The sequence below is a fragment of the Rhinopithecus roxellana genome, chromosome 2 (genome assembly GCF_007565055.1).
Source record: "Rhinopithecus roxellana isolate Shanxi Qingling chromosome 2, ASM756505v1, whole genome shotgun sequence".
NCBI lineage: Eukaryota > Metazoa > Chordata > Mammalia > Primates > Cercopithecidae > Rhinopithecus > Rhinopithecus roxellana.
Genome location: NC_044550.1, coordinates 76,366,651 through 76,510,829, shown reverse-complemented (window position 1 = coordinate 76,510,829; position 144,179 = coordinate 76,366,651). Strand labels below are relative to the sequence as shown.

The window sequence follows — 144,179 nt, the reverse complement described above, 5'->3', positions numbered from 1 at the left end:
AGATCTGGGAAGCAAGTATCAACAGAGCAGTAAGGAAAGAGCAAGAAGTTGTGGTTGTCTCAACTGGTCCACCCTAAGGCCTGGCTCAGTGGCTCACACCTGTAATCCCAGCACTTGGGAGGCCAAAGGGGGCAGATCACTTGAGATCAGGAGTTTGAGACCAGCTTGACCAACATGGTAAAACCTTGTCTCTACTAAAACTGTAAAAATTAGCCGGGCATGGTGGCATGCACCTGTAATCCCAGCTACTCAAGAGGCTGAGGCAGGAGAATCGCTTGAACTTGGGAGGCAGAGATTGCAGTGAGCTGAGATCATATCACTGCACTATAGCCTGGGCAACAGAGCCAGACTCCATCTCAAACAAAAAAAAAAAAAAAAAAAAAAAAAAACAAAGAAAAGAAAGAGAAAAATAAAAAGAAAAACAAGGGTCACCCTAAGACCTCCAAGGTCAATATATCGGCCTCTCTGAACTGCCACCTGTGACCCTGCACCTGCCTCCTCTTCCCCTCTGGGATTGGGCTTTGCCTTCTCATAAGTGCTGAATTATCTTAAATTTAACATTTCATTTTTAAAAAATGAACTTTCCTCATGATGTATTGTTAAATCAAGTTTAGCCTAAAGCTTCCTCCTTACATATTTAAGTTCAGCCTAAATGTTTTTCTGTACATCATGAACTGTAACAATTGGAGGTGTAAACCAACCGTAGCCCACACCTGTGCCACTCACTGAGTTTTGGCCAATCAAATGTAGCCAACTGTTTGAACCATGTTCAAATAAGGCAAACACAGAGCTGTAACCAATCCAGCTCTTTCTGTACCTCACTTCCGTTTCCTATACGTCACTTTCCTTTCACTGTCTATAAATCTTCTTCCACCATGTGGCTGTGATGGAGTCTCTGAATCTGCTGTGATTCTGGGGGCTGCCTGATTAGCAAATCATTCATTGCTTAATTAAATCCCTTTAAATTTAGTTCAGCTGAAGTTTCTCTCTCTTTTTTGGAAACAGAGTTTTGCTTTGTCACCCAGGCTGGAGTGCAATGGCGTGATTTCAGCTCACTGCAGCCTCTGCCTTCCAGATTCAAGAAATTTTCCTGCCTCAGCCTCCCGAGTAGCTGGGATTACAGGTGCCCACCACCACACCTAGCTAATCTTTTGTATTTTTAGTAGAGACAGGGATTCGCCATGTTGGCCAGGCTGGTCACAAACTCCTTACCTCAGAAGATTCACCTGCCTCAGCCTCCCAAAGTGCTGGGATTACAGGTGTAAGCCACCACACCTGGTCGAAGTTTTTCTTTTAGCAGTATTAGTTACCTCCTCTGAGAGAGTCATATTACATCAGGGCTGCTGCCAATCCGCATGGGACTTTCGGACAAATTAGAAGAAGTGGCCCTTGGGGGGTGGAGCAAGATGGCCGAATAGGAACAGCTCCAGTCTCCAACTCTCAGCGCGAGCGACACAGAAGACCGGTGATTTCTGCATTTTCAACTGAGGTACTGGGGTCATCTCACTAGGGAGTGCCGGACAATCGGTGCTGGTCAGCTGCTGCAGCCTGACCAGCGAGAGCTGAAGCAGGGTGAGGCATCGCCTCACCTGGAAGCGCAAGGGGGAAGGGAATCCGTTTTCCTAGCCAGGGGAACTGAGACACACAACACCTGGAAAATCGGGTAACTCCCACCCCAATACTGCGCTTTAAGCAGACAGGCACACCAGGAGAATATATCCCACACCTGGCTGGGAGGGTCCCACGCCCACAGAGCCTCCCTCACTGCTAACACAGCAGTCTGCGGCGATCTATCCGCAAGGCAGCAGTGAGGCTGGGGGAGGGGCGCCCGCCATTGCTGAAGCTTAAGTAGGTAAACAAAGCCGCTGGGAAGCTCGAACTGGGTGGAGATCACAGCAGCTCAAGGAAGCCTGCCTGTCTCTGTAGTCTCCACCTCTGGGGACAGTGCACAGCTGAAGACCAACAGGGGAAGCAGCGGGGGCCGGTGCAGACGCGAACGACTCTGTCTGACAGCTTTGGGGAGAGCCGTGGATCTCCCAACGCGGAGATTGAGATCTGAGAACGGACAGACTGCCTGCTCAGGTGGGTCTCTGACCCCTGAGTAGCCTAGCTGGGAGACATCCCCCACTAGGGGCAGTCTGACACCCCACACCTCACAGGGTGGAGTACACCCCTGAAAGGAAACTTCCAAAGGAAGAATCAGACAGGTACACTCGCTGTTCAGCAATATTCTATCTTCGGCAACCTCTGCTGCTGATACCCAGGCAAACAGGGTCTGGAGTGGACCTCAAGCAATCTCCAACAGACCAACAGACAGTCCTTCTGACTGTCAGAAGGAAAACTATCAAACAGGAAGGACACCTATACCAAAATCTCATCAGTAAGTCACCATCATCAAAGACCAGAGACAGATAAAACCACAAAGATGGGGAAGAAGCAGGGCAGAAAAGCTGGAAATTCAAAAAATAAGAGCGCATCTCCCCCTGCAAAGGAGCACAGCCCATCGCCAGCAACAGATCAAAGCTGGTCAGAGAATGACTTTGATGAGATGAGAGAAGAAGGCTTCAGTCCATCAAACTTCTCACAGCTAAAGGAGGAATTACGTACCCAGCGCAAAGAAACTAAAAATCTTGAAAAAAGAGTGGAAGAATTGACAGCTAGACTAATTAATGCAGAGAAGATCATAAACGAAATGACAGAGATGAAAACCATGACACGAGAAATACGTGACAAATGCACAAGCTTCAGTAACTGACTCGATCAACTGGAAGAAAGAGTATCAGCGATTGAGGATCAAATGAATGAAATGAAGCGAGAAGAGAAACCAAAAGAAAAAAGAAGAAAAAGAAATGAACAAAGCCTGCAAGAAGTATGGGATTATGTAAAAAGACCAAATCTACGTCTGATTGGGGTGCCTGAAAGTGAGGGGGAAAATGGAACCAAGTTGGAAAACACTCTTCAGGATATCATCCAGGAGAACTTCCCCAACCTAGTAGGGCAGGCCAACATTCAAATTCAGGAAGTACAGAGAACACCACAAAGATACTCCTCCAGAAGAGCAACTCCAAGACACATAATTGCCAGATTCACCAAAGTTGAAATGAAGGAAAAAATCTTAAGGGCAGCCAGAGAGAAAGGTCGGGTTACCCACAAAGGGAAGCCCATCAGACTAACAGCAGATCTCTCGGCAGAAACTCTACAAGCCAGAAGAGAGTGGGGGCCAATATTCAACGTTCTTAAAGAAAATAATTTTCAACCCAGAATTTCATATCCAGCCAAACTAAATTTCATAAGTGAAGGAGAAATAAAATCCTTTACAGATAAGCAAATGCTTAGAGGTTTTGTCACCACCAGGCCTGCCTTACAAGAGACCCTGAAGGAAGCCCTAAACATGGAAAGGAACAACCGGTACCAGCCATTGCAAAAACATGCCAAAATGTAAAGACCATCGAGGCTAGGAAGAAACTGCATCAACTAACGAGCAAAATAACCAGTTAATATCATAATGACAGGATCAAGTTCACACATAACAATATTAACCTTAAATGTTAATGGACTAAATGCTCCAATTAAAAGACACAGACTGGCAAACTGGATAAAGAGTCAAGACCCATCAGTCTGCTGTATTAAGGAGACCCATCTCACATGCAGAGACATACATAGGCTCAAAATAAAGGGATGGAGGAAGATCTACCAAGCAAATGGAGAACAAAAAAAAGCAGGGGTTGCAATCCTAGTCTCTGATAAAACAGACTTTAAACCATCAAAGATCAAAAGAGACAAAGAAGGCCATTCCATAATGGTAAAGGGATCAATTCAACAGGAAGAGCTAACTCTCCTAAATATATATGCACCCAATACAGGAGCACCCAAATTCATAAAGCAAGTCCTTAGAGACTTACAAAGAGACTTAGACTCCCATACAATAATAATGGGAGACTTCAACACTCCACTGTCAACACTAGACAGATCAACGAGACAGAAAGTTAACAAGGATATCCAGGAATTGAACTCATCTCTGCACCAAGCAGACCTAATAGACATCTATAGAACTCTCCACCCCAAATCAACAGAATATACATTCTTCTCAGCACCACATCACACTTATTCCAAAATTGACCACATAATTGGAAGTAAAGCACTCCTCAGCAAATGTAAAAGAACAGAAATTATAACAAACTGTCTCTCAGACCACAGTGCAATCAAACTAGAACTCAGGACTAAGAAACTCAATCAAAACCTCTCAACTACATGGAAACTGAACAACCTGCTCCTGAATGACTACTGGGTACATAACGAAATGAAAGCAGAAATAAAGATGTTCTTTGAAACCAATGAGAACAAAGATACAACATACCAGAATCTCTGGGACACATTTAAAGCAGTGTGTAGATTCATACAGCCAACAGACACATGAAAAAATGCTCATCATCACTCGCCATCAGAGAAATGCAAATCAAAACCACAATGAGATACCATCTCACACCAGTTAGAATGGCAATCATTAAGAAGTCAGGAAACAACAGGTGTTGGAGAGGATGTGGAGAAATAGGAACACTTTTACACTGTTGGTGGGATTGTAAACTAGTTCAACCATTATGGAAAACAGTATGGCAATTCCTCAAGGATCTAGAACTAGATGTACCATATGACCCAGCCATCCCACTACTGGGTATATACCCAAAGGATTATAAATTATTCTACTACAAAGACACATGCACACGTATGTTTATTGCGGCACTATTCACAATAGCAAAGACTTGGAATCAACCCAAATGTCCATCAGTGACAGACTGGATTAAGAAAATGTGGCACATATACACCATGGAATACTATGCAGCCATAAAAAAGGATGAGTTTGCGTCCTTTGTAGGGACATGGATGCAGCTGGAAACCATCATTCTTAGCAAACTATCACAAGAAGAGAAAACCAAACACCGCATGTTCTCACTCATAGGTGGGAACTGAACAATGAGATCACTTGGACTCGGGAAGTGGAACATCACATACTGGGGCCTATCATGGGGAGAGGGGAGGAGGGAGGGATTGCATTGGGGAGTTATACATGATATAAATGATGAATTGATGGGTGCTGATGAGTTGATGGGTGCAGCACACCAACATGGCATAAGTATACATATGTAACAAACCTGCACGTTATGCACATGTACCCTAGAACTTAAAGTATAAAAAAAAAAAAAGAAACAAAAACAAAAACAAAAACAAACAAACAAAAAAGAAGTGGCCCTTACACTTTACCTTCATCTGTTGAAAATTTGTCATAATATACTGATTTTGTTTGAATAAGACCCTTTAGCACCATCTGCAGGAAAACCATCTGTGAAATCTAAGATGAGAATAAGGCTGTCTTAGAGTTAAAATTATGTGGCTTCAAAACCAAACAATTTGGATTCAGCCTCTAGCTCTGCATCTTCCAGCAGCTGACCTTGGGCGAATTGCTTAAGTTTTCTGAGCCCCAGGTTTCCCTATTGGTAAAATGGGAATAATGTATGTAATTATCAAACTTGTAATCAGGATTAAATGAGATGATGTAAAGCGTTTAGCCTTATACTCATCAAATACTATGGGTTGTGCAGAAAGGACAGAAACACACACATTAGCCGTGCTCATGATGTGCATTAAAAATAGGGGAAATTGGCAGAGAAGTAGCAGGGTGTTCATTGGGTTCTGAGGTCCCATTATCCCTAGAGAGATCCCCCAGCACAGGGGACAGACACACCATGGAAAGATCCCAAGAGAGGGAAACCACCTTTGCAAAAATTGTATCTAAGGAAATTATGATAGTGAAAGAGACCAGACTTAACCAACTCCATCTTGCTTCTAACCTTTGAGCTGTCCTTGTTTATTCAAGGAATTTAGCTTATGGTTTGACTCTGAAACAAAATTGTTAATAGCCCTTTCCCCACAAGACTCCCTTCTTGCCTGGGGACCCGTCTGCTTTTGTAGGACTAACAAATTAGCTACGAGATTACAAATTACAGTTTAGGGGTCACGCAGCTTCTGGCTGCAAGAGTCTGAACCTCCCCAAAATTGTTCCTAGGGATAACATCACCATCGTAAACTTTAGATCACTGCTTGAGAGATTTTGCAGACTTCACTCGATGGGTCAGCTGACACCACCCAGACTGGTAATCTGGCTCAACCAGTTCTGCGATCCCATCCAGAAACAGAAAACCTTACTTAAACCCCACTATGATTCCATCTCCAACCTGACCAATCAACACTCCCTATTCCTGAGACCCTACCCGCCAAATTGTCTTTAAAAACTCTGATCCTGGAATGCTCGGGAGACTGGTTTGAGTAATAATAAAACTCCAGTCTTCCGCACGGCTGGCTCTTCATGAATTATTCTTTCTCCATTGCAATTCCTGCCTTGACAAATCGGCTCTGTCTGGGCAGCAGGCAAGGTGAACCCCCTGGGCTGTTACAAGAGGGGCAGGGTCCTATCGTGCTGCACACACAGAAAAAGAAAAAAGCAGGGTGATACGGTTTGACTGTGTCCTCACCCAAATCACCCTGAATTATAATAACCCCCATGTGTCATGGGCGAGGCCAGGTGGAGATAACTGAATCATGGGGGCAGTTTCCCCCATATTGTTCTTGTGATAGTGAGTAAGTCTCACAAGATCTGATGGTTTTATAAATGGGAGTTCCCCTGCTCAAGCTCTCTTGCCTGCCACCATGTAAGACATGACTTTACTCCTCATTCATCTTCTGCCATAATTGTGATGTCTCCCTAGGCATGTGGAAATGTGAGTCAATTAAACCTCTTGCCTTTATAAATTACCCGGTCTAGGGTATGTCTTCATTAGCAGTGTGAAAACTGACTAACACACAGGGGAACATCTAGATAACACTGTAGTGCTGGAGCTTCTCGAGCCAGGAAACAGCTTTGGTAGAAAGGGTAGGCTGCAGAGCTCAGTCTCTGGTGTCAGCCTCTTTGTCTCTTTGGCTAACCCAGGCAAGACGCCACCAAAGGGGAGGAAGTGAGGCCCCAGTGCCATGTGGATTTTCTCTCCTCTGTGAGAGTCCACAGAAAAAAATGTGAGGAAATGGAAGCAATTGCTTAACCAAGGCATGGGTTGAACTCAGCTTCACCAGTTTCTATGGCCATGCTGCCTCAACTAACAAGTCAGGCTAGAAATCATTAAACCACTTTAATTGAAATGGACTCAAAATCTCTTAAGAGTCATAAATTAAAAAGGACTTCAGAGATAATGAAATTCAAGCCTATATTTGTAAACCAAAGTGAGACTCAAAGTGGGTTATTTATTTGGTTACCAGTACAAAGTGGCAGAGTCAGGACTTGAACTTTTATCTTCCAAATTCCATTTCCTCTTAAATTGCAATGAAGTACAATTTAACACACAAGTCACAGAGATCCTGTTAAAAGGGCTTTATAGCTTTAATCTACAAATGTCTGAGGAAAAGAAATTAGCAAACCAAGAGAGCAAGGGAACCTAAAGATGATTGATTAATTGTGTTTAAAACCTTTGACTGCTGGCCAGGCGTGGTGGCTTGCCCCTGTAATCCCAGCACTTTGGGAGGCTGAGGTGAGTAGATCAACTGAGGTCAGGAGTTCAAGAGCAGCCTGGCCAATATGGTGAAGCCCCATCTCTGCTAAAAATACAAAAATTAGCTGGGTGCAGTGGCACACACCTGTGATCCCAGCTACTCAGGAGGCTGAGACACAAGAATCGCTTGAACCCAGGAGGCAGAGGTTGCAGTGAGCTGAGATCACACCACTGCACTCCAGCCTGGGTGACAGTGAGCGACTCTGTCTCAAATAAATAAATAAATAAACAAAACATTTGACTTCCATAAGTAACAGGGAAAAACTAGATAATTTAGCGAATAATGATAAGAAAGAGCAGGCAAGAAAGAAAGAAAGGGCATGAAAGAAAAAGAAAAATAAAGGAAGAAAGACAAAATCAGTGGGATTGATTGATTATTGGGAGACAGTTCTCCAGCATCTTAGGACAGGAGCAGAGGCAGAGGCACTGGCTGCCTTTCTTGTGGACCATCTCTTCAGGGAGGTTTGTATAGCAAACAGCTTTGCAAGACAGAGAGGGTCTTTACTCAGAGCCAAGCATCCAGCTTACTGTCCTTATAAAAGATTCCGGTTCCCTAAATTTAGGACTTAGGTTCCTCTCCTGTAATCCACTATGTGTGCAGACATCATGAGACTTTCGTGATGTTAGGTGGAACTGGGGTTAGGGAATTGGCACAAATCTCTCACCTAGGAGACCACTGGCAGACTAACTTGTTAGCTTGCACGTAGGAGAAAAAAATATCTCAGGTCCTTTGCAGTTCTTCATATGGATAAAGAAATCTAAGAGCTGGTTCAATGAGGGGAAGAAAACAACCAGCAACAATAATAAATAATCCATTAACTGGTCTTGAACAGCACAAGAGGACAGCTTCAACTCCCTATGATTTCATCTCTGACCTCACCAATCAGCACTCCCTACTCCCCACCCACCAAATTATCTTTAAAAACTCTGATCTCCAAATACTCGGGGAGACTGATTTGAGTAATAATAAAACATCTCTGGTCTCCCACACAGATGGCTCTGTGTTAATTACTCTTTCTTTATTGCAATCTCCCTGTCTTGATAAATCAACTCTGTCTAGGCAGTGGGCAAGGTGAACCTGTTGGCTGGTTACAGTCTAATTTTGAAAACTAGGGGAAAATACAAACAGATTAACACACATATAGGAAACTATAATTCTTATAAAAGAATTATTTGCAAAAATCAGAGTGAAATGGATAATTTTTGAGGAAAATGTAAAATATCAAAATTCAATCAAAAAGAAAAACCTGAACCAAAGGTTTCTCTGAACAGGCCAATCTCATCCAATAAACTGAGAGGCCAAAGCTAAGGTCTTGGTCTACTCAGCAGATAAGCCACATTCTTCCAGGGCCCACCCACTGGCTCTTAATCAAAGATTGAGACAGCCTCATCAGCCCCCAGGCCCATGCTAGGCTGTGCTCAGAGTTGAAAGTGGAGGTCAAGTTTGCCAGCCTTGACTCCAAACATGATGTCATCATATGACCAAACTAATTGCATTTTCTTCACTAGAGCAAGAAGAAAGAGAGATAAAAAATAATTTTTATTAAATTATGTTGATATGTAGTCCTTATGAGTCCTAAACTTTACATTTTGTGAAGTTTTCTTTGTTTATAAAATAATACCTTTGCCTTAGAAATGCTGGCTCAGAAGCAACTGATTTTGATTTGACAGTCAGTAAGACCACCAGAAAGAGTCTTTTTGTGCATGTCAGTGCATTCTTCTGGTTTAATCTGCTACTATATATAACGACTCTTCCCTGTACAATCTACTTGTTAAAACAGAGCAGTGGGCTGGGCACTGTGGCTCACGCCTGTAATTCCAGCACTTTGGGAGGCTGAGGCAGGTGGATCACTTGAGGTCAGGAGTTTGAGACCAGCTTGCCCAACATGGTGAAATTCCGTCTCTACTAAAAATACAAAAACATTAGCCAGGCATGGTGGCATGTGCCTGTAATCCCAGCTACTTGGGAGGCCGAGACAGGAGAATCGCTTGAACTCAGGAAGTGGAGGTTGCAGTGAGCCGAGATCACCCCACTGCACTCCAGCCTGGGTGACAGTAAGATGCTGTCTCAAAAAATAAAAATAAAAAATAGAGCAGTGGTTCTCAAAGTGTGGTCTCTGAACAAGCAGCATCAGCACATTCTTGGGCCATTCACTACTCTAATGGACTGAACGTCTGTATCTCCCACAAAATTCATACGACAAAATCATAATCCTCAAGGTGATGATGGTACTAGGAGGTGGGGCCTTTAGGAGGTGATTGGGTCATGAGGGCAGAATTCTCATGAATAGGATCAGTGCCCTTATAAAAGAGGCCCTAGGGAGCTCCCACACCCCTTCTGCCATGTGAAAACATACTGTCTGTCTATAAACCAGAAAACAGGCCCTCACCAGACACCAAATCTGCCAGCACCTTGATCCTGGACATCCCAACCTCCAGAACTGTGCAAAATAAATGTTTGTTGTTTAAGCCACCCCGTCTATGGTACTTTTTTATAGCAGCCCGAACTGGCTAAGATACAGGATGAATCAGGAACTCTGGGCGTGGAGCCCCGCAATCTGTCTTTCAACAAGCACCCTCAGGTGATTCTGAAGCGCGCTCAAGTATAAGTACTGTAATAAGCTATATTCATGTGATCTCCTTTAGTATCCATCAGAGCCCACTTCCTGTTGGTTGCATCAACCCTACTCTGAAGGAAAAAATTCCATTCCTTTGCAGCCCCCCTCCCGCTATAAATAGTGAACACTTGCTCACCAGCAGCTGGAGTTCCGGCCCATCCTTGCTGGAGCTCTCCAGGCTCTGTGAGGCAGCTGCTGCAGAATACCAATAGCTGAAAGAACAAGGATATTCACGTGTGCTGAAAATTTGACAATCTCTTAGGCCTTGCTCAGTAGAGTTATAAGATAGTTTTGCCTTATAGGAAAGCAAGTATTCCGCACCCCTTTTTTTAAGTGATGGAGCCAATTCACAGCTATGACTCCCAATTCCAGCTAAATGTGGGATTTAAAGAGGCAGCAAGATCCAAAGCTGAGGCAATAAAACTAGAAGGACCAGAAACCAGAATCCTTTCTCTGTCTCTGTTCCTAATTCACCATATGACCTTGGGAACATTAGTTAAGCTTTTAATTGTTTAATATTCCTGGATGTGAAATATGAGAGATAATAACCCTTTTTTCCTTTTTCACAGACCAGTATTCAGATTCATTACATGATCTAGAAAAACAGGTTTTAAAAAGAGGCATGGGCAGAGCTGGCCCTTGGTCTAGTCTCTACCCACCTTCTCCCAAACTCAGGGAAAGATTGGAAGGGCTAGTAATTTAAAGACTCCCTCACTCAAACACACACATGCATGACATGAGCCATTAACCCAGCACCAAATTCACCATCAAGACAAACTGGGCCACTGCAGCCCTTGGCTTGTCTCTCTGACTTCAGGGGTATGAGGGAGGTATAGAGTACATTTTCATGATTATCTTACCCCATGTTCACTCTGATCAAAATTTTTGAGCCCAAAATAGGAACACATAGCCTAACAAATGGAGGCTACCTATGGGGAAACTAGGCAGGATTTTTAAAATCAAAGGGCATAGATTCCAATCCCCTCACCTCCTGGACAAATCTCCCAGCACTCGCCCTTCCAAGGGGTCTTGTGATCTGCCTCCACCTGCCTCGCCTTGGGAGCACTTTCAGAACCAAATCTTTTCTTTGCTGTTCCTTCATGCATTCTAGGTGCTCAATACGTGTTAATAGAATGAAAGATAAGAGTGTCTGGATGGATTCTTCCCCTTTGAGGGAGTACTTGATGCACATTTTAGCCCACTTTCACCTGCTTGTTACAGATGGCTGCACACTGCTGTGTGTTAATCCCCACCACAGACACCTGGAGCCATTGCTTCTCAAGATGTAGGATTTGATCACAATCAGAAGCCTTAGTTGTTGCTCCTACAACCTTCTTTCACATGATAAACCAAGGCTCGGAGAGAAGAAATGACCTGGATTTATACTTTGTCTAGAAAATTCACTGTTAATGCATTGTTATTGAGTGACAATTGCTATATCAAAAACTTGGAAATCTTCAGATTCTAATAATGGATTTGAGATATAAAGGATATCTGGATACTATCGTTGAGGGATGAGGATCATACTCACACACAATTGGGCACTTACCCCTTTGTTACTACAACTCAACTAATTCAGCTACAATCACAAAGAGCAAAAGGTAACACTTTTGAAACTAGGGCTGATGCAATTTGGCTCCCACAGACCTGCCTGAGTCCTTTCCAGGATTATAGACCTCCCAAAGCTCCAGGCGAGAGGGAATATGCCCTCAAGGGTTTCTTAATATGTCCCTCAAGGAACACAACCAAGACTTTTATAGTTGCTCTTGATCTATTGCTTACGTGTGCCAATCAGTTTATGAGGGAGGCCTTGAGTTTTAAGCCTCTTTGTGTTGAAGAAGCTGGCACTTGAAGAGGAGCTGTATGCCCCAGTAGAGGAATCATAATTAGGGAAAGAACTCAAAGTTCAAAATGAAGGTCCCGGCAGTGCATGGTGGCTCACGCCTGTAATCCCAGCATTTTGGGAGGCTGAGGCGGGCAGATCACCTGAGGTCAAAAGTTTGAGACCTGCCTGGCCAACATGGTGAAACTCCGTCTCTACTAAAAATACAAAAATTAGCCAGGCATGGTGGCTGGTGCCTGTAGTCCCAGCTACTCAGGAGGCTGAGGCAGGAGAATCATCAGAACCCGGAAGGCAGAGGTTGCGGTGAGCCAAGATCGCACCACTGCACTCCAGCCTGGGCAACAGAGCAAGACTCTGTCTCAAAAAATAAAAATAATAAAGTTTAAAATGAAGTCTACCCAGCAGGGCGAGCCTGGGCAGAATTCTAAGAGGCAGGAGGCTATCCTGTCTTTAGCATCTCCCCCTTCCTCTGCTCATACTTGCCCTGCTTCCTTCACAGAGGCTGTGTCTCTCAACCACATACCTGCCTAACACCTCAGTGTCCCCCTGGCCCCACCACCCCTCACCTGACTCCAGGGTCCTCTCCAGACCCTCCTCTGCCTTTGCACCCCAGGCTCTAAACTTAACCTTCTCTCCCAAATGAAAGTTGCTTCTCTTCTGCATTGATCTCATTTGTGCACAGAAAAGTGTTGCTATTTCAGATCTGCCTTTGGTAGATCAGAAAGGCGGGTAGATAGCCAGAGACAATACCTCCTCCTTTGATAGCAAAGTGACATTTCTCTCTGTTCAAGCACCAAAGACCACATTCAGATTCCACATTTTCCTCTGCTGATGCAAGGTACAGGCCCACTGTTCTGCCCTTGGAAGGGTATGTGCAGAAGGCCTCAAATAAGTCATAGAAAAGGTCCTCCAAAGTTTCCCAAACATTATTCTTCCATGATAATAGCACTATGATTTGCAGACTGTCTACCAGGCATTAGGGACTCCACATCTCAGCACCAGCCCACGAGATGTTATCACCCTCATGTTACAGATGAGAAAATTGAGGCTGAGACGTTAGTATACTAACTGGCTGTTGGTGACAGAGCTTGAATCGGAACCCAGGTCTGCTTGACTTCAATGAGTAAAACAGGGACTTTGCTCTCTAGTGAAGACCAGGGACCATAAGGATAAATTCTGATGACCATTTGAAATTAAGACCCAGTGAAAGGCTCTGCTGCCAGCAAGAGCGGACAGGAGTGTTGTCTTGTGTTTGTTTGGGTGGAAGGCAGAGAACAGTTCACTGGAAATGAGACAGTTTGTAAGGTGTTCTTGACAGAGTCCTGCCTGAAAGAATGCTTCCCTCTTTAAACAAAACAAATAATTTGTTTTCAAGTTTACTCACAAACAGAACCAACTGAAGTTTTTGTATCCAAACATTCTTGATAAGCAGCAAACTCTTTGATTATAACACCTTGCAGGGAAGAGACTTTAGATAGCAAAATGTAAAACACTTTTCTTACTTTGGAGAATTTTTGAGAGAAAGAACTGTTACTGTTATGGGTTCAATTGTGTCCAAACACTAACCCCCAGAACCTCAAAATGTGATCTCATTTAGAAATACAGGCTTTGGCCAAGCATAGTGGCTCATGCCTGGAATCCCAGGTGGGAGGACTGCTTGAGGCCGGGAGTTCGAGACTGGCCTAGGCAATATGGTGAAATCCCATCTCTAGAAAAAATAAGAAATAAAAATAGGCTAGGCATGGTGACACATGCATCTAGTCCCAGCTACTTGAGAGGCTGAGGTAGATTGCTTGAGCCCAGGAGTTTGAGACTGCAGTGAGCCAATATTTTGCCACTGCAGAAGGAAGGAAGGAAGGAAGGAGAGAGAGAGAATGAGAGAGAGAGAAAGAGAAAGAAAGAAAGAAAGAAAGAAAGAAAGAAAGAAAGAAAGAAAGAAAGAAAGAAAGAAAGAAAGAAAAGAAAAGAAAAGAAAAGAAAAGAAAAGAGAAGAGAAGAGAAGAGAAGAGAAGAGAAGAGAAGAGAAGAGAAGAGAAGAGAAGAGAAGAGAAAAGAAAAGAAAAGAAGGAAGGAAGGAAGGAAGGAAGGAAGGAAGGAAGGAAGGAAGGAAGGAAGGAAGGAAGGGCAAGTGAACTTGGGAGAGGTAATCAAGTTGAAATCAGGTGATCAGGGTGGTTCCTAATCCAATATGACTAGTGGATTGTCCAATATCCAATTAGACACAGAGACTGATGAGCACACAGGGAAAGCAATGTAAAGACTCAGGAAGAATGTGGCTGTGTGCCACCAGTGGTTCACGCCTGCAATCCCAGCAGTTTGGGAGGCCAAGGTGGGCAGATCACTTGAGGTCAGGAGTTTGAGGCCAGCCTGGCCAAATGGTGAAACCCCCTCTCTATTAAAAATACAAAAATTAGCTGGGCTTGATGGCACATACCTGCAATCCCAGCTACTCGGGAGGCTGAGGCAGGAGAATGGCGTGAACCCGGGAGGCGGAGCTTGCAGTGAGCCGAGATAGCGCCACTGCAGTCTGGCCTGGGCAAAAGAGCGAGAGTCTGTCTCAAAAAGAAAAAAAAAGAAGATGGCCGTGTGACTGGAGTGACGCATCTACAAGCCGAGGAAATACTAGAAACTTAGAAGAAGCAAGAAAGGATTCCCCACTACAGGTTTCAGTGGGAGCATGGCCCTGCTGACACCTTGATTTCAGACTTCCAGCCTCTTGACCCGTAAGATAATACTTTTCCGCTACTTAAGTCACTCAGCTTGTGGTACTTTCTTTGGAGCAGCCCTAAGAAACTGATGCAATCACCAACCTAGATTTTAAAATAATAACAACAACAACAGAAGCAATAATGGTGTCCTTGTTTAATCTTCTCAATAAACCAGTGAAGTGAGTATTATTGTTTTCCCCATTTTAGAAAGAGGCAGGCAGGCACGGCTAAGTAAGGTTGAGAAATTTGCTAAAAAGGGATGGGGTTTTGATTTGACTCTGGGCCACCTGACTTGGAAGCCTTCTATGTTATACTCCTGCTGACGCTGTAGAGTAGGTTCCATGGAAAACCCCAACTGCCTGAAAAGGAAGCCCACACAACTCCCTATCCAGGGAAGCCAATATTTATGGCCTTGTCTTATTATTTCAGTTAAAGTAAAATTTTAACTAGCTACAAAATGTAAGTGCTCCAAACACATATACTAAGTAAAATGTAAAGTAGTTTTAAATTAGTAATCATCTGGGATTATCCAGACCCTGCTTCCCACTATTAGTATAAATTAGTCAAGAATTGAGTTTCTGTATTTGTAATAGAGATAATAAAAGAAGTTATGTAAGAAGTGTGACTGTTTTCATTTTTTCCATTTGATAAAACTGAAATGCGGAGAGAACTGACTTGTCCAGAGGATGTGGTTGCAATAATAAATCCAGAACTAGAGCCTGTATCTTTTTATCATACTTTTTTTTTTTTTTTTTTTGAGATGGAGTCTCCCTCTGTCACCCAGGCTGGAATGCAGTGGCACAGTTTCGGCTTACTGCAACTTCTGCCTCCTGGGTTCAAGTGATTCTCCTGCCTCAGCCTCCTGAGTAGCTGAGATTACAGGCGCATGACACGTCGCCCAGCTAATTTCTGTATTTGTAGTAGAGTCGGGGTTTCACCATTTTGGCCAACCCGGTCTTGAACTCCTGACCTCAAGTGATACGCCCACCTCGGCCTCCCAAAGTGCTGGGATTACAGGCATGAGCCACTGCGCCAGGCTTTATCATACTCTTAGCCCAGTATGCTCTGCCTCTTTTAGAAGCAAACTTGTACTGACGTATTCCACATATGCCTGAATGCAAAGAGAGGACATATGTAATACAATTCTTATTTTTCCCCCTCCCCCAAATTAGCCTAATTGGATATAGAAACTACTAGGATGTAGACAAGATTCAAATGTCTGTAATATTTCAAAGATTAATTTGGTTGCACATATATATTACTTTTTGACACATAATTGTATATATTTATAGGGGACAGAATGATATTTTGATATACATATAACATGTGTAATAATCAACTCAGGGTAATTAGCATATGATAACCTCAAACATTTGTCATTTATTCGTGAAGGCGACATTCAAAATCTCTCCTACGGTTATTTGAAAATATGTAGTAAATTACTGTTAGCTACAATCCTACAGTGCTATAAAAACCTAGAACTTACTCCTCCTCTCTAGCTGTAATTTTTTTTTTTTTTTTTTTTTTTTTGAGACGGGGTCTCATTCTGTCACTCAGGCTGGAGTACAGTGGCATGATCTCGGCTCACAGCAACCTCTGCCTCCCGGGTTGGGGTGATCCTCCTGCCTCAGCCTCCCACGTAGCTGGTATTACAAGTGTGTGCCACCACACTTGGCTAATTTTCATATTTTTAGTACAGATGGTGTTTTGCCATGTTAGTCAGGCTAGTCTTGAACTCCTGACCTTAAGTGATCCACCCACCTTGGCCTTCCAAAGTGTTGGGATTACAGGTGTGAGCCACTGCGCTCAGCCTCTAGTTGTATGTATGTTAATCAACCTCTCCCTATTCTCCCACTCCCTCTACCCTTCCCAACCTCTAGTTACCACTATTCTACTCTCTGCTTCTGTGAGTTCAACGTTTTTAGCTCTCACATAGGAGTGACAGCATGTGATCTTTATCCTTCTGTGGTTGCACATATATTTAAATCACACATTATATAAAACAATACCTTAAGAAATATAGCTTTTTAGGCCGGGCACGGTGGCTCATGCCTGTAATCCCAGCACTTTGGGAGAAAGAGGCAGGTAGATCACCCGAGGTCAGGAGTTCCAGACCAGCCTGACCAACATGGCAAAACCCCGTCTCTACTAAAAAATACAAAAATTAGCTGGACTTGGTGACATGTGCCTGTAATGTCAGCTACTCAGGAGGCTGAGGCAGGAGAATCACTTGAACCCAGGAGGTGGAGGTTGCAGTGAGCTGAGATCGTGCCACTGCACTCCAGCCTAGGTGACACAGTGAGGCACCGTATCAACAAAAAAAAAAAAAAAAAAAAAAAGAAAGAAAGAAAGAAAGAAAAGAAATACAGGTTTTTAAACATTTGTATTAACTTAAGAGGTACAAATGTAATTTTGCTACATGCATAGAAATATAGCTACCTTCAATCCCACATTTTGTGAAACAATTTTATTCAAACTCTTCACATACATTTTTGACACTAATGTCTTCATCACTAGAGCCCCTCTCAAAATCATCCCGTATAATTTTCAAGAGCATACTCTTTTTCCTGCCTAAGCACTTAACATTCCATATAAGATACTCTTGTTGGAAATGTTACCCCATTTTGTAGTTTGTCCTCTAAATTTAGATTCGTCATCTAAAATATAACTATTTACTGCTATTGCCTTTAAGTGATCTTTAGGAGTTCATTTACTTGACATAAAACACTTCATAATTATGAAGTACTCTTTGCAGGAATAATTCCTTTGTCTTCAATTTCTTTGCTTCCTTCTTTACCAGTTCTACTGGGGTACTCTTTCTACAAGCTTCCAAAATTAGGGTTGATTTCAGGATAATGGCTCTTTCCCAAATAGAACACTTCCTTGTTCAAAATAGGAGAAATTTCAAATTCTGGAAAAACATAAGAAATTTTAGAAGACCTCCTCTATATGGAGATGGCCCCTGCTTTTGGGGCCTGACTTTTAGGAGATAAAAAGCTTTTGCCTCAAAGTAGCATCACAAAGATCAGATATAGGGGGAAAATGCCTGAAATTACCTTGTGGTAAACACCAATGAAACTAAAACTGAGCCCATTATTTTTTAAGATGTAGTATCATGTTTATACTCACATAACCCAGGCAGAAGCTCTCTGAGGAACTCCATGAGGCCCGGGAGCCACACCTGTCACATACTCCAATTTCGGCCTCATGGAAGACTTCCTATAGGTTAACTCCAGCCTCCAGAATTCACTGGGGAGAAGTGTCTGTGTTAGCCCCACCTGCCCTCTGCATGCTGTGGATCTGCAGGAATGTTCCTCACACGGGCTCAGACCTGCCCAGGCCCAGCTGCTATAAGACAGACTCAGCTTTCGTCCACAGCCCTGTCAGATGCTGGACCGTGGCCTGGCCGTGACAACTGGGCTTCCACTCCGCTCTCTGAATCTTCCACACCCCTGACTCTTGCTGCTTCATTCTTCTTTGTTGGAAGCTGCTTTTCCCCAAGCACTAAAATTCAACATAAACATTTAAATTGTGTTTCTTACTCATTTTCCCGGTAGTGTTTCCTAGAATTTAAACGCATTTCGTTTTCTACTTAGCATAGTGGGTTAAATAGGCTTTTGTGGGCTAGTCTGGGAACATTGTTTCCAATGAAAAATGCATTCTGTGTTGGAAACAAACAAAACAAAGAAACTTTGGGAACACAACCTCTTTGTAGAATGAGGACTGCCTGTCCTGCCTCATGTATCAGAATTAAAGTCTGCAAAGGTTCTCTTTTCAAATCTCCGCAGCTTTAAAAAAAAACAAAAAACAAAACCCAATCTGGGATGGAAAGGTAGGAATCCAGCCATATCTGAAAGAACATGAGAAACAAATGTTTTTGTTTGTTTGTTTGTTTTGAGACGGAGTCTCACTCCCTCGTCCAGGCTGGAGTGTAGCAGTGCGATCTCGGTTCACCGCCTCCTCCTCCTGGGTTCAAGCGATCCTTCTGCCTCAGCGTCCCGAGTAGCTGGGATTACAGGTGGCTGACACCACGCCAGCTAATTTTTGTGTTTTTAGTAGAGACAAAGTTTCAACACGTTGGCCAGGCTGGTCTCAAGCTCCTGACCTCCGGTAATCCACCTGCCTCGGCCTCCCAAAGTGCTGGGATTACAGGCATGAGCCACCGTGCCCACCCTTTTTTGTTTTTTTGAATCATCCTCTTTCTAATTGGGGGTAGTGGTGGAGGGTCGGGGATGTAGAAATAAAGTGAAATAATTGCCCTCTGCCTCCTCAGGAAAACACCAGACCTCTGAAAACGAGGTGATTAAACCGTTCAGTCACTTGACAAAGGTAATCTAATTAATTAATGAAAGGATTTAACACCCATGTCTGGAGCATCTGCAATGTGCTAGACACTCTTCTGGATATGCCATGACAGCTCTGACATGACAAACAAGGTCTGTGGAGAAACGGAGACTAGGTAACAGAATGAACAAGAACGTGTAAGGTGCTGACAAACGCGATGATGAAAATTAACCAAGGGAAGTATTAAACCAGAGAAATATTCAATAGAAGTGGGGCTGGTTAGCTACCTTTGGTTGTGTGGCCAGGGAAGGCATCTTTTTTTTTTTTTTTTTTTTTTTTTTTGAGACGGAGTCTCGCTCTGTCGCCCAGGCTGGAGTGCAGTGGTCGGATCTCAGCTCACTACAAGCTCCGCCTCCCGGGTTTACGCCATTCTCCTGCCTCAGCCTCCGAAGTAGCTGGGACTACCGGCGCCTGCCATCTCGCCCAACTAGTTTTTTGTATTTTTTAGTAGAGACGGGGTTTCACCATGTTAGCCAGGATGGTCTCCATCTCCTGACCTCATGATCTGCCCATCTCGGCCTCCCAAAGTGCTGGGATTACAGGTGTGAGCCACCACGCCCGGCCTGGGAAGGCATCTTTGAGGAGGTGACTTTTATGCTGAGACCACAAACCACCTAAGAGAAGATGAGGGGAGTGGAATCTCAGGTAAGGAGGAAGGGTGAGTGCAAAGGCCCAGAGGTAGGATAGAACAAAACAGTCTCAGCCTCCCAGAGTGCTAGGATTACAGGCGTGAGTCACCACTCCTGGCTACACTGGAAGGCTTTAAACAGGGCAAAGCCTTATGTGATCTGACTTGAAAGGCTACTCTTCTACCTATGAAGAACAGGCAAGAGTAGAAGCAGAAACACAAATGAACCAGATGACAGCAGGGATGCTGGTGGCCACCATGTAGTGTACACTTAACCATGTGCCTGGAGCTCCTTAAAGCCCTTTGTCTGCATTATCCATTAATCCACACAACCTCTCTATAGAGTAATTTCTAGAATGTCCATATTACACATACAGAAAATAAAGTCTAGAAAAGTAATGTGCCTCCAACTCGTAAGGGTTTTTTTTATTATAATTATAATTATAAAATTGATTAAATCAATAATAGTTATAAGAAACATTTTTTAAATGAGCAAAAAGAGAAATTAAATCACTCGAGATCACATCATTCTGTGATAATTACTATTAACATTTTGGCTTATTTTTACTAGATGTTGTTCTATGCAAGTATATTATCTACTGTTCTCAAAAGCATATGATTGCTTGCTTCTACACATTAAATAATTTCTAGATTACAAATGTTTACAATTTTATTATTAATTTTAAGAACACTGCCTACAAGTTCATCTTTTTTTTTTTTTCTTTTAAGTAGAGACGGGATTTCACCATGCTGCCCAAGCTGGTCTCAAACTCCTGGGTTTAAGTGATCCACCCACCTCGGCCTCCCAAAGTGCTAGCATTATAGGTGTGAGCCACTACTCCTGGTCTACAAGTTCATCTTGAATGACACTATAAAAAAAGCTGTGGCCACCGGGCGCGGTGGCTCACGCCTGTAATCCCAACACTTTGGGAGGCCTAAGTGGGTGGATCACAAGGTCAGGAGTTCAAGACCAGCCTGGCCAAGATGGTGAACCCCGTCTCTACTAAAAATATACAAAAATTAGCTGGGCGTGGTGGCGGTCACTTATAATCCCAGCTACTTGGGAGGCTGAGGCAGAGAATTGCTTGAACACGGGAGGCGGAGGTTGCAGTGAGCTGAGATCACGCCACTGCCCTCCAATCTGGGCGACAGAGCAAGACTCCATCTCGAAACAAAAACAAAAAGAAAAACAAACTGTGGCTGGGTGTTGGGTGCAGTGGCTCATGCCTGTAATCCTAGCACTTTGGGAGGCTGAGGTGGGTGGATCGCTTGGCTCAGAATTTCAAGGCCAGCCTGGGCAACATGGGCAAGATGGGGTTGCCCATCTCTTTTGTAGAGATGGGCAACCCCATCTCTACAAAAAAAAAAAAAATTAAAAATTAGGCAGGTGTAGTGGTGCACGCCTGTAGTCCCAGCAACTCGAAAAGCTGAGGTGGGAGGATCACCTGAGCCTGGGAAGTGGTAATGCCACTGCACTCCGGATGACAGAGCAAGACCCCATCTCGAATAAATAAATAAATAAATAAATAAATAAATAAATAAATAAAATGCTGAACTGTAATACACGGAATCAAATGTACCATTGGACAGTTAATTAATATGAGATATTACTTAAGAATGGAGTTAATTTAAAAATACAAGATTATGTGTCCTATAAACACATTTATAGGACAGGTGTGTATATATATATATATATTTATTTATTTATTTATTTATTTATTGAAATGGAGTTTCGCTGTGTCACCCAGGCTGGAGTGCAGTGGCACGATCTCAGCTCATTCCAATCTCTGTCTCCTGGGTTCAAGTGACTCTTCTACCTCAGCCTCCCAAGTAGCTGGGGCTACAGGTGCACACCACCATGCCCAGCTAATTTTTGTATTTTTAGTAGATAAGGGGGTTTCACCATGTTGGCCAGGCTGGTCCCGATCTCCTGACCTCGTGATCAGCCTGCCTCAGCCTCCCAAAGTGCTGGGATTACAGGCATGAGCCACTGCACCCAACTATGCGTATATATTTTTATAAAGTGTCTGAAAGGGCATACCAGATTGTTTGTCATAGCTACTGTTGGTTGTTAGGATTTTGAGTGATTTTTACATTTTATTTTTGATATTCTATTTAATCTCTCTCCAATGAATGTTTTTCTTCTAAAATTAATAAAGTAAATGGTGATTTAAAATTATAGATTAAGACTGGATTTTTAAAAAATTAATGAAGTTCGGCTGGGTTCCGTGGCTCACGCCTGTAATCCCAGCACTTTGGGAGGCTGAGCGGGCGGGTCACCTAAGTTCAGGAGTTCGAGACCATCCTGGCCAACATGTGAAACCCCATCTCCACTAAAAATACAAAAAAATTAGTCAGGCATGGTAGCGGGCACCTGTAATCCCAGCTTCTTGGGAGGCTGAGGCAGGAGAATCACTTGAACCCAGGAGGCAGACGTTGCAGTGAGCTGAGACCATGCCATTGTACTCCAGCCTGGGCAACGAGCAAACTCCATCTCAAAAATAAATAAGTAAATAAAAATTAATGAAGTTCTTCAAAAAGCATTTTTCTGTCTTCCATTTCCACGGCTCAAAAGTCGTCTGTCAGCTGTACCTTGTTCCCAAGATGGTCATCCTTACCCATGGCCAGCCAGCCTGCTCATGGTGGGCTTGTCGGCATTAGGCCTTCAGTGGTAGAACAGTTTTTCCTGGCAATATGCTTGCCAACCTCCTGGACACCTGTACGTCCAGCAGCATTCTAGACACTGTGAAGGATGGCACATCTGCTGCAGAGAGAATCTCTGCCCTCCACTCAGCCACCAGAACCAGAAAAACAAACTGAACAACTTGAACCCAAGAAGTATATCATCTCAAATAAGGGATGGGGGTCACTTGGGACACCTCCACAAAAGCATACACCCAGAGACAAGATCAAATCTCTCCTTTGCCACAAGAGGCCAGCCATGTATATGCTTTTGTGATTTTGTCATTTCCCCTACGATGCAGTTTGGATGTTGTCCCCTCCCAAATCTCATGTTGAAATGTAATACCCCATATTGGAGGTGGGCCCTGTGGGGAGGTGGCTGGATCATGGGGATGGATTTCTCATGAATGGTTTAGCACCCTCCTCTTAGTGCTATCCTCATGATAGTGAGTGAGTTTTCAAGAGATGTGGTCGTTGAAGTGTGTAGCACCTTCTGCCTCTCTCTCTTGTTCCTGCTCTGTCTATGTGACTGCCTGCTCCCCTTTCACCTTCTGCCATGATTGTAAGTTTGCTGAGGCCTCCCCAGAAGCTGAGCAGATGCCGTCATGCTTATTGTATAGCCTTCAGAGCCATGAGCCAATTAAATCTCTTTTCTTTCTAAATTACCTGGTCTCAGGTATTTCTTCACAGCAATGTGAGAACAGATTAATACACCCCATAAGTCCATCTTGCATGGCACCATAAACTTGATGTAGAGCTTCTTTAAGAACTTTTCCTTTACTCAGTAATCTTCTAGAATTATTTCTCCACAACTGTCCTGCTACTCCCATTTCCTCTATCTGTGCCTTTTCATGGTTTGCACAGCTGTGGTTCCAATCCCACTCTCACTAGTTATGCGACTCCGGACAAGTTATTTGAACTCACAGTCTCGGGTTTCCTCATCTATAAATGGAGATCATATTCCGTAAGGTCATTTTCAGGATGAAATGAAATTATGTGACTCAGTCTCCTGGGAAAAGACTGTCTCTAAATGCCATCTCTTGTTGCTTCACCCCTGCCCTCTGATGCCCACCCTCTGAGGAGTCTTGTCACTCTGCATGAAGTGTGAGGTATGGCTGAAGACCCAATGGGCCTTGATTTGAGCCTCATTTGGCCACATTTCAGTTGTGGGATCCTGGGCAAGTTTTTAAACATCTCTGGTCTTGGGGATGAATTATTGTGAGGTGCAAATGAGCTCAGAGATGCCAAACTACATTCCATTCAGGATAAACCTTTCCAAATACTTGAAAGGTATATGTCAGCAATAAAAATAGCCCCTTAGATGAAAATAAGCCTATAAACAAGATGACTCTACTTGGATATAACCAGTCCCACAATTCTCAATGCACATTTTCAGAAGGATCATTATGAAATATTAAGGAAAGTTAGTTGCAGATACTCCAAATTCTATAGGATTGGCAAGAAGGGAGAGATCGTTGATTTTCCCCTCTCTCTTATCTTGTCTACAACTGAGAATGAACCTGACCTGGTTCAAATCACAACCTTTGCCACATCATCTTGGGGGAGAGCACAGAGCAGGGGGCACAGATGAGGTGGAGGTGCCAAGACTTCACAGCTGAGTAATGACCAAGCTCCCTGCTCTGCTGAAGAACTCACACCGTCTCAGACTTAAGGCATTCCCCAGATGCCAGGTTGGGAAGTGATGCTTATAACTTGCAGAAGACCTACTCTCAACTGGCATTTTTCTCCAAGGAGACAGTACAAGGCCTACCACAGGGCTGCTTTCTTTTTGGTCCTCTATCTTGAGCACAGGAGCATTTGAGCAGGGCTTTTTAAATTTGTCTGAAAGACATTCCAAAAGTTGGCCACAGCATCTTTTCCTAGGAATTGATCTATCGACTCAGCAAGGAGGATCAATAAGACCTTAAATGACCTGAAAGGACATGCCAGATCCAAAGAGGCTGCAAGACAGGTCTCCAGCAAATACATACAGGAAGGGATGGCTTAGCAGCAAGCCCCTCCGGGTGAGGGCTGCCTGTAGATAGAGGGCTGTCATTTCAGTGCCAGGTCCCAGAAACATTTTAATCAACCTGTCTTTGTTTGTGACTGAGTGAAGAGGACCACATGTATATTTTCATTTCTGGATATTGGATTCAAAGTCAGAGAGTCCCATTTGGACAATGAAGAGGACACTTTGCCCTCTATCTATGTTATAGTAGATGGTACCTGCATTCTCAAGGTGGCATTCCGTTGCCTAAGTCATCAACCTCTCCACTCCTGCACAGAACAGAAATATCTTTGAGCTGAGTGCCCAGGAAAACGTGGATGACTGTATCACAGAACAGGCCACATGGGTCTTAATATGTCTGGTCTATTTCTCAGAAATCATGGTAGCCTAAGAAGGTTGGCCCACTGTTGATGGCTCGTGAAACAGAAATAAGGTGCTTTCCCAAGAACTTGAGAACTAGGTTGCTCTCAGAAAGTTTGACTACCAAAATCTGCACACCCAATGGTTTTGGCTAGAATTCAGTGGGCATAAACCAAGAGAGTGACTCAATTTGTGACTGAAAAGTTTGAGGATTACCTCAAATTCCCATTAAAGTGACTTGGCTATAATGCCAGGAAGATAGAGAATATCATTTTGACTTAGAGAGTGTAAATCTGGCTAGTGGGCTGTACAGGACGCTGTGTGGAGAAACAGGTTTGAAGAAACTAGAGCACGGGTAAAGAAGCTTAAAGCCTCAGAAGCCACAGGGCCATCTAAGCAGGGGTGAGTGGGATGGGTGGGCAACCTCATTCTTTCAGAACACTGTATCAGGAGTATTTGTCTTGTCAACCACGCAACGAATGTCATTCATTCTACTCCAGATAACTAAGCAAACGTTTGGATGGAATTTGTCTTCTCAAGTGCATTTATTTACATAGAGAAACCTTTTGCCCTGACGATGTGAGTATTCTGATCTGTCCATCATAATTCAAGCATACATCTCTGTCTCTCGGGGTCTAGTTAATGTGAGTCCACTTGAGGAAGGTCAAGAGCTGACCCTTGATGAATGTTGTGACATTTGTGGTAAATAGGTAAGCTGGAAATACTCCTCTGCCCATCCTGGGTATGGTAGTGTCAAAAGAGTGTACCATGTACCTGCCCTCTGCAATGTCTACTTTTGCAGACTACCAATTGCAGGACCCAATCATCTTAATTTTAACTCAGTAATTTTTCAAAAGCAGGTAGAGAAAATAATACCTAAGAAAACACATTTGGTTTTGTTGGTGGCTGTCTTTATTTTACAAATTTCTGCAATCCTACTGTTTTTCTGAAGTAATTTCTAAAACAGATGCCCCTTTGAAAACTATTTCCAATGTTTCTTGTGTGTGTGTGTGTGGTTTTTTTTATTTTTTATTTTTTGAGACGGAGTCTCACTCTGTGGCCCAGGCCAGAGTGCAGTGCAGTGGTGCCATCTCAGCTCACTGCAACCTCCGCCTCCCAGGTTCAAGTGATTCTTCTTCCTCAGCCTCCCGAGTAGCTGGGACTACAGGCATGCACCACCAATTTTTGTATTTTTGTAATTTTTGTATTTTCAGTAGAGACAGGGTTTCACCATGTTGGTCAGGCTGGTCTTGAACTCCTGACCTCAGGTAATCCACCTGCCTCTGTTTCCCAAAGCGCTGGAATTACAGGCATGAGCCACCACGCCTGGCCTCATTTTTTTTTTTTTTTAAATCATTTCACTCAGCAGCTTCACCAGGCCCAAGCCTGACATAAAAGTTTTCATATCCCATAATGCAAAAAACCCCAAGAACTCTGTGAAGGAACAATATTGGCCCAGAGTCCACCCAAAGAGGGAGATCTGGGCTGCATCTTCCCTTCCCCCCACCCGCCCCAGAAAGTCTAAATTTAGTTTACTGGATACACCGCAATAACATTAACATGTTGCAAAAACAAGAATCAAGCAAAAGAGAAAGAGGAAGCTTAATGTGGCATGAGGTATTTTAATACCATGGCAACTGTGGTGTCTTCTCTATTATTTAATTCACTTCCTTAGGTCAGGTTATTCTGCCCTCTTTCTCTCCTGCACTTCCTGTTGCTGTAATCAAATCAGGTCACCCTGAATCTGTAAGTCTTCTTCCTGACTGCAGTCATGTCTATTTCCAGCAGAATGAATTTTCTCCATTTCTTTCTTTGCTCCCTGGACCTTTATTTGGTGCCCTTGATGTCCCTGCTCTTCCCAGTGCTCTACAAGCTGCAAACGCTTCCCTTTCATCCCCATCTCCTCCCCCACCAATCTCCCCCTCACTGCTTCTCTCCCAGCCCCTCCCTCCAGTTTCTGCAGTTGTCACCAACACAGTTAGCCACTTGATTAGTGACTCAGTGATTCAGAACCCAGGAACCTTGGTTCTCCTAAAACTTTCATGCTTCCCTCCCTAGAGTCAAGATAAAGGTTCTCCCCTCACCCGGCTGCCCAGATAGAGCCATTAAAGTGAGAGGACTTGAGTATTCAGTTTGTTAGAGTTGCCCTGGCTTCTTCCCATTTCCTTTTTATGTGCCTTTTCCTGGGGCTCCTCAGGCTCTATTTACCTTTCCTCCAGAAAAGGTGACAGAGAAGGTTTGACCTTCGAATTTATGTAGCCCAACTCCTCATTTACAAATGGGAAAACGAAGGCCCTGAGAACTGAATTGCCCAGTTGCTTGGCTAGTTCTTGGTGGAACCAAAACAAAGTAAAAACTCAATCAAACTGGCTAATTTGGTGGGAAAAAATCTTGTGAAGTAGTGAGTAGTGCCAAAATGAGACTTGATGATTATTTAAAAGCTCTTTCACTAGTTCTATCCTTGTCTTCCTGCTGGTGGTGTAAGCAAGTGGTGGAAACCAGAGCCAGGCCAACAACCATAAAGTCACCCGGGCACCTGGAGAGGCCCGGATGCGACTTCCTACCGCTGAGGTTTCAGAGGCTCCTCCCTCCCAAATACATGGAGACCCAGAAGACTGCTTGGGCCCCTCCAGTCCCTGCCAGCGGGCAGGATGAGGAGTCAGTAACAGTCAACAGTAGTGAATCCCACACAAGTTCCACATTCACTAGTTGTTTCACAATTTGCTTAGCATGCATAGCAGCGAATTGACAGAATTGTTTCCGCTAAATGTAGGAAGGTGCATAAAATACAAGAAGCTTGTAAAAATATATTTATTGCAAAAGTTATATCAGTCTTGTATGTAAGCACCAGCCTTCTCCAGGGAAAGACAGGGGTGGTAGAATGAATAAAATTAACTCAGTATTTTGACTGCTTGCTGCAGTGGAAGAAGGACTTATGTTTCCCAAGCTGGGTATGAAGAGAAGGAATATAGCCTTGGAGGCAATGGAAACTAAGCCAGAGCAGCTTAGAAAAGTCACCCCTCCTCCTGATTCAAGACCAGAGACAGGAAAAAAAAAAAAAGTCACTCTCGGTGTGAACATGAAAGCAAGTCTCACCCAGCCTAGATGCTGGATGTCCTGTTCAGTCCTGTTCTTCCCTGGTAGAGCTCGTTCTGTCTCACTGGGAGCTGCCAAGTTAGGAGCTGAGCCACACCACTGCTCCTGCCGCTGCTGCTGCCACTGCTGCTGCTGCACATTGTTTGTGATTAAGAGTTTTATTGATTTTCTAGCCCATGACCACATTGGTGGGGACAGAGTACGACAGGGGAAACTGGTGGAAAGCCAATAAGAAAGAGAGTTTATGAAATCAGCTCTCAATGAAGAAAACTGTGGGAAAGAATGCGATGGAAGCAGATTTGGGGCCAGTCGATGTGGGAAAGTAGAACAACTCAAAAATGCTCTTCAGATTTGAACTGAAACAAAGCACTTTGCCAAAACACAGGAGAAGAATCCAGTCTGTGAGAAAGACTCAGCACTGTTTATATAAAACAGAATATTCCTATCTGCAAAATCATTGCTGACAATGCTTAACCCACATTCTGTACCAGGCCCTGTGTTGTGTTCTAGGACCATAAATAAGAATCAGTCCGTCTAGAGAAGGGGACTTGAAATATACACAACATGATTTGTAAAGGTACAAGTGGATCTTAAGAGAGTCATAAAAACATTTTGCCCTAGCTTTGGGCCCAGAGCCAGCAGGAATGAACGTTGGGGAAAGAGGGATGGAACTGTGTCCCTGCTGCTGCCTGAGTCATGTGCAGATCTGGTAAAGGTCCTCTGGTAGTTTTACACTCCCCGCCCGCCCCTGCCCCGCCATCACTACTAACTTTGCTAGAAAGACCCTGCTCCCTTCCTGTCCCTGCCTCTTGCAGGTCCGAAGGACCTCTGCTTCACCGACGGGGGCCGTCGGCAGCATATCAGGTGTTCTCAAGGTAGTAGATAGAAAGGGAGCGCTTGACAGTTTGGGTGCTTAGGCTGGGAAAACCTCACAGCACCAAGGGGACAGTTGGACACTTGCAACATGATTCCTCCCCTCTCCCTCACTCCCACACGTACCCACCCACCACGAACCTGTGTCTTCTGTGCGTCTGGAGAGGAGATTTCTTCCAGCCTCCCAACCCTGCCTCACTCCCTTTGAGTAAGAGAATGAAGTATTTTTGCTGCTTTCTTTAGCTTTCAGCATTGTATTCGCCCCTGAAAATCAACTGGAAACTGGGGAAGACGAGTATCTGGTATGTTCTAGTGTACCAGTACAATATGCAAGGGAGGAGGTGATATGTAAAAACGTTAAATAAGAAAAAATGTATAATTCAAAACCAGTGAGTGACCGAGCTCAGTAAATGATAGCTTTTAAAAAATCAGATATAAAATCCTGTTTCTGTGGTTCATGTTTGAAAATGATGTAACCTAAAGTGGCTCTTTCATTTTCCACTGCAGGTACACCTTCTCTGTTTAGCCTTGGACTCCCAGTATCTGCACTGGAGGACTTTAAGGAGATCAAACCTAAGCCAAGAGACTTCAGAGAGGTCTAGACTAAGCAAGAGGGTGTCTTGCTTGAGCCAGAGAACCTGAGTGGTCTAGCCTAAGCCCCAAGGACCTTATGTCAATGTAGACTAAGCCTCTAATCTGGAGGAATTCAGGCTGGCTGGCTGGGCTCCCAAGACACCTCTGCAGGTGAGCAGCACCAGGACTCAGTCTCCTAACTTCTGGTCCAGGGCCCTCCCCTTTCTAAAATAGTCAAAGGGGCTGAAATTCCTGGAAGTGTGTGGTACTAATGTTCCTAGCATTGTTCTCTTTTTCATAGAGGAAAAACTGACTTTAAGAAACAAGCCGGCAATACTTGACAAAAATATCTACCATTTAAGCACAGAGCCAAAAACAAGGAGTAGTCAGTCTCCCGGGCGCTGGAAGTATTTTGAAATCCCCAAAGTCTCATTCATTGTTCAGAAAGCAAAATGGAACTACTTTTTTTTTTTTGCTCCCTCCTCCCCTCCATGCAGTAGCTGTTCTTGGCAGGTGCCCAGAGTGGCACCCGGTAATTCCACGGTACATTGTGTGCATTTGCATCTGTTTAATCGGCTATTTACAGTCGTCCTTTACCGCCACCTGTAAGAGGCAGCGCCATAATGACACTAAGTGGCTGGACCGGAAGCCGGGTGCCCAGTGATTTTCTCCACTTGAGGACGCCTGAATCTGTGAAGTGGTTGGCACTTGGAGAAACAGGGAGACAGCTGGGGACATCACACGTACAGGGCGGGAGGCGCGGGAAAGAGGCGCGCCAGACGGAGGGTCCTTCCTTCCTCGTTAGCTCCACTCGGCGGCTCCTTTTCAATTACCACAGCCGCGAGAAGGAACCTGCCGAGCCTTCGGTGCGGCTTGTTTCCTGCCTGACAGAGAGCCCGCTGCCATATGGATTTGATGAATTTCTGAATCACCCGAGGGCCTGGCGACCCGAAGGAGGGCGGGGAGTGGGGGCGCTGGGGTGGACCCGCCATCCTGCGGAATCTGGGCCAGATAACAGCCCCCGAGCTCGGGAAATCGGCCTGCGGATGTGATGCGGGACCGCGAGGACACCTGCGCTCCCGTGCGTGTCGCACTCGTGCAGCTCCCGGTGGCGAACGGGATGATGTGGGGGCGAGGGTGAGAGGAAGTCCAGGCGCCAGAGCGTCAGAAACGCTTCCTTAGCTTCCCTGGCACTTTGGAGGTTGTCTCGAGGGGGCACGGACAGTGCACGGCGGACTTTCAAGTTGCTCTCGGCAAAACTGGAGGCCAGGAGCTCGGAGCCCCCACCGGCGGTCCAAGTGTCCGGAAGAAGCCCGCAGCGCCCGGGACCGCGTTGCGCGCTCGGGGCGCGCCAAGCCGCACCTAAGCAAAGGAGAAACGCTCACGGGCCAGAGGCGGGTTGGCTGAGACGCGGAATACGCTCGGCCCGGAGCGCCTTTCGTTTCAAGGAGCCTTACTTCTGGAAAGGGACAGGGAACTGTCAATCAGCGAGGGAGGGAGCGCACCGGCGCTGGGTGATGTCAGCGGATCAGCTGCTCGATAACAAAGAGGGGGTATTACAGGAGAAAGTTGCAGCAGCTGCAGCGGCCAAGGCGGCACACCGGAGCCTCCGAGGCGAGGGGCAAGTGGGCGAAGGGAGGGGGGACGACGGCTGCTGCCGCAGCAGCTGAAGGCCAAGGAATTGAAAGGGCTGTAGGGGGAGGCAGTGCGAGCCAGCCCCGACTGCTCCTCCTCTTCCTCCTCCTCCTCCAAACTCGCGAGCCCCAGAGCTCGCTCAGCAGCCAGGAGCACCCGGAGGGACGGGAGGCAGCCGCGCAGCCCCGAGCTGGGCAGGGTCCCCAGCCGCCATGGATAGCGACGACGAGATGGTGGAGGAGGCGGTGGAAGGTACAAGCATTTCTCCAGGGCCGGGGGAGGAGGCGCAGAGGGCCCGGAGCGCGGAAGGAGTGGCGGGCTGCAAGCGGCGCGGCGCCGGGCCCCGCGGCCGCCACTGTCCCTTACACGGGTGGCCGGCTGCCCGGCTCGGGCGGGGGCCCGACAGCCACGGTCACGCCGCCGGGAGCGCGCACTGCGCGGCGGGGCTCAGGCCGAGAATGGGGCTCTGCCAGGCCGGGGGCGCTGGAAAGGCACGGCCGCTCCATCCCGCCCGGCCACAGCCTGCATTCACCCTCGGAGTTCCGAAACCTGCCCCGCGCTCTGGCCTTTCGTCCTTCGGGCGCGGAGGGTGGGTGCACTCCGCAGGGCAGCCGCTTGAGGCTGGCGGACTCCGCGGAGCAATCCCCTAGCCCAGTTTTGGCCACCCGGATCCCCTCCCGGCCGCCAGCCCTTTCCTTCTGCTGCCTCTGCGCCCCGCGGCGGCCGCGGCCGCGTCCGGGTAGGTCCCCGGGCGCAGCGCACGGGGCCAGACCGGGCACGTGGCAGCCGCGGCCCAGGCGGCAGCTCTTCGGAAAAGATGAAATCATTGTCGGGCGACAAGACTCCCGACCCGGGACTCGAACGCGCGCCGTCCGGGAGGCGAGCGGCCCTCCCCTCCACTGCCCCCGAGCGAACTCAGTCAGGCCTCCCCCTCCCCCTTCCTGCTCCGCCGGGGTGCAGCCGCCACGCTGTGCAGGCGCGCCGCGAGCCCGCACCGAAATTGCTGGGTGACACTTAACTTTCTGAATTCCATGCTGTTGGCTGTGGGTGATATCACCGCCTCGGTGTCGTGTTTCTCCGCCCCTTCTCTTCTACCGCCCCTCCCCCGACTTTTCTCGCCACTTTGTTTTGCTGAGTTTCTCCACCTTTTTTTTTTTTTTTTTTTTGCTAGTTCTGAAAAAACGATGTGGGGACGTTATACAATCTCGTTGTTTGTATCATGGGATGTTATGATTTTGTAACAGCGAATACTTGAAAATACTCTTTAGTGTATTTATTTGGTTCCACTACATACAGTACGTCGTGATGTTTTTCAGTGTGGTGTGGTATGATACCAGAATGTTTTAAACCAAGCATGTGAGTAAATAATTTTTAGCTGTTTGTTGAATCTGGTTTCTGTCTGATTTGTAGAAACACAAGTTCTGACGAAAGATAAAGAAAAAAGTGGCAACACTACAAATGCATAAGGATACATGGTTATTGTTACATTGGGAAAAATCAGTTTTAATGTTTTCATAAACATAATTCCCTTTGCCGTGCTTCTGAGGTTTTAAGGGGAAATTAAGCAGACTAACATTTCTGAACTCTTGAAAAGTATTCAATGTAATGCCAATATTAAAACTTATTTCTTCATCTAACTTCGAAGCCAATTAAAGAGTGTGTGGTTTTTGTTAAGAACATTTTCACCATGTTGTGAACTCACAGAGCTATTTATCTCTCTAATAAATAAAGCCCATGTTGGGGCTGACTGGAGCCCAGATACATTGATTGAGTTGATCCACAGGAAGCCTTCTCAGAAGTTAAAAGTTGTTGACTTCTTGTGCCTCCATGTTGTGAAAGATAAAGGAAAAATGATCTCAGATTGTTAGGGTTTGCTTTCTTTCTTCAACGTTTACTTTTACTTGTAAAAATTAAATACAAACCCTTGGTTGCTGGTACTGTTCTCCGTGTGCAGCCACATTCATTCCCCTTTGAAGCTGTTTACAAACATATGTCCAGTTGTCCATAGTCCTCAGGCTCCTTTGCAGACTGTGACCAAGAGCTTTAGAAATGTATCAGTATTGTTTTTTTGAGACCGTCCACTGGATTCGAAAACAGGGAAGTTTACATAAACAGGGATGGTTTTGTTTTATAGGGTAATCATCCACATTATTGTCCAAAATCAGAGCCGCCTTGAGAATGAGAGGGGCTATTAATAATGATGCTGGGACAAGTAGCTTAAGCCTTGAATGTCTGGGGCAATCTGGGACACATGGTCACTCAGTTGTAGCTAACTAAACAATTAGAGCAGCACAGAATCTTTAAAAGCCCCTAGAAGCATCTCAGGCTCTAACTTGCACAGTGCCAGGAGTGTGTGTGTGCACATGCAGTAAACTGTACCTGTGCCATGCACTCTTGTCCAGCCATTCTTGGCCTTGTGAGTGCTGTTTGCAATAGTCTTTATATAACATCTAACACTTACATAGGGGACTGGTATAAACTGCTTCTGCTCTTTCCCAAAGAGAAGCTAGTCTGAATATCTTAGTGTTTAAGTACCAACTAATCTACCTCTTTCCATAAACAGAGCCTCTGTTCTCAGTAGTTTCACTGTCATAGCTATTATTATCGTTGCTATAATTGTTTAGTTCTTATTAAGTGCATGCTCTGTGCTAAGTGTTTCACAGACATTATCCATTCAATCTTATTCAGTCTTATGGGGTGGGTACTAATATTATCCTAATTTTACAGAGGCGGGAACTGAGGCATACAGAAGTTAAGGACTAATCCAAGAACACTCAGTGAGGTGGAGAGACTGGCTTGGACTTCCAAAACGGCCCTCCACCAGACCAAACTGTCTTCCTACATTTTTTATTTTTAATGAGCTAGTCAAATTTATGAAACACTTGATAACTGAGTTTGGAAGCGACAGTTAAATATTATGTCAGTGCCATTTTTTTTTTTTTTTTTTTGTCACTGTAACTCTGTAGAGGTTGGTTCTGATAGAGTTCAGTGACTTTCAGGAAAATGCATTTGGGGAAAAAGAACTTAACCTGTGTCTTCTGCAATAGCTATCTTTTTTCTTCTTCATTAGAGATTTACTCTGGGGAAGAAATTAGTCTCTTCAGGACTTGAGTTTAAATGTCTTATATATCATGTGCATTTAGTTCTCTTTCAGGGTATGATTGTAACTCTGGGGAAGTTCTGAACTCAGGGTGGACAAATTCCTGAGGTGAGGGGAGTGACGGAGGCTGTGTCGAGAGAGTGTTCTGTGTACTGTGTTGGCTGTGCTCTTGTGGGAAGGCAGCAAGCCCTGGGCCTCAGAGGGCCTCAGAGCTCCACCTGAGCTCTGGTGTGGCTTTTGGAAAACACTTTGAGACACACTGGTTCAGTGAAGAGTGATGTTTAGTTTTCCAGTGTTATTCCTCTGGGCATCTGGAAACAGAATTTTATTATAGCATCTATTTCTTTGTCTACCCATAGATACAAAGATGAATATGATGTGGTCTCTAATATAATTTCAAAGAAATATATCTATACAGATGAAAGGTGATGGTTGAGAGGAAGTAAAAATTAGTTCCCGCTTAGGGAAGTCAAAGGGGAAAGATTTTCCAGAAGAGGTGCCGAAGAGCTGAGTCAGGTTGAGAGGGGAACTTTGTGAGTGAAGACACGGAGGCATGGAATTCTGCGGGTGCACCCAGAGAACAGTCATTCGGTTTCACTGCAACAGGGAGCTTATAAGAAGAAAAGTGAAGGGGAAGACAGGGAAGGGAGGCTGGATCACAGGCTGAGAGCATGGACTGTGTGTTGGAAGCCATGGAAGCCGTGGGGGCTCTTTAGAAAAGGGAATGACAGGATCAGGACTCCACTCCGGGAAGATTAACAGGCAGTGGCCAGCAGGACAGTCAGAGGGACTGACACAGCAGGTGGGGTACCTTGAAATCTCTTTGCAGTGGTCCAGATGCGCAGTTATGAGGGCAGGAAAAACAGAAGGGCCTGGAAATGTGTAGGAGACATGGAGGAAGAATGATCAAAAGGGGGAAGTATCAGAACAAGGGACCAGAATGAAAACAAGCAGCTCAGTGTTCCACTGCCACAACCCCCTCAAAATATTAAGATTGTTTTTTATTAACACTCCCCCTAATATCAGATTCTGCCTGTCTCTACTAAGACTGCTCATGCCCTGTATCTAGGAAAAATGTATACGAAGTGTATTGGTAGCACCCTTTCTGTGTGGGCCACACATTAAAATTATGACCCTCACAACTAATAGTTGAACTCTTGCCAACAATTACCCCTAAAAATAAAATTATCCAAACTTGCATATATAACCCCAAATCTAAAATAAAAGTTGAAATAATTTTTTTAAAAACCTAAAAACGTAAAAAATTTTTTAAAAGACCAAAACGTCAAGCTATGTTTTTAAGAGTCAGTGATTGAATGCATCACAAGGAGGGCGTGTTCTTTGCATTAAACAGAATAAGCTTACCTTTTATTATTGTTGTTTTTTGTTTTTCAATTTATTTATGTATTTATTTAACGAGATAGGGTCTCACTGTATTGCCCAGACTGGTCTCCTGGGCTCAAGAGATCCACCTTGGCTTCCCAAAGTGCTGGGATTACAGGCATGAACCACTGTGCCCAGCCTATTATTGTTGTTTTTTTAAAGCAATGTTCTAGTCTACAAAACCAACGGTATGTGTGTAGGGTCTCTGGTTCTAAAGGAATTACTCGCACACCACTCTCAGATCTCTTGTGAGTAAGCCTGAGACATTAAGCAGCTGGGTGTCTGATCCAGAGGGAATTTACTTTGCTGAGATTGAGATGTACATTGCTGCTTAGAATATAGGCCTGACTCTTACCAGATTCAGGAAGAAGCTCCCTCAGAAGTAACTAGAGGGGAAAATTGTAACTTTCTATCTGTTCAATAGATAATAATCATAGAACAAAGTGAAAAAGTAGACTTGTGAACTGATACTTTTTTTCCTGTCTCTAACTTCTGCAAATATTTAAAATCATGCTACAGACAGATAACACAGAACATTAGCTTGGGCAACCTTATAAACACAGAGCAGTCATTCAAGTTAATTTTTCCTGTTGCTTGGGACTGGTATTCAGCCTGTGTTCAGTGGGAACTCACCTGGAAGGCTGTTGGCTGACTTGGCGCATTTTACAAATTGACCTCATGCAGAGCAAGGAGGACTAGTGTTTCCCTTCAAGTTAGATAACACTTGGAAGAGATAAGACTTTGCAACGGGGATATGCTGTTGGAAATCTGGTGGTTGAATGATCTTCACCACAAATCCTTCTTCCACTTCCCTGCCAGGGACCTGGGGGTTCCTCCCTTTTTAGAGGTACCTTCTCACCATCACCAAGGAAGAGTGTGTTCAACTAGTTTGCCAGTGTCTAGAATGGCAATTAAAGGATTTGGAGAAGGGGCTTTCAGTATTCATCAGCACACTCAAAGTGGTAATGTCTCTTGGGCAAGTCTTTTTTTTTTTTTTTGAGACGGAGTCTCGCTCTGTCGCCCAGGCTGGAGTGCAGTGGCTGGATCTCAGCTCACTGCAAGCTTGGTCTCCCGGGTTTACGCCATTCTCCTGCCTCAGCCTCCCGAGTAGGTGGGACTACAGGTGCCCACCACCTCGCCTGGCTAGCTTTTTGTATTTTTTAATAAAGATGGGGTTTCACTGTGTTAGCCAGGATGATCTCGATCTCCTGACCTCGTGATCTGCCCGTCTTGGCCTCCCAAAGTGCTGGGATTACAGGCTTGAGCCACCGCACCTGGCACTTGGGCAAGTCTTATAAAGCACTGGTGTCTTCATCTGTAAGATGAGAATATGGGAGACTATCTTGAGGCTTGCATTTAGTAACAGGAAAGCGTTTTACCCGATGCCAGATCGTAGTAGATTCATACACTTTTTTTCCTCCTCTGTTTATCAGAACCTGTGCATTTTAAATTGACTTACTGACATGACAAAATATTACATGATCTTATTGTCCAAGCATTACATGATCTTATTGGCATTTGAAAAAGAGTTATGTCAGACTCTGTTCTAGCACTAATGTTGAAAGAAGATGTAAGAGCACTGCAACCCAGTCTTTTCTCTTTTTCATGGAAAGTCTCTGTTATTGTTTTGCTTGTGGCTGCTGTTTTAGATATAAAGTTCTACTGCTAGGAAAACTACTCCAGGATGCTAAATATTCAGAGTGGAAGTCTTGAATGATCACAACCCTTAATCTCTAGTTCCTTTAATTGATCACACCCTAAGGATGTAAAGAAAACAAAACAAACCAGGAAGGGGCTCCTGCTGTCGTCTAATAGATTTCAGAACTCTCTCACAACCAGCAGTCTAAAAGCCTTTAGAATGACAGGGAGAGGTTGCATGTCCAAGCACCTCCTTAATGTGCAAGGTCACCAGAGTAATGGCCATCATTTGGTAGCTCTCCCCTGTCCTTGTCTCTCCCAAGAGATTAAGATGGTGATAGGGCTCCTCTTCATTTGCCTGTTGAAAGGCATTGAGGCCAGGTGTGGTGGCTCTTGCCTGTAATCCCAGCACCCAAAGTGGGTGGATCACTTGAGCTCAGGAGTTTGAGACCAGCCTGGGCAACACAGTGAGACCCTGTCTCTATAAAAAAAATTTTTAATTAGCCATTTGCGAGGCTGAGGCAGGTGGATCGCCTGAGGTCAGAAGTTCGAGACCAGCCTGGCCAACATAGTGAAACCTTGTCTCTGCTAAAAATACAAACAAATTAGCTGGGCATGGTGGCAAGGGCCTGTAATCCCAGCTACTAGGGAGGCTGAGGCAGGACAATTGCTAGCACCTGGGAGGCGGAGGTTGCAGTGAGCCAAGATGGCACCATTGCACTCCAGCCTGGGCAAAAAGAGTGAAACTCTGTCTCAAAAAAAAAAAAAAAAAAAAAAATTATCCGGTTATGGTGATGTCTACCTAAAGTCCCAGCTACATGGGAGGCTGAAGCAGAAGGATCACTTGAGCCTACAAGTTTGAGGTTACAGTAAGCTATGGTCTCATCACTGCACTCCAGCCTAAGTAACAGAGTAAGACCCTGTCTCTGAAAAATAAAGGAAAGAGGAAGAGAAAGAGGGAAGGAGGGAGTGAGGTAAGAAAGGAAGAAAAGGAGGGAAGGAGGAAGGGAGGCAAGGAGGAAGGCAAGAAGGAAGGCAAGAAGGAAGGAAGGAAGGAAGGAAGGAAGGAAGGAAGGAAGGAAGGAAGGAAGGAAGGAAGGAAGGAAGGAAGGAAGGAAAGAAAGATTCTTCATGGAGTGGAGTTTACATTTTTGTTGTCATCTCAACTGGGATCAGTACTATCCTCCAAGGGCTTGTAGTATATTATATGACACTTTCAGTTTTCCCTAATATCTAAATTCCATTGCTGAGGGTGCACCTTCAGTGTTTTATTCAGAAATAGGACAGGGCTGAAGGAAAGTGGAAATTAAGTTATATTGGAAACTTTTTCCTTAGTGTTCAGATTTATGGTAATTCTCTCAATCTGAAGTGGAATAACAAATTTTATCAAACATAAGCTTTTAAAACTCTGAAATATGTGAACTGTTTTCTATGATGATAGCATTTTCAACAAGTTAATAAATGCTCTAGTATGAGGCTAAACTGATTATTTGGATATTAATACCTAAATCAAAAGTAGGACACTGAATTTATATGCCTAAATTTAACTTGATCGCAACAACATTTCACTAAAAAAAAACTCTTAGCAATACACTGAGTGGCTTTTTTTAATGAAAAGAGAAAAGTAAATTTAATTTATTTCAATGAGAGAAATGGCATCAGATATTTAGAAAATAATTGTCCAAGTGATTTCATATGACTCAAATGTCATTGAATTTATGTCATGTACAGTTAGTTTTTGAGCGAGAAGAAAGCAATTATGGCCTAGTTCCCTTCTGACCATTAATTTCCTGGTCCTTTCCTCTTTTGTGTTAAGAGGAAGGGATCCATACCGATCATGATTTATTTAAGTAGATGTGTCTTATTGTAAGATGTTCTTGGTAACCCATTGTATACAGAGTCAGATGTAGCAATAAAACACTGTATTTGTTTGCAGCTATTTTATGTTTATGTAATTAATAATACAAATAAAGAGCATATTTATTCTTTTTGTTGTTGTTGTTGAGATGGAGTTTCGCTCTTGTTGCCGAGGCTGGAGTGCAGTGGCACAATCTTGGCTCACTGCAACCTCTGCTTCCTGGGTTCAAGTGATTATCCTGCCTCAGCCTCCTGAGTAGCTGGGATTACAGACGACCGCCACCATGCCTGGCTGATTTTTTGTATTTTTAGTAGAGACGGGATTTCACTGTGTTGGCCAGGCTGGTCTCAAACTCCGGACGTCGGGTGATCCACCCGCCTCAGCCTCCCAAAGTACTGGGATTATAGGCGTGAGCCACCACAGCTGGCCACATATTTATTCTTTATGAGAGTGTGTACTTACCATCTTTTCCAAGGGCTAATATTCCTTTATCATGTTAGAATAAATTATTTTAGGAGACTAAATATTTCATTGTGGTAGTATGGTTTGTGTTTCCTTTTATGTCTGTGAACCATCTGGAAGCTACATTTCAATGTTTAATGTCCCTGCATTAGACACAGTGTTTAATGTTTTCATGCCTTTTCTCTCTATGGCCCAGGTTGTTACCCCAAGAAAAAGCCAGTAGACTAACTACTGCCTTCATTTTCACCCACCTCTGCAAAATCAGCTCACCAGAATGATTGGGAAGACACCAATAAGGTGATTCCTGGGTTTTGTAAAACATGTAGATAGTAATAAAAAGTGTAAACATTGACTGTAAATGTCGATATTAAATTATACTGATCTTTGACCTAGGAAGAACCAGTGACTTAAAGGTCCATGTAATAACTTCTGCTGATATTCACAATCATTGCTTAAATGACCGTGTGTATACTCTGGCTCCATTTAAAATGCAAGCCCTCTGACACACAATGGTGGAAGGTATATGATAAGGTTATTACTAAACATTCAAAGCTGAAGATTTTGTAAAGTAAAGCAGTAGGTTTAAGGTTAAGCTTAAGTTTAAGGTGAGAAGGACTCCAGATTTCTGTGTTTGTACAATGAGCTGTATAACTCTTAGGGCAGTTTTAAAGATATGACTGTGTCCTTCGTGTGAATATAACAATAACAGTGAGATTTTCAGACTGGCTAGCAGTCCTCCACATCGTATTATAGAATGATATATAAAATCATGTTGCATACTTAATGTTCTAGAATTAGATAATTTATTCCAATGACTGCATATGTGGCAATTGACTATAAAACAGTGGAATCTTAACCACACTTCAGTTAAGCATGAGAGATTGGAGGCATCAATTCCAAATATGAGGACTCTCGGGAGAGTACTTGGTAAATTGTGACGTGCCCTGCAGAGGATATTACTGATAATGACTCTCAGTTCCAGGTAAAAAGCAAGCTTATTTAAAGTTCATATTCTGGAATGTGTCTAAGTCTATTCTGGACCTATCAGTTCACAAAGTGTACATAACAATCAATTTGGTACTGCTGGTGCTGATGAGGTGAGAAACCTTTGCACGCTGACTGTCCTTTCGTGCCAGGGAGGGGACCCTTTGGCAGCTGGAGGGGAGTTGGGTGGGGGACTTGTCTTGCAGCATCTGAATGCTTAGATGTCAGATGGGAGGAGCACTGACGATGTTAAGGTTTGCCTTGTGGTTCCCTTTCTCCAGGACACCTGGATGATGACGGATTACCGCACGGGTTCTGCACAGTCACCTACTCCTCCACAGACAGATTTGAGGGGAACTTTGTCCATGGAGAAAAGAACGGACGGGGGAAGTTCTTCTTCTTTGATGGCAGGTAGCACTCACAGTTTTATTTTGTTCTTTGGGGGTACTGAATTATTTTATGTTAAGGAATAATACAAATGAAAGAATTTAAGTGGAAGTTTTTCTACAATTTATACAATGGGTAAAATTAACCCCTACCTGTAGGCACTGCTTTGGTGACTGGGGACGTCACCCTGTGGTTATGGGGAAGCCAGCCTAAGGCTTAGCTCTTGTCATCACTGTCTCCCAGAGTGTGCTTGGCCAAAAGATACCAGATTCGGGGGCCCCCATCTTACATGGTCACCCAGTTCTTTGATGGATTTCACTTCATCATTCCAGCAGCGCATCTCCCTGAAGTCACACAAGTGGGGATCGTTTTTGTCAGTGGCCAGTTTGCACAGTTCCAGTAGAGTCAGATTCTTGCTTTTTTCCAAGGTTCACACACACTCCATTGCGTTCAGCGCACTCTCCCAGATGTCACAGGCTGGCATCTTAGTACCCTGAAGGAAGATCCTGCCACCTTGTTGGTTCTTCAGCTCCATCGGTTTCTCAGCTTGTTGCCTCTCCTCATGAGATTGACGAAAAAATGCTTGGCAAAATTCTTCAAAGCCACATCATTGCAGTCCCAGTAATAAGACATAAACAGGTACACACAGGAGGGCAACTTTTTAGACTTCGGTTTTTTAAATGCCTGTCTTTGGGATAATTGATCATTTTGTGTGATAATTTAATACTAATGTCAGAACTATGATTTTCCACAGTGTACCTCTAGTTAAAGTATTTTTCAGAGCAGGATTTCTTTTATTTTACTCTCATCCCCTGTCTGAGGACGTTGAGAGGCAGAGGCTCCTTATTCACTGGTGACAGATAGGAATGACTATAAGACATTTTTCTTTCAAGAAGAGATGGGGTTGCCCTGGCCCAGCTTCCCAACAATGACTTTTAGGCCCTGTCAGCTTCAGGAGCAGAGAGTGACCATGTGAATTTCTCAAGCATTTAGTGGAATTCAGAGCCGCAAAAGGGCCAACTATTTTCAGACCCGTTGATTGGGTAAAACAGAAACAGACTTCACCAAAGCAGGTTATAGGATTCTCTGGGATACCACACCACTTACTAAACTCCTGACATTGGTAATAGGCCAAAGCTTCATTTGGGAAAGAAAATGTCTAAGCTGACAACTGAAGGGTGATGGCAGGAACTGGTATGTGACCCAGAATCGCTTTTCTGTAGGCGAAGTGGGTTGTTTTAAAGGGGGTAACATTACTTAGGCTTTCGATGATCTGATGCAATGAGGGGTGAAAAAAGCAATAAAAACCCTCTACATAACTTTTGTAAAATTGCATTTTAATTATAATTCCAACCTTCATTTTCCCATTGCCCCCAACCCCACCTTTTTGTAAAGCAGAGTTTTGCTTACAAATTGTAAATTTTAAATTGTCAGATATTTTACTTCCTTTCTTTTGGGTGGATACTTGAGTGCCATAGAGGCCCCTTTCAATATGTTGGTATTGGCCTGGACATGTTGGCTCACATCTGTAATCCCAGCACTTTGGGAGGCTGAGGTAGGAGGATTGTTTTACCCCAGGAATTTGAGAACTGACTGGGACAACATAGTGAGACCCTGTCTCTGCCACCAGGTGTAGAGACCCTGGGACCTGTGGTCCCAGCTGCTGGGGAGGATGAGGCAGGAAGATTTCTTGAGCACTCCAGCCTGGGTGACAGAGCAAGACCCTGTTTCCAAAAAAAAAAGTTGGTATCAGTGCTTTTCTCTCCTATGACTTCTTTAACCTATCCAGAGGGAAACTTTTCCTGGCCCATTTCCACTGCAATTTTTTATAGCTCTTTTTTCTGAAAAGTGTCACTTTTAAGCTGATTCTGCAAATTTTTTTATTCATTCAACAAGTACATATTTATGTAAATGTCTCCTTCATCTCCAAGGACAGAGGTTTCCTTGAGGGCAGAATCTGTGTCTATTACATCTTTTATGCTTCATAGCACTTTCTCTTAATTTGATACTAAAGAGAAGTCCTTCCTAAGTGAGAGTGGGAGCTGAAAGAGAGGGTAGAATTCACCCAGAACACCCCCCACCCACCATGCAAACACACACACACACACACACACACACACACACACATACACACACACTTTAAATCTGGTAGTTTGATGATGATCACCAGTAACTGACTGACTCTTTGGGAAGACAGTCCAGCAGATTTGTCTGAATTTGGTGTTGGTTACCTGCTTGCTTTATGGGGCAAATACTCAGAGTACTGATGGGCTAGACTAAACTTCTGAACCAGTGTGCCGAGAATGAGCTACTTGTTAGCTTCAAGATGCTGAGCCCCTCAGCCCTAGGGTAAGATAGCAAGTGGGGCCTGAGACTTCCTGAGCACCTGTCTTCTCATGTCCAGCTAGTAACTTCTAGCCCCAAACAGCTTCATCCGCTTAACCCAGTGTGTCAGACAAATGCGTTAATCTGCAGGTGTGTCATGATATGAACAAGCTGAAGCACGAGGCCAAGTTGTAGCACTAGCCCAGTTACTATCTATAGGCTAGGAATACATTCACTGATTTTTTTTTTTCCTTTTGAGGTACTAATTCACTTTTTTTTTTTTTTTTTTTTTTTTGAGATCGGTTCTCACTCCGTTGCCCAGGCTGGAGTGCAGTGCCATGATCATGGCTCACTGCAGCCTCAACCTCCCTGGACTCAGGTGATCCTCCCACCTCAGCTTCCTGAGTAGCTGTGACTGCAGGTGCGTGCTACCACGCCAGGCTAATTTGTTTTGTATTTTTTATAGAGATAGGGTTTTGCCATGTTGCCCAGCTAGTCTCAAACTCCTGAGCTCAAGTGATCCACCCACCTCAGCCTCTCAAGTGCTGGGGTTACAGGCCTGAGCCATTGCGCCCAGCCTAACCAATTCACTAATTTTTTTTTTTTTTTTTTGAGACGGAGTCTTGCTCTCTTGCCCAAGCTGGAGTACAGTGGTGCGATCTCGGCTCACTGCGAGCTCCGCCTCCTGGGTTCTCGCCATTCTCCTGCCTCAGCCTCCTGAGTAGCTGGGACTATAGGTGCCCGCCACCACGCCCAGCTAATTTTTTTTCTTTTTTGTGTGTGTATTTTTTTGGTAGAGATGGTTTCACCTTGTTAGCCAGGATGGTCTCGATCTCAATCTCCTCACCTCATGATCCACCCGCCTCAGCCTCCCAAAGTGCTGGGATTACAGGTGTGAGCCACCGCGCCTGCCCAATTCACTAATTTTTATATCTACCACTCAAACACCTGTGAAGATGTTGATTAAATAGAATCAAGGAAGAATAGTGTTAGCGAGGACCTCAAGAGATTATCTTGGTTATCTTCAGGTGGATGAGAGTTAATACCTTAAGGGGAAAATGTCAGTATTATTGGTTTTATTACACATGTGGTGACAGGATCTCAAAAGGTTGTCGTCATCTTCTTAAACCCAAATACTGATCATGTTACCAGACATCTGCTAAAAGGATTTGCTGTAAAAATTAGTAAGAGAGTCTTAAACTGAAAGAAAAGGCCAAGAATCTACCAGGGTTTTCTAAGGCAGATGTGGGATTTGATTATGGATAAGTCAGTTGTTTCTACATGAAGTAGTTTTTATTTATATTTGTCTATTAGTTTTTCTCCCTGTTCCCACCCCCGGCTTTTAGGGCCTGATGTGTTGAGTAAAATTAAGTGGGAATGCTTTGCCTTTCTTGTCAGTCATCAACCTTTGGTCTGGAAAAATTCCTTAAAAGAGGCTCATATTAGGTTTTGAAATAAGCGAGGAGATAAAAACTTTGTGTTGAAGAAAGTTGTTGAAACCTGTTATGCTGGTTTATATCCCATCAAAGAGTTTGCCTGCAATTGTGGGAACCTATGTTTGGAAAGAGACAAGGAAAATCACAGTGTAGTAACAGAAGACTTGGCCTAAGTATTCTAATCTTATATGAAAACTGAACCCCAGTATATGATTTATGAAAAGTATCCAAACAAATATAAACATATCCAGAAAATTCTAGAATCAGTGTTTCCCTTGACATCGAATGAGATAAATCTGAGTAAGAATTTCAAATATCCAGATAACCAGGCAAAATGGCCCTGTGAAATTTTAAAACCAAATTTGTAAATAGAAGCAGAATATTTTATTTTGTTTTTAAATTGCAAACATAACAAATGCTTAGTGGAATAAAAACAACTTCAAATTCAGAAATGTAAAAAGTGAAAGCAGAGAATTTGCACTTCTTAACTAAATATATTCAAGGTAAAATATAAAAATAGCTATTTTTAAAGTTTTATTTTAATTGACATATAATTGTCCATTTTTCTGGGGTAAGTGTGATGTTTTGATACATAAATACATTGTGTAATGATCAATCAGGGCAATTAGCATTTCTATCACCTCAAAGATTCATCATTTCTTTGTGGTGAGAACATTCAAAATCCCCTCTTCTAGCTATTTTGAAGTATACAATATATTATTATTGACCGTAGTCACCCTATTATGTAATAGAACACCAGAACTTATTCCTGCTATCTAAATGTAACTTTGTACCTGTTGACCAACCTCTCCCCATCCTTCCCTCCTGCCTTCTTTTCCCCAGCCTCTGTTAACCACTGTTCTATTCTCTACTTCTGTAAGATCAGCTTTTTCAGATTCCCCACATACAAGTGAGATCATGCAGTATTTGTCCTTTTGTGCTTGGCTTATTTCACTTTACATGGTGTCCTCTAGGGTCATTCATATTGTCACAAACGACAGGATTTTGTTTTGTTTTTATGCTGAATAGTATACCATTGTGTACGTGTATACCACATTTTCTTTATCCATTCATCCGTTAATGGAAACTTGGGTTGATTTCATATCTTGGCTGTTGTGAACAGTGCAATAAACATGAAAGAGCAGATATCTCTTCAATATATGGAAGAAATAGCTATCTATTTCTAAATCAGTTTAAATAGCCAAAATGTACATTGTTTACCTGTTCACAACTGTCTCAGATTCAGAATGTTTGCTAGTTTTGAGATCATAATACTTAGTCTTTTCTTCATTATATGACAAAATGTGGAACAGAAAAGCTCAGTTACTACAACCAGCTTATTAAGTCAGAAACCTAAAATCAGAATACTCATGCTTTACCAATGGTTTGCCCTACAAATGAGGAACGAATGACAACATAACCTTATTTTTAAAATTGTTTTTTAAGCAGCTATTGTGTCCATTCCCGCCTCCTCTGTTAAAAGGACAGAAGAAAATTATCCTGAGATTCAGTAACTGGGACTTCTTTATATCCACTCTGGTCCCGAGATAAAGGAATTTATGCAGCGTGGTGACAGAAATCTTGAGGCTTTGTTGGTGTGGATCTGGAGTCTGTCTGGCACTGGTGGATTTGCTGGAGTACCATGGGATGTGATGAAAATGTGTAGTGTTCAAAATATTTTGATACACACATCTCTAATTTTTCTACTAATCCTCGACTCTGGATGTTTATTTTCATGTGTCTTTCCTTAATTGTTCTTATTTTGACCATGATTTATGAACCTAAAGGCAAGACTTTTCCCAATCCTAGAATGGTAACAAGAAAGAGATATTTCTTCAGATTGGCTTTGTGGGGGCTGCAGAATACTAGGGTCATGTGGTTTTTAGCCTAATTATGAAGTGGAGATTAGGTAATTCATTCAGCTTTATTTGTTTATACTGTTGATGCCTCTCCTTCACATGCCAATTAGATGTTAAAGGATTTACTACTCCATGGCTTCTTTCTCCTGTGCCCAAGTCCTTTTCTGATGTTGTTTGGCTACATTTGCCAAGAGGCTCCTTATAATTTATCACTGGCCAAATAACCTAAGCAAGGTCACCCGTCTCATGAGCCACTGAGAAAGGATGGCATTCTCCAGGTGTCAAGTCCATGCAGGATTTCTTGTGTTTAGTTTTCAGAAAGTGCTTGATCACAATTCAGAGAAATTAGAGTTGGATCGGACTTCTGAAGTCATGCATTCCAACCTTCCACATGAGGCAAAAGTTTCTTCTGTGTTCCTGACAGTCCTCTAGCTTTTGTTGGAACCAGCCCCAGCAAATATATTCATCTGTATTCCAACAAACAGTTCTGATTGAGGAAAAAAAATTTTGTGACATGCAAGAAGAGAGTGCAAATGAAATGGATAACATTGAATAACTACCATTTCTTCAACACTGGACACATGGTCTTGATAACAATCTAGGAGGCAGGTTTTATAATCCCCTTTGACATAAGAAGAAACTAAGGCACAGAGTGGCTAAATAACTTGCCCCACGTAACCTAGTTAAAAATGATTGGAGCTGAGACTCACACCAAGGCGAATTCAATTCTAGAGCCAACCCTCTCTTTCACTACATCTGCTACTGTCTTCCAACTTGAAGCAGGGAAATAGCTGTGGGCCTGACTGCCTTTCTTCCATTCTTTAATTTTCTTTGAAGTTACTCATCAGCCATAGTTGTGAAACGTTAAAGAGAGTCCTGGAGTGAATTCAGTTATGTTCTTGTAGGGGCCTTAACAACTTGGGAGGAGCTTGGAAGATTGACAGAAAGTTTTCCTGAGGAATCAATTCCGAAGATTTCTGTTCTAGCTATTTGGCCCCCCTGAACTTCTGTTTTCTTAAATTGCAAAATGGAGATAATTATAGCTGCTTTTCAGGATTGTTGTGATTGAATGAGAAAACCTGTAAAGACCCTTAAAGTGTAGGACACTTTATCATTGTTGTTGTTACTGTTATTATTAATAATTATTAGGAGAGCGTCTTAGTTTGGGCTGCTATAACAAATTCCATAGACTGGGTGGCTTAGACAACAGAAATTTATTTCTCACAGTTCTGGAGGCTGGACTTTCACAGTTCTGGACTTCCCAAGGCCAAGATCAGGGCACCTACACTTTGTGTCTGTCGAGGGCCTACTTCCTGGTTTGCAGATGTCCATCTTCTCATGATATCCTCACATGGTGGAGAGTAAAGGGAGAGAAAACAAGCTTTCTGATGTCTTTTTATAAGGACATTAATCCCATTCAAGACGGCTCTTCCCTTGGGACCAAATCACCTCCCAAAGGCCCTACCTCTTAATACCATTATATTGGGTGTTAGGAGTTCAACACAGGAATTTGGGGAGACACAAACATTTAGTCTGCAGCAGAAAGTTTTCTTTAGGTTTGCTTTTAGAAAGCAAAACTAAATTTCATTACTCTTCAAATATTTTACTGTTATTTTGAGGCTTTATAATAGTAGACTCATACATCTTCTCTTAAAGGATTAAAAAAAAAGAAAACCTTCAAAGATAGCCAGTACATTATATTATATGGAAGCATTAGAGTTCTCCATCAGGCTTGCTGCAACACCTGGGAAGAAGTTGAAGTTTCTGACTGGAAATTGTTCTAGCAGATGGGTTGGATCTCCTGTTGCTGCTCTTCGCTTAGTTTGCAGTGTTTCAAAAGATAATATATATTGTTATATAAAATAATTCCTAAAATAATGTTTTCATACTAAGGGTCACAATTCAGTTTGGTTAGAGATGGAAGTTTAAGGAGTGATGATTCATTTTTTAAATTTCCTCTCGGTTATTGTATTGCTAGGGCTGACAAAAGGAAGGGAACACAATGGAAGGAAGGGAACAGAATTTAGGCCCCAGGAGGCGGAAAGTCCAAAACCTTCTAGACCCCAGAACCATGAAGAAAAGCCAACACTGTTAAATCTCCAAGAACAGTTTTCTGTATTCACATACTAACAGGAATATTTAATGAAAATACAGCAATATCTGAATAAAATACAGCTATGTAAGTCTAGGAAAACAACTATAGAATTTCTCCATTTCTTTGTAAGTCAGATTTCTTAATTTAACTGATTCCTCAAAATTTAACTCCTAAGTACAAGAGGTTGGATAAAACAGGCAAAATTAGTCTATGTGCAGAAAAAGAAATTTAATTAAAATTTATGTTTTAATTTCCTCAACATTTTCCAGTTGTTTGATTCAGATGATGGTACCAGAAAAATCAAACAATTGCAAGACTATTTTTGTAATTTCTCAACATGCTAAAGAATCTGCCAAGATGTTGAAAGGAACTTTAAATATAAGTTAAGCACGTTAAGAACATTCTGTATAGTATGATCCCATTTTTATTAAAATAACAAAAACAAAAGGTAGGAAAATGCATGGTATAGAAATGAGGAGAGTGGCCAGGTGTGGTGGCTCGTGCCTGTAATCCCAGCACTTTGGGAGGCTAAGTCGGGTGGATCATTTGAGGTCAGGAGTTCAAGACCAGCTTAGTCAACATGGTGAAAACCCATCTCTACTAAAAATGCAAAAATTAACCAGGTGTGGTGGCACACACCTGTGATCCAGCTACTCAGGAGGCTGAGGCAAGAGAATTGCTTGAACCCAGGAGGCAGAGATTGCAGTGAGCCAAGATCGTACCACTGTATTCCAGCCTAGGCAACAGAGCGAGACTTCATCTTAAAAAAAGAAATGAAAAAAGTCTTAAATATTATATGTGAAATTGGGCAAGAGGACTGAAAATTTCTACTTTCTGCATCTTAGTACTGCTTGAGTTGCTTTTTATGTGTTTGTTTTACAGTGAACACATATTGCTTTTTTTTAGAGGCACTTATTTTCTTCCAGTCAATTGGTTCACTCATAAATTATTGCAGATAGGAATTTTTCTTGCTTGTTCTTTAAAAATAGATTTAACGCAGTTTTATAAATTTATCTATTTCAGTGTTTCATAACTGTTTCTTTGATGATGCTTTTTAAACCCAGTTTTTTAGCAGGAAGCTTGCCATCATATACATGAATATACATGTTTAATAATAATAGCTGTTCTTTATTTAAGCAATCACTATGTGCCAGACCATATTCTAAGCATTTGATATGTATTAACCCATTTAACCCTTATAACAATGCTCTGAGTAGTCCAGTTTACAAATGAAGAAATGAGGCATGGGAAGTTTAAGAAACTTTGCTCATGTACAGCCTATAGGCATATTGAATTGATATAAAGAATGCTCCCTGCACTTGAATAACACTGTTATGTTCCTTCTCAATCTTCTCTTCTCAATGCAAAATGATCCTGCTTTCCATTTCTATTCTTTTGCTTAGGAATTATCAATATAAAGTTTATATGTTAGGAGAGGGATATGTGGATGCATATTTCCTAATTTGTTCCCATAAAGGGCTTACAATCTAGTTAGAGAAATAGGACACGTAAATTTAACATCAATAAAGACATGGAGTGTTCTGTAATAGTAATGCCTAGGCTCCGATGAGTAATGTGCACGGCGGGGCTGCCAAGATCAGGATAGATTTACTTTGTAGGAAAATGAGGCTCCCTGCGGATGATGAGTAGGCTCTGTTTAAGACAGTGACCAGCAGACTTGCTCTGAAACCCAGCTCTCAATCCAGTTTCACCAAGAAACATTAGAAGGCTATTTCTATGTACCCACTTTTCAAATATGACCAGATATTAACATTTTAATGGATACAAAATAATGTCATTTTCCCACGGCTTCTTTCTTTTTCTTTCTTTTTTCTTTTTCTTTTCTTTCTTTCTTTTTTTTTTTTTTTTTTTTCAGATGAAGTCTCCCTCTGTTGCCCAGGTTAGAATGCAGTGGCACAATCTCGGTTCACTGCAACCTCTGCTTCCTAGGCTCAAGCAATTCTCATGCCTCAGCCTTTCGAGTAGCTGGGATTACAGGTGCCTGCCACCATGCCCAGCTAATTTTTGTATTTTTAGTAGAGGGGGGTTTCACCATGTTGGCCAGGCTAGTTTCAAACTCCTGACCTCAGGTGATCCTCCTGCCTTGGCCTCCAAAGGGCCAGGATTACAGGCATGAACCACCATGCCTGGTCTATTTTTTTTTTTTGAAACAGATTCTCGCTGTTACCCAGGCTGGAGTGAAGTGGCACGATCTCTGCTCACTGCAACCTCTCCCTCCTGGGTTCAAATGATTCTTGTGCCTCACCCTTCTGAGTAGCTGGGATTACAAGCATGTGCTACCACCCCTGGCTAATTTTTGTATTTTTAGTAGAGCTGGGGTTTCACCATGTTGGCCAGGCTAGTCTTAAACTCCTGGCCTCAAGCAATCCACCTGCCTCGGCTTCCCAAAGTGCTGGGATTACAGGCGTGAGCCACTGCACCCAGTGGCTTCTTTCTTTTTTGATAGAAAAATGCCAGAAATTTCAGAATAGTCATTATTAGCCCACGATTATTTTTGTTTTCAATGAAGAAAAAAGAAAAGAAAAAAAAGTCATAACTTCTTTTTCCCCCTGGCTGTCCTTAAGGATTTTAAAAGTTTCCTTACATATGTTTTATGGAAAGCAAAGAAAAATATAGTGTGGAAGCTAAGCTATATAAAGGTCAGTGAGTAAACTTTCAATATGAGCAGAGCTTTTTAGAGCAGGGATAAGCAAACTTTTTCTGTATGTGGTGAGAGTAAAATCGAGGCTCTGTAGGCCACATACGGTCTCTGCTGCAGCAATTCAACACTGCTGTTGTAGTATGAAAGCAGCCATAGACGATGTAGAAAGGAATATGCATGGCTTTGTTCCAGTAAACTTTATTTACAAAAACAGTCAGCAGGCCATAGTTTGCCAGCCTCCTCTGGAAAGAACAGTTAGAGAGAAAGGCAGTGCCTTGAATGCCAGTCTAAGAAACGTATATTTTATTTCCTCAACGACAGAGGATTTTAAAGACATCACTTTTTTTTACCCTGGAGAACCCAGTTTATGTGTTTAATGTGCCCCCTTTTGTCATCAGATTTCATCCAAGTTACTATTAAAAGTTGCCAAGAAAGCTAAGCTATGGCCTCAGGCAGATGGCTGAAAAAATAACGCAGTAAGATTTGCTTTCCAATGCCTTAAGAATTTGCATTTGTGTACCTTGAGTCAGTTGGGCTAAGAGGGAAATAGCAGTTTGTTCTTCTTACTCTGATAGATACATGAAGATGGGCTCCACGGGTAATGGAGGTTAGGACAAGCCACTGAATACAGTTGGGGGAAATGTCTGCAAGTCCATATTATTTTTTGTCTGATTTGCAAGACTTATGTCTTGTAGATTTGATCATAACCCTGAGAAATATTGGCAGACTAGTCTGTCAGGAAGTAATTCTACCCAAACTCACACAGGAACATTTTGAATACTGCTGAGAATCCAAAGTCAATAGGGTTGCCAGGATGAGCAAATAAAAATCTAGTTAAATCCAGGACACCCAGTTAAATTGGAATTTGCTTAACAAAAAAATGTAAGTATAATTATGTCCTATTCACTGTTTGGAACATACGTAAACTAAAAAATTATTTGTTGTTTATCTGAAATTCAGACTTAGCTGGGAATCCTGTATCATAACTGGCAATCCTAAAAATGAAGATAAATGAATAAATAGTTTCTTGCACTACATAAATTACATCATTATGTCACTTGATTAGTACCCTTCACCAAGGATTTTTTTTTTATTGTGGGAGTCTAATGACAGTTGAATCTCATTACTTCCAACCTCACTGTTTTAGAATTTTGATTATTTATGCAAAAGCTATGCTAAAGTGCACTTTATTCTCTTCATGAATTTAGGAAGCCTATTTGTCATTGATAGTACAAATAAAACTGAAAGAAAACTATTTATCTCCTTGGGAGATTACAAATAGTGTAAGTACCTTTTAACCAGAAGCTATCATTGTTTAGAATGTGCTTTTCATTTAATAATTATAGATCATTCTCAGTTATTTATTGAAATAAGTCAAGACTTTGCCAGGCAGAGTCAGGTGCAGCCACTTAAGTCCTCATGGCCCTCTTTGCATCCCATCTGCTCCAGTTCACAGTGTGTCTTGCCAGTCTCTCCTATACCATTGTGTTTGTTTTGTTCCTTATCTCCTCTAGAGCCTCACACAATGCTTGCTACTGAGAAGGCATACTATAGATGTTGACTAGTTGTGGCTGGGAGGCCGAGGTAGGTGGATCCCTTGAGCCCAGGAGTTCAAGACCAGCCTACGTAACATGACAAAACTTCATCTCTACAAAAAATGCAAAAATTAGCCAGGTGTGGTGGCACATACCTGTGGTCCCAGCTACTTGGGAGGCTGAGGTGGGAGGATGGCTTGAGCCCCAGGAGCTCAAGGTTGCAGTGAGCCTTGATCATGCCACTGCACACCAGCCTGGGCGATAGAGCAAGATTCTGTGTCAAAAAAAAAAAAAAAAAAAAAAATTTACTAGTTGAATTAATGAATAAATGCTACCTGCCTGTGTTAAAATAAACAAGCTGTCTTTGTTTCAAAATTTTCTTACATTTTAAATTTTAAAGATAATTTGATTGGTCTTTCCTTATTCCAAATTTTAGTACTTAAAGGGAATTTTGGGTAAAGTTAGTTTCATTTCATAGGACCTTTCAGAGGCAAAGAATGAAAACATGTTCTTGAACTTGCAAATGTGTATTACAAGGAGAGAGATGGAGAAGTACTGGTAAAGTCACCATGAGCACCCCTGTGAGCTTTCTTCTTGTGTAGGACCATGGGTCTCAAACTATCAGGATATTAGCAGGGTGGAGCCTGCAGTCTTCCTTACTTGCCCCTGCTGGCCATAATTATGGATGTATGTATATGTATACACACACACATACACATGTACATACATAGATATACATACATACATAGATATACTTAAATAAATCCCCATATGTCTTCCAAGGAGATGGAAGTATTGTATCACTACCAATTATGGCTATCACTGATAAATAATACTTTAGTGACTTGAAACAAATATTTAGACATTCACACACTTTAAGCCACATTTGTATCATTAGAGATTACTGTATACAAGCCATCTGAAAGACCCTTGAGAACTACCAGTGAATTCTGGAGCACTCTTGAGGGAAATTAGACATGAATGGTTTGTGTGTGGAACAGGTAACACCAGAATTTCTATTGCCTGGAAACATATTCAAGTGAACTTGTTCTTAGTTTCCGTCAGTAGCTTTTTTCTTCTCTGTTTTCTCCAGCAGAGTAAAAGGATTCCCGGGAACTGTGAGATTAGGTATTAAATCTCCATCTTTCTTCTCAGTCTTACCCATGTCCCTGAAGCATCTTTTCCTAGCAGTCGATGATAATTTAGGAGGCTGCACTGAATCCATGTCAGGGCTGACACAACTGGGCATGCAGTTCCTTGGATATGATCCTTTCTTCTAAGGGAGTCGAGTCATGGTCTGACTATTCCTTTTTGTTTTTTCTTTCCTCACAGCACCCTGGAGGGTTATTATGTGGATGATGCCTTGCAGGGCCAGGGAGTTTACACTTATGAAGATGGGGGAGTTCTCCAGGGCACGTATGTAGACGGAGAGCTGAACGGTCCAGCCCAGGAATACGACACAGATGGGAGACTGATCTTCAAGGGGCAGTATAAAGATAACATTCGGCATGGAGTGTGCTGGATATATTACCCAGTAAGCCGTGTGACTCTTCACTCTGCTGGAAAGTAACATATTGTGTCTCTTCACAATGAAGAGTAAAATGTATTCTGTGTTAGAACTTGGGAGCTGTGAAACCTGAGAGTCACCATCGCTGACGCCAAGAGTTTATGAGGCATGGCCTCTCACTGTTACTCACTATTGGCTTAGATTGTTGGCCCTTGAATCCATTATTAATTATTTTTCAGCATTGATTTGGAAAGGAGTAATTAATCATGATTAAAACAAATTGGGACAAATTGGTTTTATTGTATCACTAATAAAGGCAAAATACATTGCTTTTAATTCTTTTGGCACACAGAGGGAGATGGTGGAAAATTTTATTGTTACTATTAGTTTTATTCCCTATTTCTCGTATGTAAAAACCAGTCTAGCAATTTTTAATGTGGGAGAGCTTACTGCACTGTTGTTACTTGATTTTACAATTCCACTAACTACTTTTTAAGGTATTTTATGGTTTATATTGTTTAAATTAAGGTGATTAAAAATAACTCATCTTTGAGTATTTGATAGCATTTTATGATATTGCTGGAGTCTATTAAAGTAAAAAGATATGGCAGAACCCATGGTTGGAAATTAATGCTCAAATTTCTGTTTGCATTTCAAATGTCCCATCTGTTGTTAGTGAATTTCCAGAAAATGTTTCAGAAAATAGACCTTAGAAAACACTATTTTTATTTTATTTTATTTTTTATTTATTGAGACAGAGTCTTGCTCTGTTGCCCAGGCTGGAGTGCAGTGGCACAATCTTGGCTCACTACAACCTCCACCTCCCAGACTCAAGCCATCTTCCCACCTCAGCCTCCTGAGTAGCTGGGATTACAGGCATGTGCCACCACATCTGGCTAATATTTTTGTGTTTTTTTTTAGGGACAGGGTTTCTCCATATTGCCCAGGCTAGTCTCGAACTCCTGGGCTCAAGCAATCTACCTGCCTTGGCCTCCTGAAATGCTGAAATTATAGGCATGAGCCACCACACCTGGCCAGAAAATATTTTACTTAATATTTTATTTTGTTCGTAACTTAAGTCAAAATACTTTTTTTGTTTTGAGACAGAGTCTCACTCTGTTGCCCAGGCTGGAGTGCAGTGGTGCCATCTCAGCTTACTGCAACCTCCGCCTCCTGGGTTCAAGTGATTCTCCTGCCTCAGCCTCCCAAGTAGCTGGGATTACAGGCACATGCCACCACGCCCAGCTAATTTTTTGTATTTTTAGTAAAGATGGGATTTCACCATGTTGGCCAGGCACTAGTCTCAAACTCCTGACCTCGGGTGATTTCCTTGCCTCGGCCTCCCAAAGTGCTAGGATTACAGGCGTGAGCCACCACGCCCAGCTGAAAATACATTTTTTACTCTGAAACCTTATGACTAAAAAGTTCTACTACAAAGAAATGATTAGTTACATAGATAATAAAAGTAATCCCAGCTAAATCCACTTATACATTATTGTTCTTAAAAAATAAGTTATAATCTAGGACATAGGGCATAAGAAAATAATGTTGTAAAACATTTTCTAAGAATTGCTAAAGCATTTAAATATCCTCTTGGTAGGATCTGTGATAGATCAAAAGTTGTAACATGTACTGCTTAGGAGAAGAGAAGCAGAAAGATCAGAAGTGGTGGAGGTGCTGCCTAGTGTAGGAGGACTGAAACCTGGCCTCGTGAGTAGCCAGGGTATGCATCTTGCTGCCCAGTGCTGGGGCACTGCTGATGTGACAGTACATCTTGAAGTCAGGAGAAGTGGAACTCTCTACATAGAGATGAGTATGGGAAAGAGGCAAAGTGTTGGATTACCAGATTCTCCTACTACCTGTCATTTTACTTGTGACATTGTCAGTTAAAGTCCCTAGATGGGATCAAAGATGTGCCAAGATTGGTGAATGAATTGGGCTCGCTCAATGTGGTTGCATTTTGAAAACCAAATATATAGTATAGCTACATGTTAACCTTTAGCCTTAATTATCTTATTAAATCTCAAAGACTCTGCCATAGGAAGGAGCACTGGTGAGCAAAAAAGCAGCCTTTGTCCTCTTAACCCCCACCCAGTAGAGAAATGGGTGTCAGTAGGTGTCAGACCCTGGCTGCTCACCAGTCAAATGAACGATTTCTCCCCTGACGAGGAGGAGCCAGTGAGCAGAGGAGAAAAGCAGCCTTTTCTTCCCCCACACTCCCTGATACCTGATACAGCAGAGGAGGAAATTTTTGTAACAGGCCAAAGTAGGAACAAGGGGAGAAAAATATGATGATTTTCTCTACAGTCCGTATTTGTCAGCTCACTCTAAGAACAGTGTATTTCTTTCAAAACTGTACCTTGAAAAAGTTTTTCATATGAGGTGTTTAATTAAAAATGTATAACTCCTTTTGGAAATGAAAGAAGAATTTCTACTTTATCATTCTGGACAAATAAATTCACTCCCTCTGAAACCAGAAATTTAAACATTTAAGGGGCCGGGCGCGGTGGCTCACGCCTGTAATCCCAGCACTTTGGGAGACCGAGGCGGGTGGATCCCGAGGTCGGGAGATCAAGACCACCCTGACTAACACGGTGAAACCCCATCTCTACTAAAAATACAAAAAAATTAGCCGGGCGTGGTGGCGGGCGCCTGTAGTCCCAGCTACTCGGGAGGCTGAGGCAGGAGAATGGCGTGAACCCGGGAGGCGGAGCTTGCAGTGAGCCAAGATTGTGCCACTGTACTCCAGCCTGGGCGACAGAGCAAGACTCCATCTCAAAATAAATAAATAAATTAATTAATTAATTAAATTAAATAAAACACATTTAAGGGGAAAGGTGTGAGACCCTGGAAAGACAGACTTCTGTTTTAAATAAATAGTAATGGTGGCTTATGTTAGGCATGGAGTATAAGAAGCACAAATGCTCTTATACCCTTCCATTGAATAATCGTCACTAAAAGCCTGAAGGCAGACATTGCAGAAAGTATCATCTCCATGTATTCTCAATTATTAAGAATTAACTTGAAGAGAAGAAAGAGCAATGACTATCCCTAGTGCACTTTCTATCCATTTAAAATGCTTCTAAGTATTTTTCTTTCTATGTAAGTGCCACGATTCATTTTCTAATTTACAGCTCTTTTCCTAGAAGGCAAAAAAAAAAAAAAAAAAGGCAGCATTTGGGATCACTCAAAAGTCATCCTACATCACTGACTTTGAGTAGCTAGCTGTTCCTAGATCCTCAAGTTGGAGAAATTAACCATGCTTTTAAAAGAGGTCATGGCATTACTATTGTTATATCAAACTCACAAAGGTCTTACATTTTCAAAGTTATACCATGAGGACCTTCTGGATGGAAAAAAAAAAAAAGAAGGAAAGAAACATCTCTGGCATCCTACCTTAAATTATTCATTACTTTTTGGTAACCCAGTTCAATTTAAAAGCATTTATGAATCACCTACTGTGTCCCTACTACTTATCAAGATACAGAATTATATGATAGCCTCTGCCCTAAAGTACTCAATGACCCTTAGGAATGAAATAAATGAAAGAGTTAAGCACGAAGCTAAGTGGGCTTCTCTGCTGAAAGGAGGTGAGAGGGAGCAGGAAATCAAGTGGGAAGAAAGAATTGAGATGGGAGTGGGATTTAGTTGATCTTTTTTCACTTTTCCTTCTAATTCCAAAAAAGATGATGGTATAGGAGTCTCAGAAAGGCAGTGTCCAGGCATCCTTTTGTTTGTTGCTGAAAACGAGCAGACAGCTCTCTTTACTCATGTACACTAAATTAATTCTTAAGTACATTTGAACTGAAGATTTTCCTAACACACTAGAAATCCAAAATTTAACATTGAGAAGGGAGATCATATGAATAGTGGGTAGGAGTGTCTTGCTAAAGATCATCATCATATTTGATTTTGGCCAAAAATAACACTTAGTTACATTTCCTTTAAATGTTGGTAATTGATGTTACAAATATCAAAGAAACATTATTTGTTTCTTAGATAGCAAACCAGGATAGAGTATCAGTAACTTGTCCCAGATTACAAACTGCAACGGAGTCTACCACTCTCAAAATCAGGCATACATGCCCCATATGCATATGACTTTCTAGCAGTATATTTATATGGAGCTGGATGAGGAGCTATGCATCATGCTTTTCTTACCCAGGTGCAAAGCTCTGGGTTCCTAAACTGTTATTATCCCTACTGGTGCTATATTAATAATGAAAGTGCAGAAGAGGAATTTCTTGGAACTCGTGTCCTAGACATACTATATATAATATTTTCTGGTTTTTGGTTTCTCCCATCAGGATGGAGGAAGCCTTGTAGGAGAAGTAAATGAAGATGGGGAGATGACTGGAGAGAAGATAGCCTATGTGTACCCTGATGAGAGGACCGCACTGTATGGGAAATTTATTGATGGAGAGATGATAGAAGGCAAACTGGCCACCCTTATGTCCACTGAAGAAGGGAGGCCTCACTTTGAGCTGATGCCTGGAAGTAAGTTGAATCTGCTTCAGATGAGTTGCTCCAATTCCAAAGCAGGTTGTTAGGGCTGATTTGAGAGAAGCTTCTTTTCTTTTCCTTTCTGTGTAGTTCTCTTTAATCATGCATTAGTCAGGTTTTGTTGTATAACAGACACTGCACCTCCCTAGTGGTTTACAACAGCAACCACAGCTCTGCCGAGCAGCTGTACTCCAGCTGACTGAGGCTGGGCTTAGGGGGCCAGGCCAGACTTGAGGCTTCTGGTCAGGTTTGAGTCAGCTCTCTGTCTTCATTCTGGGGCCTAATCTGAAGGGACGATGGCAATGTGGGGCCAAATTTTCCCACAGCGGATCACAGAAGTGTCAGAGCATAAGCAGATACCTGTGATGCCTTTTGAAACCTCACCTTGGAACTGACATGGTGGCACTTTCACCCACTTTTCACTGGTCAAAGCAAGTCACATGGCCAAGCCAGACATCAGTGAGACAGGGAAATTACACCATGCACATTAGTGGGAGATACTGAAAAGTCATGTGACAAAGGGCCTAGGTATGTAATTCTCATATAGTGAGGGAATAAAGAAATGACAGCAGTAATTCAATTGATTTCAAATGGTTATCTCTCCAAAAAACTGCACTATGATAATGAAGAACCAAATCAAGTAGATCTCTAAACTGTAAAGTTGATTGAGCCTGAGCTGTGACTGGAAAACATAAATGCATATTGGCATCTCGAGCCCGACATCTTGCATGGAGCACAGTGTATGAGTGAACCCAGTGGAATCCGTATTTGAAAAAAGTATTTTTTTCCTTTTAGAAGTACACATGTCACACTAAACATTTTTTCTGAGCATAAAATTACTAAGTGTAGAAAATCTGGGCTGGGCGCGGTGGCTCAAGCCTGTAATCCCAGCACTTTGGGAGGCCGAGACGGGCAAATCACAAGGTCAGGAGATCGAGACCATCCTGGCTAACACGGTGAAACCCCGTCTCTACTAAAAAATACAAAAAACTAGCCAGGCGAGGTGGCGGGCGCCTGTAGTCCCAGCTACTCGGGAGGCTGAGGCAGGAGAATGGCGTAAACCCGGGAGGCGGAGCTTGCAGTGAGCTGAGATCCGGCCACTGCACTCCAGCCCGGGTGACAGAGCGAGACTCCATCTCAAAAAAAAAGAAAATCTGGAAAATATACAAAGAAAAATCAAGATTTTGCATTTTGAGTGGCACAGCTTAAGAAAGCTATTGAATTGGTCTGATTCCTTGAAAATAATATATGCATGTATTTCTGCTCCAGGTTTGGTTATAGGGAGAAAAAAATAGAAAAGACAATAAATCTAGGCATTAATAGGCTTAAATAGTATTTAGTTATTTGGGATCTAAAGAAGAATCTCCAAAGGAAGCTTGTCCAAAAGTGAAAAATTTAGCATTTATATTTAGGTCCAATTTGGGTTGCTTTAAATGTCTTTTTTGTTTTTTTAAGTTAAAAATGGAGACAGTCTAAATGCAATGTGGGATTCTGGATTGGATCCTGGAAGAGAAAAAGGACGTTAGTGGAAAAACTGGTGAAATCTAAATAAAGTCTAGAGTTTAGTACATAGTAATGTATCTGTGTTGGTTTCTTAATTTTGACAAATGTACCATGCACTGTAAGAAGTTAACATTAGGAGGAACAGTGAGGATGCTCTGTGCTTTCTTTGCAACTTTTCTGTATACAGTCATGGGCCCATAATAACTGTGGTACCATAAGATTATGCCATATTTTTGTTTTTATTTTCATTTTGTTTTTTAAGGAACAGGATTTCACTCTGTTGCCCAGACTGGAGTGGACTGGTGTTATCATAGCCCACTGCAGCCTTGGGCTCCTGGGCTCAAGCAATTCTCCTGCCTCAGCCTCCGCAGTAGCGAAGACTACAGGCATGCACCACAATGCCCAGCTAAATATTTTTAATTTTTTTGTAGAAACAGGGTATTGCTGTATTGCTCAGGCTGGTCTCAAAATCCTGGCCTCAAGCAATCTTCCTGCCTCAGACTCTCACAGTGCTGGTATTACAGGCATAAACTACTGCACTCAGCTAAGATTATACTATATTTTTACTGCATCTTTTCTATATATAGATATGTTTAGATACACAAATCCTTCCCATTAGGTTACTGTTGTCTACGGTATTCCCTATAGTAACACGCTTTACAGGTTTGGAGCCTAGGAGCAATAGGCTGTAGCATTTATTAATAGCTTAGGTTTGTAGTTGGCTATACCATCTAGGTTTGTATGAGTACACTCTCTGATGTTTGCATAATGACCAACTCGCCTCACGACACATTTCTCAGAACATATCCCCTTCATTAAGTGATGCATGTCATGTATTTGAAATTACTCCAAAATGAAAAGTTTATTTAAAAAAAAAGGAAGTAGTAATCTTTGAACTACAAACTCTGATATCTATGCCCTTGATCTATGTTCTGAAAGGAGACACTGTTATAATATTTAGAAATGAGGAGACTTGAAACAAGGGAGGATCCCAATTGGTGATGCCAATTTTAAAACTTCAGAAGTAGCAGCATTTGTAGTGGCAAGTGCCTGAATTTAAGAATCACTTAATCTGAGACCTAGCTCTAACATTTACTATATTATCCTTGGGCAAGTTATTTATTTTTCCAGAACCTGTTTCCTCATTACCAAATGTGGATATTAGCACCTACCATAAAACACTGCAATGAAAGTTGTTGTTATTACATTCTTCTTGCTATAAATAAGAAACAGTAGGCCGGGCCTGGTGGCTCACAGCTGTAATCCTAGCACTTTGGGAGGCTGAGCCGGATGGATCATTTGAGCCCAGAAGTTCAAGATCAGCCTGGGCAGCATGGTAAGATCCTGTCTCTACTAAAAAAAAAAAAAATATATATATATATATATATATATATTAGCTGGGCATGGTGGCATGTGCCCGTAATCTCAGCTACTTGGGAGACAGAGGTGGGAGGATCACCTGAGCTCAGGAAGTCAAGGCTGGAGTGAGCTGAGTGCACTGCACTCCAGCCTGGGCAACAGGAGTGAGACCCTGTCTTAAAAAAAAAAAAAAAATGTTGAGAGTGAGAATTCTCAAGGGAATTATTATTATTTTAGAATTTCTGGTTGCTTTAGCTGGGTGTGGTGGTGCATGCCTGTAGTCCCAGCTACTCGGGAGGCTGAGGCGCACAAACCGCTTGAACCCAGGAAGTGGAGGTTGCAGAGAGCCAAGATAGCACCCCTGCACTCCAGCCTGGGTGACACAGAGAGATTCTGTCTCAAAAAAAAAAAAACAAAAAACAAAACAAAAAAAACCTTCTGGTTGCAAATAAACATTCACTTCAAATTAACTTAAGGCAAAAAAGAAAGGGGGGATTTAACAGCAGGATTCCTGCAGACCTCAGGTATTTTGAAATGTTGAATAGTTTGAGCCTCAGAAGGGCCAGGAACCATGGCTGCTCTGGCACTCTGAAGATCCCATGAACAGATCTTTAGTCTAATGTTCTGCCATGTTTGTGTTTCTCCTCTGCCCCTTTCAGTTATAATTATTGACCTGTTGACTAGCCAGTGGGTTAGGGGGTACAGGGTTATGTGACTGTAGGGTCCAATGATTAGGGAAGGAGAGAAATTAATGCAAATATCTCACATAAAACACTCCTTGGCCTGTCGCCTCACCAGCTTCTCCTTTTCTCTGTGTGCTTTTGTAACCACAAACTACTTCTAGTTCTCTACTTACTTCCTGTGGAGTTTCTCACCTATGCCACTGGCTGGAATTTCTTCTTACCTGGTCAGCCCTCCTCCACTTAGTAACGGCTTTCCTCGGCTAATTCCTACTCCATCTTTTAGGCTTAACTCACCTTTTATAATGATGTTTGTCAATTGAATAAATGAATTCTAGTCAAAGGGCATAACATTCTGTAGAGGCAAGGAGGGAAAGTAAAGGATGTGCCTGCAGCCTGTGCATGTCTAAGGGAGCAGAAGAAGGGACAGCAGGCATTGGAAGAGATAGTATGCACTCCCTGAAGGCAGCAACAGAGGTTAATCCTTTTTGTATCTACATAGTCCCTAGTGTTGTACATGTAGTTGACACTCAGTACATTTGTCATAAAAGTTTTAGTCTAAGGAGCTAGATGGAAGTTCATAGGAGAGTTTCCACTCAATAGAACATATATTCCACGCACAATTCTGGCTCTTTTTAAAAAGTGGCGGCTGGGCACAGCAGCTCACGCCTATAATACCTGCATTTTGGGAGGCTGAGCCAGGTGGATCACTAGAGATCAGGAGTTCCAGACCAGCCTGGCCAACAGGGCGAAACCCCATCTCTACTGAAAATAAAAAATTAGCCAGCCAAGCATGGTGACAGGCACCTATAATCCCAGCTGCTTGGGAGGCTGAGGCAGGAGAATCGCTTGAACCCAGGAGGCGGAGGTTGCAGTGAGCTGAGACCACACCATTGCCCTCCAGCCTGAGTGACAGAGTAAGACTGTCTGAAAAGAAAATAAAAGTGGGGGAGGGTGGTCTAAATTCTTTTCATGGATTGCTTGGTGGTCTGTTACCACTTTGCTCTCACAATTCATTCGTCATTCTTTCACTGCCCACTATTATTGCAAGAGGCTGCTGCCCCTTGTGGCCTGCATTTTTCAGGCTCCTGTGTGTTTGACTTCTGTCTGAGTTTGGCCAAAGGGAGGCCACTGGCTGGCTGGGGACAAAGCAGGAGAAGACAGCAGGCAGAAGCCCTGTCTGTGTCAACCAGCATCTCCAGCAGTGGCCCCGTCACCTCCTGATTCCATCTCCCTTGAGGAAGGCCCAGGCTAGTTCCAACTACCCAGCTCCAGAGCTCCAGGAGCACCACTGTGCACTCTGTCCCTCCTGCCTCCAGCAGCAGCTTCATGCTCTTGCCAGTGTCTGGGCTCTTCACGGCTCCATCTGTCTTGTCAGCATTTCATCCCCTGTATGACCAATTCGCTGAACTGAATTCTCTTTGAAACACTCAAATGGTCTGTTTCTGTTGCAGACACTGACTGATTTGGATTGGTTTCTGACTTTTAGTTTGAGGTATTCCTTGGGGTTTTGGTGGTACAAAAAAAGCCACTCACAAACAAACAGAAAGAGGACCTAGTAACCATTGGTAACTACTGAAGAACTACTTAATGGGATTATGAGTTTTCCCTTAGCGTGTATAATCATTTGCTTTGCAGGAGTAAGCCCTCGGATTCTAAATCTTGTTTCTTTCCCTATCAGCCTTCAGAGCATCTATCTTCAGTGCTCTCTGTGAAGATTCTCTCAGGCTAACCATTCACAGAGAGCCAGTGTTCATTCTCGGGCGGTTGTGTGCCTTGGTTTCTAGACTAAATTACTAACTGGCTTCTGAACCACCATAATAGAAAGGAGATTACTTTGTTAATGCTTTATCAAAAGCAGTGCTGTTCTCCTTAATTCTGGTGAGGCAGAATTTTATTCTTAGTGAAGGAGACAACTGCCAGGGTTCAGTTGTTGGATTCTGTAGACTGTATCTGTAATGAAGAAAACCACCAGAAAAATTTAAAACCATCATCAAATTTGATCTGAGCCAAGAGATCTCAGAATTTCATGACAAAGCATTTTATTGATTCCCAAGCATCCTTTAAGTCATTTTAATAAGGAAAATTCAAGAGCGAATTGGGATGTTAAGAGATGCATCTGATGGCTGTTCATGAAGGCCTGAAGATAAAAGTGAAGAGTAAATCTAAAATGTATCCATTTAAATCGAAGAATTGAATTGAAGAATTAAATTGAAGAATCTAGTTGGTATAACTTGGTTAAGACTTTTGGTTTTTTAACTCTCCGTTGTCCCATGAATAGAGAGAAGTGTTATGAATGCTCTTCCCTAACTCTGCACCTGTACTGATATTTTTGTTTGCTTTTCAGATTCAGTGTACCACTTTGATAAGTCGACTTCATCTTGCATTTCTACCAATGCTCTTCTTCCAGATCCTTATGAATCAGAAAGGTAATGTCCTCCTTGTGGTTTTAATTGCACTGTTTATGTGAGGTTAAATAAGCCTAGTGGGAGGAACTTATGCACCTCTGTGACTCTGTGCCCAGGCTGGGTTCCAGCTCAGACCAAGCTCCTCATTAAAGTGTCCTTTTCCTTTGCAAATCCTCAAATAAATATTTCTATATTCTGAGGAACAGTGTTTTTATTCTTATGTAGAATCTGACCCTGTAAGAGAGTTTCCCCACCCATAAATCACAGAACAGTTTGTGTGTCTGTCCTAGAGTAAAACCTCCAGGTAGAAAGAGCAGTTGAGGCCGGGCATGGTGGCTTATGCCTGTAATCCCAGAAATTTGGGAGGCCAAGGCGGACAGATCACTTGAGGTCATGTGTTCAAGACCAGCTTGGCCAACATGGTGAAACCCCATCTCCACTAAAAATACAAAAATTAGCCAGGTGTTATGGCGTTTGCCTGTAATCCCAGCTACTCAGGAGGCTGAGGCACAAGAATTGCTTCAACCTGGGAGGCAGAGTTTACGGTGAGCCGAGATCATGCCATTGCACTCCAGCCTAGGCAACAGAGCGAGACTCCATTAAAAAAAAAAAAAAAAAAAAGGCAGTTGAGCCAGGCAGCCAGCTATGTCCTGGCCGAGCATCCCGTTCTTAGAGTCTGTGCTGCAGTCACATGCTAGCCCTCTAGGGGGGCATTTCATGCTCTTTAAAGCTCTAGCCTGTGTACACAGGATGCCTCCATTTCATCTTAGTCCAGCTGAGGTGTTCTGGAACACAAGACAATTTCTTTTTCTCACTAAGAGAAGACAAAAGTGAAACAAAGAAAGTGTAAGAGGCATAAAAACATTCTAGCTTATAAATGACAAGTTTCTGGTTTGTAAGCCCACCCCCAGAGGGTCACGTCCTGTCGCACTTCATGTCTTATTTATGAGGATGGCTAAACTCTAGCTCTTAAGTCTTGGTGTGCCTTTCTCTGGTGCCCTGTCTAGGATTCTTCTTATTCCTTAGCAACAGATCTGTTTTTGAGTAAGCGTATTATCTGAAATTGGTTTTCTCTTTGCCTCACTTTTTGTAATCATGGCTTACCTCCCATTGAGTTTCTGTTCCCATCTGAGAAATAGGCCTCTTCCCCCATTTGACTGATAGGGCTGACCCCACAATGTCACAATGATGAATGGACTCTCCTTTGACATGAGGCTCTGGCCCAGTTACAAAGGGAAGGGTTTAGCTTTTTTGTTAGTTCTGAAACACAAGACCGTAGCCATATGTGTTAGTCTTTGCTGTTATTATTGTTGTGATGAGGCTGCATAATGATGCCCTCAGAACTCTCAGTGGTTTACAGAATCAAACATTTTGTTTTACACTCATAGTTCTGTAGGTTGGCTGAGGTTCAGCCACTTTTGACTGGAATGAGCTAAGCTCAGCTGGCTTAGGCTGGACTCCAGGTTTCAAGTTGGGTTCAAGTCTGTTTCACATGTTTTCTTTACGAGAGAAACAGGAAGCAACAGCCCCCTAGGGCATATTCTTCTAGTGGTGACAGTGAAAAGTCTGGAGGAGGCCATCAGAAATTTGCCCCAGCCCTTCACACCTGAGACCTGCCTGCAGCCACTTCTGCCTGTGTTCTACCAGCAAAGCAGATCAGATGGCCAAGTGAGAAGTCAGTATCTTCCACCCACCCTGAGGGAGGCACTACAAGGTCACATGGCAAAGTGGCAGGATGTATATAATTCTATCACAGGGAAGAAGTAAAGAGTTGAAAGCAATAAATTAGTCTTCCAGTTCATGAATAAGCATGAGCCATGTAACTAAAATTACAGATGATCAGTTCCTGTAGGGTCATTCCATCCCAGTGTCTGATTAAATCCAGTTCCATAATTATGAGTGCTTTTTTCTTTTCTTTTTTTTTTTTTTAAGACAGAGTCTTGCTCTTGTCGCCCAGGCTGGAGTGCAGTGATGCAATTTCAGCTCACTGCACTCTCCACCACCTGGGTTCAAGCAATTCTCCTGCCTCAGCCTCCCGAGTAACTGGGATTACAGGCACCCGCCACCATACCCAGCTAATTTTTGTATTTTTAGTAGAGATGGGGTTTTACCATGTTGACCAGGGTGGTCTTGAACTCCTGACCTCAGGTGATCCACCCGCCTCAGCCTCCCAAAGTGCTGGTATTACAAGCGTGAGCCACCATACCCGACCAGCTGTTTTCTTATAACAGTGGTTGGCAAGCTTTTTCTGTAAAGGGCCACATAGTAAATATTTTAGGCTTTGCAAGCCATATAATATCTGTTGCAACTACTCAATTCTGCCTTTGTAGAGCTAAAGCAATACTTTGTTTAGGCAAAGTATTTGTTAGGCAGTACTAAACAAATGGGTGTGGCTATGTCCAAATAAAACTTTACTTACAAAAATGAGCAGCAGCCAGACTGGACCCTCAGGCCATAGTTAACTGACCCCTGTTACGAACCCTTTTGTTGGGAAATGCTTATTGGATATATCTTATTAATTGTCACTGTTTCATATAAAAGATTCATCTTGAGGCTTAACTAAAACAGCCTCCTTTTCCTCCCATCTAACACTGACAAACTTAGATATAGCTTTAATTAACTTTGAAAAAATGTTTACTTGTCCAGTAAGACAGTGAAAATTGTCATTAACTAAAAACATAAATGCTTCCAAAACAATACCTCATATCAAGCACTGAGCATCTTTATGAAAATACAATGATAATTTCTATCTTAGAAAGCAAATTTTAAACACCACTCTTAAAAGAGACGTAACTACCATTTGTTTAATTTCCAATGCCAAAATATCGTGGTTTAGCTTTTTCTTCCTCCCTCTCTTCTTAGTTGAGTTATGAATTGACATTTTGGATTCAGTAGCCATAATGATATTTGGCATTTGATGTAAGGAATGACATATTAAACTGAAAAGGTCACTCACTATTCAACTCTTTTTTCAATTTAGGGTTTATGTTGCTGAATCTCTCATTTCCAGTGCTGGAGAAGGACTTTTTTCAAAGGTAGCAGTGGGACCTAATACTGTTATGTCTTTTTATAATGGAGTTCGAATTACACACCAAGAGGTGAGTGGGGGTGACAGTGGAAAATCAACTTTGTTGGTTAAAGGACTTTGCTTCAAACAAAATCCCTTTACCTTAGTACTCACTAGAAAGTTAAAGAAACGGATTGACTTTTTTGTAAAATTGATTGGACATTTTCCTCCTCTTTATTTTAAGCCTTAATATGATTTTTAAAAAGTTCCACAGCTATTTTATAGAGAGTGGGGTGATGCCATCAATAAGACAGTAATTGGTATATTGGACTATACCAATGTCTAAAAAAATTGAGATCCAGTCAGACTCTGTAAATAACTAACTTATGACGTCGGGTGGGGTACTTTATAGGAAGGCCCCCTACATCTTCTTGTGCAAAAGCCATACTATAGCCTACATTTTGTCAGGAGGAGTTCTTTTGTCAAAAAAATTAAAAACAAAATGTTAAAGAGTTGAATCACCTCTTGCCTTTAAGATATAATCTTTGATATATTTCAAAGGCTTCATATATGTTTTCTGTTTTTGTTTCTTCACTTTACAATTAACTTCCCTAAGTGTCTGCCTAAGGGCAAAAGTTCGATGTTTTTAGCACAGCTTATGCGCTCCTTCGTTATCTGACTTATACCCATGTATGGGGACCTTAAGCTTATGGCTAATATTCCACATTTATGTTCACCTTTGCATTTATTCCTATGGAACAGTAAGAGGGAAATGCTGTAAAATAATAAAGTTATTACACTTTCAAAGCAGTTGCACAGACAAAAGATGGCGATGTATTCAAACTGCACTGTGGTCTGTCAGACTATGTTCCATGCAAAGGCCAGACTTCTATCAGCAATCCAGAGAAATTCAGCATACAAAAGGTGACTTTGGGATATTGATATATTATTTACTTACTCATTTTACAGATAGGGAAATTAAAGCCTAGAGAGATTACACAACTTGCTTAAAGTCAAAAATACAGCAAATAGCAGAGTTCAAGTAGGATTTCAAACTGCAGAATCTGGCTTTGTACTGAACCTCACTATGTTCTATTGTATAAATGAATGTGACACCCTTCTTGCCCTAATGAAATTTAGATTCTGTTGGGGAGATAAGAAAAATACACAACTAATGGCAGCATAAGGTAGATGGTACCAAGTGCCACAGATCAGTATCACATGACTGGTTTTGGACTATTAAGATCCATGAGGCTTTTTTTCCGCTTTTGATCACTGCTATATTCCCTGCACCTAGAACAGTGCCTGGCACATGGTACCACTTAGTAAACATCAGTTGAGGGACTATCACATATGAACAAAAGCACAATTACAATTTAGCAGTGGGGGAAATGGTATACCTTGAGAGTTAACAGTTTTGTATGAAAATGTTGTCGTGTTGGCTTCAAAAGGCTGGACTGCTGTCATCACCAGCTCCTGGGGTGAGTTGGTCAGGAGTGGTTTGGAGAAGAGAAGCCTGATGGTTACACTGGTAGTAACCCCTGTTGTAGATAAGAAGGTATGCTGGTAATCGATGGCTGCCTGCTGGTCAGAGTGATTTCCTACCTGTAACAAAGGTAGAGGACTTGCCTAGAGTACATTCTTGCATCCCTTACATTTCTGGTTCCATTTGTGTTCTTAGTTTTTTTCTTTTGCCTCCTCTTCTTTATCCAATTCAAGTTATCTAGTTATATTTTATGTGTATTCATCAGGGACTTTAAATCCTTTTTTTTCATATGGAACAAGGAAAAATGAACAAATAGTAAGTCAAGCTGCATGGCACTGACCACACATGTCATTTGCACTCTCAGTGTGTGGAGAGATGCCTTGTTTTGTTTTGTTTTATTTCATTTTGTAGTGCTCAAATCTTGAAGTTTTGGCTGAGTGTGGTGGCTCACACCTGTAATTCCAACATTTTGGGAGGCCGAGGTGGGCAGATCACCTGAGGTCAGGAGTTTGAGACCAGCCTGGCCAACATGATGAAACCCCGTCTCTACAAAAAATACAAAAACTAGCTAGGTGTGGTGGTGCACACCTGTAATTCCAGCTACTCAGGAGGCTGAGGGATGAGAATCGCTTGAATCTGGGAGGCAGAGGTTGTGGTTAGCCCAGATCATGCCGCTGCACTCCAGCCTAGGTGATAGAGTGAGACCCTGTCTCAAAAACAAAAATAATAAGATAAATGAGTTAATATCTCTGATGTCCTTTGAACTGTGGGGAGAAAGGTCCTCTCTAAGGCTTGCTTTTTTGTTTTCTGCAGGTTGACAGCAGGGACTGGGCCCTTAATGGGAACACCCTCTCCCTTGATGAAGAAACGGTCATTGATGTGCCTGAGCCCTATAACCATGTATCCAAGTACTGTGCCTCCTTGGGACACAAGGCAAATCACTCCTTCACTCCAAACTGCATCTACGACATGTAAGTATCACCCCGAGCTGCTGGGGCGGATCTATGCCTCAGGGCCCTGAGACTGAGGAGGGCAGTAAAAGGTGTTATTCTGCCTCAGATAAAGGCTGCTTCATCGAAATGACCATGGGTCCTCTGCCATCAGCCTCAGAGTTATGACTTGAAACTCAAAATATAAACAGCCTCACTCTGTGGGTTTGCAATCTAAGAAATGGAAAGTGCTTTGAAGAGGAGAAATGGTATGGAAATAGTGTACCATACCGAGGGGCTGCTGTTTTATAGCTGCTCTTTTTGTCCTTCAGTTTTCTCATTCGGGACAATTAAAGATAGTGTTATTTGAAATAATAGTAACAATTGAAATTACTCTGCAGAGTGGAGAAGATGAGGAAGGCCTTTTTTTTTTTAGATGGATTTGCCCTCTTGTTGCCCAGGCTGGAGTGCAATGGCGAGATCTCGACTCACCGCAACTTCCGCCTCCCGGGTTCAAGTGATTCTCCTGCCTCAGCCTCCCAAGTAGCTGGGATTACAGCCATGCGCCACCACACCCAGCTAATTTTTTTTTCTTTTTTGTCTTTTTAGTAGAGGTGGGGTTGCACCATGTCAGTCAGGCTGGTCTTGAACTTCTGACGTCAGGTGATCCACCTGCCTCGGCCTCCCAAAGTGTTGGGATTACAGGTGTGAGCCACTGCCCCCGGCCAGGAGCCCTTTTATGATGTGAAAGGAAGAAGGAAAATAAAGTCCTAAACCTAGGGTGTGACATGTCAGTGTTGGAAAAGACTTATAAAATCAGAGTCCCTATTATTTGCTAATAAAAAGGAATGAAGTACTGACATATGCTACAACATGGATGAGAATTGTAGACACTATGCTAAGTGAAAGAATATATGACTCCATTTATATGAAATGTCCAAAATGTAGGAAATCCATAGAGATAGATAGTAGATTAGTGGTTCCCTAGGGCTGGGGACGGGGGATGGGGAGTGTGTGCTAATGGGTATGGGATCTCATTGCAGTCTCATTTTGGGGTGATTAAAATGTTCTAAGGTGGGTGTTCTAAAATTAGATGATGGTGATGGTTGCAGAATTTTGTGTGTATTTGTGATATTCAGTTGTTGAAAGGCCACTGAATTATCTGCTTCAAAAGGTAATATATATAAATGACTACATATATTTATACTCTGTATATAAAATACAAATAATCCTCTTAGAGTTTGAGCCTTCTCTTCCATCTGCTCATTGAACCTCTTCTTGGAAACCTCCATTGGGGTGGAGCTTACGTTATCCACAAAGGTTCAGAGAAATATACAAATGAAATAGACATTACAAAATTAGATTCTGGGCTCCAATGACTAGAAAGTTCTTTTTTTTTTTTTTTTTTTTGAGACAGAGTCTCGCTCAGTCTCCCAAGCTGGAGTACAATGGCGAGATCTTGGCTCACTGCAACCTCTGCCTCCCAGGTTCAAGCAATTCTCCCACCTCAGCTTCCCAAAATAGCTGGGATTACAGGCACCACCTGCCATCATGCCTGGCTAATTGTTGTATTTTTGTAGAGATGGAGTTTCACCATGTTGGTCAGTCGGGTCTTGAACTCCTGACCTCAGGTGATCTGCCTCGGCCTCCCAAAGTACTAGGATTACAGGTGTGAGCCACCGCCCCTGGCCTAGAAATTTCTTTATAATGAGCCCAAATGGGTTTCCCTGTAACATTCAGCCCTTGGCCCTAATTGTCTCCCTTTTTTCCTGTATACCATGTCAGCCTCTCTTTTACATGGTAGCCCTACATACACTTTAGTAGTTTTTATATGACCCCTGAACATGTTCTTCCCAAAGCCAAACATCTCTGACTGTTCTCTAGAGGATATAATTGGGATTCTTTGTACCATCATCATTGCTCTCCTTAGCTTGGTGTGAGAATGCCAGTTATTCTTAGGAGCCGGTGAGCTTCCTGCAACCTTTTCTTTTCAGTTGTAGCTTGTAGTCCCAAGCTACAAGTTGTAGCTTGTAGATGCAGTCAGTCATCTTGCTTGTTAGCATAAGCAGAATCAGATCATGTGCATTTAATCTGTAGGAAAATTGCCAGAATTTGAAGGTTTGTCAAGAATGTCCCTTCCTGCATCCTTGAAATGGCTTAAAAATTTTCCTGGCAATGACTTGCTCTCTTTGGCAGCCCATAACAAGCACTGAAGCTACTACTTCTGTTTAAAGGACGGGTAGAAATGGCAAAGGACATGTGTCATGTGAAATGAAACTGACACTGTGATTAACTCCAAGGCTTCCTTGGCCAGGGTGAATTAGGCCAAAGCGTCATTCCAAGCTGCACACAGCTTAACAACAACGCTTTAAAGGGGTGGTAACAAACAATCATAAATGCTACTTAAGACTACTCCTTTAAAACAAACCAGGTTTTTTATTTCATTGCAAGGACATGATTTTTCTCACCAAAAGGAAGCGAGCACAGGAGACAAGAGAAGGTTTCATTTGTACAAAACCCAAGTCCCTGTACTCTGCCAGTTTTCATTTTGTTTATTGTTGTTTGTTTGTTTGTTTGCAAGCCCAGGGTGACCAAATCTTAGTTATTTGGGGTAATGAGAAGACTACTTGAATAATAACCAGATATGAAATTCAGATACCAATTAATGGTATTCATTTGTTTCAAAAATAGTTGGTATTGATATGTACCTTTTTTTTTTTTTGAGATGGAGTTTCGCTCTTGTTGCCCAGGTTGGAGGTACAATGGTGCGATCTCAACTCACTGTAACCTCCATCTCCCAGGTTCAAGTGGTTATCCTGCCTCAGCCTACCAAGTAGCTGGGATTACAGGCATGCACCACCACACCTGGCTAATTTTTGTATTTTTAGTAGAGACAGGTTTTTGCCATGTTGGTAAGGGTGGTCTCAAACTCCTGACCTCAGGTGATCCACCTGCCTTGGCCTCCCAAAGTGCTGGGATTACAGGTGTAAGCCACCATGTCTGGCCCTGATATGTACACTTTAACATAAACAAAACATTTTCATAGGCTTTTTTAACTGCAGTCTAGTACAAAATGCCAAATGGACAAATAGATAAGAGCTGCTTTTCTAGACAAACTGTAGACAAGTGGCTAAGCCACTTGGCACAAAGGTTTGGTTTGACTGCTAATCGTGTAGCTCACATTTATAGACCACTCGCTCCGGGCTGGTGCTGTGCTAGATGCTGTTCATGCATTGTTTCATTCAGTCCTCCTAGTAACTCAGTGAGGCCACTACTATCACCATCGAGATCACAGACAGGAAAAGCAGGTCGCCAAGGCGGAGCAGTTAAGGCTCTTAACCACTGTGCCTTCGGGTCGTCTTCAACAATCAACACCTGAAATTGAATTCTTTCTTTTCAGTCTGTCCGTTATCTATACTCTGAAAATGATGACGATAATGAGCAGGAAAATGAAAATAAAAGAGGATTATAAAAGAAGCTTCAGGCCTGGAAATTCAACACATGGTCTGTTTTTTGTTTTTTGCAGTATACCAGAGGTTAACCAACCTGTATTTCAGGAACTTTTTTTTAGTAAAATATGTTAATTTACCTTAATTTTTTTTTCCGAGACGGGGTCTCTGTCATCTAGGTTGGAGTGCAGTGGCATAATGTCAGCTCACTGCAACCTGTGCCTCCCAGGCTCAAGCGATCATCCCACCTCAGCCTCCCAAGTAGCTGGTACCAACAGGTGCGTGCCACCACCCCTGGCTAGTTTTTTGTATTTTTGGGAGAGGTGGGGTTTCGCCATGTTGCCCAGGCTGGTCTCGAACTCCCGAGCTCGGGTGATCTACCCACCTCAGCCTCCCAAAGTAGGGGGATTACAGGCATGGGTCGGTGCACCCAGCCAAGTGAAATATTTTAATTTAAGCAAAGAGTCGTGATTTTCATAAGGAATTCCTGAATCCACAGTCCAGGCATCTCCTTTGTGGTGGAGTACAGGCTGATAATTCTGTTCACATGTGTGTTCACAGATGCATGCTCACAGACAGGCAGTAACCAATATTAGTTGAATCCTACTTTGTGCCAGGCACTGTATAAGGTGCTTTCTATATGTGACCCCGTTTTGTCATGATAAAGACTCTATGGGATAACTATTACTAGTATTACCATGATTTTACAGATGAGGAAAGTGAGATTCAGAGATATGAGGTGGACTTTCCAAGAGGACGCAGTAAAAATGTGTTGAATCAGGACTCACACCAAAGTCTTCTGACACCAAGTGTCCTTTCCACGAAACGTGATATGATACCCAAGTAGGGTGGACATAGAGGCCCCTTTGGTGTGAGGTAAAGGTTGTTCCTTTTTAACTCCACATAAAAGAAGTCCCGAAGCTACAGACATGCCCATTCCTCCACCATTGATAGAAGGAACCAGCCAGCTACTTACTATCATGCCCCAAGCACCAATCTTTTTTTTTTGAGACAAAGTCTCACTCTGTCACCCAGGCTGGAGTGCAGTAGAGCAATCTCAACTCACTGCAATCTCCACCTCTTGGGTCCAAGCGATTCTTGTGCCTCAGCCTCGGGCGTAGCTGGGGTTACAGGTGTGCGCCACCACACTCAGCTAATTTTTGTATTTTTAGTAGAGACAGGGTTTCACCATGTTGACCAGGCTGGTCTCGAACTCGTGACCTCAAGTGACCCACCCACCTCGGCCTCTCAAAGTGCTGGGATTACAGACATGAGCCACCACGTCCAGCCGACAAGCACCAATCTAACTTAGGACCTGGAACCTTCTCCTTTGCTGTCTCACCAACCCTTTGTTCAAAATATGACTATAAACTGGGCGCAGTGCTCACACCTGTAATCCCAGCACTTTAGGCCAAGATGGGCCAATCACTTGAGGCCAGGAGTTCGAGACCAGCCTGGCCAACATAGCAAAACCCTGTCTGTACTAAAAATACAAAAAATCAGCTGGGCATGGTAGTGCACACCTGTAATCCCAGCTGCTCAGGAGGCTGAGACATGAGAATTGCTGGAACCTGGAAGGTGGAGGTTGCAGTGAGCCAAGATCATGCCACTGCACTCCAGCCTGGGCAACAGAGCAAGACTCTGTCTCAAAAAAAAAAAAGACTATAAATGAATGAGATTGATTTGACCAGACGCATATAAAAATAAAGCTGATTTCTTCCTGGTCATGCCTTACATATATCCATTTCAGCAGCTGTTAGGTGAGCTAAGTCTATTTATTGCTTATTTATCTGCCTGTTCTGCAGGGAGCTGTGCAGATGAACAGGGTTGGGAGCCTTTGGCAAATTAACATAGCCATAGTGTTAACCTCGTTTCTGGTCCCAAGAGGACTTGTTGTAGGAAGGAGATACTGCTCCCTTCATAGGATGCTCCACAGGGAAATACTAAATAAGCAGGTTGGCAGGGAGGTCTAGACTTCCCTCTTGGGAAGAAATCTTCATCTACTTTCATGCTAGAAAATAATATTTCCTCTCTATGTATAGGGTGGAAAACAGAGTTTTTGCCTTTGAAAATCCACAGGGCTCTTTCTTACAACTCCAAAAGCACTCTGGTGAAGCCTTCTCCCTGAGATACAGCCAGGTAATCTGATGCTGCTGGCCAGACAAGCTCAAATGCTGGCGGGCTGCACTGGATCTGATTTCTCATTAACGACAGATTTTTGTTGTTGATCATGATTGTTGGTTTATAAATGCAAGGTGCCAAATATGCTTTAAAAAACAGAGCAGTGCTTTTCAAACTTTAATACACCAGTGGATCACCTTGGGGGTGTCGCTAAAATGCAGATTCCAATCCAGCAGGTCTGGAATGGGGCCGACATGCTTCATGTCTAATAAGCTCTCGGGTGAAACTGATGCTGGGTGACCACACTTTGGGTACCCACCAGGCGTGCCCAGGGAAGAGTGCCTGTGGGTGATTCCTCTATCAGCCCCTCCCTAGCCTTTGCTTCCAACCTCCTGGTCTGGCCCGGGAATGACTGTGTGCATCTTGATGTTTAGGTTTGTCCACCCCCGTTTTGGATCCATCAAATGCATCCGCACCCTGAGAGCAGTGGAGGCCGATGAAGAGCTCACCGTTGCCTATGGCTATGACCACAGCCCCCCCGGGAAGAGTGGGCCTGAAGCCCCTGAGTGGTACCAGGTGGAGCTGAAGGCCTTCCAGGCCACCCAGCAAAAGTGAAAGGCCTGGCTTTGGGGTTCAGAGACCTGGAATAGAAACTTGGATCTATGCACTACGTTTATCCGACAATGGGACAACCAGGGACTGCTCATGCTGTGACGTCACATCCTCTCACCATGTGTTAGCAACGACTTTCTCGCATACTAACTAGGTTTGACTGTATTACTCATACCAGATTTAAAATTAGCTAGCCTTGCAACAACGTCCTACTGAGAGGTATTGTCAAGCATTTGACATAAGACAGCGTGATGTTCTTTGGTGGTTCAAGTCTAAATCTGTACCACATTCAGAGATGCCAAATGATTAGACTGAAACAGGGAAATGGGGTTTTTCAGTCATTTTTAGTCAGTGGTTTTTCCATAGTGCTTTTTTTCCTATGGCCAGTGCAAAGTGTGTTACCACACTTGCATATGTGCCATATTGAGGGTTGACAATTACTACATCTTTATTCTCTAAATGTAGTATAATTTGCCTTTTAACCTTTGATCTGTATCTTGCAATAGAATGGCTTTGTTTTTTTCCTAGTGAATAGAAGCCCACTTCTAAAGTCATTTCACCCCTCAGTCCTATTCTTTCTTAGATATCCTTTACAAGAGAAAACTTCCAAATGGATTTTTGCATCAATAGCAGTGTGTAGGTCTCTCTGGTTCTTTCTATATCATCATTTTATTATTATGTCCTAATATAAAGTACTGGCTCTTAGGGCCAGGGTATTATTATAGAATATTATTCTCGCATGTAAACAAAGATATCTTTGCTTTAAGATGTGAGAAGAAATGAATTTACTTTGTTTGCATTAAGTTATGGAAGAGTTGTAATATATACTTCAAGAAAGAAGAGAAGAAAATTAGTATTTCTAAGCGGTAACTGTGGCAATTTTGCAATATTTTCAATAGTGCTAGTAATTTTTTTCTCCTTGAGTACACATTAAATGTACATAACATAGTGCAGTCAGGCTTGTGACACAGTGCATTGAATTCAAAAGTCAAATAGCAAATTTGAATTCTAACAGAATTCAAAAAACAATTTTTTTAGTCAGTACTACTAAGGCAGACATACTGATTACTAGGTACAAATCAAACCTTGATGCTAAAACTCTTCATCATTGTAATTTCAAAGCACTTACCTGCTTCAAAACATTGTAAACTAAGACTGAACACCTGTATAGTTTAAAAGCAACACTATCAATAGCATTTCAGCCATTTTGCCAGCCATGTGTAATCACAGCAGCAGAAATAAGGAGAAAACCCCTGTTTTTTAGTTTAGCTAATTAGATCTGTAACTTCACTGGGATTGCTCTGAATGAATTCTGAGAGTTTTGTTTTTTATAAGCACCCTTACCACATGCCATAGCTATGTCTCTTTTAGACACCTTGATGTGGTGGCTGGAAGAACTGGAGAGCAGCTGTTGTGCTGATCTGCAGCTGTCAGCTGTGGTTCCTGTCACCTGAGTCAGTTTGGTCTGGAAAGCTAAGGCCTTCCAAGCTATAGCGGAGAGTGAGCTCCAGCTGATGAGAGAAGGCTTGCAGTGGGAGAAGAGTGAAGACATAGGCAGAAGGAAGTTTGCTATTTCTTGTCAGTTGCACATAGCTTTATGAAGACTACAACAAAAGTGCTCGATCCCAGGCTGCTCATGACTTTCAGTTCAGGTGGCCCCTGGGCACATTGACAGAGTTGCCCTTCCCTTCTTTGCAAGGCCAAGCTTCCTAGAGCACCCAGTTGCATACTTTGCAGCTAGGTGGCAGTGGTTTCAGTGAGATCCAGTTGGATCCCTGCTTGAAAGCTTAAGCCGATGGTTCACCCATGAGAGGAAGTTGTCGGTGCTTCCAGAAAGATTACCCACCAAAGGAACTGAATCGAGTTTTTAGATTTAAAGGCACCAGGATAGGGTCACTTTTATTCTGTAGAAAGAGACCGTTTTATACACTGTGACAGATGGGCCAGGGCCTCTGGACTTGCATTCTGATAGGTGCTTTAATTTAAATGTGTCCCAAAGGGAGTGACTGTCTTCAGGAGAAAGATGGTTTGCATTGAGCTCACTCAGGTGAGTTGTGCAGCTGGGTCAGGGAATGAGGTCAGGGAGAGGATAGTGCTGGTCGTGCCCCCGATGCAGCCATGCTCTGAATGATTTCATTCCTGAGAGTGATCGCATTCTGGTCCTGGCTGCAGTGGGGTACAATTTACATCCTAAGGGGCTACTCTATCCCATTCAAATGGAATTTTTTTTCAAAATTGGATAAAAGGAATTGAAGAGTTGTATGTAGTGATTAGTCCGCTAATCAGTTCTTCAGATGAGATGTTGAATGGTAACACTCTGAGCTTAAAACTCAGCAGTGTGTCTGCAACCTCCACGCAAATCAGAGGAAGCAATGCACCGTCGCTGAGCCTCACTGTGTCTTCCTCCCAACTCTCTTCATGCTCTCTGTGTCTTCCAGCTCTTCTTTCTCCTGCCGGCTCTCTCCTCTCCTCTCTGCCTATGTGAGAACACCTGGGCGTCCTGTATAACAGCAACCCCAGCTGCCCTCTCCTGTTCCCTGTTCCGAGTCCTCTGCACTGTCCTCTCTTGAGTCTCCCTGGCTCTGTGCGTGTCCTCGGGTCCTTCCCGTCTGGCTTTCCCTCTGTGTGTCCCTCTCTGTTCGCTTTTGTCTCTGGCTCTGGCTCTCCCACCCCTCCCCTCTCACACACACATACTCCCAAATATAAGGCTCTGTCGCAGGTTGGAATCAGAGTGGGGCTTGAGATTCACTGAGTTCTGTAGGTAGGGAAAGAAGTCAAGGGAGTGGAGGTTCTATAAGGAATTAACAGCTGAGGACGGAAGGGTTTGTTTCTTGTTTGAACCTAAGTGCAAGTGGAAAAGAATACTCAGAATGTATTTTTCTACTTTACATCTGCTGGGGAAGGAAATATGTCAGGAAGCTGCCGCATCTGGTCATTTCATCAGCATGAGAATCACAGCAGACGTGGAAGATTCCATGTGGTGGGGAATAAAGAAATGACTTTATGCTGTCCTGAAAAACAGCGGGAGCCTATGTGTGTGTATGACACTGTAATCTCAAGCAGATTCACTCAGAGCTGTCTCAGTCCAACTCCTGCATGACCAGATCTTCCCTTAGCATCTTTTCTGTGATGAAATATTATCTTGTGTTAGAGTTAGGAATAGGAACTAACCTGCAGGAGCATGTCCCCAGATGGACATTTGAATGGACTAACAAAAACAACTGGAAAGATTGAATTTCCGACACAAAGGAATGATGAGATCAAAAAGAAAGCAGTGAGGAGTTCTTGAGTCTTGTAGTACCTATTCTTATTTTAACTTGCTTCATCCTTGATCTACCCGAGACACTAAGAAGGAAATTAGTTTTCCAAGAGCTCTTTGAACCGTCTAGGACTGTAGTTAAACCTATTTGACCTATGGGGGTTCTTCACACTTGAAAAACTATTTCCTTATCACCAACAACCCACCCGGAAAGGCCAGTGAGGCCAAATGTAACCATTTTTAACATTTAAATATAACTATTAAAATTGCATTAATTGTGAACAGTGAATTAAAGGGTTGTCTTCTCCGGGAGACAGTATGTGGCACTTTTAGTAAATTTTGTTTAATATATAAAAATTTAAATCACTCACTGCAACATGCATTTAAAATCTTCCAAGAAGGTAGAGGTATTGTTTTTTCCCTTTTGTTTTGTTTTAAAACAGTTGCCTCAAGCTTCTGTCTTAAGAGTAGTGACTTAGAATCCAGATGTCTTTTGTTTTAGAAAAACAAGCAAAACTATGTTGCAAGACTGACAGTTGTAATGTTTATTTGCCACAGATCAAAGGTTCACAAAGTATATCAAATTTACATCTACTTGGGGTACCTTGATAGATTATTACTGTTTTTCTTTTATCTTTCCCTTCAGGAATTTGGAACCTCGGCGTCACTTTTTTTAATTTCAAAAATACTAAATTGTAATAGTTTTCTTTTGCCAAATGTGTGCATACATATTCAAAGCAATGAAACTATTTCAAGCCATACAACCACAGGGGTGGGAACCCTTTTCACAAATTTTAATGTGTTTGTATGTAAATAGATGTTTGTATGAAATATTTTCATGATAGAATGAATATATTTAAATGAAGTTGAATTATTCCAGTGCTACTTAAACACATTACAAAAATTTTGGTGAGAATTATCTGAGTCTACTGAGATGTAATGCAGATCAATTTTGATTTTTAAAAATCAAAAGCCTACAATAACTCTGACTCTCAGCAACTTCCTCGGCGTTGTTGCACCTGACGTGGAGAGAGCTCGTAGGCTTCCCCAGTGCCTCAGCCGCTTCCTGGTGGAAGTTAGGTGCTAATGGAGGTGTGTTCACCTTTTAGTGATATCACTGCAGGCCTTTGAGGGGCCTGAGAGTGAATCAGAGGCATTAGAGACACCGGTGCAGTTATCTGGAGCACAATTTCTTTGCAGGGCAGCAGAATCAGAAGCCAGACTTGGCCATGTGAACCTCGAAACTGGGTTTCCCGGCCGCCATCAACCGCCACCCTTACTGCCTAGTCACACACGTCAGGGAGGCTGCCCTCAGTGGAGTTGGGGTTCAGACCCCAGGGTGGGACTTCACAGTTTTGCCAGCAATCTCTACCTTCTGACTTCCGCCTCGCAGAGAGGAAGGAGAAGGGAGCATCTGGCAAGGGGCCCATTTCTCAGCACAGTACATTTCCTGTCTCAGCTCTGGAAGACTATGCACCCAAGCACCAAACTTCCAACCAGAGAGAGAGACGTCCTCCGATAACAAAAATCCTTGCTTCCTCTGTCTGTGACTTTACACACAGTTGTTCAAAGTTGTTAAATATCAAGACCAATCACATCCCTAGGACATACCTCCCAACTCTCCTGACTCTTATGTTTTTGAAAAAACAAACAAACAAAAACTCCTTTATGATGATATTCAACTTGAGTGGGTATTTTTTCTCCCACTTTGGTCCTGGATATAATGAAATGATACATATTAGGGTAAATTTTCACTGTGTATAGTAGCAATATGAACACACATGCCAATGTATCAACATATCTACTTGGTTACATTTTGGGTTACGATAATTAACCTTGATTCATGTATTGGGAAGCTACAGGGACTACGTAATGCCTGCTTATCACATAGGAAAATTATGTCCATAATTCTGAGCTCCCTTCTTCAAAAGTTTCCTCCTGGGTTTTCTATGTTCTCTCTTTATCCTGAAATACATGTATTAGGTTGTGAGTTATGTTTAAGGAGTGGAAGCCAGGGGTATGCTTTCAGCATTTATTGCAACCAAAAGTTAGCCCCATCACAGTTAACGAGCATCTTTGGTCTCTTGTGGAATTTGAACTAAATCTATGAGCCTTATTCAATATCTATAATTCTATGATTTTTTTTAATTATGGGAAATTAATGAAAGATGTTTACATGAGTAATGTTTGCCCTTACTGTGTTATGAATGAGTTTTTTGTAGTGTGTCTGGGTGCATGATGCAAGAGAGTAGGAAAAATGTTTCTGAAACAAAACTTGACAAATATTTGTAATGAAAGTAAATTTAAAGATTGCTATAATTGCGCTATAGAAACAATGCAAGTATTAAACAAAATATACAATCATCTGTCGCTGTCTTCCTTTGATCATCTAGGTTAGAAAAGCAATAATGGTTTTCTTATAATGTGTCTACCTGTATATTTAAATTACTAAGTGAACTTTACATTTTAAGTTGTTTTAAAATATTATTAGCCATTTATCATTTTCAGAGCATTCTAGTAAGAGCTGAGGATGAGTCGGAAAAGTTTGGAGCTTGCTGTGTATTTGATATGATTCCACATACACCCCTAAATCCCGAAGGATTAGCCACACCAACAGAAAGTGTCGGATTGAATACATACATGGTAAGGGTCTGGAATGCGAATGAGATGATCAGAGCAAATAGCTGAAAGACAGGAAACTTCAATTCACGATTTAAAGAAAATATAAAAATTTTGTTAGATGTTGTGGTAGATTTTGGCAGTCTGAGGATGAGTCTGAGCTGAGAACCCTGGCAATCCCTTATTCCGGCCCTAATCACAGTCAACATTTCCTCTTTTTTTTTGTAATCTGAGATGAAGTCTCACTCTGTCACCCAGGCTGGAGTGCAGTGGTGCAATCTTGGCTCACTGCAGCCTCCACCTCTGGGATTCAAGGAATTCTTTTGCCTCAGCCTCCCAAGTAGCTGGGATTACAGGCACATACCACCACACCCAGCTCATTTTTGTATTTTTAGTAAAGACAGGGTTTCACCATGTTGGCCAGTCTGGTCTCGAGCTCCTGACCTCAAGTGATCCACCTGCCTCAGCCTCCCAAAGTGCTAGAGTTACAGGCATGAGTCACCGTGCCTGGCCAATCAACATTTCTAAAGCACAAAAGCCAGTGACAAAGGGAGTCAACATAGTACCTCATTATTAGCTGGGCCTTCTGCCCAGGACCCCAAAGAAGTTAATTCTAGGAAGTTTGGCAGGTCTACACGAGACACAGTTAGGCCTCAAACTGAATTAGGCCATGAGATCTTCTGCTTTATTTTACCTCCCTCAGTTGCCCAATCCTTGATTTTATCAGACTTCCTTCCACAGAAGGAAGGAAACAGAAACGAGTGAGATGACTGAGTCCAAACTGATGTTGGATCAGCTTTTCCACCTGCGTAGACACATTCTCATGCTAGATCTTTCAGGCAGGGCTTCACCCTCTGACACACATGGGTCAAATCACAATATTAATATTCTTCCTCCTTGTGGGAACGGGGAATATAGGATTAAAAATTTAATACAAACCGAGGTAAGCTTAAGAAGCTAACCTTGAAAGTGAAAGATAGGGCAACTTTCATGGGTTAAGATGATTGATTTGGGCCCAAGGGTTGTAGAATGGGGTAATGTGAAAATCAAGACAAAATTATGTTAGACCAAATTAGCAACCATCCCATCTATACTAATGGGATACCAATATACTAATATACTAATTAGTATAGTAACCACCCCATTAGTATAGATGGGATGGTTACTAATATCTGCCTTTGGGTTTAAATATTCGGAATCATTCAGACTGCTAGTTTATATTAAATGTGAAATTATTTTAGCAGTCATCTCTAGAACTAGGTAACAGCTATTGAAAGACTATGCTGTAGTTTCATTTAGTTTCAACTCAGCATCTCACTGATTTGGGGTTGTTCAATAAAAAGGCTGTAGTTGAAAAATAAGAGGAAGGAGAGGAAATTCTGTTCCTCTTCTTGAAGCAGAAAAAAAAGAAAAAGTAGAAAAGGGGGTTCTGCTCCAAAAGTATTTCAGAAAATGACTGTTACCTTGCAGATAGATAGATATAGATAGATAGATGATAGATAGATATAGATAGATAGATATAGATAGATGATAGATATAGATATAGATGATTATATATAGATGTAGATATAGGTAGATACAGGTAGATGATAGATATAGTTATAGATGATTATATATAGATGTAGATATAGGTAGATATAGGTAGATGATAGATATAGTTAGATGATATATATAGATAGATATAGATGATAGATATAGACAGATAGATAGAGACAGAGATAGATGATAGATATAGATAGATAGATAGATAGATAGATGTAGATAGATCATGGTAATTCCCTCACAACATAGTGGTATGCTCGGTAAATGTGTTTTTCCTAAAGTTTTATTTATTTACAAAAACCAAAAGCCAGGGTTTTGAATTTAGAGCTTCACTTCTTATAATGTACATAGAAGACGATTAATGGATCCATCTAGATTGCTACCAAATTTTTACTTCTGTAAGTATCAGAATGCTTCCAGCTTCAAGAAACATCAAAGCCCAACTCAGTATGGCCTACGTAATAAAGAAGACTTACTAATTCACATAACAAGAAGTGCTGAGTATCCCTACAGTTAATTCAGCAGCTCCACCAAGTTCTTCTCATCTTTCCACTCTACCATTCTCAGCTTGTCTGCTTTGTCTTCAGGGGCTAGCTCACCTCACAGCCACAACATGGCTGCCCGGGTTCCAGCCATCACAGCCAATTTGGCAACATCCAATAGATGAAAAGGAAAGTCTCTTCTATGGCCTCTCTCACTGAGGAAACCTAAGCCTATCACTGGCAATGGCTACGGGGCACTATGATTATCTGAGTGAAGCATATGGCTGTGTAGCCTGAACCAGTTTGGGGCTCTCCCAGCAAGTAGCAAAGGGAAATGATAGTTGGGTTGACCACTCACAGTGTCTGCCTCATCTGCATCATGAGTTTTATTTTCTTATTTTCTTCAGAGAAGAAGAGAGGTTAGTCTCTTCAAATAAATTAAATAAATGGATTTTTAAAAATAATTCAAATCAATTTATCAGCGGGGGCTGTGGAGGAGTGTATACAAAGATATATTTATCTAGAGTTTATCAGGCAGTTTTAAGTGTTTTAGATTATTCATTTAATCTTTTCAACAACTCTATGATATAGGTACCGTTACCACACCATTTTACAGGGAGAAAAACTGAGGCATAGAGATGTTAAGGTACATGGTCGCAGAACTAGGAAGCCATAGACTCAGAGTCTGAAGCCGGGCAGCTGGGCTCCTGGCTGCTCTCCTAACCATACTTATGGGAGCTCTCTCTCCTACCCTTCTCTCTTCTTGGTCTCCATGGGTTAAGGCCAACCTTTAATATCCTGTGTCTTCCTTGCCCTTGATCATCATCCACTTGGCCTACCCACTAACTGATCTCTCTGACTGGGTCCCTCTTTGATCCAATCCATGCAACATACAGACCAGCTTCTTTTTTTTCTTTTTTTCTGGGACGGAGTCTCACTCTGTCGCCCAGACTGGAGTGCAGTGGCGCGATCTCAGCTCACTGCAACCTCCGCCTCCCAAGTTCAAGCAATTCTCCTGCCTCAGGCTCCCGAGTAGCTGGGACTACAGGAGCATGCCGCCACGCCCGGCTGATTTTTTGTATTTTAGTAAAGATGGGGTTTCACCGTGTTGCCCGGGCTGATCTCAAACTGAGCTCAAGCAATCCGCCCACCTCAGTCTCCCAAAATGTTAGGATTACAGGCGTGAGCCACTGCGCCTGGCAAGACCAGATTCTTATAATTTTATACTCAGCCCATTTCTATCCTGATCCCCAACTTCCACCTCCTCTGCCTGGGTTTCCAGCATAGCTTCTCCATCCCATCTTATTTCTCATTCTTTGCCTCCAACACGTGAAGCATCTTCCGTTATGGGATTTCCCTCTTCCCGCCTCTGCTCCTCTCTTCCTGCCTCTCCTTCTCTCTTCCTGCCTCTCTGCTGTGGCAGAGGGAGGGTTGTGTGGTGGAAAGGACTTGGGATCTGGAGTCAGACTGGTCTCACCCGGCTTTGCCACTGTCTGTGTGATGTTGGGCTTTTGATTGCTCTCTGGCAAATATGGATTTGCTGTGGGGTTCAGAAGACTGTTTGCATGTCCTCTCTCTCTTCCTTCCTGTGCTCCAACCACACCCACCCCCTTGCAGTCTAGGAGAGCCAGGCGTGCCCCACTCTCGGGCATGTCTTTCTCCCAAAGAGCCACAGGCTCTGCCCTTGTGCCCTTCAAGTCTTTGCTGCATGAGGACTTCGTTGACCACCCCACTTAAACTGCAACATTCTCCTCCCCCAGCATTCCAAGGCCACTTTACCCTCCTTTATTTTTCACCATGCTTCTCATTACCTTCTAGCATACCGAAGAATTTAGTTATATTATGTTGATGGTTTATTGTCTTTCTCCTCCCTCTAGAATATTCACTAACATATCCTTAACATTTGATACACAGTAAGCACTCAATAAATACTTGTAGAGTGAATGTTTGAATGGGAGTCAGTAGATTGTAATGATTAGGAGAATTTTGGTAACCATCTTAGGTTGAAATCCCAGCCTTGCCATTTCTAGCCGTGACATAACTTCTTTGTGCCTCAGTTTTTTTCTATTTGTAAAATTAAACTATAATGATAACTGGGGGGAAGAAAGATTGAATTTTGACCCATGGAGTGAGCTCACTAACTTTGTCCCGCTTGCTCTGGGATGCCACCTTTCCAGGCATAGCCACAGCCTGCCTCCTTCCAAGCAGTCCCCCGTGAAGAGCCCTTGCCCCAGGAAGCCTGGCCTGACTCTTCGAGACCTGCCCTGTCCCTGCTGCTCTGCCACATGTGGATGGACACTGGCAGACCATTATTGTGTGTTCTCGATTGTTTAATGAGTGAAGCATCTAACCGGCCTCTCCCTTGGATGACAGGCTTTGCGGGGATCACTAGGCATATCTTCCTGAATGTGCACAAAGCACTTTCTAGGCATGTGATGTGGGAATGACTGAGCTAGAGTACCTTTATTTATTTATTTAGTTAGTTAGTTAGTTAGTTAGTTAGTTAGTTGGGGGGTTTTTTGGAGTACTTTTTAAAATATATCTATATTTCAATCGCTTTTGGGGTACAAATTTTTTTTTGTTACATGGATGAATTATACAGTGGTGAATTCTGAAATTTTAGTGCACCTATCACTAAGCATACATTGTACCTATTATGTACATTTTTATCCCTAGCTCCCTCCCACCCTGCCCCATCTGAGTCTCTGAAGTCCATTATGTCACTCTGAATGCCTCTGTGTACTCATAGCTTAGCTCCCACTTATAAGTGAAAACATAATGGGTTTTGGTTTTTCACTCCTGAGTTACTTCACTTAAAATAATGGCCTCCAGCTTCATCCAAGTTCAGCATGAATTTCTTAAGCTTTACCACATAGCAGTCCCTCTTCTGGGTCATCAGCAAATCAGCAGTGAATAAAAACAAAGTCCCTGCCTTTGTGGAGCTTGCATTTTAGTGAGGGAAACTGATAAGAAGCAAGTAAGTGACTGTATGTGCCCGGGTAAGTGGTATGGGACAAAGAGAGGACAATAAAGAGGGCGAGGAAGTGTGCAGGGCCAAGAGGGGTGCTATTTTTTTGTGGGTGAAGGTCAGGGAAGATCTCATTTCCTGAGGGAGAGAACAAATTATGGAGATTCCAGGGGAAACATTTCAGGCTGAGGGAGCCACACAGAGAGCCACTAGCTGAGGTGGGAATGCTCAAGGAAGCTCAAGAGGCCAGGGGACCGGCCAGTGGGGAGAGAAGAGAATCAAATCCTACAGGGGCCCCGAAAACCATTTTAAGGACTTTGTTTTAAACTCAGAGTGCGAGGGGAAGCCAACCAGTGAAGTAAAAATACTTTTGTTTGTTTTTAAGAACACTGGCCAGGCACGGTGGCTCACACCTGTAATCCCAGCACTTTGGGAGGTCAAGGCCAGCAGATCACCTGAGGTCAGGAGTTTAAGACCAGCCTGGCCAACATGGCAAAACCCCGTCTCTACTGAAAATACAAAAATTAGCCGGGTGTGGTGGCGCGTGCCTGTAATCCCATCTACTCAGGAGGCTGAGGAGGAGAATCGCTTGCACCTGGGAGGCGGAGGTTGCAGTGAGCTGAGATGGTGCCACGGCACTCCAGCCTGGACGACAGAGTGAGACTCCGTCTTAAAAAAACAAACAAACAAACAAAAACCACCAGCTTTCTTAAATGTAGTTTACTGCAGGTTCTGTAAATGCTTTTGAAATCGTAATTGCTGTTAGCCCTTTCATTGGAGGGATCTCAGCAGAAGAATGACAAGATCTTCCTCCCACATGTAAAAGGATCACTCAGGCTGTTGTACTGAGAGTAGGCTGGAGTGGGAGTAGGGACCCAGGTGGAAGCAGGGGTTTCATGATGATGGTGGGCAGGACAGAGGGGCCATGGTGAGGAGAAGTGGTTGAATTGGGGTGCATCATAGGAAGAAACAGTAGAATGTGCTGAGATGTGGCATTAGGCATTTCACTGATTATTTAGGAATGGTGAGGCCAACAGATCAGGAGACAAATGCCGCTCTCGGAAATTTGCTGAAAAATCAACTCAAAATCAGAAGGCAGATTAATTGGAGAAAAAGCACATACATTTATTTAATGTGTATACACAAGAGCCTTTAGAATGATGATCCAAAGATATAGGGGAAATTGGCCATTTTTATGCTTAGGTTCAATGAAGTATGAAATATGATTGGACAAAAAGGGCACGATCTAATGCTAACAGGCTGAGTGGGGAAACCTAGCCAAACCTCTCCATCTAGATTCCTCTTGGCCTCTCTGAGCACGCATTCCTTTCTTCTGGGTGTGGGGCAGGGTTGTCACAACCCAATGGGTTCTTCTTGCCCACTGCCCTGAAAAAAAAACAATGCACTGAGAACAGCAGATGATGCAGCAAAGGAAGAATTTTAATGATCACAAGGCCAGCCAAGCAGGAGGACAGGAGAAATTTCTCAAATCTGCCTCCCCGAGAATTTAGAGGCTGGGGTTTTTAAGGGTACTTTGGTGGGAAGGGGGCTGGGGAACTGAAAGGATTGATTGGCTTTGGATAAAATCACAGGGGAGTCTAAATTGTCTTCATGCAGCTGAATCAGTTCCTGGGAGTGGGGGGGTCTTGGGACCAGGTGGCATCTCTTGGTCTGCTGAATGCTAAATCTGAAAAATATCTCAAAGACTGGTTCTTCAGGTTTCACAGTAGTAATGTTATCTGCAAGAATAGTTGGAGAAGTTATAAATCTTGTGACTCTGGGGCAGTAAGCAACTTACAGAAAAACAAGCTCGGCAATGGCAGGTCATTGTTTAACTCAGCCTATTCTTTAGCAAAGTTCAAGCCTCTACCATAATTCTAACCTCATGTCCTCTGGTTAGTATTTACAAATTCGATTTCCATTTTTGAATGAGGAGGGGACCAGTTGGAGGAAAGGACTGTTATGGCCTCCACACAAGAATGAGCAAAAGCAAGTCAGCCTGGTAGAAGCAAGATAGTCAGTTATGTCAGATTTCCCTGACTATAATATTGCAAAGGCAGCTTTAGGGCCCTTTCTGGAATGGGGGTCTTCTGACTATAGTCAAACAAGGTAGGTCAGATCATTTCTTTTTCTTTTTGAGACAGAGTCTTGCTTTGTTGCTCAGGCTGGTGTACAGTGGTACAATCTTGGCTCACTGCAACCTCTGCCTCCCTGCGACCTCTGCCTCCCGGGTTCAGACAATTCTCGTGCCTAATTTTTGTATTTGTAGTAGAGACAGGATTTCACCGTGTTGGCCAGGCTAGTCTCAAACTCCTGACCTCAAGAGATCTGCCCGCCTTGGCCTCCCAAAGTGCTGGGATTACAGGCATGAGATAATTTCTTTATGGTCAGTTTTTACACAGAAAGGCAGAGGGAAAGTTCAAGTGATATTTTTAGGTTTTATGGCTTTGGGGAAAAATGGTCTCGTTGCCAGGATCTGCCTTGGGGTCTATAGGCAGCCTCTGGGAAGGATGGGACTCAGAGACAGAAGGGCAAGAGAAAGTCAGAGAAAAACCTTTGCTCCTGAAGCTGCCTCTGAGGCCTTCCTTTTCAGGTATTGTTTTCTGAAACCCAGTAATAGTTTGTTATTCACAGTTCCCAAGAGGAGGAGGCATACCATGTTACAGGGGCCATATGGGGAAGCACCAGGATCAAGTAGGAGGCAGACGGAGTGAAGAGAAAATGTGGGCAAGAGCCTGCATTGTGGGGTCTGCGGGAAGAAATGGAGAGGCAGTCAGCAGGCCTGGGATTGGCTAGCTTAAATAACTTCAATAGATTCTGGGGTATACCAGCTGTCTTTAGCTGTCTGGTACCTGGCCCTGGGGTGATGGTGGCATGGAGTGGAAGAGGCCTGGGAAGGAAGTGCTTGCAGGCACAGAAGCTGATTTGGTTGAGTTGCATGTGAAGGGCACCAGCCCTTTGCTATGTCTGGGAATCAGCTAGCCCTGGTAGGAGCAGTCCCTCCAGAGCCCGCAAGGCCCTAGATGTCAAAGCGTCAGCATTAAAAGACATGCTTTAATATAATAGGAAGTAAGGAATCAGGGATTTTTTGATCTGAGCAACTGAAAGAATGAAGTAATCACTTAGTGCAAATAACGGTCACCACTGATGATACTGATGGTCTTACTGTAAATCTCCTGCACTTTCCCAGTTTTTATTTCTATTTCCAAAACAGTCCATTAATTTCTTCATGGTCCAGCTCCCTCTTGTGGTGAGGATTTATTCTCATACTGTTTCTGACATGCTGTAAAACAAACATCTCTAGGGAAAGGATGATTTAACACATTTTAAAATCTGAACCCAGGAGGTGGAGGTTGCAGTGAGCCGAGATCAGTGCCATTGTACTCCAGCCTGGGTCACAAGGCAAGACTCCGTCTCAAAAAAAAAAAAAAAAAAAAAAAAAAAAAAAAAAATCCCAGCAGAGGGCCAAGCTTGGTGGCTCACGCCTGTAATCCCAGCACTTTAGGTGGCCAAGGTGGGCGGATCACCTGAGGTCGCGAGTTCGAGACCAGGCTGGCCAACATGGTGAAACCCTGTCTCTACTAAAAATACAAAAATTAGCTGGGTGTGGTGGTGCACGCCTGTAATCTCAGCAACTTGGGAGGCTGAGGCAGAAAAATCGCTTGAACCTGGGAGGCAGAGGTTGCAGTGAGTGAGATCATGCCATTGCACTCCAGCCTGGGCAACAAGAGTGAAACTCTATCTCAAAAAAAAAAAAAAAAAAAAAAAAATCCCAGCACTTTGGGAGGCTGAAGCGGGTGGATCACCTGAGCTCAGGAGTTCAAGACCAGCCTGGCCAACATGGTGAAACCCTGTCTCTACTAAAAATACAAAAATTAGCCAGGTGTGGTGGCAGGCGCCTGTAATCCCAGCTACTCAGGAGGCTGAAGCAGGAGAATCGCTTGAACCTAGGAGGCGGAGGTTGCAGTGAGCTGAGATCATGCCATTGCACTCCAGCTGGGTGACAAGAGCAAGACTTTGTTAAAAAAAAAAAAAAAAATTAAAAGAAAAAAAAAAAACATGAAAACTCAGCTGATGTTCTTTCCTATCATCAGGTTGAACTTTGATTAGCTAAATTAAGACACCACTTCCAGGGATTTTTTTATTTTTTTATTTTTCATTTTTTATTTTTATTTTTTTGAGACAGAGTTTCGCTCTTGTTGCCCAGGCTAGAATTTAGTAATGGCGCAATCTCGGCTCACTGCAACCTCTGCCTCCCATGTTTAAACGATTCTCCTGCCTCAGCCTCCCAAGTAGCTGGGATTACAGGCGACTGCCACCACACCCGGCTAATTTTTGTATTTTTAATAGAGACGGGATTTCACTCTGTTGGTCAGACTGGTCTCAAATTCCCGACCTCAGGTGATTTGCCCACCTTGGCCTCCCAAAGCGCTGGGATTGCAGGGATGAGCCACTGCACCCGGGCTTTATTTTTAAACAAGCCCAAATTTCAAGAGGGCTAATAGCACTTCTGGAGCCTACAGTAAACAAAGTTGAACAAAACTGGTTTATCTTTTAAAACAAACAGAAGCATTTCCGTGTCATACAGCTCTTTAAAATCTCTCTCTGCCTAGAGCACAGTTATCTGTAAAACATGGGTTATAAGATTATTAGTACTGGCTGGGCATTATAGGTGTAAGCCACTGTGCTTGGCCTCTGAAATTTCTTTACATATCAGAATTATTATAGCCTTGGACTCTGTGTGTGTGTGTGTGTGTGTGTGTGTGTGTGTGTGTGTATACAGGAACACAACTTACCTAGGTAAGATTACAGAACCTACAGCTATGTGGAACACAGCCAGAAACCTGAGACCGAGTGACTTCTGAGCAGTCAATAGCTATTTCAGTTCATGCACTTTACTCTGTAGAAGAACAACCATAACACAGTCCCCATGGAACATCAGGTTCCAGCCTTAGAGTCTCTGACCCAGTGAAAAGTCAGAGGCAGCAAAAGAGAGAGGATGGAGAAGATTTAGAAAAATGCAGTTGGGTTTCTAAAAGTCTCCTTTCTGGCTTTTCAACACCATGGCTTGAGATCTATGTACCTTAATAATCTCTGAAAATGTTATCAGCCAGTTGCTTCTCCAATTTCAGTGGCCAGAAGAAACACCTGGGAATGTGTAAAAGATGCAGATGATTGGGCTCCACTCCCAAAGATCCCACATCTGGATCAGAACCCAGAAAAGCTGGCGTTCCTCTTTACAGTGCAACCCGAGGGCTGATGCTCATCATGATGTTCCTGAGTAATTAAGAAAAGATAAAAGCGAATGGAGTGTACTCTGCCTAATGATAATGGCAATTGTCAGAACATAGGCTTCCCTCAGGAACTCAAAATCACACTCTAGGAGCCATTTTAAGATCTGAAAAGAGATACCTAATAAGAGAGAAATCAATAAATAAAGTCACCAGAGGGGGGTAAAAGACCCTCAAGCCAGCAGGACTTGGTTAGATAAAATATCTTTTAAAACAATCAGGATATTTGGAATTTTCTTCAGGCTAATATGGGAGGTAAGGGAAGTGAAGTGTAGCTGTAGATAAAACCAGATTGGCCACATGTGGATAAGGATTTCAGCTGGGTGATGAGTACAAGGAATTCATGATCTTATATGTGTGTTTTTATATGTTTTTGAAATCTCCACAATAAAAAATTACAAAAAAATTTTAACCCAGGTTATTAGGTATAAACATACAAAAAAAAACAGTGTCACAGAGGCAAACATTTCGTAACTCTGCCCAAGCAATCACCCTCCTTGAATTTTCTGGCCCTACTGGCAACTAATCCTTATTATAAAGTGGATATATCAGAGATCATTAAACATTACATTTATATAACTGAAAACTCCCTGATATGGTTTGGATCTGTGTCCCCACCCAAATCTCATCTTGAATTGTAATCCCCACATGTGGTGGGAGGGATCTGATAGGAGGTAAGTGAATCATGGGGGTGTTTTCCCCCATGCTGTTCTCATAATAGTGAGGGAGTTCTCATGAGACCTGATGGTTTAAAAGTGACAGTTTTCCCTCCTATCTCTCTCTCCTGCTGCCTTGTGAAGAAGGTGCCTGCTTCCTCTTTGCCTTTTACCATGATTGTAAGTTTCCTGAGGCCTCCCCAGCCATGCAGAACTGTGAGTCAATTAAGCCTCTTTCATTTATAAATTACCCAGTCTCCGGTAGTATCTTTAAGGCAGTGTGGAAATGGACTGATACGTTGCCCCTGGTTCTGATTTCCTACTCACTAAGCAATTCTCTGATTGCCGAGGAAAATTTTCGAAGGTACTGAATCTGTCCTGATGCAACTCTAAAAGAAGGCAACCAGTTGAATAAATACCCCATGAGCTTGCGGTTGCCTTCCTTGAATTTCTGGAGAAACAATAGCTGTAACTTATTGAATGGCTTACTCTGCAGCAAGCACTGAACTGGGTACTTTTCATTTGTTAATTCATTTAATTTTCTTAGTAAAAATGGTATTACTTGGAGAGATTTCCATCCAAACTGGTTAAAGGAAAAAAGTACAAAAGAATGAATGAAAGAGATTGTGCATTAATCTAGAAAAATATGTCCATTTTAAATACTTACTGCTTACAATCTATAATATCATATTCTGGCTATAGTGCCATTCCTCCTTTATAAATTAATCAAATAAGAATTGCCACATCTATTTCACAGTCTTGTTTCAGATACAGTGCAGATGACCCTAGTGGCAGACACTGTGGATTGCCTACCCAAAAGACATTCAGAAGCCATTTTCCCCTTGTCTTCCTGTGCCTAAAATAGTTACATTCCAAGGATCTTTTGCAGCTAAGGCTGGCCACCAGATTCAGTTTTGGCCAACGTGAGGTTAGGCAAGGGAGGCAGGCAGTCACTGAGTCAGCCTCCAGAAAAGTTATGTACAAGAAATAGAGTCCATTGGCATGCTGCCTTCATTGCTTACCCTCCAACCCACTTTTCACAAAGCAACCAAAGTAATGTAAAACAGTAAAGCAACCAGACGCAGTGGCTTACACCTGTAATTTCAGCACTCTGGGAGGCCAAGGTGGGTGGATCACTTGAGCCCAGGAGTTCAAGACCAGCCTGGACAACATAGCAAAACCCCATCTCTACAAAAAATACAAAAAGTAGCCAGGCCTGGTGGCGCTTGCCTGTAGTCCCAGATACTTGGGAGGCTGAGATGGGAGGATTACTTAAGCACAGGAAGCCAAGGCTGCAATGAGCTGTGATTGTGCCACTGCACTCCAGCCTTAGGCAACAGAGTGAGACCCTGTCTCAAAAAAAAAAAAAAAAAAATAGTAAAGCACATCTTGCCATCACCCTGCTGAAACACTTCAATGACTTTCCATTGCAGCTAGAATAAAATCCAAACTATTTACAATGGACTGGCTCCTGCTCCCTCTCCAGTATCATTCAGTCAGTTCTCCCCAACCCACTGTACTCCAGCCAGACCTTCTGTTCCTCAAGTTTGCCAAGCATTTTTCTGGCTCCAGGCCTTTATACCTGCTGATTCCTCTGCCTGTTTGCCTCTAGCTCTTTGCACAGCTTCTCTCTCACACCCTTCAGCCCTTGACTCACACTGCCCTCATCAGAGATGCCTTCCCCAACCCTCGTGTCTCAGAAGGCCTCCTCGACTTACCCACTGTCTTACCACCCAGAATGTTTCATTGTTATCCCTAATCCACAGTTGTTTTGTGTATTTGTTATTCGTCTGTCTTCTAACACTGTAATATAAGCGTCACTGAGGAACAGCCTTTGCCTGTCTTGTTTATTGCTACATCCTTAGTCCCTTACACAGTGTCTGAAACATAAGGGATGCTTGTTTAATATTTATAAAATAAAAGAATGAACCTTCCCTATGAATCTCCATCTCCTATTTATTCCTCTTCATCAAAGGAAATGCAAGGCTAAACATGAGTGCAAAATAGGAATAACAAGTGTTAACACAGGACTTGCGTGATGGGTGGATGACTTCCAGCAAAGAGCAATCAGAGGAGCCAATTTGGTGGTAAAAAAGGAAAGAAAGAAAAAGGAAAAGAAAGAAAAAGGAAGGAAGGCAGGAAGGAAGGAAAGAAGGAGAAAGAGGGAGGGAGGGAAGGGGGCAATTGTGATTGGATGAGAGCAGAAAGTCGTGGAAAATGCTGTGTCTGCATTATCAACCAATAGCTAGGTGGATTGCCACAGCTACAGACACCTCAGGAGGTCTTGGAAGAAGGCATTTGGAGGAGAAGGCAGCCTAGTCAAGGTGACATGCCTGCTTCCTGCAAATTCAAAATCACATGCCATGGGTGAGGTGGCTCTCACTGTCCATATGAATTTCTGTTTCTTTTCACTTCCTTTCTTTACCCACCTTCTCTATCCTCCAGCTACTCTGATTCATCTCCTTTAAGGTTCCCTGTATTGGATAAATTTTAATCCAAGGATTAGGCAGCAAAGGTTTCTGAGAAGAGCAGAGGCTGCAGAATCAGACAAGCCTGGCTTTAAATTCTTGCTGTATTCCGTTGCTCTGTTCCTTCTAGCAATATTATTTTAGTAAAGTTAACTTCTCTAAGAGAAGCAATAATACCTGTCTCATAAAGGTTATTGTGAAGATTAAATGAGATACTATATTAAGCACCTGTCCCAGTATGGAGCCAAGTAATAAAGTTATATAACTTCAAAACAAGCAGGGTGAGGCTGGGGAGGAGAGGGGTGGTTAATAAGAAAAAGAAAAAAAACCCAGTATTTGTTAAAAAACCTACAGCAGGCATCATATTTAATGGTGAAATGTCAAAAGCATTCTACTTCAGATAAAGAACAAGACATGGATGTCAGCTGTCACCTCTCTTGTTCAATAATATGCTGAACATCTTGCCTATTGCAATAAAACAAGAGAAATGCAAAAAATGTATAGGAGTTGGAAAGAATGAAAAAAACTATTTTTATTTGAAGGTGATATAATTTTTGTAGAACACCAAAAAGAATCTCCAATAATTAGAATTAATAAGTGTTTCACTTGGTTCTTCAATACAAAATTAATATATACAAATTGGCCAGGCACAGTGGCTCACATTTGTAATCCCAGCACTTTGGGAGGCCAAGACAAGAGAATCACTTGAGGCCAGGAGTTCCAGACCAGCCTGGCCAAAATTGTGAAACGCTGTCTCTACTAAAAACACAAAAATTAGCCAGGCGTGGTGGCACACATCTGTAATCTCAGCTACTCGGGAGGCTGAGGCACAAGAATCACTTGAACACTGCAGAGGTTGCAGTGAGACGAGGCAAGATCATGCCACTGCACTCCAGCCTGGGTGACAGAGCGAGACTGCCTCAAAAAAAAAGAATTCAATCAATCGAACCCTTTAAGAAGAAAATTATAAAACTTCACTGAAAGACATTAAAGAGCAGGGGATGGTGGCTCATACCTCTAACCCCAACACTTTGGGAGGCAGAGGTGGGAGGATTGTTTGAGCCCAGGAGTTTACAATCAGCCTAGGCAATATAGCAAGACCCTATTTCTACAAAAAGTAAAAAACAAAAATTAGCCAGTCATGGTGGGGTACACTGATAGTCCCAGCTACTTGGAACACTAAGCCAGGAAGATTACTTGAGCCCAGGAGTTCAAGTCTGTGATAAGCTATGATTAGGCCACTGCACTCGACAGAGTGAGACCCTGTCTCAAAAAGAAAGACTTAAAGAAAACCTAAATAAATGGAAAGATTTACCATATTCTTGGGCAGGAAAACTCAACATTGTTAAGATATTGATTCTCTTAAGTGGACTGATAAATTCAAAGCATTCCAATTAAAATCCCAACATTGTTTTTTATTTGATGAGTTGAATCTAAAATTTAGGTAAAAAACAAAGGCCCAAGAATTACCGAAACTGTGGATGAAGAGCAAGATGTGGGACTTGACCTACCAAATATCAAGTTAGAAAGCTTTAGGAATTAAGGACGTGTAGCATTGGCCAGAAACAGACAAATAGGCCAATTAAATGAAATTGCTCAGAAACAGACCCAGGCATGTATGAAGCCTTCATTGATGATAGAGTGGTCACTATTGTTCAATAGGGAAAGAGACAGTGACTTAATAAATGGTGGCAGGATAATTAGATATTCATATAAAAAATACAAAATTAGATCTTCAATTTATACTATACAAAAATCAGTTATGTGTGGATTAAATACTTCATTTTTCTAATGTGAAAAATACAGCCATAGAACATTTAGAATAATATATAGATGGAACAGTTTTTTTTTACTTCAGAGTAAGAAAAATGTTATTAAACAAGACACAAAAGCACACACCATAAATAAAATTATCAATAAATTCAGTTGTATTAAAATTAAGAACATCTGTTCTGGCCAGCTGCAGTGGCTCACACCTGTAAGCCCAGTACATTGGGAGGCTGAGGCAGGTGGATCACCTGAGGTCAGGAGTTGGACACTAGCCTGGCCAACATGCAGAAACCCCATCTCTACTAAAAATACAAAAATTATCCAGGTGTGGTGGCAGGCACCTGTAATCTCAGCTACTTGGGAGGCTGAGGCAGGAGAATCACTTGAATTCAGGAGGTGGAGGTTGCAGTGAGCCAAGATTGCACCACTGCACTCCAGCCTGGGCAACAGAGTGAGACTCCATCTCAAAAAAAAAAAAAAAAAAATCTGTTCTTTGAAAGACACCGTAAAAAGAGTGAAGAGACAATCTATAAACAGAGAGAAGCTATTTGCCTCACATATGATCAGCAAAGGAATCATATCCAGAACGTATAGAACTTTACAGATCAGTAAGAAAAAGACAAAAAACCCAACAGACAAATAAAAGATCTGACAAGAATTTCAAGAAAACAAACACATGACCAGAATTTAACAAAGAAATGAAAGTTGCTCATTAGTAAACAGAAAAATACAAACTAAAATCATTAGAATCCATTTTTCTTTCACCAGATTAACAAAACATCATTTAGTTGAATAATATCAAGTGTTGTGAAGTCCTGCCTCAGGACCTTTGCATGTGCTGCCTCCCTGAGCAGGATACTCTACCTTCAAATCTTCACGGGGCTTGTTCCTTCACATCATTCAGATCTGGTTCAGTTGTTACCCTACTAAGAAGCTTTTTCTGACCATACTATCCAAATAATGCCCTTCAGCCTCCAACATTCTGTAGCCTGTTACCTGCTTTGTTATCATTTTCAAAGCATTTGTTAACATTTTGCTACTGTTATTCTCTCTCTCTCTGTATGTGTGTGTGTGTGTGTGTAGTATAGTATAGTATATGTACACATAAGGATTCACACACATTTGTTATTATTTTGCAGAACCTTTTGAAAGTACGTAGCTGACATACTAAGTGATTTTCAGATGGCAAACACTTTGGGGAAAAGGATGATTATGTAGAAAACAAATAACATTCAAATAGAGCATACAGACTGTGAAGAGGTGGAGATTATTATAAATATTCAAGGCTACCGTAACCAGAATTAAGGAAATTAGTTCCCCCTTAAGGTATAGTTGTTGTTATTTTGCAGAACATTCTGAAGGCAGATTGTTGACATCACGACACTTCACCCCTAAATACTTCCATATGTATCTCCTAAGATTCTCCCACTTAACCTCAATACTATTATCACAAGTAAGACAATTGACAATCATTCCCTAATACCATCTAACATGCAGCCTGTATTCAAATTTCCAAGTACTCCTTCTTTGAGAGGTCATAATCATATCAGTTAAACTGAAATGCACCCATGGTACCCTAAGTTTTTTCTGAAAAATTTTTAAAAGATAATTTTGCTTCTGAAATGATTTAGCTACAATCAAACCACTTAATTTGTAATCAGTTATAGTTTCTCAGCAAGCATAATACATGCTTGGGAACTCTTTTGAAGGAAAATAATCTGATCCACTAAATGTTTTCAAATGTAATTACTATTATATTTTTATGAATACTAACATTTTATCAACTACTAATGTCAGCATTAATTTTTAGTTTGCAGATATTTAATTAAATGCTCTTTAATTCTGTTTTGTTTATTTTTATTTTCATATTGGGGTCAATTCTTTTTTTTTCAGGTCTCAAAAATTTTTGTAGGCCATCTGAAAGCTCCTTGGTCCTAGGCATGGTACAGAAGCTGCCTATTTGATAAAGAGGGCTTGCCGAGGGCGGGAGATAGCTTTCAGTGCATGGCATTTGAAATAGAAACTGACTTAAGCCCACACTTTCTCCCCACTAAGGCAGTTTCTGTGGTTTAAGTTCTAAAAACTGGATGGCAGTGAGACGTCCTGAGGCTCAGAGGAGAAGAAAGAGAGAAAGGTGAAAGTGGCTTCTGGGAGACATCACTTTTCTGCCTGTGTCACCCATGGTGGAAATTGTCTTTGAGAAGATAACAGGACATCTTCTGAGCAAAACTGGTCAGAAACTCCAGATTGAGGCACATAGTTTGGAGAATCTGCTGACTTTTTTTATTTTGTTTTGTTTCTGCTAAGGAGTATATCTGAAATGCAGGGTATTTAATTAGAAATCATTCAAGGTCATATAAGGTTCTGGCTGCAGTAAATTGGGGATAATGAGAGATAATACAAAATACAATAGGAAGTACAAAAGTTTGTGTTAGAAACTAGTTTGTCAGTTGCAGAAGAATGAAGTCCTCCTTATGTTGCTAAGAGGACTTAATTAGTATAAGTCAATCTGATAATAAATAAGTGTCTTAAGGCTTAAAAGGAGGAAGGTATTGTTATCATCCCCACTTTGCAGGTGGGAAAACTGAGGCTGAGAGAGAGTTGCAGCTGTTTGTAGGAGTCTTGGCTGAGATGCGGCTGGCAGAACTGAATTTTGTTTGCTATCACGATACAAGAGAAGAGATGAGGAATTCAGTATTTTAAGTTCATTGTATTTTTTAAATTCAGAAATGCAGATTTGTTTTCTTTCCTTCCTTCCTTCCTTCCTTCCTTCCTTCCTTCCTTCCTTCCTTCCTTCCTTCCTTCCTTCCTTCCTTCCTTCCTTCCTTCCTTTCTTTCTTTCTTTCTTTCTTTCTTTCTTTCTTTCTTTCTTTCTTTCTTTCTTTCTTTCTTTCTCTTTCTTTCTTTCTTTTCTTTTTTTGCAGTGGCATGATCTCGGCTCACTGCAACCTCTGACTCCCTGGTTCAAGCTATTCTCCTGCCTCAGCCTCCTGAGTAGCTGGGATTACAGGCACGTGCTACCACACCCAGCTAATTTTTGTATTTTTAGTAGAGATGAGGTTTCACCATGTTGGCCAGGATGGTCTCAATCTCCTGACCTTGTGATCCGCCCGCCTCAGCCTCCCAAATGCAGCTTTGTTTTCTTAAGCTTCGCAGAGACATTACAAGCAAAGTGACTTAATTTTTACTGTCATGTAATAAAACTCTCAGAAGACACATATTCTAGGCAAAGTCTTAGTGCAATTTGGCCATAGCATCATGCTAGGCATAAATTGCTCATTTTCACAAACCATGACTCACCATCATGTCAGGAACATTTTCCTCTTGTAAAGCTCTTGGAGCCAAATTGTTAAAGAATCAAGAGGAACCACTTCAGGATATGAGTGATTTTCAAATGGCAAACACTTTGGGGAAGAGAATTATTGTGTAGGAAACAAGTGACATTCAGTTACAAGATACTGACCACAAAGATGTGGAGACTATTCAACATAATGAAGGCTAATATAAGCAGAATTAACAAGGCTAGGTGCTCCTTTTCCCCACAAAAATACGCTAGGGGGACTGGAACAAAGGGAAGATGCTTAGTATAATATAAATCCTCAAGCAGTGGTTCCTGTCTCTGCCTCTTGCCATGCAGCAAAGAGGCTGTGAAGCCATGGAGCCCCAAAGCTGAAGAAGACACAACCGTCCCTCTGCAAAGGGCTGTTGTACAGACCACTGACACTCTTTAGATCACACCCTTGTCAGAAAAATTGTTTTAGCAAACACTCCCAGTGCATGTTCACTGGTTCACCTAAAATTATAATTACAAACCGTACTAGCTAGTAGATTAAGAAACATTTACAAAATAGAAATTTAAAAGGATGAAAAGATGAAATAAACAATTTTTAAAATAATTTGTATTTTTCACTTACCAGTCCAAAAAAAAAAAAAAAACCTATTTATTCACAGATACACCAGCCTATATTGTTGATAATATTTTCTTTTTCTTTTTCTTTTCCTTTTTTTTGAGACAGAGTCTCACTCTATTGCCCGGGCTGGAGTACAGTGGCACCATCTCAGCTCACTGCAATCTCTGTTTCCCGGGTTCAAGCGATTCTCCTGCCTCAGCCTCCCGAGTAGCTGGGATTACAGGCGTGCGCCACCATGCCTGGCTAATTTTTGTATTTTTAGTAGAGACGGGGTTTCACCATGTTGGCCAGGCTGGTCTTGAACTCCAGACCTCAGGTGGTCCGCCCACCTCGGCCTCCCAAAGTGCTGGGATGACAGGCTGACAGGCGTGAGCCACTGTACCCCTGCACCCATCCAATAATATTTTTCAACGTCATTTTTTGAAATTAAATATGCTTCATTATTTTGAAAGTTTTGATTCACTACTTCATGATGAAGCAAGGTGAAGGTTGTTTCTAAATGCAGTTTATGTTGATGCTTGCATTTAATCACTATCAATGGTGAAAACAAATGACCTTACAAAGATCCTCAGATCCAAAATGAAGAAAAGCATCATCAGCCAGGCTTGTTAAACCCTGATCCAGAGTTTACAATTCCACCTACCAGCTATGCAGAAGGTGGTATGTTTATACTGAAGTTTAACTTCAGTATAAAGTTATGCAGAAGTTTATACTGGAATTCACTTGCTAGATTGCCATCTCCCCAAATTGTTCTTGCAAACCAATTAAGCATTATATTTATATTTTTAACAAAAAGATCCAAAGCCTAGTCTTAGTTTGGAAGAATTTTAAACAGGATGGAAAATTCTAACTCTTAAAATGCTTGAGTAGGAGAATTTTTATAGGTGATACAGACTAGAAAAAACACACACATCAGATGGAAACATTTCCAAACATCCACTAGGAAGAGATAGATTGTTTATCTAAAAATAACTATTAAGGTAGCATATTCCTTAGTATGAAATATATTTCAAACACCTGCCATTATAGAAATGGTCAACAATGGCCGGGCACTGTGACTAACACCTGTAATCCCAGCACTTTGGGAGGCCGAGGCAGGTGGATCACGAGGTCAGGAGATCAAGACCATCCTGGCTAACATAGTGAAACCCGATCTCTACTAAAAATACAAAAAAATCAGCCGGGCGTGGTGGCGGGCGCCTGTAGTCCCAGCTACTCAGGAGGCTGAGACAGGAGAATGGCGTGAACCCAGGAGGCAGAGCTTGCAGTGAGCAGAGATTGCGCCACTGCACTCCAGCCTGGGCAACAGAGCAAGACTCCATCTCAAAATAAATAAATAAATACATACATACATACATAAATGGTCAACAATTTGAATCAGGTATCTGTGGGAAAAAAATGTGTAGCACATTTTTTCAGTTTAATAAGTGTTTTAATTACTCTGTCATGAGATAAACAGTGGACCATCCAAATAGTACAAAACATCTTCATAGTCACTCTCTGTGATGGTTTGTGGAAAGGTCCACAGGTTTTCTGACCGGCTTCTCATTCACAGAATTTACATCTCCTCCCCTTAAACTCAAGCAGGATTTTGTGATTGCTGTTCTACATGGATAAGAGTGAACTTTGAGCTAATGTAGAAAACGCCCCAGGGCTTTGCAGGTTTATCTTGGGCCACTTACTCTGGGTGCTTGCAGCCACCGTGTAAGAAGTCCTGCTACCTTGAGGCTGCCATACGGAGCAGCACAGAGAGAGAGACATGCCGGAGGAGTGCCCGCTGCTCTGCCCCAGCTGCTGCATCTTCACCTGGCCTTCAGATGACTGCAGCCTCAGGAGAGACCTCCAGCCTGCACTGCCTGCACGCTCCTGCCTCGACGCAGTGGTGAGACAACCAATAACTGTGGTCTTATCTACTCAGTTTTGGGGAAGCTTGTTATACAACACTAGATACTACACATATATTATTTCATTCTCACAATAACCCCGTGGGTTAGTGTCAGCCCTTTTTAAAAATGAAGAAATTGAAGAATGGAGAGATTTGACTGTTAGAACATCTAGGATTTAGGCTGGGCACAGTGACTCATACCTGTAATCCCAGCACTTTGGGAGGCTGAGAGAGATGGATCACGTGAAGTCAGTAGTTCGAGACCAACCTGGCCAACATGGCAAAAACCCCTCTCTACTAAAAATACAAAATTCAGCCGGGTGTGGTGGCACACTCCCGTAATCCCAGCTACTTAGGAGGCTGAGGCAGGAATTGCTTGAACCCAGGAGGCAGAGGTTGCAGTGAGCCGAGATCATGCCACTGCACTCAAGCCTGGGCGACAGAGCAAGACTGTCTCTAAAAAAAATAAAATAAAATAATTTGTTTAAAAAAGAACATCTGGGTCAGGCTCGGTGGCTCATGCCTGTAATTCCTGCACTTTGGGAGGCTGAGGAGGGCTGATCACCTAAGGTCAGTAGTTCGGGACAAGCCTGGCCAACATGATGAAATCCCGTCTCTATTAAAAATACAAAAAATTAGCTGGACGTGGTGGCACACGCCTGTAATCTGACCACAATACCTGTGGTCCCAGCTACTCAGGAGGCTGAGGCAGGAGAATCACTTGAACCCAGGAGGTGGAGGTTACAGTGAGCCAAGATCACGCCACTACACTCCAGCCTGGGAAAAACTCCATTTCAAAAAAAAAAAAAGAACGTCTTGGATTCAGTTTCTTTGTGGTCTCACTCCACAGTTTGAGAGTGGAGTCCTCTGCCTCTCAGCAAAAGAGGACAGAAGCAAGGATCAAAGGCAGAGGAAGTGATAGATCCAGGTGGGAGACTAGATGTGGGAATTGGGAGAAGGGAAGCCTTTATAGAACCTGGAGGATTTGAGGAAACACAGGAAGAAAAATAAATTTAAGGAGGAAGATTGAGTTTATACATTTTTATTTTTTATTTTTATTTTTTGAGATTGAGTCTCACCGTTGCCCAGGCTGGAGTACAGTGGTATGATCACGGCTCACTGCAGCCTCAATCTCCTGGGCTTAAGCGATCCTCCCACCTCAGCCTCCTGAGTAGCTGGGACCACAGGTACAGATCACCACAGTCAGCTAATTTTTAAATTTTTTGTAGAGATGGTGTCTCTCTTTATTGCCTGGGCTGGTCTCAAACTCCTGGGCTCAAGTGATCCTCCCTCCTCAGCCTCCCAAAGTGCTGGGATTACAGGTGTGAGCCACTGTGCCCCACTGTTTATACATTTTAAATTACATGTTTGAGTGGTCCACAGATACTGCAAAAGAAAGATGGCCCACATGCAGCTGTCAATTCAGGAACTGAGAGGTAAAGTTAAGGCTCTAAACATGGAATCAAGTGCCTCTGAAGGTGAGATCATAAAGGAAAGGGTGTTCAGCCAGAAGAGGATGGAAGACAAAGGCTCAGGGAGTGCCTCCCTGTTTAGCTGGTCATACACCTTATCCTATGTGATTAAGTTCCCAATGTTTTCAGAATTTAAAAATGTGTGCTCCATAGCGCCTTTGGATGTACAGTGGAAGAATACACTCTCAGAAGCAGGCAACATTTACTAATCTTACATTTGCATAAGGAGTTTACAAAAATATAACAAATCACCAAATTAGCAAGGATTTTTTAGTTCACACTTTAGAAGTACTTCAGAAATGCATGAAAATAGCAGTATGCTGTGTTTCCCAGTGAAGAGCTTCAGAGGCGTAAGCTAGTATCACTTTCTGCGGCAGATGCTGACTGGCTTACTCGACGCCTCTCCATCCTCTTCTAGTGTGCTTTCCTACTGCAGAGCCTGGGATGATAAAACCTGTCATTCCCAAGATGTATTTGCAACTTGAGTTCTAGGAAGTGAGCAGGGAGAGGGTCACAGGGAGAATGGCCTTTCTTGCCAGCATAATGTTGGAAGATTTCAGTACTTCTGGGACAGCTTTTGGGACATTTTGTGGCCAGTCCTGAGTGTCATAGGTGCTGAGGAGAGACAGTGGTGATAGTGAACTTCCTGCTACAACATCTGGGCATTTCTCTTGGCTACTATTGTTCCTGTCTTTGTAGCAACCAAATTTTGGGCCCAGGTTCTCCTAAAGATAACATAAGCTACCCCAATTCTCTAAGTCCCTTCCTTCCTTTTTTATTTTATTTTATTTTATTTATTTATTTATTTATTTATTTATTTTTATTTTTATTTTTTTTTTTTTTGAGACGGAGTCTCGCTCTCGCCCGGGCTGGAGTGCAGTGGCCGGATCTCAGCTCACTGCAAGCTCTGCCTGCCGGGTTTACGCCATTCTCCTGCCTCAGCCTCCGGAGTAGCTGGGACTACAGGCGCCCGCCACCTCGCCCAGCTAGTTTTTTGTATTTTTTTAGTAGAGACGGGGTTTCACCGTGTTAGCCAGGATGGTCTCGATCTCCTGACCTCGTGATCCGCCCGTCTCGGCCTCCCAAAGTGCTGGGATTACAGGCTTGAGCCACCGCGCCCGGCCTATTTTTTTTTTTTGAGACAGAGTCTCACTCTGTTGCCTAGGCTGGAGTATAGTGGTGGGGTCTCAGCTCACTGCAATCTCCACCTCCCAGGTTCAAGTGATTCTTCTGTCTCAGCCTCCCGAGTAGCTAGGACTATAAGCATGCACCACCACTAATTAGCCCAAATAATTTTTGTATTTTTAGTAGAGATGGGGGTCTCCCCATATTGGCCAGGCTGGTCTCGAACTCCTGACCTCGTGATCCGCCCGGCTCAGCCTCCCAAAGTGCTGGGATTACAGGTGTGAGCCACCGTGCCCAGCCAGTCCCTGTCTTAAATGAGCTAGAAGAGATCCCTAACGTATACCAGTTCCATAATAGACTTTACACGTATATTTATTTTCATACAGTAGTAAAATTGTATACCATCAATTTTATCACAGACTGACACATTTTAACAATTTGAAGCTAGATATACTTTTCTAGGATAACTTAGATGAGGTATTAGTTACGTCCAAATAACATTGGCTCAAACAAGATGGAAGTCTTCTGCTTGACTCTCACTTACTCTTCCAAGCATAACTGTGTGGGGCTGTGATGGTAGCAGAACAGCATCTGGGACCCCAGTTCCTTCTCTTTGGTTGCTCTGCCACTCCTAGGGTGTTGCCTAGGAATGACATCTGCATGGCACACCCATTTTTCACCAAGTCCCTAAAAGGGTGTTTTCCCCTGGGGCAGGTTTAAAGGCTGGTAGAAAGGCACTAACTCAGGCTCTCCCAGCAAGTTTCTACCCTTGAAGGGCTGATGCACTGGGACAGTGAGTGGGCCCCAAATTGCTCCCTGACCACACGAGCAGTCCCTAAACAGAGATAGTGCAATCGTCATCCAAAAGTTTTAGTCCCAGTGTCCCCAAGTCTCTTCCACATTTCACCTCAAGTGTTCTTCCAGTTAGAATCGCATTCATCTACAGATATCCAAATCCCCGGAACAGTGGGGATTATTTTTCTCACCAGAAGTCATGAGGTAAGTAGCCTGAGCTGGTGTGGTAGCTGCAGGACACTGTTCTCCAGAGCATTTTGTAATGCCAAGGCATCCACGCCAGCGCTATAGCCTCCCTCCCACGTGCCAGCCATGGACAGAGGAGGAGGAAGCAACCAGAGGAAAGGGCAGCCCTCTTTACAGGGAAGCAAAGTTTCTCTGGAAATCCCTAGTAAGTACCTGCTCATATCTCTTTGGCCAGAACTGTAACATGTGGCCATACCTAGCTGCAAAGGAGGCTGGGAACTGGTTTTCTCCTGTGGGCTATGTGGCCAGGCCAAAAGAAACCAGGGTTCTGTTAGTAAGAAAAGAGGGAGATGTGTTATGAGCTGAATTGTGCCCCTGCTCCCCCCAAAAAAGATATTGTAGTTCTAATCCCTAGTACCTCAGAATGTGACTTTGTTTGGAGATAGGGCCTTAACAGAGGTAATCAAGTTAAAGTGAGGTCATCAGGATGGGCCCTAATCCAGTATGACTGGCGTCCCTATGAGAAGAGGAAATCTGGGCTGGGTGGTGTGGTTCACGTCTATAATCCCAGCACTTTAGGAGGCTGAGGCCGGCGGATCACCTGAGGTCAGGAGTTTGAGACCAGGCTAGCCAACATGGTGAAAACCTGTCTCTACTAAAAATACAAAAATTAGCCAGGCATGGTGGTGCACGCCTGTAGTCCCAGCTACTCAGGAGGCTGAGGCAGGAGAATCACTTGAACCCGGGAAGCAGAGGTTGAAGTGAGCCGAGATCACGCCACTGCACTACAGCCTGGGCAACAGAGTGAGACTCCATCACACACACACACACACACACACACACACACACACACAAAAGAAGAGGAAAAAATCTGGCCAGGCGTGGTGGCTCACCCCTGTAGTCACAGCACTTTGGGAGGCTGAGGCTAGAGGATCACTTGAGCCCAGGAGTTTGGGATGAGCCTGGGCAACATAGGGAGACCCTATCTCCGCCAAAATTGTGTTTAAAAAATTAGCTGGGCCTGGTGGCATGCACCTGTGGTCCCAGCTACTTGACGGGCTGAGGTTGGCGGATCACTTGAGCCCAGGAGGTCAAGGCTGCAGTGAGCCGGGAGAGGAATGGAACAGATTCTCTCCACAGCCCTCACAAGAAATCAACACTGCTGATACTTCCAGCCTCCAGAACTGTGAGACAATACATTTCTGTTTTTTATGCCACCCAATTTATGGTACTTTGTTCCTGCAGCCTAGGAAATTAATACAAGAGGGAAGACAAAAATTGGGTAGGCAACCTGCAGTCTCTGACACATCTATTTAAAAAAATAGGGTTTATAATCATTCTCAGCAAACTACTGCAAGGACAGAAAACCAGACATCACATGTTCTCATTCATAGGTGGGAACTGAACAATGAGAACGCTTGGACACAGGGTGGGGAACATCACACACTGGGGCCTATGGTGGGGTGGGGGAGAGGGGGGAGGGATAGCCTTAGGAGATATACCTAATGTAAATGACGAGTTAATGGGTGCAGCACACCAACACGGCACATGTATACATGTGTAACAAACCTGCATGTTGTGCACGTATGCCCTAGAACTTGAAGAAGAATAATAATAAATACGGTTTATATTTAGAGCAGGTGTAGGGTCACAGAAAAATGGAACAGAAACCATCGAGTTCCCACAGAGCCCCTGCCCATCCACACACACACAAGGACTCCCTCACTATGTACATTTATTACATTTGATAAACCTACATTGAGACATCATAATTATCCAGTCCATAGGTAACATTCACTTGTGTGTGTGTGTGTGACAGAGAGAGAGACAGGGTCTCACTATGTCCCATAGGCTGGAGTCCCATCTCAGCTCACTGCAACCTCTGCCTCCTAGGTTCAAGTGATTTTCCTGCCTCAGGAAAATAGCTGGGATTATAGGCGCCTGCCACCACGCCTGGCTAATTTTTGTATTTTTAGTAGAGACTAGGTTTCACCATGTTGGCCAAGCTGGTCTTGAACTCCCAACCTCAAGTGTTCTGCCCACGTGGGTCTCCCAAAGTGCTAGGATTACAGGCATGAGCCTCCACATCTGGCCGAGAATTCTTGTATTATCTCAGGCAAGGTTAGTCTTTATAATTATGACACAAAACTAGAGTCATGGAAAAGACTTCTAAGTTTCGGCCGGGCACGGTGGCTCAAGCCTGTAATCCCAGCACTTTGGGAGGCCGAGACGGGCGGATCACAAGGTCAGGAGATCGAGACCATCCTGGCTAACACGGTGAAACCCCGTCTCTACTAAAAATACAAAAAAAAAAAACTAGCCGGGCGAGGTGGCGGCACCTGTAGTCCCAGCTACTCGGGAGGCTGAGGCAGGAGAATGGCGTGAACCCGGGAGCCGGAGCTTGCAGTGAGCTGAGATCTAGCCACTGCACTCCAGCCTGGGTGACAGAGCGAGACTCCGTCTCAAAAAAAAAAAAAAAAAAGGACTTCTAAGTTTCACTACATTAAAATTATTTTCATGCCAAAAACCATTAGGAGAAATGCCATTTGGCAAAAAACAAACTAGAAAAAAAAAAAATAAAACTCTTATCACTAACTTTCCCAAAATATTCAGTATCCCTACAAAATGCAAAACAAACAAACAAAAAAACAAAAAAACCCTGACAGAATATGAGAAGACAATTCAGCAGAAAATGAAATATAAACATTAAATATAAAGATGCTCAACCCTATTCATAAGATAAATGCCAGTTAAAACCACAGTGAGATATCATTTTTCACCTATTAATGTTCCAGATGTCAAAACCTTTGATAATAGACTGTGTTGTGAGTGTGTGAGGAAACAGGCATGCTTTTTATTACTAGTGCAACCTCGGAGGAGGGCGATTAGAAATCCAAATTGCAAATGCAGACACCTTTCATCTACCAACGTCATTTCTAGGAATTTTCCCTTTGTATATACTCACACATTTGAGAACTGACTTATGTAAAAGGATGTTCATTTCGGTAATGCTTGTAATAGCAAGATTTGAAACAACCTAAATGTTCATCAAGAGAGGGCTGTCTAAATAATGGCCAACTAAAGGAACTCCATGATGCCTAAAAGAGAATGATGAAGCTTACATATTTTAACATTAATTCATCTCCAGGGTATATTGTTATGTGAAGAAACACACCAAATTCAGGGGCTGGGTGTGATGGCTGGTGTCTGTAATCCCAGCGTGGGAATCGGGGCGGGAGGCCAAGGTGAATGGATCACTTGAGCCCAGGAGTTCCAGAACAGCCTGGGTAAGATGGCAAAACCCTGTCTCTACAAAAAGTATAAAAAATTAGCTGGGTGTTGTGACACGCGCCCGTAGTCCCAGCTACTTGGTAGGCTGAGGTGGGAGATTGCTTTAGCACGGGAGATGGAGGTTGCAGTGAGCCGAGATCACACCACTGCACTCCAGCGTAGGTGACAGATTGAGACCCTGTCTCAAAACAAAAATGAAAACAAACAAAACTTTATGGTACTGGTTCCTTGTGATAAGAACTGGGGAGCTGGGAGAAAGAGTGGGAAGGAGAATTCACCATTTACTCTTTTGTGAATGGTCCAAATATTGAACCATGTGAATCTATTTCCTATACAAAAATTTAACTTAAAAAAAAGGAGTCCCATTACTGATCACATTTTATTGAAACATGGAACTCTCCATTTCCAGCAAGATTAATACTGAGTTGAGAAGTAATAAAATGGCTCCATATACTCTGTTAAGTCTATGGAATGAATAACCAAAACAAAAGTTGAATTGTTTTCATAATTTGAAGAATGTTCTGGGACTCAAAGAAAAATATACGGAATCTTCTATAATTAAATTACTCAGAACAAGAAAAATATCAAAAAGCTTAGGATATAAAACTTAAATAATTTCAAATGACAAGTTTCATCTGACTCAAAACACTTTGAAAAACATATGAAAATAACATCACAAGAATCAAACTTTTGATAAAGGCAAATTAAAGCAATGTAATAATCTAAAAAATAAAACCAAAGCCTGACTTTTTTAAAAAAACATTTGGCCACATACATGAGTGCAACTAGTAGCCCTAGAAAAGAATACTGACTGTTTCATGCAATGAAATAGGAACTTCATTCAAGGTGATCCATTCACCTTGGCCTCCCACCCCGATTCCCACGCTGGGATTACAGACACCAGCCATCACACCCAGCCCCTGAATTTGGTGTGTTTCTTCACATAACAATGTACCCTATTGGTCTTTAACTCCTGGGGATTTTAGTTGTAAAGTGCCTCAAATCCATACTTTTTTCTGCCAATGTTCCAGTTAAAGCTCTTTCTTCTAGGCTATTTCAGTAAGCTGACTGTCACCATGACTTCATCCCCTCATATCCTTCCCATTGCCGCTGGAATTTATGGCATAAATCTAATGGTCTCACTACCTTGCAAAATGCTTTCATTAGTTACCCATTGCCTAAATAGTAAAGTTTAAATGTTTTTGTGTGACTGTCTTCTTTTTTTGCTCCCCTTCCCCCAAAATACCTTCTCTCCTAAATGTGGAAATTGCTTATCTTTTTTGGCTATTGGTCTTGGGTGGACACCTGGCTCTTGCCAGGCCAATTAACAGTCTGTGCTGGAAATTTCAACTTTGGGACTGAGAGTTCATCTCTCTTTGGATGCCTGTAGCATCCAAAAGTTCAGAAGTACTCAGTGGCTATGTTTTCTGCTAATTAAACCTAAAAAATGGAAAAGTCTAGTTATAAAAGAAAGAGAAAATGAAGATGTGCAGAGAAGCTGGACCCAGAGTTAGGAAATTGTGTGCTCAATCCCAGCTCTTCTTTGAGTCCAGTAACATCCTTGTCTTCAAGTCCAGCGAGACAAGTCAGACTCCTTACATTAAAATCCCCATTACAGGCTGGTTCAGACTGAGTTTCAGATACTGCACCTAAGTCTGTCCTAATCCCACTGCATATGGCAACTTGGCAGTTTAACCACAATCTACCTTGCTAGTTTCACTTCCGTGTTCTGACCACACCTCCATTCTATCATATACTCACACTGACCTAGCAGTCACTCCCCCCAAATTCAACTCCACTCTTGAGCCCTGCAGTGCATTCACCTGGGATGACTTTATTCCTTCTCCTTTACATGGAGAATGCCTCGCATTTACCCTGAGATGCTGCAAAAATGCTTCCACTCATTGTGAAGCTTTTTGATTATCTACTGCTCCCATATCCAAGTCAAAAGACCACTCCATTCTCTGTGGCTCACTGTCCTTTGTATATGCTTCTTTGATTACACTGATCACATTATATTGTAGAATTCCTATTTGTTCATATACTGTTTTTTAAGTTCTTCAAGGACAGTGTCTATGTAGCTCCACTAACAAATAGAGAACACATGACCCATACTTGATAAATGTTTGATAAATCAGGTTATTCCAACAAACCAAATGCATTCGCCCTTGCCACACGGGCTGTAGCAAATGTGCTCCCAAAAGACATGACCAACTTCTTGTTTTAATATCTGATTAAGAAAGCAGTCTTTCATGAATAATGTCAATTTTGTGTTTGAACACAACAAGGGTAACTTATACGTAAACCAGGGGAAGCAGAATCAACATCAGAGGCCCCCACATCCCTAATCCTATGGGGTCTAAATCAGTAACTACAATCTTATACCTGAGATGTAGTTTGTTCTCTTTTCTCATACTTTTTATAGTTATTCATTCTGTTAAATGCTTTTATGTCTAAATACACATCAACCCCTCTTGCACCATTTGCTTTTTGCACCAAAGTATTCTAAAACAAGTTGGATTACTAAACCACACAAATGCAAAAGCTATGTTATCAGCTACTTTTAATACTCTGTTGTTTTTTTCCTGAAGTTCTTGTATACATTTAACCTCAAATGTACGTGAGAAAATAAATTTCCAATGGGTTGGGGCTTCTTGTTGTTTTTAAGTGTATCAGATATATAACATTATCTGGAAACCAGGAGGAAAAAAAGATTGTTTTATTTTATACTCTACCCAGTAACCAAACAAAGGAAATAAAACACAATTTCTTTGTGGCTAAGCTGGTTTATTGAACTTCATGGGGGAAATATAACAGTGACACTATTCCACAACAAAATTATTTAACTTTAGATTTCATGAGGAAACATGTATTTGCAATATACTTTCAATAATGCATTGTTATTAATAGCTAACTACATTAGAATCTGGGGTAGTTTCCTTTGGTGTTCTCAAATTAAGACTTTTCCAAAACATGTCTGATATTTTAATTATTTTCAATTAAAGGTCATAGTTTAAATAAATTCTGCAGATTTTTAAAATGTGTGATTTGTTCCTTAAAAATTAATAATTGGTTGTTAGATAGCTATCATTTTGGAAGTGATCTGCAACAGTCAATGAACTGTTTTATAAATATTTTAAGATATTGAAAGCTTTATCCCCATTCAACTTGTAGGTTCTTTTTAAAAATAAAAACATACATATAAAAAATTAAAACAAATTGTTACAAATAAGATACAAATATTTTAAAACTAATAAATATTAAAGTTAAAAAATAAGTCCTTTCACAGAACTGTGAAGGATACTACTAATTCCTTACAAAAAGAAACAAAGTTACTCTTTTTAAAACCATAATAACAGTAATAAAAAAACCATAAATGTGCTTGGAAAGTCTATAAACTTTCTTCCCCAACTTTAGAAAATATTTTGAAAAGCAATAAACAGATTCCCTTCTTAAAAAAAAAAGTTGTTACATCCATCACAGTATCACAGTTACTACAGCTGTCACTGTTTTATTACAAAAATAGTTATAAATCAAGGTTAATTTCCATACAAGTAAAACAATTTTTAATTTTTAATTCCAGCATGATTAAGTAAAATGATCTCCCTAAATGCAAATAAAGCCAATTTGAGTTCTAATACTTAAAATGGAATAATCACTTCCTATAATTATTATTTTCAGTTAGTTCATTTAATAGAATTACCTTGTCTTTATATTTAAATTATCCAGTTAGGACCACCATGATGATTAAACAAAAATCTTAAACTAGATTAGATTAAATTTTTAATTGATTTCCCACATTCTGAAAATACTTTAAGTACAATAATCTTTTGGCTTAATTTCCTCCAAAATTATTAAGGACAGCAATCTATCAAAATTAGTGAATGTGAACACTTTGGTTAAAAGTCATGGCTTACATTCCATTTACGTAAATAGTTTAATATGTAAGCTTGCTATATTTTATGTGCAAAGACTTAAATTCAAAATAAAAGTAGGTTAAAAAACTTTTTGAAATATTATTTCCATCACTGAAGGACAGACATTTTTCAATATCTAATTTATTTTTCATACTGAGGAGGAACAGCTTCTTGTGACCATAAAATTTAGATATCTTAAAAATTGATACAACACAATACTATTACAGAAATATATGTAGACTAATAGCAATTAGAGTTGTGCCTTCACAGCTACAATCCAAATGCAAATTCATTTGTTAACTTGGCACTTAGTAATTAAATTTATTGGAGTTGAAGGGAGAGCAAGAGATACCATACCAGATACACTGCTTGAAATTACTAAAGGCCAAGTAAGAATAGGTCTCCTGTGTTAGCTAGAAGCTATGTTTACCTATTTTCCCCCAAGTTACAACTCTTCATATGCTTTCAGTTAGTTTTACACTGTTTAAATATACCAAAATAAAATATAAAGCACCTATGTCACTTTATTTGCCTTAAAATCTGACTTATTTTTGCATATTTTAATAGGATTTAGTAAGAAAGCAATTCGACCGGGTATGGTGGCTCACACCTGTAATCCCAGCACTTTGGGAAGCTGAGGTGGGTGGATCATGAGGTCAAGAGATTGAGAACATCCTGATCAACATGGTGAAACCCTGTCTATACTAAAAATACAAAATTTAGCTGGGCGTGGTAGCACATGCCTGTAGTCCCAGCTACCCGGGAGGCTGAGGCAGGAGAATCACTTGAACCTGGGAGGTGGAGGTTGCAGTGAGCCGAAATCGTGCCACTGCACTCCAGCCTGGAGACAGTGAGACTCCGTCTCAAAAAAAAAAAAAAAAAAAAAAAAAAAAAAAGAAAGCAATTCAAGTAACTCTTTTAAAAATAACAATGATTTCTGTAGATCTGATAAATATTAGAAAATCAAACATCTAGAACTCTTGGAAAAGTCATTCTTTATGGACTGGGAACCAGGAAATATTCTGTGCCTTCTTATCCCACTGGAACTAAAGTGTTAGCTCTAAAACATATCAATAATAACAAAACTAAATATGTTAGTAAAACAAAGAAAGGCCAGATGCAGTGGTGAGTACAGTCCCAGTCACTGGGGAGGCTGAGGTGGGAGGATTGCTTGAGCCCGGGAGCTCAAGGCCAGCCTGGGAAACATAGCAAGACCCTGTCTCTACCAAAAAACAAAAAAGGTACTCCGGGGAGAGGCAAATACCAGTTGTTACCCTATTAAGAACACTTCCCATTTAAAGGACATACTATTAGGTGTGTGCTAAACCTTTAATATTTTAATCCAATCCTAGGAACACAACATGGAACGGTTACTGATTCTTTACATTCCATCATGTTCTCGTTTGAAGCTTCCTTCATTGGGCTCTAGATGGACAGATGTTCAGATTCATCCTATCTTTGCTTCATTTTCAATCTCACCTGAAAACCAACTTTTCCTGTGTTGTCACAGTGACAAACTTAAGTAGATACAAAATACAAAAGCGTGACAATGACAAACAGCAAAGTGTCAAGATGACCCATTACAGTTGAGATTAAATCTTATGACTTATTACTGTCATACTTGAAAAGTATTTCTTTAGCCAAAATTAGATAATACAATAAAGACTGTTATTTAGCACCAGCACGTTGTTGCAGGCTTTGGTTCGGACTTCAGGATAATTTCATTATCAGGGGGTTGACTAAGCATTAATGGTTTGTGGCTCTTAAGCTTATGAGCCAAGGTCATAAATATAGCTTCCACGTGGTCATTATCATTGGGGTTTTTAGCAGACGTTTCAAACAAAGGCATACTGTGTGTGTCAGCAAATTTTTGTGCCAAGTCTGTGGGTACCTGAATGGCACTTCTCAAATCACATTTATTTCCAACAAGAATCCGTGGTATATCATTGGCTAGCAAATGTTGCTTGCATTCTTCTATCCAAGACGGTAGGCTATGAAAACTAGCCATGTTGGTCATATCATACACGAAGACAACAGCATGTACATTTCTGTAGTAGTGCTGAACCATGCTCTTTCTGAATCGTTCTTGTCCTGCTGTGTCCCATAGCTGGATCTAAAAATGGGAAGAAAAAGAAGAAAACTGAAAATCTCATTCTAATTATACATATCAAGAAATGTAATCATCTTGCACTGTCTTTATTATCTCTTCACTTAAAATATTTTGATTTCTCCCTTCCATAATGTCTTTTCAGTGTTACCTATGGGATCCAGACTTCATGAAACCAGTTACCTCATAAATTATAATACAAGTGTCAGAACAAATATTTCAATACAGGATTTTCTAAATTTCTGTAAATCCAATTTGTTTAAATAAAATTATACCTCAAAATTTTATTTTAAAATGTTGAGAAAAACATAACAGGTGTTAACATGTTAAGCATTTAGTTTCTGTAAATTTGGTTACTATATACTCCTCTTTACCTTTCACTAGTCTAATTTAAAATATTAAACCTAGGAAAGATGTTGTTATGAGATCCAGCCTCCAAACAAACATACATGTATGTGTATGTCTATGAAATCCAGGCCCCCTTGAAAATTTAAGAAGGCTAGAAAAAAAGCAAGAATAAAAATACTCAACATACAATTAAAATGCTTAAAACTATAGATGTCAAAACTTACTACAAAGCTACAGTAATCAAGACTGTGAAACTGGCCTAAGATTAAACACATAAATCAATGGAACAGAACTGTGGATCCAGAAATGAACCCATGTATCTATAGTCAACTGATTTTTAACAAGATTACCAAAACAATGCAACAGCAGGAAAGATTAGTCATTTCAATAAATGGTGCTGGACAACATGCAAAAAATGAGGCTGGATCCCTACCTCACACCATATATAAAAACTTAACTCAAAATGGATCAAAGACCTAAATTTAAGAGCTAAAACTTTAATTCTTTGTAACCCTGGATTAGGCAATGGTTTCTTAGATATGATATCTAAAGCACAAGCAACCAAAGAAAAAAATAAACTGGACTTCATCAAAATTAAAAATATTTGTGCAGCCAGGTGTAGTGGCTCAGTACTTTGGGAGTCCAAGGCATCAGGGTCACCTGAACTCAGGAGTTTAAGACCAGCCTGAACAAATAAAATTGGAGGGTGGAGCAAGATGGCAGAATAGAAAGCTCCACCTATCATGCCCCCAACTCCCCAGCAAGGACACCAAGTTAGTACTATCTACACAGGAAAAAAAAAAAAAAAAAAAAAAAAAAAACTTCATGAGAACCAAAAATCAGGTGAGCACTCATAGTACCTAGTTTTAACTTCATATTGATAAAAAAGGAACTGAAGAGATAGAAAAAACAGTCCTGAATTGCCAACACCTACTCCCTGCACCCCCAGCAGCAGCAGTGTGGTACAGAGAGCTTCTCTGGGCACTGGGAAAAAGAGAACACAGCAACTGTGAGACACTGAACTCAGTTCTGTCCTGTTGGAGCAAAAAGGAAAACCGGACCAAACTCAGCTGATGTCTACCCACAGAGGGAACATTTAACCCAGCCCCAGCCAAAGGGGAACCACCAATCCCAGCAGTCCAAACATGAGTTCCCACAAACCTTGCCCTCTGTGTCTCCAAGTAAACTTGAAAGGCAGTCTAGGCCACAAGCATTGCAATTCTGAGGCAAGTCTTAGTGCTAAACTAGGCCTAGAGACAGTGGCCTGAGGCAGGCAGGAGACATACTAAGACTCCAGCTGGGGTAGCCAAGGGAGTGCTGCCATCACCCCTTCCCTAACCCCAGGCTGCACAGCTCACAGCTCCAAAAAAGACCACTTCCTTCCATTTGAGGAGGAGAGGAGAGGAGATGAGAGGACAGGACAGGAGAGGGAAGAGTGGGGACGACACTGTCTTGATATTAGATACCAGCTCAGCCATAGCAGGATAGAGCACTGGTCAGTTGTGAGGTCCTCATTCCAGGCCTTAGCTCCTAGATGACATTTCTAAGTACATCTTGGGCAGAAGGGAACCTGCTGCCTTGAAGGAAAAAACCCAATCCTGGCAGCATTCATCACTGCCAAATGAAGAGCCCCTGGGCCCTGAAAAACCAGCAGCCATACCCAGGCACTATATTGACAGCCTTGGGTGAACCTCTGAGACTTGCTGACTGCAAGTGAGACTCAGCACGTAATTAGCTGTGGTGGCTATAGGGCAAAACTCCTGCTTGAGAAAAGCAGAGGCAAAAGTAAAGGGGACTTTGTCTTGTACCTTAAGTACCAGCATGGCCACGGGGGGGCTGTGGGGTCCCAGATTTCAGGATTTGACTCTTGGACAGCATTTTTGGACCTGCCCTGGGCCAGAGGGGACCCCACTACTCTGAAGGGTAAGGCCCAGGCCAGGCAGCATTCATGACAACCTGACTTAAGAGCCCTTGGACCTTAAGGGAACACTGGTGGTAGTCTGGCAGTACTCCTCATGGCCTAGGGTGGCAGTGGCTACAAGTGGGAAGCTCCTCTCCTTGGAAAGGGGAGGGAAGAGTGGGAAGGATTGTGACATGCAGTTTGAGTGCCAGCTCAGCCACAGTACAACAGAACACCAAGTGGACCTCTAAGATTTTTAACTCTAGTGGAAGGCACTTCTTGACCAATCTAAGACTTGCCACGCTGAAGAGATGGACACAGGCCTGGCTGGCTTTGCCACCTGCTGATTGTAGAGTCCTAGGGCCTTGAGTGAACACAGGCAGTAGCAAGGGAGTGGTTACAGCAGGCCTTGGGTGAGACACAGTGCTATGCTGGCTTCAGGTCTAGTGCAGTCTAGACCTAGTGCAGAGGCAAAAGTAAAGGGGACTTTGACCTAGTGCAGTCATAGTGGTGGTGGTCACAGGGGTGCTTATGTCACTCCACTCTCAGTATTAGGTGGCTTAGAACAGAGAGAGAGAAAGAGAGACTCTGTATGTTTGGAAGAAAGGGAAGGGAGCAAGCATCTCTGCCTGGTTGAGAATTCTCCTGGATGTTGTCTAAGACCATCAAGGTGGTACCTCTACAAGTCTTCAAGGACCACAGTGTTACTGGGCTTAGGGTAACACCTAAGGCAGATACAGCTTAGATCATGACACTTAAGTCCTTTCAAATGCCTGAAAAGCCTTCCCAAGAAGGACAGCTACAAATAAGCCCAGACAGTGAAGACCTAACCCTTCATTGTCCAGACACAGAAGAATATCTACTAGCATCAACATCATCTAGGAAAACATGACCTCACCAAATAAACTAAATAAGGCACCAGGGACCAATCCTGGAGAAACACATATGTGACCTTTCAGAAGAGGATTCAAAATAGCTGTTTTGAAGAAACTCAAGATAACACAGAGAAGGAATTCAGAACACTACCAGATAAATTCAACGAAGAGATTCTTGAAGAATGCATCAGAGTCCTTTAACAGAAGAACTGATTAAGCAGAAGAAAGAACAAGCAAGCTTGAAGACAGGCTAATTGAAAATACACAGAAGAGACAAAAGAAAAAAGAATAAAAAACAAGGAAGCATGCCTACAGGATCTAGAAAATGGCCTCAAAAGGGCAAATCTAAGAGCTACTGGCCTTAAAGAGAAGGTAGAGAAAGAGACAGAGATAGAAAGTTTATTCAAAGGGATAATACAAAAAACTTCCCAAACCTAGAAGAAGATATCAAAATTCAAGTATAAGAAAGTTATAGAAAGCCAAACAGATTTAACCCAAAGAAGACTACCTGAAGGCATTTAATAATCAAACCCCCAAAGGTCAAGAATAAAGAAAGGATCCTAAAAGCAGCAAGAGAAAAGAAACAAATAACATACAATGGAGCTCCAATAGGTCTGGTAGCAGATGTTTCAATGGAAACCTCACAGGCCAGGACAGACTGGCATGATATATTTCCAACTGCTGAAGAAAAAAACCTTTTACCCTAGAATAGTATATCTGGCAAAAATATCATTCAAACATGAAGAAGAAATAAAGACTTTCCCAGACAAACAAAAGCTGAGGGGTTTCATCAATACCAGACCTCTGCTACAAGAAATGCTAAAGGCAGCACTTCAATCAGAAAGAAAAGGACATTAACGAGCAATATATAATCACCCAAAGATACAAAATTCACTGGTAATAATAAGTACACAGAAAAACACAGAATATTGTAACACTGTAACTGTGGCGTGTAAACTACTCTTATCCTAAGTAGAAAGACTAAATGATGAACCAATCAAAAATAATAACTATGATGACTTTTCAAGACATAATCAATACAATAAGATATAAACAAAAACAAGAAAAAGTTAAAAAGTGGGAAGGATGAAGTTAAGGCACACAGTTTCTATTAGTTTTTTGTTTGTTTATATAAAGAGTGTTAACCTTTTATCAGGTGATATGGTTTGACTGTGTCCCCACCCAAATCTCAACTTGAATTCCCATGTGTTGTGGGAGGGACCCTGTGGGAAGTAACTGAATCATGGGGGCAAGTATTTCCTGTGCTGTTGTCATGACAGCGAGTAAGTCTCAAGAGATCTGATGGTTTTAAAAAGGGGAGTTCCCTGCACCAGCTCTCTTCTCTTGTCTGCTGCCATGTGAGACATGGCTTTCACTTTCTGCCTTGATTGTAAAGGCCTCCCCAGCCACATGGAACTGTAAGTCCAATAAACTTGTTTCTTTTTTAAATTGCCCAGTCTCAGGTCTTTATCAGCACCACAAAAATGGACTAATACATCAGGTTAAAATAATGGGTTATAAGATAGTATTTGCAAGCATCATGGTAACCTCAAGCCAAAAAACATACAATGGATACACAAATAATAAAAAGCAAGAAACTAAATCATATCACCAGAGAAAATTACCTTCACTCGAGGAAGACAGGAAGGAAAGAAAGAAGGAAGGAAGACTATAAAACAACCAGAAAACAAATAACAAAATAACAGAAGTAAAATAAAATACCTATGGATTAACCAAGAAGTTAAAGATCTCTACAATGAAAACTATAAAACATTGATGAAAGAAATTAAAGCGTACACACAAATATGGAAAAATATCCCATGTCAATGGATTGGAAAAATCAATATTGTTAAAAAATGTCCATAGTACCAGATTAATTTACAGACTCAATGCAATCTCTATTAAAATACCAGTGACATTCTTCACAGAAATAGAAAAAACAATCCAAAAATTTATATGGAACCACAAAAGACCCACAATAACTCAAACTCTCCTAAGCAAAAAGAACAAAACTGGAGGAATCACATTACCTACCTTCAAATTGTACATCAGATCTGTAGTAACCAAAACAGCACAATACTGGCATAAAAACAGACATGTAGACCAATGCAACAGAATAGAGAATGCAGACACAAATCCACACACCTACAGTGAACTAATTTTTGACAAAGTTGCCAAGAACACACTGGGGAAAAGACAGTCTCTTCAATAAATGGTGCTGGCAAAACTGGGTATTCACATGTAAAAGAATGAAACTAGACCCCTATCTGTCGCCATATACAAAAATCAAATCAAAATGCATTAAAGGCTTAAACCTAAGACCTCAAACTATGAAACTACTACAAGAAAATACTGGGGAAAATCTTCAGGACACTGGTCTGGGCAAAGAGTTCTTTAGCATTACTCCACAAGCACAGACAACCAAAGCTAACATGGACAGTGGAATCATAAGTTAAAAAGCTGCTGCGCAGCAAAGTAAATAAAAAAGTGAAGAGACAACCCACAGAATGGAAGAAAATATTTGCAAACTACCCCTCTGATAAGGGATTGATAACCAGAATATATTAGGAGCTCAAATTCTATAGCAAAAAAATCTAATAATCTAATAAAAAATGCACAAAAGATTTGAACAGACATTTCTCAAAAGAAGACATACAAATGGCAAACAAGTATATGAGAAGGTGCTCAACATCAACAATCATCAGAGAGATACAAATCAAAACTACCATGAGATATCATCTCATTCCAGTTACAATGGCTTGTATCTAAAAGACAGGCAATAACAAATGCTGGGGAGGATGTAGAGAAAAGGGAATCCTCCTACACTGTTGGTGGGAATGTAAATTAGTACAACCACTATGGAGAACAGTTTGGAGGTTCCTCAAAAAACTCAAAATGGAGCTACAATATGATCCAGCAATCCCACTGCTGGGTATATACCACAAAGAAAGGAAATTAGTATATCAAAGAGATATCTAGACTCTTATGTTTTTTGCAGCACTATTTATAACAGCTAAGATCTGGAACCAACCTAAATGTCCATCAACAGATGAATATATAAAGAAAATGTGGTACATATGCATGATGGAGTACTAGTCAGCCATAAAAAAAGAATGAGATCCAGTCATTTCCAACATCATAGATGGAACTGGAGATCATTATGTTAAATGAAATAAGCCAGACAGAGAAAGACAAACATCACATGTTCTCACTTATTTGTGGGATCTAAAAATCAAATCAACTGACTTCATGAACATAGAGAGTAGACAGATGGTTACCAGAGGCTGGGAAGGGTAGTGGGGTTTCACAGTAGGGGAGATGGGGATGGTTAATAGGTACAAAAAAAATAGAAAGTATGAATAAGACCTACTATTTGATAGGCAATAGGGTGACTATAGTCAATAATAATTGTATATTTTTTAATAACTTAAATAATGTAATTGTTTTTTTTTTTTTTTTTTGAGACAGGACATTGCTCTATTGCCTAAGCTGGAGTGCAGCAGCACGATCTCAGCTCACTGCTGCCTCGACCTCCTGGGCTCAAGGAATCCTCCTGCCTCAATCACCTGAGTAGCTGGGACTACAGGTGCAAGCCAACATACCCAGCTAATTTTTTTATTTTTTTGTAGAGATGGGTTTTTGCCATGTTGGCCAGCTGGTCTAAACTCCTCAGCTCAAGCAACCTGCCTGCTTCAGCCTCCCAAAGTGCTGGGATTACAGGCATGACCCACTGCATCTGACTTGAATTGTTTGTAACTCAAAGGATAAATACTTGAGGGAATGAATACTCCATTCTCCATGACGGGCTTATTTCACATTGCATGCCTGTATCAAAACATATAATGTACCCAATAAATATATACACCTATTATGTATCCACAAAAACTTTTTTAAAAGTTTTAAAAATGAAATCAAAATGTTGTTTCATTAAAAAAACAAACAAAACAAAACAAAACAAAAACCAGTCTGAACAACATAGGGAGACCCTGTCTCTTAAAAAAAAAAAAAAAAATTCCTGGGGGTGGGCGGAGAGCCAGGCACAGTGGCTCGTCCCTGTAATTCCAGCACTTTGGAAGGCCAAGGCAGGCAGATCACATGAGTCCAGGAGTTCATGGCCAGCCTGGCCAACATGGTGAAACCCCATCTCTACTAATAATACAAAAATCAGCCAGGTGTGGTGGCAGGTGTCTGTGGTCCCAGCTACTCGAGAGGTTGAGGTGGGAGAATCACTTGAGCCTAGGAGACAGAGGCTGCAGTGAGCTGAGATCATGCCACTGCACTGCAGTCTGGGTGACAGAGCAAGACCCTGTCTCAAAAAAAAAAAAAAAGTTTGTGCTTCTAAGGACACTATCAAAGTGAAGAGACAACTCACAGAATGGGAGAAAATATCTGCAAATAAAATATACCTGAGACCAGGCATGGTGGCTCACGCCTGTAATCCCAGCGCTTTGGGAGGCTGAGGCGGGCAGACTGCCTGAGTTCAGGAGTTCCTTAAGACCAGCCTGGTCAACAGGGTGAAACCCCGTCTCTACCAACAATACAAAAAATTAGCAGGGCATGGTGCATGTGCCTGTAGTCCCAGCTACTTGGGAGTCTGAGGCACAAGATTCGCTTGAACCCGGGAGGTGGAGGTTGCAGTGAGCTGAGATCACGTCACTGCACTCCAGCCTGGGTGACAGAACAAGACTATGTCTCAAAAACAAAAAACAAACAAACAAACAGAAAACAAAAAAAGGAAAAGACCCTTGAAATTCTATATTTAGCATTTAGAAAGATATTTTGGTAATAAATTGGATGACCTATATAAAAGCTATCCAAGGGAACTAGAGCTGATTTTTTTCTCTTTTAATAACATTTTCTGTAACTCAGATGTTCAAGCACCACTTCATCAATGAAAAATGACTTACAATGTTTTAAGCAAATTATATTCACAAGATAAAAAATAAAAAGCACACAAAAAGGAAATATACCAAAATATTAACAATGGTTGTCTCCAAGGTGATTTCTCCCTTTATTTCTACTTTTCTATTTTCCTTAACAGACATGCATGTCATTTATAAAAACAAACTTAAAAAAAAAAAATGATTACACAGAATTTAGACCTGCCTCAAAGAACTGTGGATGTCCTCAAGAAATGTAAGCAGTAATGACAAATGTTAACCCCAGGCCGGGCGCAATTACTCACACTTGTAATCCCAGCACTTAGGGAGCTTGAGGTGGGAGGATTACTTGAGCTCCGGAGTTTGAAACCAGCTTGGGAAACACACTGAGATCCTGTCTCTACCAGCTTGGGCAACACAGTGAGACCTTGTCTCTACTTTGTTTCTACCAGTAAGACTCTGTCTCTTTAAAAAAAAAAAAAAAAAAGTTAGCTGGGAGTGGTGGCATGCACCTGTGCTTCCAGTTACTTGGGAGGCTGAGGTGGGAGGATCACTTGAGCCCAGGAGATTAAGGCTGTAGTGAGCCATAATCGTGCCACTGCACTCTAGCCTGGGCGACAGAGTGAGACCTTGTCTCCAAAAAAAAAAGAAGAAGTTTTAACCTTAAGAAAACCCTTTGTTTTTAGATGAGACTGACTAAACAATATTCCTCTTCCTATTCCCTATTTAATAAATGGTGCTGGGAAAACTGGCTAGCCATATATAGAAAGCTGAAACTGGATCCTTTCCTTACTCCTTACACAAAAGTTAATTCAAGACGGATTAAAGACTTAAATGTTAGACCTAAAACCATAAAAACCCTAGAAGAAAACCTAAGCAATACCATTCAGGACATAGGCATGGGCAAGGACTTCATGACTAAAACACCAAAGCAAAAGCCAAAATAGACCAATGGGATCTAATTAAACTAAAGAGATTCTGCACAGCAAAAGAAACTACCATGAGAGTGAAAAGGCAACTTGCAGAATGGGAGAAAATTTTTGCAATCTACCCATCTGACAAAGGGCTAATATCCAGAATCTACAAAGAAACAAATTTACAAGAAAAAATCAAACAACCCCATCAAAAAGTGGGCGAAGGATATGAACAGACACTTCTCAAAAGAAGACATTTAAGCAGCCAACAGACACATGAAAAAATGTTCATCATCACTGGCCATCACAGAAATGCAAATCAAAACCACAATGAGATACCATCTCACACCAGTTAGAATGGCGATCATTAAAAAGTCAGGAAACGAGATGCTGGAAAGGATGTGGAGAAACAGGAACACTTTTACACTGTTGGTGGGACTATAAACTAGTTCAACCATTGTGGAAGACAGTGTGGTCACTCCTCAAGGATCCAGAACTAGAAATACCATCTGACCCAGCCATCCTATTACCGGGTATACCCTCAAAGAATTATAAACCATGCTACACTATAAAGACACATGCACACATATGTTTATTGCGGCACTATTCACAATAGCAAAGACTTGGAACCAACCCAAATGTCCATCAATGATAGACTGGATTAAGAAAATGTGGCACATATACACCATGGAATACTATGCAGCCATAAAAAAGGATGAGTTCATGTCCTTTGTAGGGACATGGATGAAGCTGAATGAAACCATCATTCAGAGCAAACTATTGCAAGGACAGAAAACCAAACACCACATGTTCTCACTCATAGGTGGGAACTGAACAATGAGAACACTTGGACACAGGGTGGGGAACATCACACACCGGGGTCTGTCGTGGGGTGGGGGGAGGGGGGAGGGATAGCATTAGGAGAAATACCTAATGTAAATGATGAATTAATGGGTGCAGCACACCAACATGGCACATGTATACGTATGTAACAAACCTGCACATTGTGCACATGTACCCTAGAATGTAAAGTATAATAAATAAAACAAAAACAAAAAAAAATTCCTCTTCCCATCAATCCTGTTCAAAATTCTATGCTTTCTAATCATATCAAGTCTTCCAGAACAGAGAGGTATGAAATTACCCCTTTTTTATCTTTATTTTTTTGAGACGGTGTCTCACTCAGCTCCCCCAGGCTGGAATGCAGTGGCACAATCATGGATCATTGCAGCCTCCACCTACCAGGCTCAATCTTCCTGCCTCAGCCTCCCAAGTAGCTGGGACCACAGGGGAGTGTCACCAGGCCCAGCTATGCTTTTAATTTTTTGTAGAGACTGGGCCGGGGGGTCGCACTAGGTTGCTCAGGCTGGTCTCAAACTCCTGGGCTCAAGTGATCCTCCTGCCTTGGCCTTCCAAAGCTTTGGGATTATAGTCATGAGCCATCATGCCCAGCCTGAAATAACTCTTTACACTTTACTGGAGAGCCATAAAAGTAACTAATAATTGATGAGGCATTTACAAAGGAATATTTAAAAAGCTTCAAAATTTCTCCCACGGAATAACTAAATGATGGGAAGGCTTAGGGCTACTGCTGCCTGCTGCCTTCCAGGCCTGCACACTGAGATGAGGAGACAGGAAAGGAGCAGCAAGAGACCCAGCCATTACAGGACAGGACAACTGATTAAAAACTGTTGGTCATAAAAGGCTAGAGAAAACTTTGAAGGAGACAGACAGACAGTAGGCAAAAAGCAAAGCCTAGAAAACTCTTGAGGCTTAGCTATGAGTGGAATGGTTCATGATGTTTAAAAAAGAAGAGAAAATGACACTTTTGGACCCAAGGAAGTGAGAGGCTTTCATCTGGTAAATGTTAAATTAGGAAATATTTTCAGAGAAATTTTTCCCAATTTAATACTTAAATATCTTAGGAAAAATGGCTAATATGTGCTCACACCAATCTTATTCCCATTTTAAACATTATAAAGACAACATAATATATACTTGGCCAGGCGCGGTGGCTCATGCCTGTCATCCCAGCACTTTGGGAGGCTGAGGTGGGTGGATCACTTGAGGTCAGGAGTTCAAGACCAGCCTGGCCAACATGGTGAAACCCTATTTCTACTAAAAATACAAAAAAATTAGCCAGGCTTGGTGGCACACGCCTTTAATCCCAGCTACTGGGGAGGATGAGGCAGGAGAATCGCTTGAACCTGGGAGGCAGAGGTTGTGGTGAACCAACATTGCGCCACTGTACTCCAGCCTGCGCGACAGAGACTCCATCTCAAAAAATATATTTATTATTATTTTTTACGACAGGGTCTCCCCCTCGCCCAGGCTGGAGTACAGTCAGCACAATCTTGGCTCACTGCAACCTCCACCTCCCGTGCTCAAGTAATCCTCCCACCTCAGCCTCCCGAGTAGCTGGGACAGCAGGAGTGTGTCACCACACCCAGCTAATTTTTGTGTTTTTTGTAGAGATGGGATTTCTCCATGTTGCCCAGGATGGTCTCGAATTCCTGGGCTCATCTGATCGGCCTCCCAAAGTGCTGAGATTACATGCGTGAGCCATGGCGCCTGGCCCAAATTCTTCATTTCAAAGGCAGGATTCCTTTCAAATAGTCACAAAACTTTGTTACTTGTCTTCTGAGGAAGCTAATATTTATTTATTTTAAAATTTTAACAGGGTTTAAGTGAACACAGACCAATACATGAATAAACAGCACTCAGACCCAGTAGAGGTTGAGAGAGATTCCAGAAAGCTAAAATTTATTTCTTTTTTTTTTTTTTTTTTTTTTTTTTTTTTTTTTTTTTTTTTTTTGAGACGGAGTCTCGCTCTGTCACCCAGGCTGGAGTGCAGTGGCCGGATCTCAGCTCACTGCAAGCTCCGCCTCCCGGGTTCACGCCATTCTCCTGCCTCAGCCTCCTGAGTAGCTGGGACTACAGGCGCCCGCCACCTCGCCCGGCTAGTTTTTTGTATTTTTAGTAGAGACGGGGTTTCACCATGTTAGCCAGGATGGTCTCGATCTCCTGACCTCGTGATCCGCCCGTCTCGGCCTCCCAAAGTGCTGGGATTACAGGGTTGAGCCACCGCGCCCGGCCGCTAAAATTTATTTCAAAGATTTGCCATTTGATTCTGTACACCAGACGCACAAATTTCTACTCCACATACAAAAAGCAAAAAGAGTTCTCTTGAGATGTTGCTAATACCAGTTATGATGTTGTTTTACAACTTAAAATGTTAACAGAAGCTCTTATGTTGTTCTTATATAGATGATCTTTCATGTGAAAGAAAAAAAAATGTGTTCTTTGAAGAAATAGGGGAGAAGGAAATTTGACCGCTAATTAGGGATGGAAAATTTGGATTAAAACCTTTAACATTTTAAGTCAAGCAAAAAGAGTATTAAATCAATTTAAAGTCAGATCATTTCTCATTTTGGATAATAAAACTACCAAAAGAGCAGTCATGAACAACAATCTACTATTAGGATTTAGCAGTAGCTAGGTTGCCATTTTTGTTAAAACTTGATATTGGAATTTAGAGATTTATGAAGTATTATACAAAGGAAGTATACGTATATATGAATTGTTTTTTTTTTTTTGAGATGGAGTCTTACTTTGTCACCCAGGCTGGAGTGCAGTAGCACGATGTTAGCTCATTGCAACCTCTGCCTCCCAGGTTCAAGCGATGACAGGCATGAGCCACCACGTCCGGTGAAAAATTTTTTTTAAATGAAAGATTAATTACAGAATAATAATGGTGATAAGGAAGAGAGCAAGCGGTGAGAGAAAGGACACAGAGTCAAGACCTGTATTCCCAGTACAGTTACCAACTTGTATAACTTTGATCCAGTCACTTAGCCTTTCAAGAGGCTGTTTTAATCTTAAAACCTGGGCTAACTTCTGCAACATTATGGGCTCATCTTTTTTTTTTTTTTTTTTTCCAATTAGTTATTGCCTTAGAGGAAAAAAATACAATTTGGAACAGTAATCTCGGTTATCCATCCTCTCTCCCTATTCTTTCACTTTTTCCCCCCCATTGCCATCTCTCTCCTGAAGGAATAAGCATTTACTCTTAAACTATTAATACTGATTTGGGGCTTAGCACATTCCAAGTATACTCCAGGAACTCTGCTAAATTCTTTACATGCTCTTATTTTAATATATACAACCCTATGTAATAATTACCCAATCTTCAGATGAGGAAATTGAGGTTTAAGTAATTCAACCAAGGCCACAAAATGAGTAAGTCTTAAGGCCAGAATTTAAACCTAGACTACCTGATTCTGTAGAGAATGCATGTTGTTTCTCCAGCCTAACCCTCATTCTCCCTTCTATTAATAGCACCCTGTTTTCCTTGGGAATCAGCCCTCTCCTGCTTTTCATTCACATGAACCACTGGCTCCCAGAGAGGGCGTGTGACCTACGTCTGAACAATCAGAGCATCACACCCCCCACTCCCTGTCACTACCATAGTTCAGGAAATGGGCATGTAGGACTGTAGTTGGAACTGGCAGACAGAGAAATTTACTTCTAGGCTTTTTAGTTATGTGAAACAATAAATTACATTTTGCTTAAACTAATTTTCTTAGAGTCCTCACACAGTCTCCAAAGCAAGAGATCTTGACCACTGATTCCAGAGAAGTAAGTAATTCTCTCTCTTCTCAACACCTCTGAATGTACACACCAATGCTGCCATCTTCATAAGAAGTGATAGAAGAGAATCATAGGCTTCTGAAATCAGGGTGGAAGAACAATAGGAATTCTGACCTGGTTCCTGGGATCCTTCAGATAGTAGGAAGGCCTGGGTCTGTGAAAATGTATATTACTTACACCATGCCAGCCCCAGGACCAAATCCTAGCAATTCAAAGTCTTTTTCAGACCAAACCCAACTGCCCAAAAGTTTCTGAGCTACGAGATCACAAAATTCCTGAGCATTCTTAAGATACCTTAATTGCTCATTCTTATTCACTGAATTTCAATGCATATCAAATCAAATCAAGAGAGAATCAATTTGGTATCTCTCCAACCACCAACACCACATTTTAAGAAATAAAGTATCAATTTGATTCTGTTTTAAGGTAGGGTACAAGGTGATTTCATATAAAATATTTTTTGACTTATAAACATTAATTTACTTTTAATGAAGATCAACACAGAACAAAAATTAGGATAAGTAACCTAATTGATACTTTATATTTATACAGCATTCACTGAATGTCATCTTCATCATGCTATAAAAAAGTTTAACAAAATTTCTACTCTTCTCTCTAGGCATGTTAGCTACATTTTGTTCTATCTGTGCTTCCAAACTTCAACTTCATGTGCATAATTATTTCTCCTGTGTGCCAATCCTATATTTGTAGCTGCCAATCAGATATTTCCATTTGAATATAGGACCATCTTAATAAACACATGACTAAAACACAATGTTACAGAATCCGTCCAAATTCAATGTTTCACGTAGTCTCCCTTAGCTCCACTACCTACCTCCCATCACCCAGACTCAACCTCACTCATCTAGTCCTCTTCTTTCTCATCACCAAAAGCCAGTTACTGAAGCCTTTGGCTTTATCTTCAAAATACCTCTTTTATCACCCCTTTATTTTCCCCTGTCACCTCAATTCTGGATTTCCAGAGCACCCTACCAACTGATCTCTCTGCCTCTATATATTCAACACTTTTCCCTGAATACTTACTACGTGGTTTAAGAACTGAACTAGGTTGGGCGCAGTGGCTCACACCTGTAATCCCAGCACTTTGGGAGGCCGAGGCAGGTGGATCACGAGGTCAGGAGTTCTAGACCAGACTGGCCAACACGGTGAAACTCTGTCTCTACTAAAAATACAAAAAATTAACCAGGTGTGGTGGCAGGTGCCTGTAATCCCAGCTACTTGGGAGGCTGAGGCAGGAGAATCGCTTGAACCCAGGAGGCGGAGGTTGCAGTGAGCTGAGACCATGCCACTGCACTCCAGCCTGGGCAACAAAGGAAGACTTTGTCTCAAAAGAAAAAAAAAAGAACTGAACTAGACATTGGAAGAAGTCTGTGAAATTACCAGACATGGATTCTGCCCTGAATAAAACTTAGTAAGGGAGGTAAACAGGTACGTACGAAATGAGACAGAGATCATCTAAACGTTCAGGTAAGGTGCTAAAAGAGTTCACAGAAGGAAGTAGAGTGAAGGTGTGAGAAGACTTTTTTTTTCTTAAGAGACAGTGTCTCATTCTCTTGCCCAGGCTGGAGTGCAATGGTGTGATCATGGCTTACTGCAGCCTCCGACTCCTGGGCTCAAGCAATCCTCCTGTCTCAGCCTCCTGAGCAGCTCAGACTACAAGTGCATGCCACTGCACTTGACTAATTTTTTTAAATTTTTGGTGAAGATGGGGCTTCACTAAGTTGCCCAGGCTGGTCTTGAATTTCTGGGCTCAAGTGATCTTTGGCCTCCCAAAGTGCTGGGATTACAGGTGTGAGCCACTGGAATCCGGCTGGCTGCAAGTTTTTTTGTTTTTGTTTTTGTTTTTGAGATGGGATCTGTTCCTAATAGAAACAACCCCATTAAGAAGGGGGCAAAGGACATGAACAGACACATTTCAAAACAAGACATACCTGTGGCCAAAAAGCATATGAAAAAATGCTCAACATCACTAATCATTAAAGAAATGTAAATCAAAACCACAATGAGATACTATCTCACACCAGTCAGAATGGCTATTATTAAAAAGTCAAAAAATAACATATGCTGGCAAAGTTGCAGAGAAAAGACAACACTGCTGGTGGGAGTGTAAATTAGTTCATCCCCTGCGGAAAGTGGCGTGATTCCTCAAAGAGCTAAAAACAGAATTATCATTTGCCCCAGCAATCCCATTATTGGGTATATACTCAAAGGAACATAAATCATTCTGCCATAAAGACATCTACACACGTATGTTCATTACAGTACTATCTACAATAGCAAAGACATGGAATCAGCCTAAATGCCCATCAATGGCAGACGGGATAAAGACAATGTGGTATATACATACCATGGAACACTACGCAACCATAAAAAGAACAAGATCATGTCCTTTGCAGCAACATGGAGCTGGAGGCTATTATCCTAAGCAAACTAATGCAGGAACAGAAAACCAAATACTGCATGGACACAAAGGCGGGAACAACACACACTGGAGCCTCCTGAAGGGTGGAAGGTGGGAGGAGGAAGATCAGAAAAAATACCTATTGGTACTATGCTTAATATGTGGGTGACAAAATAATCTGTACACCAAAGCCCTGTGACATGAATTTAACTATACAACAAACCTGCACATGTACCCCCGAACCTAAAATAAAAGTGTTAAAGGGGAGGGGGGGGACAGAGACAGGCTCTGTTGGAGTGGCTCGTTCATAGTGCTCTGTACCCTTGAACTCCTGGCCTCAAGCAATGTTCCCACCTCAGCTGGGACTACAGGCACACGCCACAACACTCAGCTGGAATTTTATAATATAATGGGGAACCACCCAGGGCGCTTGAGTTAGGGGAGATAAATCTCTTTGAAGCACAACATTCATCTGGCATTTCGGCAACAATGTACAAAATAGATTGAGGACCGGGAGAACAGGTGAGCTGCTTCAACTGTTAAGCTGCTCCAACAGTTCAAAGAGAGGTTAAAAAAAGGACTTGAACTAGAATGTTGAAGACAAGACAATTAACAGAAAGTGTGCAGGTGGAAAACCAATTGGACTCAGAGAGCAAAGGAGAGGGGTGACACTACAAGGATAAGAAGGATTACAGCAGTACAACCTAGGTGAATTTTGAATTTCATATGATTTTCATGTGTCATGAAATCTTATGATATTTTCCCTAAACATTAAAAAATGTGAAAAATCATTCTTAGATTGTGGCCATGTAAAAACAGGCAACAGACCATTTTTGACTCTCAAGCATAGTTTGCTAACCCTTGTACTGTATCATAATTCTCTGCGCTTATCAAAATGTCTTCTTTCCAGCAACTACTCATTAAATATTTGTTTTACCAGTGTGGGGAGAGGTCCTGATTATTTTCCTTTAGTTAATATGTTAATATTAACTAAATTGCACTTAACATGGGAACATTTCATTTCCACTGCTACAAAAAAGTAAGTGACTAAAATGTTCAAGTAGGAACTGCTGACCTCTAATGGGAGGCTGGATTAAATACAACACCAGGCTTGAATAGGTTGGTGTGTGTCTGTCACTGGAAAATGACTGTGCAAAAGGAATACAATTAGTCATGAAGGGGATACACACACAAGGAAGGAGCATAAGGATTAGAGTTAGGAGTCTCAATTTAAAAGCCTAATGTATTTTTATTTCAGGAATTTAATTTTATAATTTTATTCGACTTCCGAAATTTCGCAAACAAGATTTTCCTCTTTCAATTACACGCATGTATTGCTTAGGAATGGATTAGCAGATATAGGCTTTCTTACATTGCATAAAACATTTTAACGGATTCTGAAAGGGCACTGTCGTTAAGTCATGCTTTCTGAAAATTTTCTAGTCCACGATTATCAAAACATTTAACACAATATCTCATTTTTATCAAACAAATAATGTCTAGAATGGCATTTTACTAGTAAAGTGACATAGACCTTTCCAGCTTTAAGATGAAAAACTAGGAAAAATGTCATTTTGGATCTGGCTACAATTTTCCAAAGACATAATACGAACATTTCAGCAGCACTTAAGATGTATTACAGGTTAACAGAAAAGCAGCAGAAGCAGCACACAGAATAAAGCTCTTTATATCACTTTTCAGTTTTAGAAAAAAAGGGCACTAAAAAAAATTAAGCTCGTGGTTTTAAAAAAAAATGCCCAACATAGTTATATCTTTTCCTACTATAGAAACCTCAGAACATGTCTGTAGTCATTTCAACCACAATAAAAATCTCTCTCAAGTCTCACCATTGGTGGCACAAATCAATGGCTAGGGCCTTAGAAGAAAAACAATCTCAGTATCCAAGTCCACATCAATATAACAGGTTAGGCTAAAGTTCGGTAGAAATAATCCCCCCAAAAATATTTTCTCCTTGCTCTTCCCAACCAGAATTATCAACTCTGTGCTCCCAGATTTGTCATACCTGTGGTTCTGTCTTATTTATCACTGCCAGCACTCACTTCAGTAGTTAGGTAATTGACTTTATACACTGCACATGCTTTGTATTTTTTCAATACTATTATCTCTTAAATTTGCACCTGATTCATCTGTGATCTTTAAGTATAAACGGCAACCCAGGAACAGATAAACGGCCCTCAAATCCCAACTCCTCCTCAAATCCCAACACCCTCATTCTCTCCACTTTTGAAAGAATTTCCTACTTGCGTTTTTGTTTTTGTTTTGTTTCTGAAATTTCTCTCCCCTTAGCTGTCTACCTATGCCCTCCACTACCTCTGCTTTCAATTTTGGGTGCACAACTGCAGAACTAATGATGGCAAATAGGAAAAATAATGTTAAGCCACCAGGAAAGACAAAGAATCTTTTTAAAGGTACCAACTATGAACCAGGTGCTTCATATATGCCCTCATCTGATCCTCACAGCAGCCTAATAAGGTATTATGATCCCAGTTTTTCAGAAGAAAAAAACAGACTCTGAGAGGTTAAAGAATCTGCCTAAGGTCCACGGTGACCAACTATTTTGGTGTGCTCAATACAGGGAGTCCCCGGGATGTGAGACCCAGTTTCAAAACCTAGACAGTCTTGGGCAAAGTTTGTCACCCTAGTAAGGACACATAGCCCATTCCTACCCTTTCGTAGGTTAAGATTTGAATCCAGGTTAGTTGGGCTCCAAAGCCCACGTACTTCCCAGATTCCTGCTTCTCCCAAACTGAACTCCCTTCGAACTTCAGAAGCTCCATTATTTTTCACCCCAAAGGCTTCTGGGCCAAACCTAATTCTGCTGAAAAATATTTAGCCTTTTATTCTATCTTTTCTTCTGCAAGTATACAAATCTTTCTAAACTCCCTAATACAAAGCACCCCCAAAACCACCACTGAGGGCTCATATGGGACATGAAATACTAATGTGAAAAATTAAAAGACAAAAGCACCAAAAAAAGGTTAATTTCTTTTAACCCTGCTTACTTCACCTCTACCATCATTAGCAGACCCAATGGGGTGGGGGTCGATGATTAGGGAACTGAAAAATAAATTGTTCTTGCCTCAAAGATACGAGGGTAGGAATGTCTGAAGCAAGCCTGTTCTCCCACCACTCCCCACCAAGAGACTGAGGTAAAGATGATCTCTGATTTAAAGCAGTGGTATAAGGCAGGGTAGTTCCACCTATGTTTTAAGGAGTGGCATCAACAGGTGGCATTTAGTGGTGGCTTGCTATGAAGGTGTGTCTAAGGTTTATACCATCAAGAGTCCTAAGCCTTGTCATTGATCCTCATTTCACTGTTACATTCCAACCCCTCAGAACCTCAAACCTGCCCTGGGGCCTATACTACCTTCTCCACTATTACTGTCACTCACTGTCCCCAGTACCAGGGACCATCAATAACGACTTAAAGGGAATAAAGAATTAGAAGCGTGTCTGAGGTGGCATCGTGAGAAATGCTTTTGGCAACCTGGGTAGGAACTATCACATATAGAATATTTCTGCAGGAAAATAGATTTTTCTAAAATCAGTATCATACAGAAACTACTATAGCAAAACTGTACGCAAGAGAATACCTAAGTATTTCCTCAAAGGCAATGAGCTTTACTTCCACAATACCTAAGGCACTGCTCAAATGAATGTTTAATAACTATTACAGATTAAATGAATTTTCCATGCTAGCGAAACGTCGTTTTTCCTTCGTTCATATTTCACTGACTCCCAGCACATGACACACAGTCAATGGGTCGGTAGATAAACCCTACACCCTTGAACTCAAAGTGTGGTCCACGGACTAGCTGCACCTGCATCATCCGCGAGATTATCAAATCATAACCTGCATTTTCAACAACTAGATCCCCAAGGAAATCGCATGCACACTGAAGTCTGAAAAACAGTGTCTCAGAAGTTTGCTGTATATGAATCCTTCCAATCCCCAACTCCAATCTCATCAGCATGAGAAAAAAATGGAGCACACACACACCGTGCACAGACAGGGCCAGCGACCAGCCCACGGTGGGACTGGGACACCTGTCATCCCGTCCTCCCCAACAGTTCCCCATCCGCTCACCTTGATCCGCTCCCCATCAATCTCCACCGCTCGTTCTCGGAAATCCACCCCTATCGTGGCCTCGGTGCGGTCAGGGAAGCGGCCAGCGCAGAAGCGGTAGGTCAGGCACGTCTTGCCCACATTGGAGTCGCCGATCACGATTATCTTGAAGATGCGGGAGCGGGCAGGAGGCAAAAACCCGGAGGCCCCTGACACCGCCCCGCTGGACGAAAAGCTTGCCTCGAGCGACGACTCCATCTCCTCAGCCATTCCCCCGACCCGCCCCAAACTGAGGCAGAGGAAAGGAGACACAGAAAGGCTGAGAGATTACACCACCTCGAGCTCGCGCGCCCAGCCGGCCAGTTCGGCTGCGCAACTTCCCAGGAGCCACCGCCCACCAGCCCCGAGCGCGCCTGCGCACCTTCCCACCCCACCCTCGCCCGCACAGGTGTGGCGCCCGCCCACCCCGCCGCACTGAGCCGCCTGCTCGCGGCCACACGCCACGCGTCACTCGGGCTGGCGCCGGTCTACCTGGGCAGGCGTGGGGCCTGTCAGGGGCTTTACAGCGGCGCGGAAAGCCAGCCTGCCGAGAAGCTGAGCCGAGCGCCCCAGGCCCAACGCCCGGGCTGACCCAGCCCCGCCACGTCCGACGTTCCCGCCCTCTGGAGGAAGCCGCGCAATCACTCCGGGGGCGGGGAGAGACAGACAGCTGAGAGGAAGGAGGGACCATGGGCGCTTTCTCGCGAGAGGGCCGCAGAGCCGCCTTTGACGGGGGCGTGTGCCTGGAGAGCGACGGTAAGGATGTCGCCGGGCTCCAGCGTCGGGTCGGTTCCGGCACCGATGTATCGTTTGGTTGCCCCGGAGAGGAGGCAGGTTCCCTCAGCTTGCCGCTGGGGATGTGGCATCGGCTGCCCTCACCACCGCCGCCGCCTCTGTGAACTGCGGGAGTTGGGACGGCGGCCAGGGCTAGATGGGTGGGACGCGAGTCATCGCCGAAAGCCTGCCTGGTGCGGGGCGCACTTGGAGGCGAGCTCTGAGCCGCACTGAGTTTTGAAGTCTAAGGTCTCGGCAGGCGCATTGCTGTGGGCTGCCGGAGAGCAGGCTGGAGTTCGAGGCCGCCCACCGGAGAGCAGGCGAGAGTTGGAGGCGTAGGCACAGCGCATTTCGCTAGGCATCCCCCAAGTCCCCAAGAATATCCGCGTGATCCTTGTGACCGCAGTTTGTTGGGTTAATGTCCCCAGCCCAAAAAGTAGAGCACATCACATGTCGGCCACCTGGGAGCATTGAACCTGGGAGTCACTAGGCGCCTCTGGTGGAAATAAAACTCATTATGCCCTAGTTGTGTCTTAGTGCCTGCGTGACGATAATGTAGCGGTTAAAGATTAACTGAGCGCACTTAGAGGTTGTCTTTGTCTACCTAAGGAAAATATCAATAGATTAAACCCCCAACCTTAAAGAATCTCCGTGAATTCTTCTGAGGAAACGTCCTATATTGTCATACAAAAGGTCCCAAATATGCAAACAGATTGCTTTTTGTTAAAAGTTTGTTTTGTTTTGCAGTGACATCTGTTTGAGCAGATGAATATGCCATTGGCAAAGTCAAGGACTGTCGGAGAGGAGGACATGGCAGGCCTTAACTAAAGTGAGGGGGACAATTGAGCACTAAAAATTACAGGAAAGGAGATGAGCTGCTTATTCCATCAGATGAGATGAAAATGTAGTCAGGCCGGGCGCGGTGGCTCAAGCCTGTAATCCCAGCACTTTGGGAGGCCGAGACCATCCTGGCTAACACGGTGAAACCCCGTCTCTACTAAAAACTACAAAAAACTAGCCGGGCGAGGTGGCGGCGCCTGTAGTCCCAGCTACCCGGGAGGCTGAGGCAGGAGAATGGCGGGAACCCGGGAGGCGGAGCTTGCAGTGAGCTGAGATCCGGCCACAGCACTCCAGCCTGGGTGACAGAGCGAGACTCCGTCCCCCCCGCAAAAAAAAGAAAATGTAGTCAGAACAGATGAGTGGTAGACCTTAAACATGCCCGGAGTTGCCGGGAATTTGCAACAGCCTTGAGATAGAGTAATTTCTGTTGCTGTAGAAAGACTTTCTACAGTCACTAATATACCAAATTATGTTCGCTAGAAAAAAAGTTTACTTACCAAGTTTATAGAAATGGGTGAAAAATCCTAATTACTTATCTGTGAGGTTATTTTCATGAAGGTTAATCATCCAGAGACTATTAGCCTCGGAATATATTTCTTCTAATCTACTCTACCTATCCCATTCAAAGGAGGGAATCTGAAGATTTAAGGACGAAGAGCAGTTGAAAACTGAAAGCTGTGGTTAATGGGAGAATTTCAAGGATGGTGAAAAAACTCAGCATCATTGCACCCCTGTTCTTTTTTGTATTGTGGACTTTTTAGTTTAGATCTTGGTAAGCTACATCAGAAATTCTTTATGCAGAAATTCTTTACGCTAAGTCTAACACACTTTTTGGGGTATTGCTAATTAAATCTTTGAATACTGTTTTTGCTGTTTCATGATTATATGTTATGTCCTACCAGCTAGATTGCCAACTCTTGACTACTGACTGGAAGTTTATTGTTTATTCAGCAAATAATGAATTAAGTCAGTGAAGTGAGAGATTTTGTGTGTAAGGATTGTTAACTTGAACATTTCACCAATTACACACAGTTCTGCCCCACTTAAATTTTAAAAATCATTGTTGGCTCTTGATATCGTTATAAGGAGTTTTGTATTTTCAGCTTGTATTTTGAGAGTGTCCTCATGTGACTGAAGTATGTGCTACTCTTATTAATTGAATAACCCCAGAATCTCCAGAATTGATAATTGGAGGAGATTCTGCTGTTGGGAAAAATGGATGGATTATGCAGCCCTGTTTTTTGACAGTTCATTTTATCCTTGGAGTCACTGCCACGTGGCCTCAAAGTGTGAACATGTAACGCTTTCATTAATACTTTGCTACACAGCTGAGCAGAAACTGTAAATTTGGATCCTTTGTCAGTACAACTTAAAATGGAACAATTTCAATGGCTTAGGGTAAGATAAGTATGTAAAGATACTTTTGTAATAGAAGAAAAAACATCGGATATTAAAATCACACAGTAGTACCTGGGTGTGGTGGCTCATGCCTGTAATCCCAATGCTTTGGGAGGCCAAGGCAGAAGGACTGCTTGAGGCCAGGAATTTGAGACCAACCTGGCCAACATGGTGAAACCCCATCTCTACCAAAAAATACAAAAATTAGCCTGGTGTGATGGCCCACGCCTGTAATCCCAGATACTCCGGAGGCTAAGGTGGGAGAATTGCTTGAACCAGGGAGGTAGAGTTTGCAGTGAGCCGAAATCGCAAAACTGCACTCCAGTCTGGGCAACAGAGTGAGACCTCCTGTCTCCGAAAAAAAAAAAAAAAAAAAAAAATTGTGGGTGTGGTTGTGTACACCTCTACTTGCTGCTACTCAGGAGGCTGAGGCTGAAGGATCTCTGGAGCCCAGGAGTTCAAGTCTGCAGTGAGCTATAGTTGCACCGCTGCACTCCAGCCTGGGTAACACAGTGAGACTCCCATCTCTAAAACATAAAAGTAAAAAACAGGCTGGGCGCGGTGGCTCATGCCTGTAATCCCAACACTTTGGGAGGGTGGATCATGAGGTCAGGAGTTCGAGACCCACCTGGCCAACATGGCGAAACCCCATCTCTACTAAAAATACAAAAATTAGCTGAGCGTGGTGCTGGGCACCTTTAAACCAGCTGTTCAGGAGGCTGAGGCAGGAGAATCACTTGAACCCCGTAGACAGAGGTTGTAGTGAGCCAAGATTGTGCCATTACACTCCAGCCTGGGCGACAAGAGCAAGACTCTGTCTCAAAAGAAAAGTAGAAAACAGAATAGCGTAAGGATAATCTTATATACAAAATAAGACTACTCAATTTCAGCATTTTTTTTTAACTAGAGATGCCACCTCCTGATGACAGTGCCAATTTTCTAACTTGTCTTAGAAACAGCTCTTAGATGATTTTGCTCTTTAAGTTCAGGTCTGAGCACAGAGGACAAAGAATTCCCTTGATTGCCTATGAAAGAAAGGGTTCTCAACCTTGGTACTATTGACATTTTAAGCTAGATAATTCTTTGTTGTGGAAGGTTGTCCTGTGCATTGTGGGATGTTTATCAGCATCCCTGGCTTCTACCTAGTAAATCCCAGTAGCACCCCACCACCAACCAAAACTGTCTCAAAATGTTGCCAGATGCCGCTTGGGGACAAAAATCCTCTCTCCCTCCCTCCGTCTTGAATGCCACTGGCACTTCTTGAGCCTACACAAGGGCTCTTCTCACAAGTCTGATAACCTGTGTATCCCAGTTGATAGTAGGAATTACTTCTCCTTTGAAGACACAATTCCAGTTACCCTGAGAAGTATGGCATTGGCCTTGCTGGCCTCCACCGAATTACCATATCACTGTGTTTGGTAACCCCAAACATCATACTAGGGCTTTAATTTCAGTACGTAAGTAGCAAATTAGTATCCTTTTATAGGTTAGCTTAGTCAGTTTCAGAATTTTTCAAGTCATATCTTCATAGTTAAGATCATTGTGGAGTTAATAGCATTTGAACTATGTATTCAGTACTATGCTAGTGGTTGGTGCAGGGGAAGATATGAAAGAAGGTGTGATTTTAGCCCATGAGGAATTTATACTGTATCTGCAGAAGCAAGTTAATATGGAACCGTTAGTGAACACCTGGATAAAATAGAATGCTAAATTTTACCCTAGAGGTGCTTGGCCTGGACTTCAAGAATTCTAAATGAATTGAAGTATGTTCACAGTAAGAAAGGTTAAAAATGACTGCCCACTTGTAGGCAAACAGGAAGCTAGGATGGCAGACCTGTATTGGACAATAAACTGAAGATGAGTGTGCCTGTGGTAGTGGGATTCTTCTAGCTAATAAACCCAAATTGTGAATTAGCAAGACTTGCAAATATTTGATATATGTAAAAAGTACGATCATGGCCTCTTGTTTCCTCCTCTATCTCGTTTTCATTATTAGTCCAGGTTCTCTAGAGGGACAGAACTAATAGGAGATACACACACACACACACACACACACACACACATATAGCTATAATAGGAGTTTATTAAGTAGTATTAACTCACATGATCACAAGGTCCCAGAATAGGCCATATGCAAGCTGAGGAGAAAGGAAGCCAGTTGAGTTTCAAAGCTGAAGAACTTGGAGTTCAATGTTCTAGGACAGGAAGCATCCAACATGGGAGAAAGTTGTAGGCTGGGAGGCTAAGCCAATCTAGTCTTTTCATGTTTTTCTGCCTGCTTTATATTCTGGTTGTGCTGGCAGCTGATTAGATGGTGCCCACCCAGATTAAGGGTGGGTCTGCCTTTCCCAGTCTACTGACTCAAATGTTAATCTCCTTTCCCAGTCTACTGACTCAAATGTTAATCTCCTTTGGTAACACTCTCACAGACACACTCAGGATCAGTATTTTGCATCCTTTAATCCAGTCAAATTGACTGTATTAACCATCACAAGTCCACCGCTTGTCAAGTTGAACACATACACATCTCCTGAGATCATTCATAGTCTTCAAATAATGACAATAATAAGGTCATAATTACATCTAATACAGCTATCCTTTGTACAGCTGGAAACACACCAGTCCCCAACCCAGATGTTATTACATAAAGTTAACAATACTTAAATGCTGATATGAAGTAAATCTTACATCACGTGATAAAATGAGACCGGGCGCGGTGGCTCACACCTGTAATCTCAGCACTTTGGGAGGCAGAGGCGAGTAATGGCTTTTGATAGTAATAGAGGGTCTCAACCTGAGTTGTCTTAAGTTTGCATAAGGCTTAGGAGAGGATAAAATAAAGCAGGATCTAGAGATTGGTGAGGAGAAATAAAAGTCCTCATTCTTGACAGCTCTCAGCACTTGCAGCCCTCCCCACACACACAGTCACACTCTCACACACAACCAGATTTACACACATTCCTATGCATGCACACACTAACACTCATGCACTTACACTTGTGCACTTACACATTCACATTCGTATGCTCACATGCACACATTCAAGACGCTCACTCTACAAACACTCATGTTGCAAAAGGGATTTGTAAGCTGAATGTTTAGACCTCAGAACACATTTTCACAAAAATAATATTACGGCCGGACATGGTGGCTCACACCTGCAATCCCAGCACTTTGGGAGGCCCCACTGGGTGGATCACTTGAGGTCAGGAGTTCAGGACCAGCCTGGCCAACATGGTAAAACCCCGTCTCTACTAAAAATACAAAAATTAGCCAGGCATGGTGGTGCAAGCCTGTAATCCCAGCTACTCGGGAGGCTGAGGCAGGAGAATCGCTTGATCCCAGGAGGCAGAGGTTGCAGTGAGCTGAGATCTTGCCACTGTACTCCAGCCTAGGCGACAGAGCGAGACTCCGTCTCAAAAGGAGTGAGGCTCTGTCTTAAGAAAGGAAATGAAATGATGATATTTTCTTAGTACAAGTGTATATATGCACGAACATGTTTTTAACAAAAGAAGAAGGAAATACTCAGGACAATTACAATCTTCATTTCTGCAGCTGTTCACTTGGTTGTAGCTGGTATGGATGACTAGCCTTCTACTACCCATTCTGTTCCCTTTGCCTTCAGCAAGCACCTCAGCAGATCGTGGTTTTTTTCCTGGTGGAGTGACCCAAACCTTCATTCCTGAAGAGTCTGGACCATTTGTAGTCCTGCCTGGACTGGGCTCTTATAGTTTCCCATAGACTTCAACCACAGGCCATGGTGATACTGAGAGATGCCCTAATAGATCTCCTGTGTTCCATGCATCTGCTTCCTTACCTCCGCTGTGGAGTAGTAGACTGATTTCATCTTGATAGTCTGGGTTAGTCACCCCAGCCAACACTGTAACTCCCTTCTTAGACTGTTGACTTAAAGGTAGGAGGAGCCCCAAGTGTCCAGTTGACAATCTTTCTGTTTAATGGAATCACTGTTGTGTTTCCTGGCGGCAGCGTTCCTCCCTTTGAAACTAAGACCTCTAATCCAGCAGAATGTAATGTTGTGGGAACAGGAAGCAAAAATTTTGCTAGTGGATCTTTAAGGGTGATGATGAGTGGTGCCACTTCCACCCCTTGATTCCTGGACCTGTGAATCCTGGCTATGAGATAAATAATATCATATATTGGACACTGATTCAGGGCATACATGGCCTTCTGGAGAACTTTGCCCCAGCCCTGCAAAGTATTTTCACCTGGTTGATGTTGTAATTGTGACTTTAAAAGGCCGTTCTGTTCTATCAGTCCAGCTGCTTCAGGATGATGGGGGACATGGTAAGACAAGTGAATTCCATGAGCATGAACCCACTGCCACACTTCTTTAGCCATAAAATGAGTGCCTTGGTCAGAGGCAATGCTGTATGGAATACCGTGACAGTGGATAAGACATTCTGTGAGTCCACAGATAGTAGTAGTCCTGACAGAAGCATTGCATGCAGGATAGGCAAACCCATATCTTGAGTAAGTGTTTAGTCCAGTGAGGACAAACCTCTGCCCTTTCCATGATGAAAGAGGTCCAGTATCATCAACATGCCATCAGGTAGCTGACTGGTCACCCCAAGGAATGGTGCCATATTGAGGGCTCAGTATTGGTCTCTGCTGCTGGCAAATTGGGCACTCAGCAGTGGCGGTAGCCAGGTCAGCCTTGGTGAGTGGAAGTCCATGTTCCTGAGCCCATATGTAACCTCCATCCCTGCCACCATGGCCACTTTATTCGTGGGCCCATTGGGCAATGACAGGGGTAACTGGGGAAAGAGGCTGAGTGGTATGCACAGAAGGGCTCATCCTATCCACTTGATTATTAAAATCTTCTGCCAAGGTCACCCATTGGTGAGCACTCACATGGGATACAGATATCCTCACAGTTTTTGACCACTCAGAGAGATCCATCCACATACCTCTTTCTCAGATTTCTTTGTCACCAATTTTCCAATTATGCTTCTTCCATGTCCCTGACCATCCAGCCAAACCATTAGTTACAGCCCATGAATCAGTATATAATCACACACCTGGCCATTTCTCCTTCC

At 42.3% G+C, this 144,179-nt stretch overlaps 2 protein-coding genes across 5 annotated transcripts; one reads left to right on the top strand and one right to left on the bottom strand.

Moving 5' to 3' along the window:
• Positions 1 to 30,544: 30,544 nt before the first annotated feature.
• Positions 30,545 to 92,824, top strand: SETD7 (SET domain containing 7, histone lysine methyltransferase). 3 transcript variants are annotated; one of them, XM_010353472.2, is made up of 8 exons: positions 30,545 to 31,215; positions 40,670 to 40,799; positions 54,020 to 54,221; positions 58,502 to 58,691; positions 64,587 to 64,668; positions 67,628 to 67,745; positions 69,954 to 70,111; positions 92,254 to 92,824. In XM_010353472.2, the coding sequence occupies exons 1-8, from the start codon at positions 31,176 to 31,178 to the stop codon at positions 92,294 to 92,296; spliced, it is 963 nt and encodes a 320-aa protein (XP_010351774.1). In that variant the 5' UTR covers positions 30,545 to 31,175; the 3' UTR covers positions 92,297 to 92,824. The 3 variants fall into 3 exon arrangements, with proteins under 3 accessions (XP_010351774.1, XP_010351773.1, XP_030773033.1); XM_010353471.2 differs by lacking the exon at positions 92,254 to 92,824 and adding an exon at positions 76,074 to 81,874; XM_030917173.1 differs by lacking the exon at positions 92,254 to 92,824 and adding an exon at positions 73,470 to 73,690 and having other exon boundaries at positions 31,037 to 31,215.
• A 19,916-nt stretch (positions 92,825 to 112,740) lies between these two features.
• On the bottom strand, positions 112,741 to 137,645 carry RAB33B (RAB33B, member RAS oncogene family). Of its 2 annotated transcripts, XM_010353474.2 has the most exons (3): positions 136,603 to 136,738; positions 136,093 to 136,360; positions 112,741 to 116,001 (listed from the first exon to the last, which is right to left on the bottom strand). In XM_010353474.2, exons 2-3 carry the CDS (start codon positions 136,339 to 136,341, stop codon positions 115,561 to 115,563), a joined length of 690 nt encoding a protein of 229 aa, XP_010351776.1. In that variant the 5' UTR covers positions 136,342 to 136,360; positions 136,603 to 136,738; the 3' UTR covers positions 112,741 to 115,560. The 2 variants fall into 2 exon arrangements, with proteins under 2 accessions (XP_010351776.1, XP_010351775.1); XM_010353473.2 differs by having other exon boundaries at positions 136,093 to 137,645.
• Between the last annotated feature and the right edge of the window lie 6,534 nt (positions 137,646 to 144,179).

Coding starts and splice junctions, on each gene's coding strand:
- RAB33B (XM_010353473.2), bottom strand. CDS start 136,341: ATGGCTGAGGAGATGGAGTCGTCGCTCGAGGCAAGCTTTTCGTCCAGC. Junction 116,002..136,092: donor TTGATGGGGAGCGGATCAAG/GTGAGCGGATGG, acceptor TCCCATTTTTAG/ATCCAGCTATGGGACACAGC.
- SETD7 (XM_030917173.1), top strand. CDS start 31,176: ATGGATAGCGACGACGAGATGGTGGAGGAGGCGGTGGAAG. Junction 54,222..58,501: donor TGTGCTGGATATATTACCCA/GTAAGCCGTGTG, acceptor TTCTCCCATCAG/GATGGAGGAAGCCTTGTAGG. Junction 67,746..69,953: donor TTCGAATTACACACCAAGAG/GTGAGTGGGGGT, acceptor TGTTTTCTGCAG/GTTGACAGCAGGGACTGGGC.